The sequence below is a fragment of the Adiantum capillus-veneris genome, chromosome 6 (assembly GCF_014529385.1).
Source record: "Adiantum capillus-veneris isolate H3 chromosome 6, ASM1452938v2, whole genome shotgun sequence".
NCBI classification, from domain to species: domain Eukaryota; kingdom Viridiplantae; phylum Streptophyta; class Polypodiopsida; order Polypodiales; family Pteridaceae; genus Adiantum; species Adiantum capillus-veneris.
In genome coordinates this window covers 67,140,555-67,284,733 of record NC_140936.1, presented here as the reverse complement: position 1 = coordinate 67,284,733, position 144,179 = coordinate 67,140,555, and the positions used below count along the sequence as shown (strand labels likewise).

General features: G+C 43.5%; 1 protein-coding gene across 3 annotated transcripts; it reads left to right on the top strand.

Annotated features, from left to right (window-relative positions):
* Positions 1-29,637: 29,637 nt before the first annotated feature.
* On the top strand, positions 29,638-97,458 carry LOC147455642 (receptor-like serine/threonine-protein kinase ALE2). Of its 3 annotated transcripts, none has more exons than XM_086514376.1 (9): positions 29,638-31,188; positions 31,294-31,854; positions 64,012-64,064; positions 64,146-64,389; positions 64,491-64,694; positions 94,848-95,225; positions 95,704-95,947; positions 96,412-96,559; positions 96,645-97,458. In XM_086514376.1, exons 1-9 carry the CDS (start codon positions 31,080-31,082, stop codon positions 97,065-97,067), a joined length of 2,364 nt encoding a protein of 787 aa, XP_086370502.1. In that variant the 5' UTR covers positions 29,638-31,079; the 3' UTR covers positions 97,068-97,458. The 3 variants fall into 3 exon arrangements, with proteins under 3 accessions (XP_086370502.1, XP_086370501.1, XP_086370500.1); XM_086514375.1 differs by having other exon boundaries at positions 29,640-30,586; positions 30,664-31,188; positions 64,012-64,389; XM_086514374.1 differs by having other exon boundaries at positions 29,640-31,188; positions 64,012-64,389.
* The last annotated feature ends 46,721 nt before the right edge of the window (positions 97,459-144,179 follow it).

Sequence of the window (144,179 nt, the reverse complement as noted above, 5' to 3'; positions counted from 1 at the left end):
TTGCCCTTACTAGAATACATGAATCGGATCTCTCGCCGCCAGGAGTCCATGAATGGAGGCCAGCTCTATCAGTACCTCAAGGGAGATCACTTGAAAGGCCATGGAAACCTCCGCCAGCGGGTGTCTTGCTGAGCATGGGCCACCAAATCCCTTTGGTCGGACCTCTGCAAAAGTCCACAACCAGGAGCATAGTGGTGGAAAATGAAGATGATGTGCGAGCCACACACCAACTCCTTGACAGAGTTCAAACCAGAACCTTCACTCTAGCAGAAGAAAATAGTATGCTCCGCACAAGAGAAGCAAATTTAACCAAAGAACATGACACCCTGCAAAGTAAGTAACAAAGATATATGCACAAAGCTGAATTTGCTGAGAAGAAACAAGAAAGTCAACGAAAAGCGCTACAAGAAGTTGAGGCAAAGAGAGACAACCTCACTCTATAGATAGTTGAGATCTCTAAAAAGATAGAAACTCTGCAAGCAAGCAAGGAGCAAACTGAAGAAGATCTAGTCAGCTTGTGACGAGATAATGGAGCTCAAAGATAAATTAGCACTCAAAGAGCTTACCATACACAGACTGTGAGGAACTCCAAGAGCGGCCAGAGCCAGCACAAGAACAGAAAGCCAGGCTACACAAGCCTTGGAAGATCAAATAGCAGCACTTTAGCGGGAGTTGAGGCTGAAGCAAAGATAGAGAGTGCATATGGCCGAAGGCTTCCTAGTAGTAGAGGAAATATTGGGTGAACAATAGCAGGTGCTACAAAAAGAGAATGAGGAATTGACCAAGCACCTAGAAGCATTGCAAGAGCTTTGTTGAGCAATGCTGAAGAAATAACGCAAAAAGAGAACGAAGTGCAGAGGTAGTTTGAAAGCCTCATGCGACAATTAAGGTAGACTGGGGGCTGACTAACAAATCCGGGTCCGAGTGACACTGGAGTCAATGCCCAACAAGAGCCATTTGAACTCCTAGAAGGAGCCGAAGATCCAATGCTGTTGGATTTTTCCCCACAACCTCCAGAAGCAGAGCTTGCACTGACAGCTGAAGAAGAGGACAAATTAAGACACTTAATAGAAAAGGCAACTAAAGATAGTGTCCGAGCAGCCATCGAGTGGGAAAAGAGGATGCTCCATTCCATAGGAACCCTGAAAATTGACACAAATGTGATCAAGGAGGAATGGATGCAACCATCCATACCCACTGCTATGATTCAAAGTGTTAGCAATAAAGAAAAGGATACAAAAAGAGGTATCAAAGATGAATCAGTTTCTAAAAAGATAGTCGACTCACAACTGAGGCGGAGAAAGGGATGGTTAATAAAGTTCCCAGCATACCTTGTATGTTTGGTTGAAGCACCAAAGACTATCAGAGATGACGTCTCTTTTTGCCCAGTACCTAGAATGAGAAGATGGTCAAAACATGTCAGACTAATACAAAAACATCCTACATGACTAAATTACGATCAACTTCTAGCACCTAAGGCAATAAGTGACACTTATATGGTGAAAACCTTAACCGGCACCATTAATCTTTTCACTGGCTCTCCTGACCTGACACGTGTGATGCTCTGAAAATTTTACAAGACCTTACTAGCTTGCATCGAAGTATTCAAGCCTTATAAAGCCACAAACTCGAGTATGTTGTCAACGGGCGACACTATCACCAAGCTCTCTTATGATCTATCCACTTAATCATCACCACAAGTGCTACATCATTTCTACCAGCAAGTGATGTTTTGCCAAGCTATCACATGCAATGAGGAAGCTTTCTACACCGGGTTTTTTAACCTATGACAACAAAAATTTTGGCCCAATAATCAACATCGGTAATATTAGATATGAATCACACTTAAAGATGATCATGCCACCCGGTTTCCACCAGAGACGAATCAACCAAAAAGCCTGCGCGAGAAGAAGAACTGTCATGTCAGGGACGACATGGACGCGGAGGGGGGGAGTGGTGATGGCTTAACACATAAGAAGCCTTTTCCACCTTTGATGTATCACTTATATTTTAGAAACAACATGACATTTTGTAATGGGTTAGATGGCCAATATTCTTTGTGAGAACGATCCTCTAAGGAGGAATTGAATATAAGCCAATTTTTGTAACCCTAAGACAGACTTTTGAATTAATCTAATCTCATGTTTACTGTACGTTGTGTCTGAGAGAGAGAGAATGAGAGAGTGAGGCTTCTTCTCTTTCATACGCACTCTATGGAGCTTCCATTACGAAAGTGACACCACCAATGCATTAGCAATAGCGGGGGCTTCAATCCAACGCCAAGGTTGCACGATTTCAACTCCTACAAGCTACATATTAGGATCATACAAACCAAAAAGTGGTGACCTGCATTTTGCTACCTGTCTTCATATGCAATTGTCACGCGGGGTGGTTCTAGGCAGGATATCGAGTCAAAGTCCATAGGGTAATGACCTCTCGATGAGAAGAGTATTTTCTAAGTGTTTCATGACTTTTCGAGTGCGTTTGGTTTAGTTTCGGATAGCATGAGCATTGTAGGTTGAGTTGCATTCACAAGCGCATAGGATGTCTAGCTTTGGTTTCCTTGAGTAGATATTGTCTTAGAAGGTTGAGTAGCTGATTGACACCCATCTCCTTGTTTACATGCCCTTACAGGTTGAGCTTTGTCCTTGGCTGACAAAGAGTTGTTGGTCTTGTTTCCGGTATGCTAGCGTCCGCTCGCGGTGTATCCGCCAACGTTGATTTTCTATCGGATATACATTCCTCTCAATTGGTTCCTGTCTGTAGCTTGTTCTTAATCTGCTTTGAACAACTTAGAAACCCGCAGGATCTCCAATGTTAACTATGGTGAAACATAAGTAAGAAATCACACAGACAATGGAACATCTGCATAGAGAGAGAGACAAGACAAGAACTCCTTCTCCTTCATTGATTGATTGGAACAAGATTACAATAGGTTTATCTAGGAAATCGAACATCTAACTTTCAAGATCGTGTGAGACTCCCAAGACATCCACACGTGTATTCAAATCAAAACATACTTTAGACTTTTAACCTTATAAGTAAGGGTTGAAATAACTAATGGTTAGATATGCCTTTTACAGCAAATGTGAGCATGATGATGCATACTCCAAAGTGTGGAGCCATGTGAAAATGAGGGATCCTTCTCACTCCAATGTTGGTAGTGAGTCTTTAACCTCCACACGCGGTTCTCCTCTTTTTAGTGATGAGCTGTAAAGATAAAAGAAATTTTCCAAAGATGATGGGTACCTATTAAACAAGGGGAGAGTTTGTGTACCGATGGACACAGACATTCGACTCCAGATTCTTTATGAATGTCATGACAATCCAAGTGCAAGGTGTGTCATGGATGCTTGAGAGTCAGTCACTTATGACATCACCTGCATCATCGATGACGTCATCGTATATGTCATTGTCCGCATCATCACTAGAAGACTCTAGAAGAATCTAGAAGGATCTAGAAGATTCTAGAAGTATCAAGGAGATTCCAAAATCTTGGAGAATATTTTGGAAGAATCTAGAAGTTTCTAGAAAGCTCTAGAAAATTGAAGAAGGATCTAGAAGATTCTAGAAGAACTAGAAGGAACAAGAAGGTTCTAGAAGGTTCTAACCTCCTCAAGAAGAACCTAAAAAGTTCTAACCTCCTCAAGTAACCTCCTCAAGAACTAGTATAATTAAGGGTCTTGGGCCACAAGCTCCTCGGTCTTGCCAACACCAGTTGTGAGGCTCCTATGAGGAAAGCCCTCTTCTAGTTCTTGTCTTATGTTCAAGCCTTGTCCTTGCAATCAAGCCCTGTCTTGTACTCAATTCATGTAATCCAAGTCTTGTATCTAGCTCTCTTAATAAAGTATTAATCTTGTAATCAAGATTAAGCTTATCATCAAGTCCCAAGTTCTTGTACATTGTAAGCGCCTCCTCTTGCTCTCTTCTAGCTCTATACACGCTCATAACAATTTGGCAAGATTGTCATCTCTTAATCTTCTCAAGCCACCATGGAGCCGATGATGGAAGGTGTCATCAACACATTGCAAAGCATCCAAGCTCAGTTACAAGAACTTCGCAAGAGTAACGCTCAACTTCAAGTAAGGCAACCCCTAATCTTGGGATCGGTGTTACAAGATCAACGTCAAATTCAAGAGCTTCAAGAGACAAGCACACATCAAGCACAAGCTTCAAGATCCAGCTATTCTCAACAACATAAGGAGCCGAAGGTCAGCATGCCTGGAAAATTTGATGGGACTAGATCAAAGTTTAGAGGTTTTCTCCAACAAGTGCGTCTCTTCATTCAAATGCAACGAGCGCGTTATCTAGATGATGCCTCTCAAGTAGGCCTTATTTGGACCCTCCTCTCGGGTACGGCTCTCTCTTGGTTTGCTCCCTTACTTGAAAAATGATATCCTCTCCTTCATGCCTTTGAAGCTTTTGTGCGGGAGTTCTCTGCAACCTTTGGGGATACTGATAGAGCAAGCGTTGCTGAAACCAAACTTAGAAATCTCCGCCAGGATTTAACTTGGCATGAGGAATATTTCATTAATCAATTTTGGTGGGGATTAAAGGATGAGTAAAAGATCTTTTATTGACTATGCCAAAGGTTCACACACTAAGCGAGTTCATCCCTCAAGCAATAGAATGTGATAATCGACTATTTGAGAGACAACAGGAGAGGCGTCTTGGGGCACCATTGCGATCCCAAACAAAAGTGACACATGATGGCTACACACCTCAACAAGGCCATGAATCAAGTATTGAGCCCATGCAAATTGATTCAGCACGATTTCAACCTCTCTCAGCCCAGGAGAAGCAAAGGTGATGCATTAATGGCTTATGTATGTATTGTGGAGAGCAAGGGCACATTGTTCAACAATTTCCAAGGAAGAGAAGGATGAAGGTTCATGGTGCAATGGCCTCAATGTGTTCGGAAAACATGGATGTCCAACCTCAATAGAGACCTACTGGTTGGACAAAAGACAAGCAAAAGAAGGTCTCTTTCTTCCCACTGATTCCACTTCAAGTTTTATGTTACCAGTCAAGATCCATATGCCGGGTAGGCACATGGATTGTGAAGCATTACTAGATTCAGGCGCAACGACGTGCTTCATGGACAAAGAATTTGCAAAAGAACAAGGCATACCACTTGTGGAGAAGTCTAATCCAGTAAATGTAGAAGTCATTGATGGTCATCCCCTCGCTTTAGGGGATATCAAGTATAAAACCCACCCCATAGAAGTAACATTAAAGGAGCATGTTTCAAGAATAGCGTTCAATATCATACAAAGCCCAAGCAGTCCAATTATTATTGGGCTATCGTGGCTTGAATTACATAATCCTAACATCAATTGGAGGGCTCGGAGAATTGAACCATGAAGAGTCCAAAAGAAGAAGGGAAGGCATAATAGGCCTATATATCTTGGAGCCAAGGTCTTCATGCGTGCAACCAAAAAGTATCTAGCTTTCCTAATATTTGCAACACCAAACACTGACACGTCAACAACAAAAATCATGGAGGCATTGCCACGTCAATATCAAGATTATAATGATGTTTTTGAGAAGAAGAATGTAGACCTCTTATCGGAGCATGCTATAGAGCTTCAGGAGGGAACCCAACCCCCTTTTGGTCCAATATACAAGCTATCTCAAGATGCATTGGTAGAATTACAAAAAAATATTGATGAGAATCTTGCTAAGGGGTTCATACGGCATTCAAAGTCCCCAACAGAAGCTCCAATACTCTTTGTAAAAAAGAAGGATGGAACTCTTCAGATGTGCGTGGATTATAGGGACCTAAACAAGATCACTGTCAAGAATCGCTATCCCCTTCCCTTGATCCCAAAGCTACTTGAGTGCCTTGGCAAGGCAAGAATATTTACAAAAATAGACCTTTGTGGTGCTTACAACCTAGTCAGAATCAAAGAAGGTGATGAATGGAAGATAGCCTTTTGCACAAGGTACAACCACTTTGAATATATTGTCATGCCATTTGGTCTCACAAATGCCCCAACAGTTTTTCAACGTTTGATGAACGACATCTTTCGGGAGTATTTGGATTATTTTGTGGTAATATACTTGGATGATATCTTGATATTTTCCAAGGATCAAGAAGAGCATGAGCACCATGTACGATTAGTGCTTGAAAAGCTTCGTGCATCAGGGTTATATGCAAAGTTGGAGAAGTGCTCTTTTCATCAATCTAAGGTGGAATTTCTTGGTTATGCTATCTTTGAAAAGGGAATCTCCATGGATCCAAAGAAGGTTCAAACCATCCTTGATTGGGAGACACCCACCTCGATAAGAGATGTCCAATGTTTCCTCGGATTTGCAAATTTCTATCATACCTTTATCCAGGGATACTCCAAGGTGATTACAGCACTCACAAGGTTGACAGGCCTTAATAAGTTTGTTTGGGACTCAGACGCTGCGAAAGCTTTTCAGACTCTCAAGCAAGCTTTCACGATCGCACCCATTTTAATTCTCGCAGATCCTACGAAGCCTTTCATCCTAGAAACAGACGCTTCAGATTTTGCCCTTGGCGCTATTCTATCCCAAGTAGGAGAGGATGGTTGAGTACATCCAATGGCTTTTCATTCCCACAAGTTCTCATCTGTAGAAATCAATTATGAAATCCATGAAAAAGAGCTCTTAGCAACAGGGATTTAATATTTATGTAATTACCACAAATTTTGTGTGATCACAAGGTCTTATCGATACATTTACATGATTACACTCAACATGATCACAAAGAATCCGGTTTAGGGCGACCTGGAAACCCACTAAAATCCCGTCGGGCTTTTTCATTTTCCCTGCGGGCCCGTCGGGCTTTTACGTTTTCCCTGCGGGCCCGCCGAGAATACTAAAAAGCCCATTGGTCCCACAAAATTATATATATACGGGCCCAATCAGGCCCTTGGGTGTTATTTCTTTGTTTCATCTTCGGAGAGGGAGAGAGAGAGAGAGAGAGAGAGAGAGAGAGAGAGAGCCTTTGCAGGTACGTCAAGAGGAGAGAGGAGAGAGGGAGAGAGGGGGTCGTGTGGGAGCGTGCTCTGTGTCGCAGTGTGCAGCAGTAGAGGAGTATCTGACCACACGATCCATGTATGTGTTGTTTGTGTGTATGCGTTGTGTGGTAGCGTGCCTTTTGTCATATTGCGTGGCAGTCATAAGGTACCTTACCACACGATGGGAGAGTGTGCGTAAGCTGTCCTACGGAACAGTGCTTACCACGGGGGCATTAGGGTGATGTGGGGAAGATGGTGTCCTTGTGGTAAGTATTGGCTTATTGTTTGGGTACTACGTCGATAACACAACGAATCTAGTATCCTCATGGTAAGTCAACTTTCCTTCCCCTTTTCCAAAAGACACATGGGCATCGGTCGGTACTGCGGATATATGATGTTCGTATGCAAGCCATTATTTCTCCTTAGATATATGATGTTCGTATGCAAACCATTATTTCTCCTTAGATCTACCATTCTCGATCTACTAAAAGCCTATGAAACGGAAGTAGATCAAAGATCCCAATGGGAGAAGTACTTACCCTTAGTGGAGTATGCCTACAATAACACTGTACATACTTCCATGAGAAAAGCACCTTTCGAGGTAATTGAGGGAAGATCAAAAAGTCCCTTGCTACTTAAGGTACATGGGAAGAGCTTCGCTGCAGATGAGTATAGCCGAGACCTACAAGAATCTTTTCAAAAGATTAAGGATGCTATCTCTATCTCACAGCAAAGGCAAAAGGCTGCTATTGACAAGCACAGAAGAGCCCAAGCCTTTAAAGAAAATGATTGGGTCTTATTAAAGTTTCCCAAGGCTTGATTAAGGCACACGACGGGCAAGAATCCTACGGGCCACCAAAAGTACTATGCTAAACTAGCAAAATGGTACTATGGTCCCTTCTAGATTCTTAGGCCAATCAATGAGATGGCCTATCAACTCAAGTTGCCCAATCATTGGCTCATACACAATGCTTTCCATGTGAGCCTATTAAAGCCTTACAAAGGAGAGCCACCTCAAGAACCAACTATTGAAGACCCACAGGAGATTGAGGACCAAGAGGAGGTGCTGCAGCCCGAGTCCATTCTCCGACATGAAGACAAGGTACTAAGAGGCGGTAAGACTATCCGACGATATCTTATTAAGTTTAAGAATTATCCTTTTGAAGATGCTAGATGGATGCAAGGCATACAATTAAAGGATAACCTAAACCTTGTCAATGCTTACAATGCTTCCCAAGAGTAAGCAAATGTACAAAATGTTAAAAATGAACAAAGTTTTTGTCTTATAAGACTCTCTTTTTCTTTATTGTGCACAAAAATGAAGTAGTATGCATGCTTAGATCAAGTTTGCGGAGACGACGTCTCCCAAACACCAAGTAGAGCTTGTCACTCTACTATGGAAGATTGATAGGACTAATGTGCAGACATGCTTGCGGCAGCCTCAGGCTCTCAAGCGCCAAATGGACTAGTCATCCATTGTGGAATGATGTCGTAGGGTAACATAGGGATCCTCTACCCACTAAGAAAAGGATGCTTTATCTTCTCTACACCATAGTCGAGGACGACTATGATTTCAAGAGAGAGGTAATGTCATAATAATCAATATCTAATTCTCCTAAATGATTTTCTCATGTTAAACTGATCATTTAATATGGGGAAGTGCCAGGGGAGAAAAAGCTAGAATATTGGTTAAGCTAGCAGACCGGCCACAGTAGGGATCCAAAGGAGGGAAAATAGGGATCCAAAGGGGGGGGCCATCTCCTAATTAATTTTAAAACACTTAATAAAAAGAACCAATGAAAATTAAGTCTCCTGGATGATTATTGGACAGCCCGTGAAGGGGTCCAATAGGAATTGAGCAACCCAATGGGCTACTTAATTCCTATTGGTCAAAATGGGGAAAGGTCCAATGGAGATTTAATTTATTTAAATCAATTAAGTTTAATTGATTAAGCTATCACAAAAGGGGAAAGGGGGACACATGTCAAAAGGCTATCACTTATGCTGCTTAATAGCCATTGGCTTGACTTGGGGAGGTCCAATGGGGGAAAAGCAAGAGCAAATAGCAAGAGGGCTCGCCCAAGAGAGAGAGGGGGCTGATTTTTGCAAGGCATTATTACACACACACTCACACAATCTCATGTGTGAAGAAAGAGAAGACTATCTCTTCCCAAGCTTTAATGGAGAGCTCATCACCTACTCCAAGCTTGTGAGATAGAAGCCTACATCGACACACTCTTGGCATGTGGATGCAAATCCAATCAAGAGCCAAGCTTCAATGCATGCTCATCTCCTCTACCATGCTAATTACTAAGCTAAGCTATGCTAATATGAGTGATTATGTGAGGAGATGTACATCTTTCTCGTAAGATACTCCTTCTTCCTCTCAATCTACTCTCATACCCTACTAGCTCTCACCATCTTCGAAGGTGTGTGAGGTCTTGGGTTTGAGAACGGGGATAATTAAAGTTGTGTTTGCTAAGTGTTTTGCTTAGTGCATGAAGCTTTCATCTTCATTGCACTAGCTAGTCTTGAAGGAACACAAAGAATTGTATTGTACAATGTCTCTCTTGATGGGAGAAACCATAATACAAAACCTTTTGGAGGGGGGACCGGCTCCATGCAAATCCGGTCCTCAACTGTTGTCAATAGCTAAATTCCTCTCTCTTTTGAAAGGATTGTTGATGCTATCTAACTAGGTGTTATGCTTTTTGTTGCTCTCTCCACCCAAGCACTCTTGTAATTCTCATTAGGAATCTATTCTAATGAAATGCCCACTATGTTCATGCTAATTTCCGCTACACATAAGTTTTTAGACCATTAAATGTTACAAAAAGTGTGTGAACACAATTTGCATGTTAAATATTTATTTCCATCTTTCTAAAGAGCAAGACATTCTTTGCAATTTTCTAGCCTAATTTCTATACTTCCAATGTTTTAAATGTTTTTGAACTCTTTAAGTTGTTGTGTGCTTAATTTGTTTGAACTAGTACGTGCGCATGGAGAAAATTATAAGTTAAAAATTCAATATATGTTGAAATGTGCCAGATTGTTAACATTTATTGTTTGATCTGGATTAAGTTCTTATAAACCACTTGTTTGATTTGCATTTTACACGTGTAACATGTTGTAGTTTTAAGTGAAGATTGTTTTCAATTTTTATCAATATTTCCTTGCACATTTCTTAAAGTCTTCAAGTCGTGGTTAAGGGTTTGCCTGAAATAGTGTGAGAGTGTTTGTGCCATTTGCAACCATGAATTTGTATTTGATATGCTTTTTTTTTTGTCCAGTGCAAATATGACGCCAGATCAAAAGAAAAGTATTATGTGTGCCATTCGTAAAGAATGTATTTTGGTAATCTCATCATGTGCGGATGGTCGCATACAGCAGATTAGTGAAAGCGATGTCTTCATCAAAGACATCACTAGCGGTATATAGGAGAACACAGAGCGCAGGCTGCGAGGTGAAGGCCAATACGAGTTGTTGATTCCAGCAAGGATTTGAGAATTCGACCCCCACCACAAGGTTAGGACAGTGTTGGGCAATATGAAAGTATGTTGCAAAGACTTAAAGGAAGATATCCCACCTGCCTGCGACATGTCAAAATTAGAGCTCTGGGATAAATTGTGAGAGGAACAGAAGGTAAAGATGAAGTGTGTGAAAGCGCAGGACCAAGCAGCCTTATCCAAGAGATTGAAGATGGCCCAAGATGTGCAAGCAGCTTTGGGAGGTCGATCCAATGGCAGTGGCATCGGCACAATCATGCGCACTGATTTTAATGCCAAGTGCGCTCATCTTATTGGCAACCCTTATACCTTGGTAGAAGGTATGAGGGTTGGAGCAGGCTCCTTTGGTGTGTGCACATAGTACACCATCAAAGGCATCTCTTTTTTTCCAGACCACATTACATTTGTGGGAAAATGCTACAAGGGAGGGAGTAAGGTAAAATTTGACCGCTTTTAGACAGAGCAAGGAATACAAATGCTTCACCCCTCCATTGTAAGGTGCATTAAATTTACTACCGAAGCTCCTTGGATCACAATATTCCCATACTACAACGGGGGTACCGTGGGCGACATGATGTGTCGCTTTCCATTCGCTCACGGATTGTTCAGACGACACATGCACAGGCTACAACACGGTTGGAGGTCATTGACTGCAGCAAATCTTAATGTACAATAGATAGACATGACGCAGATCAAAGCAATGATCGAGCCGATGCAAGCCATTTGTCATGCCTTAATCGATGGCATTACGGCTACCCACTCGGTCGGGATAGTGCACAGTGACCTACACCTATTCAACATAATGTTGGACTTTACTCACGCAAATAAACCCTGCGTCGGCATCATTGATTGGGGGATGATGCTCAAAACGCCAGCTAAGCGCGCAGCAATTAATTATTTGCATCCAATCGTACAATCGGACTCTACAGTTTTGGAGGCACAGAGAGTACGGGATGCAGAGATGGCTAAGCGATCGTGGATTGCTCCAGAACTATACGATCCACGGTGCACAAAGGCATACACAAAAGCGAGCGACATTTATGCATTGGGCTATCTATTTGACATGCTGACAAATTTTTGGAGTGCATCCAATAAAGTTTATTTTCCGGAAGAAATTTTTCACCACCCGGACGAAGATGTTATGAAGGCTATTCAAATTAAAGTAGATTAGTGGATGAAGTTAAAAGAGCGGGAACAAAGACGAGATGCATCTGACGTGTTGAAATTTTTCAAAGAACATTTAAAGAGAGACCCTAACCCTATTCAATGTCCCCTTGTTGAACTTGCACCATCATCTTTTTCGATCTAAACATTTTTATGATATACATCTGTCTTGTCCAGGGTATTCTATTTTTTATTGAAGTGTATTATCTGGTTTGAAGTGGTTCACCTCCTTGAGTCAATTATCTTTAGTCGTTTCAAATTTGTCGTGTTGAGTGTCGGTATTTCAAATTTGCCTTGTGGTTCAATTAGTCCCATTAGTTGTGGTTTGATTTAGTGGAAGAGAAGTTTTGACATCTTATGTAGTGGAAGAGAAGTTGTTATCTTGTGCATCTGTGAGACTGTTGAATCATGAAAGTATATATTTGCCAATGATATTGAATATTTGTCTATTTGTTGATTGCATCTCCAAGAGAAAATGGCCGATGAAGAACAAGATATTGGCACCTAATCAGTGCTCGATGATCAACAACAAGCGGTTGTTAATGCATTTCAAAGCATGAAGTCTCTAGCACACGGTATGTTGGCACATCAAGCGACACGCACTGCTCGACAACTCTCAAAATGGGCAAATCCAAACCACATGCAATGAAAGAGATCAATAAAGAAGTGATGAAGGACATGATCAAAACAATATGGCCATGTGAGGACGCAGAGTTCAAGAAAGAAAGGTGAAAGGTTTTGAAGTGCAACCATGATGCGATCAAAGAAAATGCTGAGATGATTTACTTGGAAGTTTATGGCCATCCCAAGCACAATGCAAATTCTGTGTTATATTTTGCAAAAATGTTATATGTTCACTTTGTGCAACAGCAGCCAGTAGACTTTTCGTCAAAGGAGACAATTGTTTCCACTCATGATAAAAGGGAGAGTTGTGGCACTTTCACCCGATATGAGATGGCATAGATAGTGGAAGGCGCCAACCTACCGTTAAAGAGATAGAAGGATATTTACACAACACAGCTGGTAGAGAAAGATGCAGAAATAACATGGCTTTCTATAGCCACCCAGACACCCCAACCCTCACAGGTCCGGATGGAGAAAAGCATTCACCGCTTAAGCCAAGACGTTCAAAATCTGACACGGCGAGTGAATCCAACACCTGTACAAGGGACACACATCAGCCACCTTGTCTTGCATCCAGATTTGGTCCCCTCGTCTACTTCAAATGCATCCTCACTTTTCCAATGTCCAGTTTGCTACAAGAATTTTGATGGATGGAGTGGATATTATACATTGACATGTGGTCATTATTATCACTTCATTTGTCTTATTCGTTTAATGCAAAATAGTAGCCAATGCTTGGCAAATAAATAGTTTGGCATGGCAAATGAATATAAATTCAAGCAAGCCCACCAAGATACCCCTAGCACAATTAGAGATCTGTTTGCTGAACAAGATGCTACTTCAGAGCAACACAATTGAGATCGACAAACTATGTATAATCACGAATATGAAGCATTGTATATGATCAAAACACATTTGAATACAAGGTCTTTTACAATGGTTTTTGACACAAACTTCATTCTACTCTCAAGCTATATGGAATCTATAAAGTTGTTGTCTGGTTCTAAGTCTGAGTGTTGTGGTTCTCCTTGTAATTCAACCTCCACGTCTATTATCAAATTCTTTTCTATTTCATCTATAGTGCATTAAGATACACCAACATTGAACTCTTCTTCATCTTCGTTTTGACAATCATACAACCAGGTTAGCATTTCCTCCTCGTAACCAGCACTTTCGATGTGATTCAATATCTTTTTGTTGCAAAACATATACACTAATTTTTTCTCTCTGTCTACTAATAGTCTGTTGCAAATAGTGATGTGAACATACTTGTACATACTCCAGTTTCTCTATGAACTTGAGTTTGTTGCACATTGTGCCAGTACTTTCATTGCAAGGGGACATAAGGTAAAGTAATGCTCTCCACCATTCATCATCTACCACTTCCATGCAGGTTGCTCTTCTGCCATTACCTGTACAAAATCATTCGCAAAAGGACCTTCTTTTAATCTAAATGCACTCATTTATTTGATGCAATCAATTTGGTCCTGAACATTGAAGTAGAACGTGTTGACCACGTGATAGAAATCACTTACCACCTCTGTATTGGACATCAGATCTAAATTTTCAATACTCCGGATTGAGCATGTAAGCAACACTATGGAGTGGACTATGAGCGTCTTCCACCTTGCATGAAAATACTTGGCCAAAATTTTTGGTTGTTTGCCAAAGAATTGTAGTCGCCACTCCTTCTCTACTACAGACTCTTTCAGTTCTTTGGGATTTTCAAGACTCTGTTGGACTGATCACCATGTCATCTACACTTTGCCCAAGTTTGGCGCCCTTTGACCAAGGTTGCGGATCGTGAACATAACGGGCATCATTACAGGGTATGCATCTATTACACTCCTCCACCAAGCAGCTTTGTTTACATTGCCACGTAGACATGTAATTTTATGTTTCACTTTTTTTTTCTGCTCAAGCTGCCATTCATCAAAGGCCGTGCAATTGAATGTGTCAATCACAACACATTTATTGCAGAGAAGTGATTCCAAGGTATAAAAGTGCGTGCAGAACCGAGTTTTAGCAGGACATTTCAACATCACTGACATGCACATCCTATACAAATTGAGCACTCTTTGCTGTTTCAAGATAAATTCCAAAATTTGATGCGCTGTATCACTTATTTTGGCGAACCATGTGGTTTCTTCACTAGTGTACCAATCCTTCAGCACCAAGTTAAGCTGTGCGTATTACAATCATTGGCAAAATGTGTGGAAAGCACTTCTTTATTAATTTATTGTCGTTTTACAATTCTTTGCGTTGTCCATGACTACTTGAACGACATGTTCAACACCAATTTCTTTAATTACATTAATCAAGACCTCAGAAATATATTTGCCACTTTTGATTGCACCAAAACTATCAATCGCTTTTATAAACGTTTCTTCCCTTGGACAAACCAGCATTACATTGATTAGCGGTCTTCTTTGAACAGTTGACCAGCAATCACTCACAATCGTGCATCTTGAAAGCAAAATATTCCCAAGTATTATTTTGCCAACATGCTCTTTGACTTCGATGTAACATTTGTCCAAGAAAACATTTTGTATCGTGTGATAAGAAGGAGCTAAAAATCCTTGGCCAAACTCATCGATTTTCTTCCAAGCAGCCTTCCAATGATTGTTGTCTACCATGACCAAAGCACTTTCAGTAAAGAATATTGCTTTGACGAGTGCAATTTGTGCTTCTTCTAGAGACTGCACTCGAAGGCTTTGATGTAATGATTTTTGATGCGTTTGACCAAGTCCACCTTCATTGTGATGCTTAAAAGGAAGACTGCCTGGAATTTCCTCCGCGTGCATGGGTTGTTTTCCAAGGTTAGTTGGTGTCACTACACGATCTGCAGAGTTAATATTTGGCTCTGAGAACTCTTGACTCGCAGCCACCACAGAGCTATATATCTATTGTCTCTTGCCACCCTTGTTGGCAAGCTCTTCTCTCAAACGCTTTGCAACTACAAGTGCCTGAGGATGTTCACATTTCTTACAACTCTTTTTAACGCTACCCAAAAAATGGTCCCTAATACGTGGTGCACCACCTGATTTTGTTGTGTGACAAAATTTACATTGCCACTCCATATATCGGCCGCATATGTTGTGAGCATAATTTCACTCTTTGCCAGGAGCTTTTTTATTGTTTGGCTTCTTTGTACCACTTGTGCCCACATTTTTCTCCGTTGCTTTTAAATTAAATGTAAAGACAAAAGAACCAGATGTTCAGTTTTTGAAACATTTATCTTATTTCAATATATATTAAAAAACCATTCAATATGAAAGTAACCATGATGCACAATATGAGATTTTCAATGCACGCTAGTCAATCTACATATCGATCACCTATATTGTGAGCAAACATACACATTGCAATACAGTATATGCACGGCATAATAAGTACAACTATACTATGAATTTCTTAATGCAATTATTATTATAATGATTGTTTATATGTCCACTTTGATTTGCAAACAATAAGACACATTTGATTTCAATTGCTACAAAAAACAAACAAAAGCAATAAAATATATGATTGGTCATTTCATGCACTAATAATCTATAGTAATACATAATGCACTCTCTGTATAAACTAATGCAAACAAATCTTCAATATAATCACTCAATTGAGGACTATTTGTACCCAGTGAAGGATTGTACCCCTCCATGCAACCAATTCAATATATAAAAGCTATTTTAACCCATTAAGGATTATAGCTCTTAAATTGTGGAGTGACAGTGTATATCAACTCAAATCTATGATGGTGAAAAATGCAAGACTTCAAGGATCTTTAATGCCCAGTACATTAGTACAGAACATCCGATCCTTGACTATCGACTCGTCATTTACATATGCTCATCTTTTAAAACCAATTATAGCCCTCATTAAAACAAACAAAAGCGATAAAATATATGATTGGTCATTTCATGCACTAATAATCTATAGTAATACATAATGCACTCTCTGTATAAACTAATGCATGAACTAATGCAAATAAATCTTCAATATAACCACTCAATTGAGGACTATTTGTACCCAATGAAGGATTGTAGCCCCTCCATGCAACCAATTCAATATATAGAAGCTATTTTAACCCAATTAAGGATTATAGCTCTTAAATTGTGAAGTGACAGTGTATATCAACTCAAATCTATGATGGTGAAAAATGCAAGACTTCAAGGATCTTTAATGCCCAACACACTAGTACAGAACATCTGATCCTTGACTATCGACTCGTCATTTACATATGCTCATCTTCTAAAACCAATTACAGTCCTTTATGTTGGTAAACGAATTAAATTTTTTTAGAAGTGGTTACCGAATTAAGAATCACGTCTGCCCAAAAAAAGGACCTGTGACTCTGTAACCTTAGGTCAATTCACAAGGAGATGACTATACCAGTCACTTGGATACACTCCCCAAGGATTTTCCTAGCTAATGGACCGCGGTTAGCACACTGTTTACTATATATAATTACTCCCGTCGGGATTTTTCATTTTCCTAGCGGCCCGTCGGGAAAATTAAAAAGCCCGGCGGGCCCCGTAGGGAAAAATAAAAAACCCGGAGGGCTAACCGGGTCTATGGGTTTTTGCAGGTCATAATCAAATTCATGTTAACAATTAACGTGATCACGTGATTTTCTTCTGTAAATACTAGAGTTATTGACGTAATCAGACGATCGTGATTATGTTAATGAAGTCGTTGCTTAGCAATCATCGACTCCTTCGACACTTGGCGTCACCTACTTGAAGGAGCTCCTCATAAGATCACTGTCTATACGGATCACAAGAATTTGGAATACTTCATGGCATCCCACATCTTGAATCGTCGCCAAGCTAGGTGGAGTGGTATTTTTATCAAGGTTTGATTTTCTTATCTCTTATAGTCATGTCCGTCAACAAGGCAAGCTAGATACCTTATCAAGAAGATCCTACCTTGCACCTAGAGAAGGCGACGTAGCATTTGATCAACAAGAGTTAGTGATTTTGAAACTTGAGCAGCTTAAGCTAAATGCCACCATAAGCCAAGCTCCTGAAGATTCTACTTTTCTTTCTAAGGTGAAGATGCAAATTGCCAAGGACCCACTTGCTCAAAATATTAGACAACAACTACAAGGACAAGGGGTTAATGAGGACTTTCAAGAAATTGATGGACTAATTTACTATAAGGGTCTTCTCTATATTCCGCCAGGGCCAACACGTTTGGAGGTACTTTAGCAGCGGCATGATCTTCCATCAGACAGCAGGGCATTTTGGGGTTAATAAGACAATTGAGCTTCTCTCCCGCGACTTTTGGTGGCCCCAAGTGTGGAAACTTGTCAAGGAGTATGTAGGCACTTGTGACACTTGCAATAGATCAAAGGCCCCTCGTCGTCGTCCTCATGGGTTACTCCATCCCTTGCCCATTCCAAGAAAACCATGGTCATCCATCTCCATGGATTTCATTGTAGAGCTACCCTTGTCACAAGGATTTGACTCCATTTTAGTAGTCGTGGATTGGTTCACAAGAATGGCACACTTCATTCCAACCACTAAAACCATCACCGGCAAAGGTATGGCCAAACTCTTTCTACACCATATCTATCGTTATCACGGATTACTGGATGACATAGTTTTTTATCGAGGCCCCCAATTCATTTGTAGCTTTTGGAAAAGCTTATTCAATCTACTCAAAGTACAAATCAACCTCTCCCTAGCCAATCACCCATAAAGTGATGGACAAATAGAGAGAGTAAATCAAGTTTTGGAACAATATTTGTGTTGTACTATCAATTATCACCAGGATAATTGGTCGAGCTCCTACCTCTAGCAGAATTCTCCTATAATAACAGTTTTCATGCCTTCACCCGTCACACTCCATTCTTTGCTAATTATGGTCAACATCCCAAACAAGATATCCAAAGGCACCATCAAGTCAAGAATCAAGCTGCTATCCATCTTGCACAACAGTTATTTGCAATTCGCAAAGAACTTACAATTCATATCAAAGAATCTCAATCCAAGTATAAGGAAAGTGCAGATCTACATCGCATAAAACATCCAAAATACAAAGAGGGAGATAAAGTGTGGCTTCCTTCGGCGTGATCTGCGTTCATCTCGTCCCTGTCAAAAGATCGATTATTGAAGGCTTGGCCCGTTTAAGATTATCCGTCAAGTCAATCCAGTCACCTACCGATTCCAGTTGCCCTCATCCATGAAAATCCATCCGGTCTTTCATGTCTCGGTCCTAGAACCTTGTCACACATCTAACATCCCAGAAAGAGTCCTACAACCACCTCCACCGGTTGAGATTCAAGGACATGACGAATATGAGGTCAAGAAAGTCTTAGATTCTCGAGTTTCGTGTGGCAGGTTACATTGTTTGGTGCATTGGAAAGGCTATGATGTTAGTGAAAGAACTTGGGAACCAACACACAATCTTCAGCATGCACCTCTCAAAGTCCAAGAGTTCCATCAACAACATCCATGGAAGCCCCAATCAAGGAACACCACCGCTCCTAATGGAACTTGGTGCTAGAGGAGGGGGTAATGTCATTGATGCTTGAGAGCCAGTAGCTTATGACATCACCTGCATCATCGTTGATGTCATCACCTGTGTCATTGCCTACATCATGGCTGATGTCATCTCTTGTGTCATCGCCTATGTCATTGTCTGCATTGTCACTAGAAGACTCTAGAAGAATCTAGAAGGATCTAGAAGATTCTAGAAGTATCAAGGAGATTCTAGAAGCTTGGAGAAGATTCTAAAAGAATCTAGACATTTTTGGAAAGCTCTAGAAAGTTGAAGAAGGATCTAGAAGGTTCTAAAAGAACTAGAAGGAACAAGAAGGTTCTAACCTCCTCAAGAAGAACCTAAAAAGTTATAGCCTCCTCAAGTAACCTCCTCAAGCCCTAGTATAAATAGGGGTCTTGGGCCACAAGCCCCTCAATCTTGCCAACACCAGTTGTGAGGCTCTTATGAAAAAAGCCCTCTTCTAGTTCTTGTCTTATGTTCAAGCCTTGTTCTTGCAATCAAGCCTTGTTTGTACTCAAGTCATGTAATCCAAGTCTTGTATCTAGCTCTCTTAATAAAGTATTACGTCTTGTAATCAAGATTAAGCTTATCATCAAGTCCCAAGTTCTTGTACATTGTGAGCGACTCCTCTTGCTCTCTTCTAGCTCTATACGCGCTCATAACACAAGGCATCCAAGCATAAATAAAACTTATCCTCTCATAAGACAACAATTTTATTGGGCACGTTTTCATGGCTATGTCTTGCATTGCCAAAAATGTCAAGTAAATAAAGTAGAGCACCTGAAGAACAAGGTCTCTTGCATCCATTGGATATTCCTATTGGTAAATGAAACGATATCTCTATGGATTTCATTGTAGGTTTACCAACCATTGTATGAGGTTATGACTTGGTATGGATTGTCGTGGATAACTTGACTAAACTCTGCAAGTTTATTTCATGACTTGATATGGGTGGTCGTAGATAGCTTGAGTAAACTCTGCAAAGGTTATTTCAACCAAATCCACAATTAAGACTGCAAAGTTAATTAAGTTATTTGTGGACAATCTATACAGGTTGTACGAGTTGCCAAGTAACATTGTGAGTGATCGTAATCCCAAGTTTAACAACCATTTTTGGAGGGTTGTGTTTAAACAATTGGATACACAACTCAACATAAGTACCGCAGATCATCCGAAAATGGATGGTTAGACTGAATGGATCAACCAAGTACTAGAGGATATGCTACAAGCATACATTAGCAAGAAGCAATCGGATTGGAAAGATTATCTTCCTATTCTTGTGTTTGCTTATAATAGTGCTAAGCATGTGATGAATGGTTTTAGTCCTTTCATGATGATGTATGGTTTTCAACCTAGGTCACCAGTTACGATGGGGTTGGTGACTGAAAAACTTCAAAGGTCAAGGATTTCCTCCAAGACTATATAGAAATGGTGAAACTGGATCGTCAAAATGTTTGACAAGCACATGGGTATAAAAAGTATGCTGATGAGAAACGTCGGCAAGTTACCTTCACGAAAGGAAAAGAGGTATTTTTGCGTGTGTGAGAGCATTCAGCAAGTCTGAAGACTGGGCCAACACCTAAATTATCTCTGAGGTTTTGTGGGCCTTTGAAAATACTCAAGCAAGTTGGTGATATGGCCTATAAACTCTCGTTACCTGCGCACTCTCACATTCATCCGGTATTCCATGTAAGTATTTTTCATAAACGCTTACATAAGGACGACAATGTTATTGATCAACAGATTCTGGTCAATTTCTTTGAACCTCCAACTTAGCCGCATGAACCTAAGTGTATTCTCGACTACCATAATCTATGTACGCGTCATTATGTATGTCGACAAGCATCAGTCAAGTGGAAAGAAGCAGTTTTTTCATGTGCTAGTTTTATCTCGTGGCTCAAGGTCTTCTTTTAGCGCACCCTGTCTTTGCTTGTGTTTGTTGGGGTGTAGGCCAGGTGGCCGTGGGAAACCACCCTTGTACACTTTAATTTCCCCTATTCAATATAGGGAGAGAAAGAGGAAGAGTTGACCTCTCTTATCTTTCTTCTCCACTAACCCACACAGTGGCTGCCTGTGTATCTCCCCCTTCCCCATTTCTCTTCTTCCCCTCTCTTGCACACACTCCGTACACGCACACGCGCACTCATCAATTGGTATCAGAGCTCAGGTGGGAACAACAACGGTGGCGGTTGCAGATCGCAGAGCTTGCACGGCGAGAGGTAGCCATAGCAGGAGCTTGAAGAACAGGAGAGAGCTCAGCCATAACCGGGCTTGGAGCTCAGAGCTCGAGAGAGGGAGTCGAAAGAAAGCTTGAGATCAGAGCTTGCAGATCAACCATGGAAGCTTGATCGAATGGATTAGGAGGAGTCGCGGAGCTCGAAGCCTTCGGCATGGAGACGGCCGCTTGCACACACTCATAGAGCTTCATAGCTTGGGGGCAACAAAGCAAGATCGGCATCTTGTGTGTGTACAAGAGAGCTTGATTGAAGCAATGCTTGGAAAGCAACGAGAGCATTGGGTGCAGTCAGGCAAAGAAACAAGCCATTGACAGGCTTGCAAACTTGAGAGAAGGAGCAGCCAGTGAGGATAGAATTAGGTTGTAGATCCGAGCAGAGATCGAGACACACACACACACACATTGCAGTAGAAGCAGAGTGAGAGCATTTCGGGTAGACAAGCAAGGCTTGAGAGAGCTGCAGTCGATCGAAAATCGAGGGGTGCAACACGCAGTTCAAGATAGCCAAGCCCGTGAGCACCAAAGGGCAACATTGAATTGAAGCTGCAGATATGGGAGCAGATCGGGCTGTCCTACTCAATTGAGGACAAATGGGCTGCTCATGAGCTTTGCAAGAATCGAATTAAATACAGCATAGAGGAGAACTTGAGCTTGTAGGAATTGAGGGCAATCGGGCTACTCGTGAGCGCTGTGAGAATGGGCAGGACGAGCTGCAATCGAATTGAGGCACCAAGGCCGTGAGCTTTGCAAGAACCACACACACACTGTGTGTGTATAAGCAGGCATGTCCAGTAGCTCTAGCAAGTGAATTAAGAGAGCATAACAAAACTTGAAAGGGAATCAAGGGCAGTCGAGCACAATCGAGGCATTTGTAGCAGTCGCGCATAGGAGGGCAAGGTGGACAGCGTTGGCAAAATCAACACACACCCCCAATTTGTCAACGGGTTGCAATCAAATCGGGAGGTCGAGCAATTGGAAAAGTCGAGCTCGTAGTGATGCAGCCACAGAACCAGGTGATGCAGCCAGAGAACTGAGAGAGAGTGCGAGCTTGTGGTGGTGTTTCTCACACACACAGTGCCGCAAGGCAGCGAGCCTGTCAAGCCGGAAGAGATCGACACATACACACACTCCTTTCGGCCTCTCTCGGTCAATTCTGGCAGAACCTCACACTGCAAGATTTTTGATTTTTTTTTAAATCTGAGCCCCACACACACCTTTGTGTGTGCAAGGGGCTGATCCCACAGTTTCTCGACTCACTCTTCCTCATCCCGACTCTCCACTGCGGCTTGAGTGCAGCTTTAGAGAGAGTGATAGCGAGTTTGAGCGAGCGAGAGAGAGACCAGAGTCTCATCATTGACATCAACGATTCTTCGACTTTGTCATCGACTTTTTTGACATCGTCACTCAACTTCGACGTCCGCACACCGAGTCCGACGAGCATTAGCGTTTTACGGCTACCCGGCTACCCACTTCAGCCCGGCGGCGGAAGGCGACATCGGCATCGACACCGCTCATGCGCACCGGCTCGACATTGCACATTCCGGTGGATCCCCGACATCCGACCCAGACACCAGGCGTTTTCCCAAGACGAGCGCGTTCTCGCAATCGACGACCGTGCTTGCGACATGCGCGGGTGAGGTACCTCTATCATAGAGGAGTGGCACCCGACATCGGCACCGAGTGCACCAATCGCGCAGTACGACACAGTTTACGGATACGACACCTTTGGCGGCTATTCGACTAGCATATTTCTGCCCGGCGGCAGAAATCGGCACATAGTGACACCGACACGCAGGTTACAGGCTACAGGGGGTTTTTCAGCCCATTCACTCACAGATTCTCCAGGTTACCAGACACAGCGCTTTGGCGATTTGGCAGTCATTTTGACAGCAGATTCTCTGCGGACACATGAGTTGACAAATGCATTTTGTTGTGAGCACACATAGTGCTACTGAGCTCTTTTGAGCGCAGATATCCCCGCAGGGATCACTTTCACTGCATGCAGCAGTTCTTGGCGCCTGTTTGAGCGCGATTTTACTCATGTACGTTGAGTTGCGGACACTGCCCACTGTACTACGTGTGGAGCCATTCTTGGCTATTTTGGCCGTTTCTGAGACTCGGACCGGAAGAGCCCTTTTTGAGACTGTGGCTAGTCCATTTGTGTCTGCATTAGCCTTTTGGAGGGTCGATAGCGTGAGGTTTTCTTTGAGCTGGGGTGTGCTCAAATGTTGAGACACTTTCGGTGATACAGGTAGCTGGAGTTCCCCTTTACGGTACCCTCGCCATAGGATATGTATCTGGACGGTTATTTATGCTTTTGACGCCGAGTTGGCACTCACATAGCTGTGGTTTTGTGCAACAGATGCCCAATTAGTGCAGTTGGCACATTTATATGCATTTTGAGTTGAGTTTTGACTCCTCATACAAAGGAGACTATGCCGGATTTACTTCCCGCGAGTCGTGCCTTCCATAGTTGGCACTTTTGAGTCTATTTCGGTTGAGATTTTACTCCCGATACAAAGGTTACTCTGCCCAAATTTCTACAGCTTCTCGCCATAGTGTGGCACCTCTCAAGCCCTCTTATCAGCGATGGCTTCTTCTTCAAAAAAGGAGGAGTATTTCATTCGGAAGTTCGATGGTAGCAACTTCACCATGTGGAAAGAGCGCATGAAAGATGTTTTGATAAACAAAGGACTCTCATAACCGTTGAAAGAGCGCGCAGAGGATGATGATTATACACAAGCTCAATGGGAGATTTTGGATGCAAAAGCCATGGCTACGATACGTCTACATCTAGCCAAGTCAGTCTTCTTCACTATCATAGGAAAGAAAACAACCAAGGAACTTTGGGATAGCTTATGTTCAGCATGGGAGAGCAAAAGTGCATCCAACAAAGTTTTTCTCATGAAAAAGCTTATGAAGCTCAACATGAAAGAAGGTAGCACATTTTTGAGTCATTTAAATGAGTTCAACTCCTTGTTCAGTCAGCTGACATCTCAGGGCTTTAAGGAGTTTGACAATGAACTCAAGTCTATCTTCTTATTATGCTCTCTACCCAGTTCATGGGATATCTTTTGCACAGCCATTAGCAATTCGACTCCGAATGGCAAGTTAGAATTCAATGTTGTCATAGACGCGTTGCTCACTGAAGAGATTCGTCGTAAATCTCTCGATAATGCTAGTCATGGAGATGCATATATGGCTGGCAGTTCAACAAAGCCAAGAGGCCGTGACAGGAACAAATACAAAAGCAAAAGTAGAGAGCGAAATCCTCGTAGTCCTAGCAGACACAGGAACCAAAGTAGAGACCGCAATGCCAAAAATGTCGAGTGTTACTATTGCCACAATAAGGGTCATTACAAAAAGGATTGTCGCAGTTTCCTAAGAGATCAGAAAAACATGCAAAAGGATAATTCTGGCAAAGGCAAAAGTACCGTAAAGATTGAGGAGCTCAATATTGTTGAGTCTCCCATGCCTACCACTGCAGTAGAGGATGCTCCTCCTCAAGTGATGCTCATTATGCCCACAGAGATTCATGCCGAGGTGACAATAGATGCCTCAGATGTTCTCATTCACTTCAGATCTCACTCCAGATGCTTTGGTTGCACAGGATGAGGGTTATGCAAAGAATTGGATCCTTGATTCTGGTGCAAGTTTTCATGTCACACCGCATTCTTATGCATCCATGCATGGAATAGTCAAGCTTGGTGATTCCTATGAGCTTGACATTATTGGCATTGGTGACGTGAAACTTCAGATGCATAATGGCACTACTTTTGTGCTGCAGAATGTCAGACATGTGCACAAGCTTACGAAAAGCTTACTTTCTATAGGGCAATTGGATGATCTTGGCTACACTACAGTTTTTGGTAATCGTTCTTGGATGATCCGCAAGAACAACCTTATCATGATGAAAGGCAATAAAAACGGATCCCTGTACTCTTTGTTTGTTTCGAGTGTCGACGAACACTCTATCTATGTTGCCGAGCTGCCGTCTCCTGAGTTGTGGCATACCGGCTAGGGCATATTAGCCAAAAAGGGAATGAAAACACTTCAGCGTTTTGGCTACTTACCTGTGTTAGATTACACGGACTTTCCATTGTGTGAGCATTGTTTGTATGGCAAACAGACTAGATTGACATCTTCGCCTTTGAATAAGAAACTAGGCGAACCTCTAGACTTGGTGCACAGTGATTTGTGTGGTCCAATGCCACATAAAACTCTAGGGGGGGCGAACTACTTTCTCACATTCATAGATGATTCTACCAGAAAGGTGTGGGTGTATCTCCTTAAGCGTAAGGAAGAAGTTTTTTCGACATTCCAAAAATTCCTCGCCATGGTTGAGAACCAATCAGGAACAAAGCTCAAAGCTTTTCGCACGGACAATGGTGGAGAATACGTCTCCACAGAGTTCAAGGATTTTTGCAATAGAAGAGGCATTCGGCGGCAGTTTACTGCTCCATACACACCTGCACAAAATGGGATAGCTGAAAGAATGAATCGTACGATTCAAGAACGAGTTGTCTCTATGATGTCTATGGCGAAGCTTACTCCAGAGTTTTGGGGGGAAGCTGTTTTGACAGCAGTGCACATCATCAACAGATCACCTAGTTCTCCTTTGAATTTCAAAATTCCAGAGGAATTATGGACTGGCAAAAGGCCAAGCTATGAGCATTTACGTGTATTTGGATGTGAAGCATATGCACATGTGCCCAAAGAACTTCGTCGAAAGTTAGATCCCAGATCACACAAATGCATCTTTATTGACTATGGTGCAAATGGAGAGATGGGATATTGTCTCTGGCACCCAGAATCAAACAAAGTCATTCGTAGCTCACATTTGATTTTCAATGAATCAAAAATGCACAAGAAGCCCATCAAAGATGTTGAGTACAGACGTGTTCGTTTTGAGGATGTAGCCTCCGAACCAACTCAGTTCAGTAGTGTTGCACCCACTCCTCAAGTGCAAGATACTACTATTGCTCCGGAGAGAGCGGAGTCCAGCAGTCAGGCACTGAGACGCTCTGAGAGAGTATCACGTGCGCCCGAGTGGTTTGAGCCGGGTATACACCACATTTTGGTCACTGACAGTGGAGAGCCAACCTGCTACAAAGAAGCTATACAAATGGAGGATAATGTTAAGTGGGAGCAGGCTATGCAATCAGAATACAATTCGATTGTGGCTAATGAGACATGGGATTTAGTTGAATTACCAAAAAGCAAAAATGCTTTACCTTGCAAGTGGGTATACAAAAAGAAGTATACAACGGAAGATCCTGAGCCTAGATACAAGGCTCGTCTAGTTGCCAAGGGTTTCAAGCAACAAAAAGGTGTGGATTTTGATGAGATTTTCTCTCCAGTAGTCAAGATGACTACACTTCGCACCGTGCTTGGATTGGTTGCTATCCAGGACATGGAACTTGTCCAAATGGATGTGAACACAACATTTCTTCACAGGGATCTAGATGAAGATGTCTACATGAAACAACCAGAGGGATTCGTATGTGAAACCCACAAACCAACGAGGACAAAATTGGTTTGTAGACTTAAAAAGGCACTCTATGGCCTCAAGCAAGGTTCAAGGCAATGGTATCAAAAATTCGACAAATTCATGCAGTCTCAGGGTTACATAAGAAGTCAAGAGGATCACTGCTTATACACAAAAAGGTTGAACGATGGTTCTTTAATCATCTTGATCTTGTATGTAGATGATATGCTTATCGCAGGAAAATCCATTGATGAAATCAATCAGTTGAAAAAGATGCTAAGCACTCAGTTTTCCATGAAGGATTTGGGAGATGCCAATCACTTTCTTGGTATGCACATCAAGAGAGACAGGCAACGTGGACTTCTTGAATTATCTTAAGAAAAGTACATTCACAAAGTCTTACACCGTTTTAGTATGCAGGGGGGGAAGTCATTGAGTACCCCAATGCAAGCATACTCCAAACTTAGCAAGGAAGACTCTCCCAAGACAGTGGCCGAGAAAGAGGAAATGGTGAAAGTACCATATTCTTCAGCAGTTGGCAGTTTGATGTACGCTATGGTAGCCACAAGACCAGACATTGCACATGCAGTGGGAGTGGTTAGTAGGTACATGGCAAACCCTGGCAAGAAGCATTGGGAAGCAGTGAAGAAAATCCTCAGATATTTGAAAGATACAGCTAGCAAGTGTTTACGCTTCGGAAACAGTGATGCATCTATTGTAGGTTACATGGATGCGGATTATGCGGGTTGCGTGGATCGTAGAAGATCCACATCTGGCTATGTATTCATGTTTGCTGGAGCAGCTATCTCTTGGAGATTGTGTCTCTAAGATTGCACGTCTTCATCTACCACTAAGGCAAAATATGTTGCTGCGTCTGATGCCAGCAAGGAAGCCATATGGTTGGCTCGTCTAGTGGGAGATTTGGGCATTCACGAGGTTCCAGTACTACATTGTGATAGTCAGAGTGCCATTGCTTTGGCAAAGAATCCAGTGTTTCACTCAAAGTCGAAACACATAGAGGTCAGATACCATGTCATACGAGATGCATTGGCTGGCAAGCGTATCGAGCTTGTCAAGGTTCATACTGACGACAACCCCGCAGATGCTCTCACAAAGTGCCTAGCATCGGAGCGATTTACACATTGTATAGAACTTATGGGTGTAGGATGAAGCCTCGGCAATGCTTCATCAATTTTGTATAGACTAACTACACTAATGCCACTATTGGCCACCATGACCTTCAAGTGGGAGGTTGTTGGGGTGTAGGCCAGGTGGCCGTGGGAAACCACCCTTGTACACTTTAATTTCCCCTATTCAATATAGGGAGAGAAAGAGGAAGAGTTGACCTCTCTTCTCTTTCTTCTCCACTAACCCACACAGTGGCTGCCTGTGTATCTCCCCCTTCCCCATTTCTCTTCTTCCCCTCTCTTGCACACACTCCGTACACGCACACGCGCACTCATCAGTGTTGGCTACCATATATTGCAAAAATCTTGAAGTCGATTGCATTTTTGATGCTCCTATCTATGTCGACCTCTAGCTGAGACCACACCATATCAGCTCCATCGATGATGCAATTCATTAGGCTTGATGAGGTTTATCAATAAATGTAATATTTAATTAGTTTATGGGGCTCCCTCCAATAGTTTGATGGGCCCTTTAACTATGCAAGGCCCTTTAAAGGGCCTACGGAAGCCCTCTAGGGCACTCCAATAGCCCCCCCCAGATTGGAGGGCCTGTGAGGGGGTGGAGGGCCCTAAAGATTGGAAGCGCAGGCCCATAGTCTATAAGCATTAAAAAAAATAACCTACAAGCACCTGCAATCGACCGTGCAGGTGCCTATGTTTGTCGATAGAAGCATGGCAAACCTGCGCCAACATGTGCAAAAGGCAATACCATGAGCTTGAAGCACCCCCTATCGAAAAAGCATCCCAACTTTCTAAATTCTCTACATGGGAGCCTTTAAAATGTGAGAAGGCCTATGGGGGTGCGGCTTCGCTTCATGAGGGCCCTTCATTAGCGCCGTTAGCGGGCATATGGGGGAGCCCTCTCACCTCTGCTTAGAGCCAAGTCATGCTCAATGTTAGTAGCACTAGTGGGAAAAATCACTCGTCAAATTGGGACATGTATGTGTCATGCTGCAAAGATATCAAAGCCCGCATGTAGTGCTACTAGCACTTAAGATTTTGGAGGTATTAAGCTAAAGTCACGGAGACCGAAAGCTCCCATGGTTTCAAGGGCTTGGCAATCCAATCAGATTGCTCAAGATTTTTGAAGAGGGCTCCTTGCTCACCTTTAGGCTTTCACTTTTCCACCAAGTGCACCCTTCATTTGATTTTTCCTATCGATCCATACCCACTCTTCCCACTGTTACATGGTGCGACTCAGCCCTTACCGAATGTGGGTGATGCAATCAAGGAAGAAGAAAAATGTAAAGCAGATAGATGTGGCCGATTCGGATTAGCTAATGGTCATACAAGGCATACTTATCCGTTATTTCATAGATACTTACACCTCGATCATGGTCATACGAGGAATGGTGCAAGGCATATTCTATGATGCACACAAAATCGGCATAGTTGCTCACGTAACTTGCCTAGAGTCTTTAATAAAGCATAAGGATGCCGCTTTCAGAATCCAGATTCTAGACAGTTGTAGTTTGCAATGTGGCTCAACCATGGCATTCCTGTTGTGCTCCCTCTGAGGAGTCTCCACTGGCTATTGGCGAGCGTCTGTTGACTTTAACCTACACTACGCCGCACGTGACCACTCTTGGCTGCAAGCTTCGTGTTAGTTACGTGCAGAAGATTAGTTTTGCATAGTTATCCATTTGGATAATTATGCAGCGCGTGCTTACGCCCTTAGCAGACAGATGCAGTAAAACTCTAACAGAAATGTGCAATGGATGTACTACCATATAGAGTTTGAGACCCCCGAGATGGGGCCATTTTTATTAGCGGTAAAATTCATAAAGGCTAAAGGTAAAGCTGCGGTATGTAGGCAGACGCGATTTCGATTAGCAGTAAAGCCTAAAGGTGAAGTTGAATGAATAGTTGAGAACTTGCGAGCTCAAAGTTGAGCCACGAAACTTCAGAGCTCGGATTGCTCGAAGCTCCGCAATGGTGAGACTCGTGAGAGGGATGCGTAAAGAGGGGATTCTTGTCGGGCCCTCCAAACTTGCAACAGATCGACGAGGCTGGCATTGAGGGAGCGCATTTCTTCTGCGTTTTGCCAGCTCCCGTTCTTATCATTGCCTGATGATTGCAAGCATAGCTGCATTTATGCAAAGCCAAAGCGAGGCAACGAGCAAGCGAAACTGCCCTCAGGCCACCGACCCACCGTCGCTCTCCCTCTCCCCCCCACACAAAAAGCAGGCTGCTCCCACCGAGCCACCAGTTCGCAGATGAGCTCCCCCAACTGCCCTTCAAGCAACCTGAGCGTGACACATCTCTCTCTCTCTCTCTCTCTCTCTCTCTCTCACACACACACACACACACACACCATCGTCATCACACTTGTGATTTGCCCAGTTTGCAAGCAATCCCCACCCACACACCCACCCCCACCCCAACGCCCACACACACACACACACCCTTTCCCCCTCACTTTCAAGCCAGAGAAGGACCCATCTAACTCAGATCTTTCCAAGCAGAAAGAGATTAACTTCCTTCTTCTTTCCCTTTTCCCACCCGCTTTTCTCAGCCTTGGGAGTCTTTTCGTGTCCTGCCTCACGCCTTTCTCTCCCTCTCTCTCTAACTCGTAGCCCCTCCTCTTTCTGCATTTGTGTGCTCGTGCGGACATCCTTAGACAAACTCTCCTTGCGCAGAAGGACAGAAGCACGAACGCACTTCCGGCCACGAGATCGCATCAAGCCTAGGTCTAACCTCATTTGTACCTCTCCCCTAGAATGCAGCAACTTTGCTTGGCTTTTGAAAAGATTCAGGAAAGTTGAGAAGCAAAAGACTGGAAAATGGCAGATGATGGGACATGGCTACCACCGCTTTGCAGAAGGGTGAGGGTCACAGGGATTAGTTGAGGATGACTTGGCCTACTTTGCAGGCAGATATCACTTGTATGAGTTACCATTACCCATACCCTTTTCTGTTTTTTCACGCATTTCATCACTTGGTGTTGTTTCATTTTGCTCAGAGGCAGCTGTCTCATCAATGATGAAGAGATAGATTGGTGCAAATAGCAGAAGACATTCTATCTCATGCCAGCAAGGTCTGAAAGCAGAGCCTTTCATGCAAATTATTAATCAGCTCAATTTGGAGGGCTACAAGGCCCAATGTAAAATGTTTAAGTTTGCATATTACTGGTCGGAGCATGGTTGTGAGTATGTTGCTGGTAGATCATTCGTAGTTTTCGTCAGAGTAACGGCGTTAGTAATGCCCACCATTCGCCAATTGACGACGTGTTTTAGACTTATTGATCACGCCACGATTGGTTTAGTGTTGGGCTGTGTTTTCATGACCTTTTACAGAAGAGTTGCGGCTCTTACGGTCCTTCACCTTCATGCTCCACTGGCAGTGTGCTTTAAGCACTCCTGAGTTTTGCATCAAGCAATGTTCAGGACGTTTCGTTGGCATCTCGAATGCCTTATAGTTGTACTTCTTTGTTTGGCTACTTTGCAATCTCAACTTCCAAGTTTTCATCCTGCCTCTGAACAATCAGGTATCTTTTCCTCACCATCTCTCAAATTTGTTTCTATGGCATTGATCAATTAAACAGGGAAATGATGGAGACTTATGAATGCTAAATTTGAGAGAGTTCTTGCAGCAAAAAGGCCACAAGATGGGCAGTGGAAAAATTTGTTTTTGGCATTGGCCTCTTCAATCCCCTCTGGATCGCATATCATGCCATCTTTTTCACCAGTACATTCTCCTAGTCGAGAATCAAAAAGCCATTTAGGAGATGATATGCCAGCTCCAGGGCCAGCGCCATCATCCCTTCCAGCACTCGTTGCATCCACATCAGCAACAAGGGGCAAAGAACTACCATTCAATGATCCTTACACCCCTCTGTCCTCCTTACCTTTACCTGGTTTACCGGGGGTCTCACCCCAGTCAGCGACAAGTGGTGCCTCACCAGATGCAATGGGAAAACCAATTGGTATAGCACAGCCCCCTCTCATTTCTTCAAGCAGCGGCACTTCTTATTTGTCACCATCACCGGCGTCATTGTGGTTCACACCACCTTCCCCGCCAGCAAGAGCATCTTTGTCTTCATCTTCTTCGGGTTTGTCTTCATCAGCCCCTCCTCCTCTACTGCCACCCCCTCTCGACACTTCTAATGTCTCTGTGGGGTTTCCGGATGCTCCATTGTTGCCACCCTCTCCTGGTAGGAAGAACTTGATCTTTTTGATTGTGTGTATGTCTTTAATGTTTTGCTAGTTTGTGCATTACCACAGCTCAATCAGACAGGCCTTGCTTCTTATAATTATATGCTATTGTAGAGAGATTACAGTTATTTTTGCTGAGGTCAGATTTAACTATTAGAAAAAAACAATGTATGAACACACCCATTTTTATGTATGTCATTGCTAGATAAAAATGCCGAAACGACGCGTATCACTTGAAATATCTATAATTATGTCCATGCATCATACCTCTGGCATGTTATAATATATACATGTAGCTTGAACTAGGGAGGTCACCATGTCTATACGAGAGAATATTGGGATGCAAGATTGAGCCCTGGCCTATGAGACAAAATCAGATCTACAATGTGTTCTCCGCATGTCATGGGAAGAGTAAAACAAAGCTGGAAGTAAGTGTATCTGCTTTGATGAACAGCTAACGTTTACTTATCACTAATACACCCCATGCCCCATGGGACATAGATTTTATTTATATATGCTGCAAATGTGCAAGCATACTCTATCTTATGCTTTCTGTGTCAAACCTAAGGAGGTGTGAGGTCTTGTATCATGTAATTGGTTATAGAGATATGGCTGCCGATGATGCCACATGCATTGGGGTTCTCCGCAATTATCACTCTTCCATCTCAATAAATAACCCATTTCCCCACCTTTCTAGCCTACATGGCATGCATTCTTGTTGATTGCTATTTGAGCATGAATGAGATCTTCCTCCAAAATTTTATTCTCGCCCTTTGAAGCACTTCGTGTGAGAAATTCTTTCTTTTTGTCCAAATCAGCAAACTTCATTATAGTCTCTCTTTTGTTGCATCCTTTCCTACTTTCCTACATGGCATGCATTCTTGTTTATTGCTATTTGACAATGAGTGAGATATTCCTCCAAATTTTTTTTCTCGCCCTTGAAGGCACTTCGTGTGAGAGATTCCTTCTTTTCGTTCAAATCAACAAACTTCATTATAAGTGGTCTCTCTTTTGTTGCATCCTTTCCGGCTCTCTATGCACTTATGGCTGGCTTTTCTTTTGCCCTCATTTTTATTTATAAAAAGTCAATGCATTCTCTTTTGGGCTCTTGTCATCTTTCGAGCCCACAACTCGTATATTGATGCATTTCCTTCTCTTCTCCTCCTCCAAAGTTTCACATACGATACTAGAAAAAGAAGGTGAGGGGATAGCCTTTTGCTTTTCAACCACTTTAGTCCATTGCAAGGAAGAATATGTACATACGTATGGATCCATATTGTATATTATGGCCGCATTGTACGTGTATCTTTACATACGGATTGATTTGTATGGATTTTTAACCTTTTTTTTAAGGCCGTTTGTTTGAGCGTTCCTACTTGGGGCTTTTAGACCCTTATTAAACTCAATCTAGAGAGTCTAACGTGTAGATGGAGACCTTCATTGTTTTTCGTAGTTTTCAAAATGATTCTATCAAGTCGTCACTGTCATCCACTGTGTGATTGTCACGTGCATATCTAACCCTATGTGCATGTGGACAAGCTACTTCATGACAAGGGTTCAGTTAGCTTAGGAAGTGTTCTTGCACTTTTGTGAGTCTGTTCGTAGACCGTGCATGTCCAGGCACTTAGAGTAGATGCATATCCTCTGGTTGCACACAGCATGATCATTAGCATTACCATTAAATTCCATCAGGAGCATTTTACAGTGCACAGAACCTATTTTCCCTATTTTAGCCATTTTCACTTATTATTAATAACTGATTTTTTTGGGAAACCGGGTAGGGCAAATTGACTAAGGATATATATATATATAAGAAAACCTAGTAGTATCTGGCAGAAGAGGCAGTAGGGACCAAGTGTTTGACAGTGCACCTTCTCAGCAAGACCCCTGGTAGGCAACCTAGCATTTTCAGCCACCAAAGACCAGCCAATGTTTTCAGCATTTGCAGATCAGCCCAGCGTTTGTAGTTGCAGATGATGCCTGGTGACATCAGATCACAGTAGACTCCCTAGCGTTTTTGCATCAAACAGCAGTTCAGCCCAGCGTTTTTGCAATTGCAGACTACCTCTAGCGTTTGCAAATTCCCGGCGACAGAACCCATGATTGCATCAACGTTTTCAGTTTTCAGCATTTAGATTCCGTACCGCAACCCCTAAACCTCAGAGATCTCACCTTCCCGCAATAGATCCTCGCTGCACGGTCAGATTAGCCAGTGTTTCCAGATTCAGCCTGCCATTCACAGATTTCAGCATCTGCGTTTTCAATGCGTCGTCGTCGCATCGTAGTCATCGCCGTCGTCACCAACATAGAGTTAGAATTCAGCAGATACAAGATTTGCAGATTTCAGCCCTTAGCGTTTTCAGTTTTCAGCCCGTCTTGTCACCGTCCTCATCGTCGTCGACATCGTCGGCAAGTCCATTGCATTGTAGAGATTTGTGCAATCAATAGTCGACTGCTCTCGCTATAGAGAGTGGGGCCTTTGCAGGAGGGTTTGACAACATTTTGGTGTCGTATTCTTCTCTCTCTATCTCTCAGTCTCAGTACCTTCATGCACAGTGTTTACCCACTTTGTTTGTGATCGTTTGCACTCTCACTAAAGAAACGGAAGGCTCTCCCTTTCGTAAGTAAAAGGAACCCCTTGAGTAGAGCTCGGAGCACTCGTCTTGAGGAAAGTTCAACATTACTTCCGCTGCATCTTACATTGGTATCAGAGCTTTGGCAGTGTTCTGTATCACTCAAGAAAGAACCACAAGAATTTTTTTTGCTTGTTGCGGTCGCAGGTAACCCAAGTCCACTTGGGCGTATCGAGTCCTAATCGTGTTTTTGAAGAGTGACAAGAAACCCAAGAAAGAAGGGCTTGTCCAGCCTCCCCTTGTTTCTCTTTTCACTCATTGAGAGTGGACCGTGCACTTAGCAGCCGGCCAATCGACTGAGGTGGGAAAAAGCAACCTTGGTGTGAGCGCAAGGCCGCCAAGGGGTGCGCCCACGGGAAAGACGAGCTCGGGTAAGAGAAGATCCTTCTCTAACACACATTGCAAGCTAAAGAAAGGACCTTAAGAACTCAAGAACTCAAGACCCTCAAGAACTCAAGACCATCAAGAACCCAAGAATCCAAGAACCACAAGAACCAAGTTCCTCGTGAACTTAAGAACTCAAGACTTTAGTGTATGGTCATCACCCGAAGTGGAATGGATACTTCGCATGGAGGTGGCGAAGAAGAATTTTCCCCACCAGGAGGTTTTTCCAACCCTCCCCCTTCCCCATCTACGCCAAGGATTGCACCAACTCTTATGGAGGCTTTGGTCAAGATGATGTTGGACATGATGTTGCAACATGAAGCGCAACGTGCTGGCTTGGAGCGCAAGCGCGAAGAAAGAAAGGCAATCTTGGATCTTGAGCGCGAAGAAAGAAAAGCAGAATTGGATTGCGAACGCAAAGAAAGAAAGGCCGATTTGGAGCGTGAGCGCGAGCAAGCATGCTTGACGGCCGAAGAAAAAAGGGTAGCCTTGGAGTTAGAGCGTGAGGCGCAGAGAAACTAACGTATGCAAGAGTTGGTCCTACAGGTACTCACCTCGAAACCCGAGCCAGCCAAAGATGTTGGTGGTTCATCAAGTGGCGCAAGTCGAGATTCGGACTCCAACAACCTCGTTATCGAGAAGTTGACATTCAGTAAGTATGACGGTAAGGTGGATGCTAGTGTTATTCATTCTTGGTTGTATCAATTTAATGCTTATTTTGCGACAATTAAGAAGACCAAGGAATAGCAAGGTTTTAACGGCAGCCATGTACCTTGCCGGTGATGCCATTAATTGGTACCACGCATAGCAAGAGGCACAGTCGGCCGCGCACCTAGACGAAGCCGACGAAGACGTGCCCTTTTGCTTCAATTGGGCCGACTTCCAAGACAAGCTCAAGGCGCGGTTTATGCCACCACAGTACTGTGTTCCTAGCACGGTTGAAAGACGATTGGTGCAGTCTCAAGCAAAATGGTATGCGAGTTATGTCTTTCTCTAATCGTGTTTTACAGCTTGGCACTCAATTACGCAAATCGGATGATGAGCGTAAGGAGGCCTTCCTTTATGAATTAGATGAGTATATCAAGTATGATGTCGAAGTACTCGATCCAATCGATCTCAACAAGGCGGCAATGATTGCTCTCGCACAGGAGATGAAGCACAATAAGGGAAAGCCTAAGAAGAACAAGACTTCTCAAGGTACCATTCAAACTCCTCAGAATCCTTAGAACGGTAAGAATGGTAACTCTTCTAACCAATCTTCCTCTAGTCTCTCAGAAAAGAACTCTCGAAATGAACCTAAGGGTAAAGCAAACACAATTGCTAAACCTAAGCTCACTCCAGATGAAAAGGCAGAACAAGGAATTTTAGGAGGATACATCACGTTAGAAGAACAAAACATTTATTCTGAGGAAGGTCGATGTTATCATTGTCACATCAAGGGTCACATAAAAAGAACTTGTCCTAAGATTGAATCTGGCGTATCTAAAGAACCCACATTCTGTGTTAATGCCATAAATGATAACACTCGCGTGTCCCAAGTTTCTCATCATTCTCCCATTGATGAGTCTCTCATGAAGTGTTATGGTCATGTGAATGGTCAAGACATGGTGGTCTTGTTTGATTCTGGTACTATGAATGATGTGATAAGTCCATCTCTTGTCGAAAGAGCCTACTTGGAGGTTAGCAAGACATCTCCTTTCGAGGTGTCAGGCTTCGCTCTCGGTATGGACTCTCTCATTACAGGAGAGTGCCTTGGTGTGTTGTTCACTGTTCAACAAGCGTCCTTCCGTAGGAAATTTGTAGTATCTCCTCTTTCAGGATGTGATATGATTTTGGGCATTTGATGGTTTCGTGAGCATAATCCTCTCATTGATTGGGCAGCCAATACTTTTACTTACAATGCCAAAAGTGACTCTCGCATAATCATTCATGGGGAGGAAGTTGTGCATTCTTCATCTCTCGTTTCTAATGTGTAGGCGAAGGTTGAAAGGAATCAGGAGAAGGAGACTCTCTCAGTCTTGTCTTCTCCAAAGTACGACGCACATGTTTTGCATGATAAGGATATGATTGTTCACAACGATGATGGTTTAGTTGATGCTTTTTCTAGTGAAGCTAACCTCATTGCAGATTCGATCAATCACGAAGAACCCCACAAGAAGTATTATGTGTGTGCATGATTAGTCGGGATGCATTGTTCAAGTGTTCCATTGGTGATGGTTTCTTGTATTTTAGTCACCGTCCTTATGTGATCCCTTTTCATAGGCATGCCGTATGGTACGATGAACACGATTCACTCATGAATGAGCACGGATGTATGCGGATTACTCATGAAAAGATGAAATGTTTGCATTCAAGGAATTCACATTCCATGTCTCTTCCTTGGCATGACATAATCTCAGAAAGAGCACTAGAAGGATTGAGCATCAAGCATCGGCATTTCCATTGTGATTTGCCACAATTGATAGATTCAGATCAGAAAGACAAGTTTCGATTCCATTGTTTGCGTGTGTTTGATGAACGGATTGGCACTCCGTCTATATGTTCATCTACATTGCATGCATAGTCTTTAAAGAAGATTAGAATTTTTCCAGTTACTTTACATGGAATGGGTATGCTCATGTTTTTGTGTTGGAAGTGGTTTCAAGAATTTTCATCCTCGGAGATTCTTGAAGAAGGTAGACGTATGACTATAGACGAAGTTGAAGCATTAAAGGAGCCATAGATGACTGTGTCGCTTTCGGCGCGGCCCAAAGAAGCAAGCATTGCAGACCTTTATGAAGTTCAAGTATCGGATGACCCACGCATCAGAGTGGGCCGGCGAAGAGTCCTTTCTAGGATTCGAAACGCTGTTGGCGATCTCCCTCTATGCCATACAGTTCGGTATCAATACCTCACTTTAAAAAGGAGGGGATGTGACGTGCACATCTAACCCTATGTGCATGTGGACAAGCTACTTCATGCCAAGGGTTCAGTTAGCTTAGGAAGTGTTCTGGCACTTTTGTGAGTCTGTTCGCAGACCGTGCATGTCCAGGCACTTAGAGTAGATGCATATCCTCTGGTTGCACACAGCATGATCATCAGCATTACCAACATCATCAGGAGCATTTTATAGTGCACAGAACCTATTTTCCCTATTTTAGCCATTTTCCACTTATTATTAATAAGTGACTTTGTTGGAAACCGGGTAGGGTAAATTGGCTAAGGATATATATAAGAAAACCTAGTGCTAGTAGTATCTGGCAAAAGAGGCAGCAGGGACCAAGTGTTCGACAGTGCACCTTCTCAGCAAGACCCCCCGACAGGTAACCTAGCGCTTTCTGCCACCAAAGACCAACCAGCGTCTTCAGCATTTGCAGATCAGCCCAGCGTTTTGCAGTTGCAGATGATGCCTGGCGACAGCAGATCAGAGTAGACTTCCTAGCGTTTTTGCATCAAACAACAGATCAGCCCAGTGTTTTTGCAATTGCAGACTACATCTAGCGTTTGCAGATTCCCGGCGACAGAACCCATGATTCTATCAGTGTTTTCAGTTTTCAGCATTTAGATTCCATACCGCAGCCCCCAAACCTCGCAGATCTCACCTTCCCGCAGCAGATCCTCGCCACACGGTCAAATCAGCCAGTGTTTGCAGATTCAGCTCGCCAATCACAGATTTCAGCATCTGCGTTTTCAGTGCGTCGTCGTCGCATTGTAGTCATCGCCGTCGTCACCCACATAGAGTCAGAATTCAGCAGATACAAGATTTGCAGTTTTTAGCCCTTAGTGTTTTCAGTTTTCAGCCCGTCTCGTCGCCATCCTCATCGTCGTTGACATCGTCGGCAAGTCCATTGCATTGTAGAGATTGGTGCAATCAATAGTAGACCGCTCTCACCATAGAGAGTGGGGCCTTGAGAGGAGGGTTTGACAACATTTTGGTGTCGTATTCTTCTCTCTTTATCTCTCAGTCTCAGTACCTTCATGCTCAGTGTTTACCCACTTGTTTGTGATCATTTGCACTCTTTCTCTAAAGGAACGGAAGGCTCTCCCTTCCATAAGTAAAAGGAACCCCTTGAGCACAACTTGGAGCACTCATCTTGAGCAAAGTTCAACGTTCACTTCCGTTGCACCTTTCAATAATCTAAAGGTTTTGGACTTGATTTTTGTTTGTCACATGCAGATGGCTGTGTGTGCCACGTGGACATGCTTCATCGACTTTTAGAGCCAATTCTCCACCTATCTCTAGATAGGAATGTCTAGAATCCTATAAGGATTAGTACCGGCAATTTGTTCAGCCTGTTCGCAGGACTTGGATGTCTAGACAAGGCCATTAGATTAGGTTTTCTAGTTTTGGAACCCTCTTGCGTAAATGGATTGTACAAGCGTTTTGACAGATGTTATTACACTTCGATGGGCATCTGACATGACGAGCATGTAGGTCTAGGTTAGAGGAACGCGTCGGTCCAATCCGTTCTTCGTTGAATGGGTCACAAAACTGTGAGTTATCATTAGAAAATTCCCATGTGCGCATATTTGCAATTTTTTCGACCTGGCATAAATTTCCCAACTTCACCTAAAAAGGCAATATAAAGGAGACCCTCAACCTAGCGTTTTTCTCATAAGTTGGAGTGCTAGCAGAGATTAGCCTAGCGTTTGCATCTGCATGTTGTGGTGTTTTTGGCCTCACATCGCGTGCATCAGCCCGGATCAGCATATCAGCCCAGCGTTTTCAGCTTTCAGCCCTTTTCCTCACCGGAATCTGCTTGGATCTACCAACGCTAGCCCACCTGCAGCCCCCTTGGACAAACTGCAGCCATTGAGCCTCTCCCCCAGCCATTCCCTCACCGCATCGAGTGCTCACATAGTTGCCCATCAACTGATCCATCATCAGCTGTGTTTTCAGCCCTGTTTCCTGCGACAGATCTGCTGCATTTTTGCATCCAGCTTTCAACCCTTTATTCCTCCACATCGGGAGCACAAATCACCCCGAGATCTACCCCTTGTTGGCCATCAGCAACCCCTCATCGAAACGGACCCAAAGGTGCATCAAATTAGCCCTGGAGGTGCTTCATCTTACAGAGTTACTGCGGTGACGTTCTCTATTCAAGTCAGTAGAGTATGCACTTGAGTCTGCACAAACACGAGGGACACTTTACTTCACTTGAAAGAATTAAACTGAACTAAATGAAAGAGAGAGACACAAGAGAGATAGAGAAAGAAGACGACATGTTGGGTCCCAAACCCTCAAGGGCCCCCTTGCTTTGTTGCCAGAGTAAGTACTTTCTTTATTCTTGCACAATGCTGATACAATGATGCTAAATGCTGATGCTAATACGAGCCAAGCCGAACACAAGGGGTATTAGGTGTTGGGGTACTGTGACGACGATGACGACGACAATGACGATGATGACGATGTCGACGACGACGAGTCTATGGCTGAATACTGAGACTGCTAGCGATGTCGATGGCTCGGATCTGCAACCATGATGAGGCTAAGGCTGAAGTCTGTTGGCGCTTCAAAGCTGAAAATGCCTACTGTCTTGGCTGAAAGTGTTGATCATGCTGGGCTGAAAACACTGATGGAGAGGCTGGTCATGTTGAGAAAACGTTGGGTGTTTGCTGGTTCCCGCGGCACGGCTTGGTGCCCTGTATTCCCTTCGTCTTCTGCCTTCTCCAAGCGCCCATAGGGCTCCTTATATAGGTGCTAAAGGCTGGGTCGAGCAGGGTCAAATCAGCCCCTACGACCATGCTAAAAAAATGCTGAAAATGACTTATTAAAAAATAAGGTGGTAAGAGGTGGTCCATGCGGCAAATTGCCTACATGTTGAAATGCTGTCCTGTGCAAGAGAGGGTATACAACTATGACTTGCCTGGGCATGCACGTCCTGTTAGAGGCTCACCAGGGTTCCAGGCTAGGTCATAAGCTAAGACTCATGCTAGACTGTAGTAGAAGCATGTCCACGTAACGCAAGTGAAGTGCGCACATGACATCCCCCCTTTTAAAGGTGAGCACAATTGTTGAACTTCTACCTTTGGATTCTTTCTGTACTTCTAATGCTGAATGCTTTTGATGCTTGTGGATGCATAAACCGATGAAAACTCCTCTAAACTGGTGGATACTGCGGATGTAGGTATTGTTGCAATGTAAACACCGACCATATGAGTTGCTAGTAGGCAGCCTTACTCCTGTCGCAGAATACCAACCTTGGTGCTGACTCTGCCTTGCAAGCAAGTACTACCACTCGAATAGTCCTCGTGAAACATTGCGGGTGAAGCTGAAAGGTAAGGGTGTTCGGAGGTATTTCCAAGGGTTGCTTGGCGACGGAAGTGGATGCATGCTACATGCGAATGCAAATGTAGAAGAGGTTAGGGATCCTGTCTCCAACTCGCCCATATCTGCATACGAGGCAAGGAGATCTTGGTACTCAAGATCTGGGTTCTCATGTATCCGATGTCGATCTTCCTTCAAAGACATGGCAATGAAGATGGGAATTGGTACTAGATGCTTGATACTGAGGGTGCTGAGAGGCTAATAAGTCCGGGGGACGTGAAGCTTCTTCAAGGAAAAAAAAAAGTGAGCGAGATTCTTTGAGTTCTTGGTTCTACTTGGGTTCTTTAAGTTCTTCCCTTGAGTTCACGAAGCTGAAGCACGCATAGAGCTTTGATACCAATGTCAGGTGCAGCGCACATAGGGCTCTGATAGCAATGTTTTTGTGGCGGAAAAGTTTAAGGATTTAGCTCGGATCTAGTACTCCGCACAAACACGAGGGACACTTTAGCTCACCCTTGAAAGAACTGAACTGAACTACATGAAAGAGAGAGACACAAGAGAGAGAGAGAAAAAAGACGACACCGAATGTCAGGTCCCAAACCCTCAAGGGTCCCCTTGCTCTGTTGCCAGAGTAAGTACTTTCTTTATTCTTGCACAATGCTGATACAATGATGCTAATTGCTGAGATGCTGATGGTAATGGGTACTGATGCTGGGTACTACTGAGATACTGAGGTATTGCGGGGTACTACGGTACAGATGGGTTCTGTGTCGACGACGATGACGACGACGGCCAGGTAATGATGGGTTCTATGTTGATGACGATGACGAGGTACTGACGGGTTCTATGTCAACGACGATGACGATGACGACGAGGTATTGGGGGATTCTGTCGACGATGTTGACGACAAGGTACTGAGGGGTTTTGTGGGTACTGAGGATCCCTATGCTGAGCTAGGCATGTGCCAAGCCAAACACAAGGGGTACTAGGTGCTGGGGTACTGTGTCGACGACGACGAGGCTAATGGATGAATGCCGAGATTGTTAGCGATGTCGATGGCTAGGATCTGCAACCATGACTAGGCTAAGGCTGAAATCTGTTGGGGCTTCAAAGCTGAAAATGATGGCTGTCTTGGCTGAAAGAGATGATCATGCTGGGCTGAAAACGCTTATGGAGAGGCTGGTCATGCTGAGAAAAGGCTTGGTGTCTGCTAGTTCTAGCGACACGGCTTGGTGCCCCGCGTTCCCTTCGGCTTGTGCCTTCTACAAGCGCCCATAGAGCTCCTTATGTAGGTGCTAAGGGCTCTGTCGGGCAGGATCAAATCAGCCCCCATGACCATGCTAAAAAAATGCTGAAAATGACTTATTAAAAAAATAAGGTTCTAAGTGGTGGTTCACGTGGCAAATTGCCTACATGTTGAAATGCTGTCCTGTGCAAGAGAGGGTATGCAACTATGACTTGCCTGGGCATGCACGTCCTGCTAGAGGCTCACAAGGGTGTCAGGCTAGGTCCTAAGCTAAGACTCATGCTAGACTGTAGCAGAAGCATGTCCACGTAGCGCAAGTGAAGTGCGCACGTGACAGGTGCTCTAGGATAGGCTAGTTCAATAACATTTGGACTCTCTGGAGATTCAATCCTAGGTACTAGTAGCCACTATTGGATGAGAGGAGGATAATGAGTTTACTTAGTTAGTTGGGAGGTTGATTATTTGACAGGTTTGACATCATTGATAGACGTCTCGATAGCCTTGATTTTACCAGCTTATTTCGTTGCGTGTGGTCCATGGAGATTTCTAGAGAGCAAGGTTGGATTCCAAACTCATATTTACCAATCTTCCCACACCGTATGATATGTACTGGTTGTTATGTATACACACACACACACACACAGACACACAAATACACATATGTGCATGTATCTAGGGTTATGTACAAATGATGTATACATGCATGTATGTATTTGTATATTATATACATGCATGTATCTATGTATACATGCATTTACATGTATGCAATCATGCATAAGTAGAAATATACGTCTATTTGTATTCAATCCTAACGAATTTTTCGTACTGTTGGTTATTACCCATGTTGCACAACATTCTGAGCGTTAGGAAATTATGTGTCGACATGTTTTTGTTGTAGCTGTCCCTTGGCAATAATGAGGTGCTACAGGAGGTTGTTACAGTTGATACGAGTTGCCAAGAAACTCGTTTCGTCAATAAAAAAAACCTACGATACGTTTTTAATGTTTCGAAACTTCTCTTGTGCATTTTAAAGACGAATTCTTTCTACTAGTGTTTTAAGTCACATGGTCTTGCCTGTATGTTACCTTGACTAGAGTTTTCAACTTCAAGGTGAGTTTTTGAATCTCCTTCTCGTTTAATGGCGATTTGTGTCTATGTGTGTCATGAATGTAAGCTCTAAGCGTACGCATTTATGGCTTGACACACATAGATTTTGACGAAACTTCTATTGTGGAGTTTCATAACTAGTTGAAACTGTTTTGAAACTTTTGAAATTCGTCTCATGCGTAATGTTTCGAAACTTCATTGCTACTATGGTAGTTAGCATTGGCCTTTATGGCTTCGCTACACCGCTAGAGGTGTGGAGAGCTTTTGGGAGATGTGTTTAGGCTTCCTACAGCCAGATAGAGCGTTCATGATTTGAGTATCTTATCCTTTGAGATGTATTTTGTGGCTGTATGGATATTTGTCCCCATGATCTCATTGCATATCTTTCAAAGTTCTTCCATATTTCTTGTATATGGACCTTTGGTTGATTTTATGTAATGCAAAGGGTCACAAGCCTCACAGTATGTGAGAGAGAGAGAGAGAGAGAGAGAGAGAGAGAGAGAGAGAGAGAGAGAGAGAGAGAGAGAGAGAGAGAGCTATGTGTCTTGAATTGAGTGCCGTGAGAGTACTTGCTGTCGTTGTAGCCCTAATCCTGACAGGATCTGCTCATATGCATGTCGCGTTGCCCTTCCACATGTGGTCATGTGGTTGCTGCCCTGTGCGCCAGACCTTGTCTTGTGCAGCGAGACTTGCTGTGCATCTCCTCAACCCCACCGTGCCACCTTTCGTTGCCTCTGCTCACCCACTTCCCCCACCTTGCCATTGCTAAATCCGCCCATGCCCATTGTTCACCTATCGATACCACCACATCCTGCCTGTTCCGCCATCTCTCCATGGTTTGCTCGGCCGATTGAGACTCAGAGCGTCTTTACACCCTTCCCCCCTTCGCAAGTGGGCTATACAATGATGAGGAATATAATAAATGTTGGAGACCAAGGTGTAGCGTCCTTGCCGCATCAATGACCATATTCACCGGTTAGTCCTTGAGGGAGGGGCTGTCAAAGTCGATGATGCGGAAGCGTAGAGATAGAGGGAGAATGCTAGATTTACACCAATCTGCTGCTTCACAGGTCTAGGGCATACATGTACGGCTAGTGTGCCTCCGAGCTGGCCACCCTTTTCATATGCATTTTCTCTGCATTGTTTGGCCACCCATTCCGGGCCGGCCACCCATCCTATATTTTTGTATGCTGGGTCGTGTGGTTTCTTTATGCATTGCCCTACCTCCCCCTTGGGTACCTATGTGAGGGGCCATGGGGTTACCCACAGTCAGTCAGCCTGACACGTTGTACTGGTCCAAGGTGGAAAGGTACGTAAGGTACGGTACGTGTTCGGTACGTACTGTACGTAGTACCGAATGGATTGAGTGGTAAGGTACGTAAAATTCGTAAGGTTTTTTTCCAAAACGTCAAAAACCTACAATACGGACCGTACTTGATAATAAATTTATAAGTATCACTTCTAGGATATTAGCTCACTGTTCTACTATCCAAGGCAATGACAGTGGTGTGTGCGCTCCTGACTGGGTTGGGTTTGCGAGGCATGGTGTTCCTACAGATTGGTGAACAAAAACATTGATGCTATCGCGAGAAACACACAAGGTATGCGCGAGGGAGACGGGAGAGACTCGCGAGGACGAGCACTTACCTTTACCGCGCACAAGGTTGCTCTGCAGGTGAGTTTGCAGAGCTCTGTCTGCAATAAACAGGCGCCCAAACTCTCTCTGTAGTACTCTGTAGTCAATAGTTTGCAATAAACAGGCGCCCAAACTCACTCTGTCTCAATAACCAAGCGGCCAAACCCCCAAAACAGAGGCGAAATTAAATCCGAAAACACGAAGGGGAAATTCGTTTTTTTTTTTTTGGGTACAGTATGGATCCGTATGGCACCGTACCGTACTGTACGGACGGACGGTACCGTACGGATCCGTACGTACGTACGGATCCTACCTTGTACTGGTCTTGTGGTTGATGGTAGTCATGGGGGGGCTGATTGCCCCCTCCTCTCACATCTAGTGTTTTGTCTTGTGTCTTCCTCTCTCCTCTCCTCTCACGCAAACACACAAGGTATGCGCGAGGGAGACGGGAGAGACTCGCGAGGACGAGCACTTACCTTTACCGCGCACAAGGTTGCTCTGCAGGTGAGTTTGCAGAGCTCTGTCTGCAATAAACAGGCGCCCAAACTCTCTCTGTAGTACTCTGTAGTCAATAGTTTGCAATAAACAGGCGCCCAAACTCACTCTGTCTCAATAACCAAGCGGCCAAACCCCCAAAACAGAGGCGAAATTAAATCCGAAAACGCGAAGGGGAAATTCGTTTTTTTTTTTTTGGGTACAGTATGGATCCGTATGGCACCGTACCGTACTGTACGGACGGACGGTACCGTACGGATCCGTACGTACGTACGGATCCTACCTTGTACTGGTCTTGTGGTTGATGGTAGTCATGGGGGGGCTGATTGCCCCCTCCTCTCACATCTAGCGTTTTGTCTTGTGTCTTCCTCTCTCCTCTCCTCTCACGCTTCCGCACACGCACACTCTCACATGGTATCAAAGCTCAGGTCTCACATGGTATCAGAAGCTTTAGTCTCTCCATGGGACTAGCCCTTCACCATCAGCATGAGGTTTTCCTCCCAAGGGATCAGACAGCCAGTGTTTTCTTCGACAGCCAGCGTTTCTGCAAATGGAGCAAAAATCTGCCAGCGTTTTGCAAAAGCCAGGCAAGCGATGAAAAATTTGGGGAGTTTTCATCGCGGAGATTCACTTGCATTTTTTGCTATCAACATGGCGATCACCAGATTTGCAGCTAGCGCTGGCCATTTCTAGGCTTTTCATTGCCGGAATTGCCCCCTACCACATGCGTTTTTCAGCCAGCACTTTCGTTTTTGGCACACCTGCGTTTTCAGGACCGATGCGTTTGTGGTTGAGAGGGGGAGCTCCCATCCAACCCGTTCGCATCTGGTGCCTTGCCGGCTATGATCCTCTTCATCCACATGCTTTTACAGCCATATACACTTGCTGTTTTCTCTGTTTCGAGCCCACTTGGGGTTGTGCCAGGGATTACTATCCTCCCCAGACCCTCTGCACTGCTCCGGACCTTGCCGGGAGCGTACGAACACGCTGAAATTCGCTGGATAGTAGCTTTTTCATCACCTTGCAATTGCGTTGTTGGGTGGACAGCAGACACATGGTTTGGGTTTTTGACAGAGAATGAAGTTACCTCCTGCCAGGACACCATCCGGTGGTGGTCCATGTGGTCTCTCAGTGACTGTTGCAGTACATGGTATCTTCGACATTGGCTTGATCATCTATGGGCGTACGATCCTTGGGAGATCCATTCATTCCAGCCATCATTCGGCGGTTGCGCGCTCCAGAGGGGGTGGTGACTTGTGGTTTGCTATGGACACACCTATGCAGTCATCAGAGGAGTTCACACGAGATATGGCCATGCTCATGGTATATGGGATTTGGACATTCTCAGAGAAGACACCACCATCTTGGTTGGACAGACACTTACCACTTGACCTTGACACGTGAGATCACTTGCTTACACAGGAGCATCTACATGGACTTTGGGAGAGGATTTTGGATCTCTTCTTGGACAAGTTCATTGCTTGGATCTACAGACGGATGTGGGACTTTAGTGCTTTAGACTCTCTTGGAGAGTTTACCCGCGAGATGTGGGAGATCAGGCATCCTGAGACGACACTTTACCATGGAGATTTCTCGGAGGTTGGGACACCCCAGATTGCTGCAGACATCGCAACAGACATCTTCATCATTTGCCTCACATCTTCGGCTTCATGCGGTTTGTTTAGCATCAGGTGCTGAGAGGGGGTGTTAGATTTACACCATTGTGCTGCTTCATAGGTCTAGGGCATACATGTACGGCTAGTGTGCCTCCGGGCTGGCCACCCTTTGCATATGCATTTTCTCTGCATTGTCCGGCCGCCCACTCCGAGCTGGCCGTCCTCCTTTGTTGGGGCGCCTTATGTGAATGCGAGTGTTGATCTTTTTATCCAGTGTGGTGTCACAAACTGGTGACGTGGCAGGCCCCCAGATAAACACACACAACTGTTGACATGGTAGATACCCGGGAGAGGGTGACGTGGCTGGCCGATGACGTGGTTGGATGATGATGTGGTAGCTGTATGGACGCCCGCAATTCGCGCTGACATGCTGACGTGGCAGCTGTACGGAATTTTCATAATTTGCGCAGACTGCTTTTGGCAGACATTGGGAACTAGTTGCTTTTGGAACCTATGCTTTTAAGTTTAAAGCTTTTGGAGATCAATTGCTTTTGAGTTTGAAAGCTTTTGGGGCTCTGCTTTTCGGCATCCCTTGTAAGAATAAATACGCCCAAGGGTCTCACTTCTCAGGGCATCTGGACGCAAAGTCTGACAGTGAGCACCTGCGGACTCATTTTACTTTGCTCAAAGGGTAATATAAAAATAAATACCGAAAGGGGCGCGAGTCTTTGGGGCCAATACCTCTTGGCACGGAACTACGCCGGGCCGTGTCGACTTAATTCTGAATTGTGAATAAGTTTGAGGTGAATCTCTGCTGTGTCGCGGTAGAATCATGAACTTGGCACGCAGACTTGTGAAAGAATCTTCGCGTCCCGACCCCGGACTTATTAGCCACTCCCACCCTTCATACACCGTGCGTCGGGCGCGCTCCCATCTTCATCGCTCTGTCTTATAGGGCATAAAGCCATAAAGAATCCCAGATTACACATGGGTTCTCGTGAAGAATCTCAGTGGGAAGGCAAAGAAAAGTTGAAAATCTGGTGCGGGAACTGAAGAAAAGAATGAAGCTCAATATTTTTTTCGATGGACAAATATACCAGAATGGAGTATAAACATCAACTACAGATTGGCATATGTGCGAACAGATTGATTAAGTACTCCAGGGACTTGAGATTAGCGAGACATCTGAAGAATTACCCGATTGATAAGATTTACTCAAGATGGCATGTAGCCATTGCTTCTCCTCTGCGGTAAGGAGGAAAGCTGAAAGAACAGATGAGTGCAGAAAAGCGGAACCTGTACACGTAGAAAGAGATGGACCAGAACTCAAAGGACCACTAGAAGATAAACTTGAGAGTTGCAGAGCAGCAGCCGAGTGCGGAAGAAAAGAAAAGATGAAAGCAGGACTGGCTCCACATTGAGTGGGGCCCGAACCGAATCAGATAAACGGAAGTACAAAACTTTGCCGGCCTTGGGGCAAAGTGAAAGCTCTCATTTTTCTTTGATGGAGGAGCCAAGGCCAACTTCTTAAATTGGCGGCTCGACTTGGAATTACGCCCCACAGGCTGAGGCCACAGGCGGAGGCAGTTCTAGCGGCACCTGGACGGGATGTTGCCATTACACCGATCATTGGCAAACTTTGTTTGCAATTCCAGGGGTATTTAGGGCACGAGGACTTCTACGTAATTCCCTTGGAAGATTGTGACGTCCTCCTAGAAATCCCTTGGTACCACAAGAACAACGCTCTGGTTGACTATCGAGCTGAGAAAGCGACTTTGGCAAATGAAGGGCATAGAGATTGTACTTGATGAAATTTAGTTTCTTTACTCGATTTTTCTTGAGAGAACTGAATGATGAATGAAGGTCTAATATGTTTGACCTCGAAAAGAAATGACAAGATAGTTTTGCAATAGAGGCTGACTGTTTGTCACGTGACACGTCCAGCCCTATGTGTCCGTGGACAAGCTACAACATGATCAGGTTCAGTCAGTCCAGTCAGTCTAGATTTAGAAGTGATCTGACACTTTTGTGAGTCTATTCGTAGACCGTGCATGCCCAGTCACTTAGTGTAGATGCATATCCTCTGGTTGCACACAGCATGATCATCAGTATTCCCATAAGAATCCATCAGATTCCTTCAGTAGCATTTTCACAGTGCATAGACCTATTTTTTCTATTTTTGACATTTTTCACTTATTTATTAAGTGACTTTTGTTGGAAAGTAGGTAGGGCAATTTTGCTAAGATAATATATAAGCAAACCAGAGCTAGCACTTTCTGGCAAAAGAGGCAACAGGAGCCAAGCTCAGCAGGCAACTTCTCATCAAGACCTCGGCGGTTTCCCCCACCAAGCTAGAAGAACCACTGCCATAGCCCCTTCCTCTCCTAGCGTTTTTGCAATTGCATCCCGAGCCTGGCGTTTTTGCATCAGATCTGCATCGCCAACAGAAACCAGCACCTAGTGTTTTTGCAAGGCAGCACCTAGCGTTTTTGCAAGGACCAACAAGTGCTAGCGTTTTTGATCATCAGCTACACTAGCGTTTTTGGATTTCAGCAGCAAATAAAGAACCGCAAGAGCAACCCCAAAGAAGTAGCAGATTCAGCCCCGGAAAGACCATCAGTTTTCAGCCTAAAGAAACCTCAGTTTTCAGCCCTAAACCTGCAGATTTTCAGCGACAAAGACCCACAGAAATAGCCCCCCAAATCAGCGTTTTTGGATCAATAGCAGATTTCAGCCCATAGCGTTTTTGGACAGCAGTAGAAGATTGCAGATTCCAGCCCTTAGGTCGACTTCGTCATCACCGTCGTCATCGTCGACATAGCCTAGACTTGTATCAGTCACATGCATTTCCATTGTACCAGATTGTGCAATCATAAGTAGACCACTCTCGCCGACGAGAGTGGGGCCTTCGGAGGAGGGTTTTACGTCGTCTCTGGTGTCGTATCTCTCTTCTCTCTCTATCTCTCAGCCTCATACATTTGCACGCACAATGTCCATTCACTTTGTTTTTGATCATAGCATTCTCTCATTAAGAACGGAAGGCTCCACCTTCCATAAGAACAAAAGGAACCCTTAAGCACAGTTCGGAGCACTCATCTTGAGCAAAGCGCAAACATTCATTCCGCTGCACCTAACATTGGTATCAGAGCTTTGGCAGTGTTCTGTATTACTCAAGGAAAGAACCACAAGAACCAAAGATTTTTTTTTTTTGCTTCTTGTGGTCGCACGAACCCAAGTTAACTTGGGCGTGTCGATTCCTAATCATGTTTTTGAAGAGTGACAGGAATCCCAGGAAAGAAGGGCTTGTCCAGCCTCCCCTTGTGTCTCTTTTCACTCATTGAGAGCGGACCGTGCACTTAGCGGCCGGCCAATTGACGTGAGGTGGGAAAAAGCAACCTTGGTGTGAGTAGAACTCGGGTGAAGAGAAGATCCTTCTGAAACGGGGTTTGCAAGCGAAAGAAAACCTCAAGAACCTCAAGAACTTAAGACCCGCAAGAACCCCAAGTTCCTCGTGAACTTAAGAACCCAAGACCACAAGAATCCACAAGAACCCAGGACTTCAGAGTGGTTATCACTCGAAGCGGAATGGATACTTCGCTTAGAGGTGATGAGCATGAGAGAGGCGAAGAAGAATTTTCCCCACCAGGAGGTTTTTCTGACCCTCCCCCTTTTCCATCTACGACAAAGATTGCACTAACTCCAATGGAGGAGTTGGAGCTGACGTTTCTGGAACAAAATTTAGAACGCGAAGCAAGAAATGCAGAAAGAGTAGCAGAAATGAATCGCAGGCACGCAGAAGACAAAGCAGAAAGAGAAGTAGAAAGAAAGGCAAGACAAGAACAGAGAGACCGACACATGCAGGAGTTCTTGCGACTCTTTTCTCACGTGCCGGCACAGATGCAAGAGATTCAGGAGACGGAGACTCTCTCAGTCTCTTCTTCTCCAAAGCAAGCCACACATGATTTGCATGATGATTTGAATGACAATGATTTGCATGATGATAAGCATGATGATTTGAATGATAATGATGAGCATGAGGATTTGGATGACAATGACAAGCATGATGATTTGCATGATCAAGATGTGATTTCTCGCAAGCATGATGAGTTGCATGAAGAAGACGTGATTGTTCACAAGGTTGATGAGTTAGTTGATGCTTTTTCTAGCGAAGCTAACCTCGTTGCAGATTCGATCAATCACGAAGAGCCGATCTTGACTCTTGAGTCGAGGTCCACAGAACCCCCACAGGAAGATTCGACCCCTCAGGAAGAACCGATCTTGGCTCTCGAGCCTAGGTCCAAAGAACCATCACAGGAAGTATTATGTGTTCGCATGATTGATACGCACACATTGTTCGAGTGTTTCATTCGTGATGGTTTCCTGTATTCTAGTCAGCACCTTTATGTGATCCCTTTTCCTAGGCATGACATATTGCACGTTGAGCACGTTTCACTCATGAATGAGCACGAATGTATGTCAATTTTTCATGAAAAGCTAAAAAGTATGCATTCAAGGAAGTCACATTCCATGTCTCTTTCTTGGCATGACACATTCGTAAAACGAGCACATGAAAGAATGAGCACCAAGCATGGGCATTTCCGTTGTGAATTGCCACAGTTGATTGCTCTAGATCAAAAGAGAAAGATTCGATCTCATTGTTTGCATGTGTTTGATGAACGGTTTGTGACTCCGTCTCTATGCTCATCTACATTGTAAACACAGTCTTTGAGGAAGACAAGATTTTTTCCACTCACTTTACATGGAATAGATATGTTCATGGTTTTGTGTTGGAAGTGGTTTCAGGAATTTTCAGCTGTGGAGATTCTTGAAGAAGAAAGAAGCATGACTCTAGACGAAGTTGAAGCATCGAAGGATCCACAAAAGACTTTGTGTTGCCTTCGGCGCGGTCCAAAGAAGCAAGCATTGCAGACCTTTATGAAGTTCAAGTACTGCATGACCCACACATCAGAGTGGGCCGACTAAGAGTCCTTCCAGGATTCCGAATGTTGTTGGCGATCTCCCTCGACGCTATACAGTTCGGTACCAGTACCTCACTTTGAAAAGGAGGGGATGTCACGTGACACATCTAGCCCTATGTATCCGTGGACAAGCTACAGCATGATCAGGGTTCAGTCAGTCCAGTCAGTTTAGATTTAGAAGTGATCTGGCACTTTTGTGAGTTTATTCGTAGACCGTGCATGCCCAGTCACTTAGTGTAGATGCATATCCTCTGGTTGCACACAGCATGATCATCAGTATTCCCAGAAGAATCCATCAGATTCCTTCAGTAGCATTTTCACAGTGCATAGACCTATTTTTTCTATTTTTGACATTTTTCACTTATTTATTAAGTGACTTTTGTTGGAAAGTAGGTAGGGCAATTTTGCTAAGATAATATATAAGCAAACCAAAGCTAGCACTTTCTGGCAGAAGAGGCAACAGGAGCCAAGCTCAGCAGGCAACTTCTCATCAAGACCTTGGCGGTTTCCCCCACCAAGCTAGAAGAACCACCGCCATAGCCCCTTCCCTCTCCTGGCGTTTTTGCAACTGCATCCCCAGCCTGGCGTTTTTGCATCAGATCTGCATCGCCAACAGAAACCAGCAGCTAGCGTTTTTGCAAGGACCAACAACTGCTAGCGTTTTTGATCATCAGCTACACAAGCGTTTGTGGATTTCAGCAGCAGATAAAGAACCGCAAGAGCAGCCCCAAAGAAGTAGTAGATTCAGCCCCGAAAAGACCATCAGCTTTCAGCCTAAAGAAACCTCAGTTTTCAGCTCTAAACCTGCAGATTTTTAGCGACAAAGACCCACAGAAACAGCCCACCAAATCAGCGTTTTTGGATCAATAGCGGATTTCAGCCCATAGCGTTTTTGGACAGCAGTAGAAAGATTGCAGATTCCAGCCCTTAGGTCGACTTCGTCATCACCATCGTCATCGTCGACATAGCCTAGAGTTGCATCAGTCACATGCATTCCCATTGTACCAGATTGTGCAATCATAAGTAGACCACTCTCGCCGAGGAGAGTGGGGCCTTCGGAGGAGGGTTTTATGTCTCTGGTGTCGTATCTCTCTTCTCTCTCTATCTCTCGGTCTCATACATTTGCACGCAAAGTGTCCATTCACTTTGTTTGTGATCATAGCATTCTCTCATTAAGAACGGAAGGCTCCACCTTCCATAAGAACAAAAGGAACCCTTGAGCACAGTTCGGAGCACTCATCTTGAGCAAAGCGCAAACATTTATTCTGCTGCACCTAACACTGTTTCTTTGAAGGCATACAAAGCGAGTTATCTCCTTTACATCGTGAAGATCATATGATTGATTCGTGGTAATACACCACTCATCTGGCCACTTTATAGACCAAGATAAAGAAACAATGAACCATAACAGATTTCTACATTACGAGGATCGATGATATACTCGACAGACTTCAAAATTCTACTTATTGAATTGATATGAAGAGTGATTACTATCAGAACTGTATTGCTCTTGGAGATGTCTACAAGACAGCTTTCAGGACGACTTTTTGGATTTTCACAGAATACCAATTATTTGTGGGTTTTCTAGACATTGAGGAAGCATAAATTGCTTATAAATGTGAAAAAAAAGAGCAAGTTTTTCTTGCGTGAGATACATTCCTTAGAGACACATCGTCTTAGTAGAAAGGCTACAGATAGACCCCACCATATACAGTTTGACGTTGCCTTCTTTGGAGAGTGGCTCTCAGAACATTTCAGGGAGCGACAGGCGGCATATTACTTCAAAGGAACTGTGTGGATGAATGTCATCACGACTTTGCATCAATTGAAAATGACTGAGAAAGATACATTGGATGACTATTGCCAAAGATTTTGGGATACTTGTTTGCCAGCGTCTTCGTTTCGGAAGATTACTTTGAAAGATCAGATTGAGTGGTTTTGCTGTGGTTTGCTAAAGCGATTCAAGACTATGCTTTAAACCAGAAATCTGACTCCGTTCAGAGACGTATGTGACATGACTGAGCAACGATTTGGAATGCATGCCGGCTCATTGACTTATGCGAAGGGCAAGATAGTATCCACCACAGAAAGGCAAGAGTCTACCAGTGAAGAGAATGAATCAAGGGAACCAGATGATAGCTCATCATAGGATTCTGGAGAATCAGAGGGTTCCGACGAACTAAGGGAACCAGATGCAAGTTCATCAAAGGATTCTAGAGAAAAAGTGGAATCAGATGATAGTGCGTCTTAGGGTTCTGATGATTGACTCTGACGTGCCAATGGACTGGGGAAGCGAAACGCTACCCGTAGGTCCCAGGGCACAAGGAAAGAAAGGATAAAGGGAATGAGATGGTAGATCATAGCATTCCCCAGACATAGGATAAGATTGAGACTATTTTTGATAGGCCAGATTTGAAGAATGTTCATGGAGCTGGAAGCTTCTTCGGCTTGTGTTCTTACTACTGGCGGTTCATTGGAAAGTTTGCAGAGGTGGATTCCCCTTTGTACATTCCGACTTAGAAAGGAGTCCCTTTCTTGTGGGGACCCACAGAGGTGACTGCCTTTCAGACACTGAAAGAGAAATTGACTACTGGACGAGTGTTGGCTTTGCTGGACTTGCAAAAGACATTCGAAGTATATTGTGATGCTTGTGGTTGTAGTCTGGGAACGGTCTTAACGCAAGAAGGCCATGTGATTGCCTATGAAAGCCGATCATTTTCAAGGCCATAATTGACAACATAGATTTATGAGAAAGAGCTTTTGGCAGTGATCCATGCTCTTACTCAGTGGCAACATTACCTACTTGGAGCCGATTTCATGGTCTTCACCGATCATCAAAGTTTACGCTACTTCTTGTCACAGAAGCAGCTTTCGGAAAAGCAGATGCGGTGGGCTAACATCTTGTCACAGTTTCACTTTTAGATTGTCCATGTTCAAGGACATAAGAACTTGGTGGCAGATGCTTTGTCTCGAAAGCCGCTCATTCTGGCTATTTCCGCGATTCATTATAGAAGCTTCGAGGTCATGGTTGATCAATACGCCACAGATCCAGATTTTTCCCGATCTATTCACTCGAATATAGAATGGGGAGGTAGTAGTGGGATATTCCATACGAGATGGCTACTTGATAAAGAAAACGATGTTGTGCGTTACACAGCCGTTGAGGGAAAAGGTTTTGATTGAGTGCCATTGTCCACCTTTTACGGGTCACCACTACATCGACACCACCTTGAAAGGTGTGGAGTGTTACTTCTTTTGGCCGAGACTCAAGAAAGATGTGGATGCCTTTGTATGTAGTTGCTTGGTATGCCAAATGGTCAAGTTTGACAGGCATAAAGCATAGGGATTGTTACAGCCTTTACCCATTCTCACCCGCCACTGGGAAAGTATTGCTATGGATTTTATTTTTGATCTCCCGAAGACATAGAGTGGGCATGATAGCATTTAGATTGTCATCGACAGATTTAGCAAGCAAGCTCACTTCATTCCAGTGAAGAAAACAGTCAAGCCGGATCATTTAGCGAGACTGTTCATTGCACTGATTTTGAGACTACATGGCATGCTTGAGACAATAGTCTCCAACAGAGATCCCCGATTGACGAGTTTGTTTTGGAGGGCTATTTGGGAGAACATTGGCACATGGTTGCAGTTCTTATCATCTTTCCACCTGTAGACAGATGGGCAATCTGAGATTGCAAATTCAGTTGTATTGGATTTATTGAAGTCTTACATTTCTGATCAGAAGAGTCAATGGGAATTTTTTTTGCTTGGTGGAATTTGCCTACAACAACACGATCCACTCTTCGATGAAGAAGGCGCCATTTGAGATCATTGAGGGTGCTCCGAAGGTTCCACCCTTAGGACGAAAGATAAGATTTTTGAAGCTGACCAGTATACGAGGGACTTGGACATTGCATTTGCCAAGGTCCAAGAGGCTTTAGCGAAATCTCAAGAACGACACAAGAAGGCAGAAGATCGACACCGTCGCGATTTGAAATTAAAGGAAGACGATTGGGTGCTCTTTACGTTTTGAGAAGGCACGCCTAAGAAAGAAAAAGGGAAAGAAGCGGCTTTTTCCAAAGCTTAACATGAGGTACTATGGCCCTTTCCAGATAAAAGAAAAGATAAATGATGTCTCTTTTAATCTGGAGCTGCCCGATACTTGGAAGATTCACAATGCTTTTCATGTGAATCTATTGAAGCCTTTTAAAGGCGATGTGCCCGATGATGGGGAGCCAGATGAGCAACCCGAAGTGATTAGGCGGTTCTTGGTTAAGTTCAAGAACCATCGTGCATTGGATGCGAAGTGGATGGAGGAGGAGGACCTAGCAGATACTCCTTAGATTTTGGAACTTTACCTTGAAGCATTTGGTTTAGCATAGTCTACTCCAATAGAACCCTGATTTTAGCAAGGGTGAATCTAGTGCATCGGGTTTGCACAAGAGGGGAGTTACTCCGCTGCTTTGTCAACGGATTATCTCGATTTGCAATAAAGTCACTGATGTCCCCTTTGGGTTTCAGGGATACTAATGGACTGACGAGTATTTTGCTGAACGACTTTTCGACAGGAATTCCTGAAAATGAAACTGATTAATTTGTACTTGACTTGTTTGAGTGCAGGAATTGAAAGACGAAATGACTGTAGCATTTCAGTCTCATAAATCTCTATAGACATGATTGCAATAAGGATTAGTTAATTGGGCATCCGTGAGGTCCGGAATGGATCTAGATGCGATTACTAAATACGTTGCCGATTAATCATGGTCTGAGATTTGGAATGAATTTGTCTATGATTTGTCATGTGATGTCAAGTGATGTCGTGTGATGTCCGGTGATGTCGTGTGATGTCCGGTGATGTGACTGTCGATTTGTATAAGTGCTAGATGTGTTGTGTCTAGTGGTCGATACTAACAGTCAGTGTCTCCTAAGATAGTTTATGGCCTCTGTCTGTTTTGTAGGCGTCATCGAGGGTGATTGCAATTCGGGGGTATGTCACAAACTGGTGATGTGGCAGGCCCAGACAAACACTCACAATTGTTGACATGGCAGATGCCTGGGAAAAGGTGCCGACAGGTTGACGTGGCTGGTTGATGACGTGGCAGTTGTATGGACGCCCGCTATTCGTGCTGACATGCTGATGTGGCAGCTTTACGGAATTTCCTTAATTTGTGCTGACTGCTTTTGGTAGATTTTGGGAACTAGTTGCTTTTGGAACTTTTGCTTTTAAGTTTAAGCGTTTGGAGATCAATTGCTTTTGAGTTTGAAAGCTTTTGGGGCTCTGCTTTTGGGCATCCCTTGTAAGAATAAATACGCCCAAGGGCCTTACTTCTTAGGGCATTTGGATGCAGAGTCTGAGAGTGAGCACCTGCGGGCTCATTGTACTTTGCTCAAAGATTAACATAAAAATAAATTCCGAAAGGGGCGCTAGTCTTTGGGGCCAATACCTCTTGGCACAGAACTACGCTGTGCCGTGTCGACTTTATTGTGAATTGTGAATAAGTTTGAAGTGAATCTTTGCTGTGTCGCGATAGAATCTTGACTTGGGGTGTCCAAGTTTGTTACAGTGGGGTGGTGTTAAACACCATAACCTTGGTTTTACCAAGGTTGACAGACAAACCATTGTCGTGGGCAAACCTATGCAAAGTATCAAAGCGACACTGCATCCCCTCCGGAGAGTCGGAGATCAACACAATATCACTAGCATATAACAATAGTGGAATCCATGTCCTTGCCAGCTGTGCACCTCTATCACCATCTCTCTCAATATAGTCATAAACCTCATCCACATACATACCAAATAGAGTAGGAGAGAGTGGGTAGCCTTGCTTCACTCCGATAGTGAAGTTAACTAGTGTAGATAGCCCCTCTGGAGTGCGTACATGCCCCACTAGTGACTTGTATAATGCCAAGATCCCCCAAATCTGCTTTGTGGGTACTCCAGACTCCTGTCTCCCATCTCCCATCTCCTATAGTTTGCGCATCTATCTAGCTCTGGGCATTGTGTCAAATGCTTTGCGGAAGTCCACAAAGCTACAATAGATCTGTCTCCCATGTGATCTGCCCTCCTCAATAATGGCTCTGAGTGTCAGAATGTGGTTAAGAGTAGAAAAACCTCTCGTGAACCTTACCTGCCTGGCTTCGCGTATACCCTCCCTCTCTGCCTATCTACTCAGCTGCTGCTCAAGAATGGATGCGCACAATTGTGCCAATGTGTGTGCAATCATGATAGTGCGATAATTCCCAAGCTCCATACCGTCCCCTGACTTGAAGATAGGTACAATAGTAGATAAACTCCAAGTATCAGGCAGGCCCTCACACATGGCACGGTTGAACATCACTGCTAGAAGCTGTGCGAGCAGATCCTTGGCATGTATAAAATGCTGATCATATGCTCTCCTAGTCCTCATCCTATCAATGGCCTTCTTCACCATCTTAACGGTACTCTAATTTGCCTCTGTTTCTCTATTATGCCATTCAAACATCAAATGCATACAAACACCTTCAAAATCCATCAAAGAAAGCGGGTCTTTAAGATTTTGCACTAGTACATCATACAAAACCTCAAAAAAGTTATCAATTTTGAAGTATTTCATTCAACTGGCAATTTTCTCCATGATATATAAAACCCTTTATCCTAAATTCAACGTATACAATGCCCAGCATTCAAAACACTCTCAAAGAAGATGACTTGTACAACACAATGGGATCTGATCACACATCTTGTAGGATCCTTGTCCTAATCAAAGCACCATGTATCATTTTTGAGCCCAAAGAGCCCAAAAGTCAGAGTCTTGTACTATGTGATCCTATCATGCAACAAACCATTATCGTAATCCTTGGTTCTTTCAGTATCTACGCCAGTTGGGGCTTTCCAGTTGACCAATTTCCACTTACTGCACCATTGCTATGCTTATGAATGCCGAATCCCTAATGAATCTGGCTACAAATTCAATCCCTAGGATGTCCTTATGAGTGTATTTCTGTAGCTGGTGTTCTATTATACATGCATCTGGAGTAAGCTCTCCATCAACGAACCTTGCATTTGAGCAAATCTGAACTCCCTCCCTTTGTCATTGTGTGCACTGCACTTGCGCCACGTGGATGAGCTTCTGCTACAGTCTAGCGTCGGTCTTAGCTTAGGACCTAGCCTGGCACCTTTGTGAGCCTTTAGCAGGACGTGCATGTCTAGGCCGGTCATAGTTGCATACCCTCACTTGCACAATTAAGTCACTTCAGCATATAGGCATATGAACAATCACTTAAGTCATTTATTATTAAGTGACTTTGACATGACATTTATTAAAAGTAGGTAGGGCAAATGGCTTAAAGAAGTTTAAATGCAGGCCTTTGTGCACCAGAGTCAGGCAGAGGAGCAGTAGAAGAGCCTCTCAGCAGTACCAACGCTTGGGCAGCCATCAACCAACGTTTTCTCCAGCAGCCATCAGCGTTTTCAGCCCTATGATCGCCATCAGATTTCAGCCCTCAGCTTTTTCAGCATAGCCTCGTGGCGGCTGCAGTCCTTGCCGCATTACCACCAGCGTTTTTAGATTTCAGCCATCTTCATCTTCAGCGTTTTCAGTTTCAGGCCATCGCCATCCCCATCCCCGGCGATAGCAGATCAGCCCACAATCTCATCGTCGTTGCCAGTACCAAGCACCTCCGCAGCACCGCAGTACAAGCATCCCTCGTGTCGTCGTTGTCGTTGACGCAAGACCGCAGCATCTAGCACCCCTTGCGTTTTGGCTTGGCTCCTGCCTAGCTTAGCGTAGGGATCATCAGGTCCTCCGTGTCCTTAGCACCCAAGTACCTGCAATACCAAGTACCAAGAGCTCGCAGTACCAAGCACCAAGTACCCGCAGTACCCTTTAGTATCTCAGCAGTATCAAGCATCCTCGTCAAGTACTCATTACCATCTTTGTATTTAGCATCATTGTATCAACATTTTTGTGTAAGTAATAAAGCAAGTACTTGCTCTGGGAACAAAGCAAGGGGGCCCTTGAGGGTGGTTGGGACCCGACATACCGCGTCGTCTCTCTTTTCTCTCCCTTTTGTGTCTGTCCGCTTCATTGTCTTCAGTTTCAGTTTCTCTTTCAAGTGAAGTAAAATAACCCTTGTGTTTGTGCGGAGTACTAGATCCGAGCTAAATCCTACACTTCCGCTGCACCTGACACCCTTTGATCATTATCTTCTATTAGTGAAGACATGAAGAACACAGGACATAATCAATACACTCCCATAAATTGGTTATAAACTCAGCCAAATTATTCATTTTTGGTTCATTTTACATGATGCTTGATAACTATATTCCCATACTCAAGTAAATCGATTTTGTTCTCTCTAATTATTAAGTCGAACGTGGATACTTTCACATCCCTCACGCACTGGAGATTAACGGCCTCATCCTATAGACTTGTTTGCAACAACATCAAATCATGGTCAAACATACTCGTATGGCCTTATCCAAACGACTTTTTTGTAGCAACGTGGAATCATGATCAAATATACTTGCAAAATTACATAGACAAAATAGAAGGAAGAAGCTGTAAAAGAAGAAACGCATCTTGACATAAGCATCTACACCCCACATTCTCTATTGCATTTCAAGCTCTAAAGCTTGCACTGGTTCACCATAAGAAAACAACGATAAATGATGGTGACATTATCACTTTCTATTACGGAGTAGCAGTAGAAAATACCTTTAAAAGGCAACATATTTCTCACCTAAAAGCCACATGTGCCACAAAATCCAGCTTTACATTGTGTCCAACAACACATCAGATAACAAGCCAGTCATAAAGAGTGGGTGAGGCCTTGTAGAAATGCATCTTGAAAAAGCCTACTACACCCCCTATTCTACGTTGCAATTCAAGCTCTGAAGCATGCACATGGTTCACCAAAAGAAATGGGCAAAAATCCATGGTGCAACATTTTTCTCACTTAAAGCCACGTGTGCCACAAATCCACATTCACATTGTGTCCTGCAACAACACATCTAATAGCAAGCTAGGCATGAATAGCTTCAACTTACCAGCACCAAAATCCAGATAACTTGCTAGTTTATAAGAAAACAACATGCTCGATGATAGAACACACCTTTCTACTATACACAAAAATGGAAATTATTGAACTGTGCCATGAACCAGGCAATATCTGTGTCAGTATAGTAGTAAGCTCCTCCAAAGGTCGCCCTTGCTCATCAGTGCACAGGTGTCTGTAGATCCCGTCTATTTAGATAGAGTTCGTCTCCCGTGTGAAGATGTAGCGAGTAGGGGCTGCTACCTGTGGCAGTGTGCTACACTAAACTGGAAAGAGATGGTCATCGACACAAGGGCATGATCTACTGTCACACCAATACGTCTGGGTTCAAGTGTGAGGTCCTGTATACTAGAGATAAAGCTCGGATGTGCCATGACATAATCCATTGTGCTGGCTCCATGTCTGTGTGGAAAGCATGTAAAACCTCACGTAGCGGGAAGTATCTGCAGGTCATTCAAAATGACCAATCCATGTGCAGTCCCCATGTCTATCAAGTAGAAGAGTTACCGTTCTTACCATTCTTACCATTCTGAGGGTTCTATGCTCCTGTGATAATCTAGATAGGCCCATCTCTGCAACATCCCGCTCCCTCAGAATCTCCTCTGTGGTGATGGGTAGTCCTAGCATTGAAGTCCCCCAGGATGATAATGTCACCATCCCTAGAGAACTCCCATATGTCATCATCTAAAATAGAAAACGGGGACTGTCCTCTAGGTGGTGCATATTCTGACATACTCAGAGGACAGTAGCAAAGATCTGCCCGTCTCTACCCTCAATGTGACCCACATGTACATAGCCTGCTCATCCCTGCGAGCTATATGTATTGAGGGCTGCAACTCCCCCCTGAATAAAACTGCCAGTCCCCTTGAGCCCCGTCCTTTGTGCTCTGACTCTAGTCTCCTGTCTGCAAGCGATCTCCCATGTGTACCCGCTGACATGTGGCATAGATTGCCCAAGGGCCTGATGTGTCTCAGAGTAGAAGATGATGTTCCTTCTAGTGAAACTATCCTCAAAAACACCCACATCAAGGCATAGAGATCCATTACAATTCCAAGCAGCAACTTTGAGTGTGGTCCCATAGGTCTCACACTGTCATGCGGAGCATCGATCCAATATCACCACTCTTCCATCTTAGTAAAAAGCAATATTACCTTTTTTCCTTGCTGCTTTAATATCCGGCATTACCTCTTGCATATGAGCAATCTGCGAGAGGGTGAGGTCATGTCCGAAAAAGATGCCCGTCTTCTTAAGAGTTGGTCTCTTCTTCAAAAAATCCTTCGCTTCCATGGAGGGGAAACAAAGGATAAGTGCCCTTTTTTTCGAGGTTTTCCCGTTGCTTCCATTTTTCTTATTGCCCACCCTCCAAGATCTTGTATGCGTTGGCTCATTAACCCCCATCGTATCACGAGTTCTTTTACCTCTTCGTCCACATTATCTTTGTCTTTAAGGCCACAAATTCTCACATGTAAGGCACGCACACGTCTCCTTTGCTCCTCTTCTAGTGTCAAGTTAGTAATGGTGGGTGTGGATGTTGTTTCTTTACCTTTTTCTTTCTTGGCAACTTTGATCGCTTTCTGTTGAGTTTTTGTAATAACATCCATCCAAGAAGTCGTCATTTCTTTGTGTTGTTCCTCCCCCTCTTTGATGGTCCGCACTTGTTCTTTAATCATGTTGAGTTCTTCAATTACTGAGGGTGGAAGCTCTCCCTCTTCAACTGTGTTTCATGATCGCACCTCTGCAAGCTCCTTCTTGAGTGATGCAATCTCCTCATCTTCGGCAATCACACGACCTTCAAGTATGTTTATCTTACTTTCCTGAGCCGGCACGCGTTCTTCAAGCGTCTTTATTGTGCCTAGCAGGTTGTGATAATCTTGTTGATGGTCTCACACAATCTTGTTTGCATTTTTAGATGGCCTGCTCCTAAGGGTCGTCCTTGTCAACTTGCTTCTTCATGTTCGCGAATCACAACAGAGAGAGAGAGAGAGAGAGAGAGAGAGAGAGAGAGAGAGAGAGAGAGAGAGAGAGAGAGAGAGACCCTGCTTATGTCAGGATCATGCATAATCTGTGATTGTATACAAAATGTAATATAAAGATGCTTTTCCAAAAAAAGAGAGAGAGAGAGAGAGAGAGAGAGAGAGAGAGAGAGAGAGAGAGAGAGAGAGAGAGAGAGAGAGAGATGAAATGAAATGTTATATTAACGTCTTCAAAAGGTCAAAATGACCTATGAGACCAAAAGTTACAATTGGTGAATTTGATACCATGTCTGAGTACGGAAATTACAAAGTTACAAAGAACTAACACTAAAACACTAAGGAGAGAGAGAGTAGAGAAGACCACACTATGTAGATACGTATTTCCACATTATGTATACATGTGTATTGCACATTTGTCATTCTAAACCAATAGGTATTCCCACATCATGCATACATGCTTATGCCACACCCATCTTCATTCTCTGCAATTCTGAAAATTCTGAAATTGCTGAAAATCTGAAGGGTCTCTAAGTTTCTGAAGTCTGAATTCTGAGTTTCTGCACTGCTGAAATCTGGAATTTTTGCCGGAAAGGACCTCCTGCACTTTCGGCCCGGGGAGGGAGTAGCACGAGGAGTGGTTGTGTGTTTGGGGGGGGGGGGGGGGGGGGGGGGGGGGGGGGGGGGGGGGGGCGAGGGTGGGATGAGGGGTGGGGTGAGGGGCTGAGAGAGAGAGAGAGAGAGAGAGAGAGAGAGAGTGAGAGAGTGAGTCAGTCATTAGTATAATCTTTCAGGGTGTTGTTGCAGGCTGTTGCTCCACAAAGATGGTGCCAAGGCCTGGGTTGCCGTCTTCTAGTTGTGTATGTGTATATCCGATAAGAGTGCAATTACTTGTTGAGGATGTATCGACAAGCTTTACAAATTGGAGTGGTGTGTTTCAGCAAGATTTGGCTTCAGAGCTTGGTGTGGACAGTATTCAGATTGAGATTACCTCTTTCCAGTTTAATAGCTCAAACCTCTCACTAGCAATTATTATTGGTCCCTTAACCAGTGTTAGTTTCTCAGTTCAAGAGGCAATTAGCTTTAGAGACAGGCTGGATCAGAACGAAGTCCATTTCAACAGCTCCTTGTTTGGAAATTACACCCTTATCCAGTTTCAGTTTTATGAACCCCCTGCTCCGTCTCGTAAGTCATATGTAAACAAATCTGTTTATCCTCCTTATCTATTTTGCATGCTCAGCTGAAAAGTAAAGTATCATAATGAAGCCGTTTGTGACTCCTGTCAGCTATCCAGGTGTCAATTGCTGGATTACCTCCATTACCGTTGAGTTCCTTAAATGCAACTACTGGTGAAAAAGCAGAACACAAACCAACCCTATGGCTTATTGTAGTAATTGCTGCAGCTGCAGCCGTGATCACTTTGGCTTTACTAATACTGTTTTTGTGGAAATGCCATCGACAATGTAGAATTGGCAAGTCCAGATGTAAAGGTATGCAAATGGCAAGCTACTTTGTTAATCAAGTTCAATAGATAAAAGTTGCTTGGCTGTCAAGCTTATTGGCCCAGAATTGGGAAGTCCAGATGTAAAGGTATGCAAATGGCAAGCTACTTTGCTAATCAAGTTCAATAGATAAAAGTTGCTTGGCTGTCAAGCCTATTAGCGCAGAGAGTTATCACATTTCCTTGATCACGGTGTTAATTGTTGAAATGGCGGCAAGTTGTGGCCCTCAATTGCAAGAAGACCATACATATTGGCTCTCAATTTTTTTAGGAGAAGCATTTATAAACATCCAACAGTTAGGGCTTCTGTTTACTGCCAGGCTTTATTGTGGCTGCCCTGCTTCATCAGAGTCATGAATTCAGTGTTGATGCGGGCTTGTGGGGTGTGTGTGTGCGTGTGTGGTGTGCACGCGTGTTTGTGTGTTTGTGTGTGTGTGTGTGAGAGAGAGAGAGAGAGAGAGAGAGAGAGAGAGAGAGAGAGAGAGAGAGAGAGAGAGAGAGAGAGAAATGAAATGAAATGAAATGATATATTAACGTCTTCAAAAGGCCAAAATGACCTATGAGACCATCAGATACAAAGTGGTGAATCTAATACAATGTCTGAAGTACAAGTACAAAAAGTACTGAAAGTAAAAATGAAAACTGAAATGAAGTGTGAAATGTGAAATGTGAAAATGTAGAATAGGCCCTCAATGACAATCTGGGTGTCGTGCTAGAATGCCTCTGATCCTCTGCTGGAGTCTCCGTCGATGTAGTGTGCTCCTGTGTCTCGGTCGTGGTCGTCTCGATCTCCCGAGCTCAATCGCCCTGTCAATGAGGGTGCCTCTGGTATGAATGCGGGTACAACCCTGTGCTGGTGGTTGGTCTCTTGGCTCCCTCGATCCAAAGAAATCTGTGATCTGTCTCTACGACTGTCGTACTCCATGTCTCCCCAACAGACTGTCTCTATGTCGGTGTAGCTCAAGTAGATATAAGCCAAGGCATCTCTGGTCCTGATACCTCATGACTCTATCTAGGGGTCCAAAACCCTCCCTGAATAAGCAATGGAAGCGCCCTCGTATCTCATAATACACAGTGCAGTGGCATATGTAGTGTAGCTCTGTCTCTGGCTCTCTGCCACATAGTTGACATATCCTAGACTATGGTGGTATCCCTCTGAATCTACCCGTCTCAATCTCCAGCTGGTGTGAGGATGTGCGAATCTGACCAATAGCACATCGCAGACCATGAGATAAATGAGTGTCCATGTAGTTCGTACGAGTCACAAACCCATCCCCTGAAAGTTGGAGAAGGTGCTCTTTGTAGAAAGCCATCTTCGTGCCCAACTCCTGTATCGGCTCTACCCATGTCCTCCTGGTGTCCAACTGTATAAGATCTTGACGAATGAGTCTAGTGATCTCCGTCCGTGTGACTGGCAGGGAGGGTGCATCCAGGGAATATTGAAAGGGAGGCAATCTATCCATGCTGAGACCATGCCTCTGAAACCATGAGGTCATCTGTGCATACCAACATGATGCATCTCCCTGCATCGCTAACTGTCTAGAGGACTCGAGCCAGTCTAGTATATCTACCTCTATGTGTATCCCATAGACTGCGCATAAAGGACACTGATCTGGTAAGAGCCTCAATCTCTATAGGAGGGGCGGCTACCTCCGCTCGAATAATCGCATGTGGTACAGAGGCCTTGGCTCTAATCATCCGGGATATCATAAATACCAAGGGTCTCTCCATGTTCCTCCAAATGTCATGATTCACAGATGGTCCCCAAACTTGGACCCCATAAAGCATAGCTGAAGCAACCAAAGTATCAAGTGAATACCACCCCCAGATATGTATATTCATCTGTGTACTCCACAGTGTCCTGGTCATATACGAGTGTAGGTGCCGATCTCTTGACCCACTGTGGTGTGGTGTTAAACACCATAACCTTGGTTTTACCAAGGTTCACAGACAGTTTACTATCCTCTGCAAAGTTGTGCAATGCATCCAAATGTCTTTGCATGCCCTCTGGCGACTCTGACATTAACACAATATCATCAGCATATAATAATAAAGGGATCCATGTCCCTGCCAGCAGAGCGCCTCTGTCACCCTCTCTGTCAATGTAGTCAGAGACCTCATCTACATACATACCAAAAAGTGTAGGGGACAAAGGACACCCCTGTTTCACTCCAATAGTGGAATGAACAATGTCAGAAATCCCCTCAAGAGTGCGTACCTGGCCAGTCATTGAGCCATATAAAGCCATGATCCCCCATATGATCTCTGTGGGTACTCCCAACTTCAGTAGCCTGTGCATCAATCAGGCCCTCGGCACTCTGTCAAATGCCTTGCGGAAGTCCACAAAGCAACAATACATCCGTCTCCCATGTGCCCGACCCTCCTTAATAATGGCTCTGAGTGTAAGAATATGGTCCAAAGTGGAGAAACCCCTCCTGAATCCAGCCTGCCCTGCTGCTCGTATGCCCTCATTTTCTGCCCATTTACTCAATTGCTGTTCAAGAATGGATGCATACAGCCGTGCCAATGTGTGCCCTATCATAATAGTACGGTAGTTCCCTGGTACCGTGGGGTCCCCTGCCTTGAAAAGAGGTACAATAGTAGATAATCTCCAGGACTCGGGTAGTCTCTCACACATGACACGGTTAAACAACCGCGCAAGAACCTCTGAGAGTATATCTCTACCATGTATCAAGTGCTCTGCCACCAAACCATCATGATCATATGCTCTCCTAGTCCTCATCGTGTCAATGGCGTTCTTCACCATCTCAGTGGTAAAGAAGGTACTAGTGGCTGGACATGGCTCTAGAGGGTCTGTTAATGGTGATTGCCCAGGTACTGTATATAATGATGCTGCATATTGACCCCAAATCTCGGGAGAGGTAATCACCGGAGGAGGTGAGTGCTCATGGAAGAGATGCCAGGCCTCACCTGAATCTCGGCTCAAAAAGAGCTGATACAAATCACGTTCCATCTGGGCTAAAAAGGCCCGCTTCTTCCGTCGCACTAAACGCCGAAGGGCAATCCGAGACCGTCTATATGTAATGACTCCAAGTATAAGCTCGCTCTGAATCTGAACTCTCATCTCTCTGCACTCCTCATCATAACAACTATTCTGAGGCATGTTCCCAGAACGTCTTCTCTGATCTGGTTGAGTGTGTGGGTATGCCTCTGCTGCTGCCCCATGCAAGATCTCCGTCAATAAAGTGGTGATCTCCTCCACTGTATATACAGGCTCGGCTGCCCCCATCCGTCTGTAAATCTCTTCCACATAAACTGAATCCGTCTCTGGTGTAAAAGTATACCGTGTGTGTGCAATCCTCCGTGGTGTTTGAGAGACACTATACCGGAAAGGGACTGAAAAAGTCAGGAGAGCATGGTCCACTGCTACTCCAACAGGCCTAGGGCCCACACTGAGATCTTGAATATGAGAGATGAAGCTCGGTGAAGTCATGACATAGTCCACTGTACTGGCCCCATGTCTGTGTGGAAAGCATGTGAATCCCCTAGACGAAGGAAAAATCTCTAGACCATTAAGTATGGCCAGACCGTGCGTAGTTGTCATCTCCATGAGATATCTCCCATACTCTGTGTGCTCTTTATCCTGTGAGTGTCTGTCAAGTCCCATCTCCGATATATCCATCTCTCTAAGCATCTCCTCCGAGGTATCATAAAATACCGTTTGGGAGTTGGCCGTCCTGGAATTAAAGTCTCCCAAGAGAATGATATCTCCATCTCTAGAGAACTCCCATATGTCATCATCAAGTATAGAGAAAGGGGATTGCCCTCTAGGTGAGGTATAGACTGATGTGCTAGGGGGAAAGTAACATATAGCAATGTATAAGAATCTGCCTGTCTCAGCTCTCAGTCTCACCCACATGTATCTCGCCTGGTCATCTCTCCGGACAATCTGTAATAGCGGCTGCAACTCTTCCTTGAATAAGACTGCTACCCCTCCTGAACCTCGACTTCCATGCTGGGATCTAGCGTCTGGCCGACAAGCTGTCTCCCATAAATAGCCAGTCACACTTGGCATCAACTGTCCATATTTTTGATGTGTCTCCGAGTAAAAGACAATGACTCTATCTCTGAAGCTATCTTCAAAGGCACCCACATCCAGCCTATATGATCCATTACAATTCCATGCCGCCATCCGGAGTGTGGTCCCATATGTCTCGCACCGTCATGTTGTGCGTTTTTCCAAAACCACTACTTTCCCTCCTCTGTAAAAGGCAATTTTTCCCTTCTCCCTTGCTGCCTTGATCTCTGGCATCAACTCTTGCATATGTGCTATTTGTGCTAAAGTAAGGTCATCCCCCATAAATATTCCAGTTTTCTTAAGTGCTGGTCTCTTCTTCAGGAATTCCTTTCTTGTTTCCAAACTCGGGAAACGCAAAATAAGTGCTTTCTCTTTGACGCTTCCCTTCTCATCCACTCCCTTCTTTCCTACTCTCCAAGCACCTGTGTGCATAGGTTCCGGGATGCCCATGCGCTGCAAGAGTTTCTTCACTTCGTCTTCTACATTTTCTGTGTCTTTGATACCAGTAATACGCACATGGAGGGCTCTAGTCCTCCTCTTCTGTTCCTCCTCAATGGTCATATTGATGATGGTAGAAGTTTGTGCGGCTTCTGGCATCCGGGCCTTCCCTTTCTTTGCACCTTCGATCCATTTTTCTGCTTCATCAACTTTCTCCTGTGTTTTAACAAGGCGCTCCGCCCATGAGGAAGCCTCTTTCGAGTTTTGTTCTTCTCCTTCGCGCAGAGTTTTCACCTGCTCCTTAATATCTTCGAGCTCCTTTAACATCGAGGGCTGATTTCCCCCTTCCGTTTTGGGCATAATTTTGCAAGCTGCAAGTTCCCCTTTAAGCTCTGCAATCACTGCATCTTTTTCCTTCATGCATTTTTCCATATTGGTTTTCCAAGATTCAAAGCTTGTAATTGCCTCATCCAACTTTTTCTGCATAATACATTCCATTACATTCACTTCTGCACGCATTAGAGCCTGCATCTCCCCTTTCACAGATAAATACATCTCATCATGCCTACCAAGCATCGCTTTATCTAATTCTTTCCTCATATCTGCATACATAGAATTCTTATAACTATCTGCGTTTGCGTACATCTCTTTCCTGATGTCATCTCTCATAAAGCTGAGCTCAGATTTAATCATCACTTGAACCCTTTCCATCATTAAATCATCTTGGACTCTGACGGTTTTCCCTGCTCGCAGTGAGCTCGACGAGAGTATACTATCTCTGTTCCTCCGCTTGAAAGTCGCTTTCATTTTTTGTGGGGTGGTGAAGCCACTTGCATCACCATCCTCGACTGGTTGGTCCATCAGCGGAGGTCTCGCCTTCGCCCTGGTTGGCCTCGCCCTAGTCACCAAGTACTCGCCCTCGTCCTGGTTGACTACTCGCCCCTAGACCTGGCAGGCTGGTCTCATCCCGCCCTCTTGACAGAGGACCAGCAGCTTGCCCAAGCCTAGCAGCTTGCCCAAGCCTAGCAGCTCGTCCTTGATCAGGTTCAGCGGACCCTCCTCCAACAGAGAGAGAGCTCGCCCCCTCGTCCCTCGTCCAGCAGGTTGGCAACGTGACTGCTCGCCCTCGCCTCAGTCAGCTCGCCGTCACCCGCGATCCTCGCCAAGAGCCTGCTCACTCTCGCCCTGAGCCAGCTCGTCCCTCGACCAATGAGAGAGAGAGAGAGAGAGAGAGAGAGAGAGAGAGAGAGAGAGAGAGAGAGAGAGAGAGAGAGAGAGAGAGAGAGAGAGAGAGAGAGAGAGAGAGAGAGAGAGAGAGAGAGATGAAATGAAATATTATATTAACGTCTTCAAAAAGGCCAGAATGACCTATGAGACCAAACTGATACAAAAGTGGTGAATCTGTTACAAAGTCTGGGTACCTTAGTACTAAAGTACTAAGTGTGAAAATAAATGTGAAAAACTAAATACAAAGTATTAAATAAACTTCTTAGGAGCATTCTGGGTGTCTGGCTAGAATGCTTCTAATCCTTTGTTGTAGTCTCCTCTGGTGAAGTGTGCTTCTGCATCTCGGTCGTGGTCGTCTCGATTTCCTAAGCTCAATCGCCCTGTCAATGAGGGTGCCTTTGGTATGGATGTGGGTACTCCTTTGTGCTGGCTGCTGGTCTCTTGCTTCTCCTTCCCCTCCTGCTTCTCTCGATCCGAAGAAATTTGTGATCTGCCTCTGAGGCTGTAGTGCTCTTTGTCTTCTCATTAGATTATCCCCGTGCCGATGTATTTCCAGTAGGTACAAGCCTAAGCATCTTTGATCTCGGTATTGCATGACTCTATCTAGAGGTCCAAAGCCTTCTTTAAATAGGCAATGGAAACGCCCACGTATCTCATAGTATATGGTGCAATGGCATATGTAGTGTAATTTTGGCATCCGGCTCCATTCCGCATAACTTGCAAATTCTGCTCTCAGGTGGGATTCCCCTAAATTTGCCAAATTCAATTTCCAGCTGGTGTGAGGATGTACGAATCTGACCAATAGCACATCTCAAACCATGAGACAGGTGGGTATCCATGTAGCTCGGGCGAATCACAAATCCATCTTCAGATAGCTGTAGGAATTTTTCTTTGTAGTCGGCCATCTTCGTGCCCAATTCTTGTGTAGGGTCTACCCATGTCCTCTTAGTATCCAACTGTATAAGATCTTGACGGATGATTTTATTAATCTCGGTTCGTGTAATTACCAGTGATGGAGCCTCAAGAGAGTATTGGTAGGGGGGTAATCTTTCCATACTGAACCCGTGTCTCTGAAACCACGAAGATAGTTGCGCATACCAGCATGATGTATCCCCCTTCAATGCTAATTGTCGAGAGGATTCGAGGGCCAATCTAGTATAGCGGCAATTATTTGTATCCCACAAACCATGTATAAAGGACACTGATCTGGTAAGAGCTTCAATTTCTATCGGAGGGGCAGCTAGTTCCGCTCGGATAATCGCGTGTGGTACGGAGGCCTTGGCTCTAATCATTCGGGAGATCATAGATACCAAAGGTCTCTCCATTGGCTTCCAATTATCCTGATCCACAGATGGTCCCCAAATCTGGACCCCATAAAGCATAGCCGAAGCCACCACAGTATCAAAGAGCCAAAGTTTTGTTCGTGGTTCCTGAAATTGCACTTGTGAACACATCCTCTCCAACCCTCCGAAGGCCACAGAGGCTTTAGACAATCTAGCCTCCGCTGCTTTCTTAAGAGTAAACTTCGGTCCTGCAAATACCACACCAAGGTAGAGAGAGAGAGAGAGAGAGAGAGAGAGAGAGAGTACGCGCGGCACTTTTCTGCTCTCTGTCGCGAACCCTTCTGTGCGCTGCTGCAGCCCACTGCGCCTGCGTCAACAGGTGTGTGTGTGTGTGTGTGCCCTGCGCGAACCCAGCCTCTGGGCGCTCAATCACGTGAGTGGACTGCTCGTTCAGAGCGTTTGGAGACCCGCTGCAGTAAATTGCGCTCAGCTCAGAAATCTGCCCTTGCGCAGTCAAATCCTGCAGTCCTGAGCTTGTTCGCCTCCTGTCAGCCTCTGTGCGACTTGACGAATCTTCAGCGCCAGGCAAATTACACCTCTGCACAGTCAGCGACATTTAGTAACCTTACAGGCTATACAGTTTGCAATTCTACATGCTTTTCTTGCAAGATGTATGTCTTCTGTGGCAGATGTAAATATTTCTGCAGGCTCTGTGAATAGATAAAATAACAAAAATCCAAAAAAAAAAGTCTTTTGCTTTGGTTTCGGACGTTGTTCGGTTGCTGTATGGCAGAGTTCCAGTGCGTTTTCAAGCGTCGTAAAGCCATGGATAATGTTTCGAAGAGTGTTTCTGAAATCAAAAGCCGTCTCTTGGAAGACTTCGAAGAAGCTCGAAAAGCCTGGAATGGTCAGGCACCTTTCCTTGAGGTGCGCATTCCAGTTCAGGACCTTATGGATCCGGTAGCGCAATACGCCATGAATGCGGTCATCTTGTTTTTCCCGGGAAAGATGCCAATTGTGCAGGATGTCGGACAATGGGTTGATTTCCTTCTCAAACTCCAAGCTGTTCGAGGCGTTTATTTTGGTGCTCGGGGTTTCTATGAGGTTTTACTGGCAGACACTGAAGCTAAAAACCTTTTGCTGGAGATGTCTTCGCTTTTCTTTGGCACGCAGATGACTCATGTTCTACCGTGGGCACTTACGAAGGATTATCAAAGCCTTATTCGCCACAAATGTCCTATGTGGGTGGAAATTGTTGATTTCCCTCGCACATGGAGGCATTTTCTTCCGTTGCTGGCTGCTCAGCTTGGCAAGGTAATTTGCCCTCCGAAATTGGATGCGAATACCAATAGGTATTGCATTCTCTGGGACACGGACAAGCAAACCTCGGATGGAATTATGGTGGATTCAGGATATCCATGGGTTGGCAAGCGTCCTTTTAAACTCAAATGGGGCAAATTTGCAAACTCTTGTTTTCGATGTGGTTGATTTGGTCACATGCAATCTGAATGCCCTGAACCAGTTCTGCAGCCCCCTCTTTCGGCTGTTCTTGCTTTTGTCCCTGTCCCTATAGGCAAATGTGTTGGTGAAGCTAAATTGAATGAAGTCTCTACTATGAAGGTGATTCCTAATGTAGACAAAGGGAAAAACAAAAATCCGCAGTCTGCTGATGTTGGGAATGTAAATGCTATGAAAGGCAAAAATGCTGGGTCAGGTGATGTTGGCTCATGTGTGGTGCCTAAAAAGACAGTGAAAATTCGCACTTCAACTTCCTCCTGCAACTATGTTCCTCTGGTTAACACCAACAAGAATGCATCGTTTAGGCAGCTTCCTTGCAATGACAATTGGACGTTGATTGATGCTTGGCAAAAAGCGATGCATTCTTATAAGGATGTGCTTCTGGGTGAGGCTTCCACCTCTCAAGCAGATCCTATGGACAAGTCTCCTGCTTTCACTCAGCGGATGGAGCTTGGTGTGGATGTGGTGGTTGGAGATGTCCATATGGGCATCTCGACTTGATTCATGTGTTTCTTGCCGTTGTACATATGATTTCTAGTGCACAGTCGCATTAAATGCATTACATACAATGTGTGTGGGTTATGTAACCTTGACAACTGGCAATTGACCTGGCACTATGTACATACATGTAGGGCATATATAGTTGTTTTGCAAGAACACAACCAGCATGACTTTGCTGGTCAATGTTCTTATTTTGCTGGTTATTGGATTGTATATGTTGGTTTGCAAGACTATTTAGGTTTACTGATGTTGGTTCGGCATGAGCTTCAACCAGCTCTCTTGTACAATGATCCGTAGGGCCGCTGATGGTGGTTCAATGCCCGTTGAATGGTCAGGTTTATGAATTTGGAGGTGTTTATGCGCAAACAACATCTGGGCAAAGGGCTGCTCTATGGCCAGACATCTCTTCTCGTTTATGGACTTCAAATGCATTCCTTTGTGGTGATTTTAATAATACCCCTGCGATGGATGATAGTACCACAGGTAATTCACACATGTTGTCTACGGAAAGGCTAGAATGGGATAATCTGCTTGCTACTACTCCAATGATCGATTTATGGCGGCATTTGCACCCAGATGCCTTTGGATGTACTTTTCAGCATGTTGCTCACTCTTCTTATCGAGCAAGGTTGGATCGATGGTATTTGCTTAATGTGCAACAATATGAGGATTTTGTATGTGAGGTCATCATCGATTATAGCTTACGGTTATCTGATCATTACCCCGTTTCGTTGAATGTGAATTTTGGGCAGTCTCTTTGTGATTGACCTCTTTCTAGAAAACGTCTGCTACATATTAACAATGCTTATCTCAATCATGCGGCTTTTCGTGACATGATTTTTGATATTATTCCCCCCTTCTTGCTCACATGCATTTTGATCTTGATGCTACCTGGTATCGCTTTGTTATGAGGGTGCAAAGTGTCATTTATGACTACGGCACGCATTACATGCAGTGTAGATGTTAAGGATGCGAAGCAAGCATGTCAACAGTTGCAAGTGTTGGCTGATTTGCGGCCTTTGTCTGACACTGAGATGTCGGAGTGGGCGAAGCTTGTGTGTGTATTCAGCAATGACAAGCGAAAACTTGCTAAATGGTAGACGCGCGCCCGTCAATAGGCTTTCATGGATACAGGTTGTGCTTCGAAGCAATTTTTTAAGCATTTGCATAATACGAGGGTCTCGCAAGCAATTAAGCGGGTTATGCTTTTCCCAGGGGTTTGGACTTCTTCAAAGCAAGAACTTGCTTGATGCCATGGTTTTGCATTATCGACAAGTGTTTGGTGCTCCTTCTCAGGCATCCTTAGTTGCTTGCCATGCGCGTCAATTGATGCTTTCCTTTGCTCATCCAATTATGCAGGTTGCCTTGAGGACCCCTTCACTGCCTCGGAATTGCACGGTGCATTGATTGCTTTGGGTTGTTGGCGGTCTCGTGGTTGGGATGGGCTTACTGTGGAATTCCTCTCTCCTTTTGGGAAGCTCTTGAACTTCCATTGCTTTTCATGATGAATGCAGCATGGCAGAAACAAGATTTGCCACTATCCTGGAAAGAAGGTTTACTTAAATTGCTTCCTAAGCAAGCGCTTTGTGAGCGATTCTCTCATTGGCGCCTGATTACTTTGATGCCGGTGATTTACAAGATATTGGCTGAGATGTTGGTGCATCGTATTAAGGATCATCTTTTTGCAGGACTCCATCAGGCTCAATATGGTTTCATTCCGCATCGTCAGATTATGGATAATTTGGCTAATGTTCTGATTGGGATGGAGTATGCTAAGTACACTCATCAGGATGTGCTGGCTATGTAGGTTGATATTGAAAAGGCCTTTGACACTGTACAGTGGGATTTCATTGCTGCCACGATGAGGTGCTTAGGATATGGTCCTAAAGTCGCCAATGTGGTTTATTTCTTATATGCATGTAGCACGTCTTCGGGGATCTTGGAATCGGGGATCTTGGAAGGCGAACTAACAGACTCTTGGCCTCTTGGTTGTTCGGTCAGGCAGGGTTGTCCCTTTAGTGCTCTGTTGTATGCTATAGCCACTCACCTCTTATTGATGTATCTTGATCACTTGACTTCTACTGAGCGTCTTCATGGTTTGCGGTTACCTTCGGGTCGTACCTTTGTTGTCCAGGCTTACGCAGATGATTCCTTGTTTATGCCTCGTAATCAGAAGGATGATATGGAAGCCTTGGAACTTTTTGGCTTTGCGGCTGGGCTTAAAGTCAACTTTTGCAAATTGAAGCTTTTGCCTCTTCGTTCTTGTGATTGGCATAGTCTATTGTGGCCAGGTGAGATTGTTCCTCCAAACGTGATTACTAGGCATTTGGGTTATCCAATTGGATGGAATGTCACTCATTCTCAGAAAGTGGATTGTGTTATGCAACGTTTGAATGTCAAATTGCACTATTGGAAGTTATCCACTTGGCCATTACATGTTCGTCTGCGAATTGTTCAAAGTATCCTGTTGGCATATGTTCAGTTCTTTTTGCCACTGATGCATTGGCCTCGTCGTTGTCTTGATTCTCTTATGTTGGACATTATGTCCCATCTGTGGGCCGTGGCGGACCCATGCTTAGAAAAAAAGCTTGCGCTCGATGTCTATGGAGAAGCTTTGCACTCCTAAACGCCTGGGTGGCCTTAACATCTTGGATTTGCGCAGGCATATTCTTGCTCGGAAAGCTATGTTGTTGCCTACACTTGCGCAACAAATTCAGCCTTGGACTCTTATGTTTGCACACCTTGGTCAGCATGTTATTACTTCCTCTTTTGGCCATTGGCAACCATCTATTTGGGAGGTGTTTTTTGGCAAGATGGAAGGGTACATTCCTGGATGTCTGTCTGCCTGGAAAGAGGTTACGATTCATCTTTCATGGAATCCTCGGCAGGAAGGTGATTCGATTCGTTTGGAGAGTCTCCATTGGAGCCGAGCATTCTCTCTTACTTTGGTCGACCGCTCCCCTCGCTAGGTTTACTTTCTCTTGGCCCGTGGTATTTGTGTGGTTGAGGATGTAGTTGACGAGGCTGGATACACTTATGAGTTTCCTTTCGCCGCTCACCGTTTTGGATTGGGCATGCATTACTGTCAGTTTTGGAGAGAACTTCAAAGTATTCACTTTTTACCAGTTTCACCTTTACCTGATGGTGATCGCATGTCTGATTGGGATATTCGAGAGACGCCTTTTCGAGATATTTCTGCGAGTCGAATTTATGCTCTTCTTCTATCACAATCATGGCTTGCTGATCATTGCAATGCCCTTTGGCACATGCACAAATCTGATCTCTGGTGGAGGAAGCTGCTCTCTGCCTTGTAGAAAAGCCATTTGCCTTTGAAGGAGCGACTGTTTCTTTGGCACTGTTTGCTTGGAGTGCTTCCTATTGGCACTTTTCTTAGGGCGCATCATATTCGTCCCTTCTCTTTCGTCCGTTGCTCCACTGCAGAAGAGGATATTTGCCACTTGCTGTGGAATTGTTGCATTACTAGAGACTTCCTTCGTCATGTATCGGCCTGTATGCGGCTCTACTTTCCTGGGTTGTTTTTCACAAAAGGTTCTGGGTATTTGGCATTTTCTCACCGACACTACAACGTTTTGCGGTCTTCTTTATGTGGGTTCGATACTCGGCTTATTGGACCCTATGGAGTCAGCGTAATGCTTGCATGTTTCATCGTACTCATGCAGACCCTTTCCCACTCTTCAAGCTTTCCCTCAAGCAATCGTTACGTTTTGCTTTGGAAGTTGGTGATATCACGGCAGAGATACATCGGCTTTCCTATGAATGTTTCTAGCTACTGTGTACAGCCGAGTAGTTCTGTGTTCTTTCCCTTGTACATTACCCTTTCGGGGGTTTTCCTTGCTTTGAGGTTTCCCACTAGTAAATTAATCAAATAGATATACAAAAAAAGTGTGTGGGTGGTGTTGATTCACGCAGATCCCTTCCCGTTCTTCAAGCTATCTCTCAGGCAGTCTTTACGGTTCGCCTTGGAAGTTGGTGATATCACTGCAGAGATACATTGTCTTTCCTATGAATGTTTTTAGCCATTTTGTACAGCCGAACACTTCTGTGTTCCTTCCCTTGTACATGATCTTTTTGGTGGGTTTTCCTCGCTTTGAGGTTTCCCACATGTAAATAGATCAGATCTATTTACAAAAAAAAGTGGATGTGTTGTGTTGGGAGCACATATTGGTGTGTGGTTCTACACCCACTATCAGGCACGATGGCAGTTATTGGGATGTTGTAGTGTTTAGTCAATACCATGCATGATGGAGCTGATGGTTCTGTATTATCTTGTGGATGACTACAAATTGCACTTTACTTCATGGGTGAATCTCGGCTCTTCCTGGATTCATGAAGGTGTATAGGTGTATGATATACTGTGTTTGGTGTTCAAAGCTCGCTTTGATTTTCAGTTCTGTGAATTTTGGTGAGGTTTGTTGGAAATTTCTCTCTGGAAGAACAGTCTGTCGGAGCAGATTTTGGTACTTTTGTTGCTTCGTGGGATCAGTTTTAATTTTAAAAGTGAAACCAGACCAGTAGCCAGTACTTGTACTCACAAATACCGTTCGCTTTTGGAGCTCTGCATCAATTTCTTTGATTGCCAATTAGGTACCCTTGACTTTGTGGTATATACATTGCTTGCGGGCTTTTGTAGAGGTCAAGCAAAACTGGATTTGAAACTTAGGCTTTGAGGAGGCTGGATGCTGGGGAAGGTAACTTGTGAGGATTGGGTATAATTGATCCAAAGCGTTGAGAATGGGGCCTTGCAGAAATTGGTTTGGGAAGTAAGCTTGCCAGTGAGCAGATTCCAAGGACTTTTTGCCTCTTGTAAGATGATAGTGACACTTACATATTTGATGCCCATGGAGATTTCTGGTGCGAGACAGCTAAGATGTGTGATGGAGAAATGCGGACAGATTAATGCTAGGAAACATTCATTAGGGTTTTATTCAGGTTGCTTGAATAATGTCATATGTGGGAACTCTTGGTGTAGAGCGTTGGAAAGGCTCAGTTCTAAGACTATAAGTGGCAATGAATGGAGGGCCTTAGAGGATGTCACGTGGTGTTCGGCACTGTTGAGGGTAAAATTCCAGGGTAGGGCAGAGCTTGGGTTGGTCAGGAGCTCACTTGCAAGATTCTTAGGTTCAGGGACCACTTCTTCATCTTTCTAAATAGATTTGAGAATCTCGAGGACCAGTGAACACATTAGACACTGGACTGGAGGGCCTTAGAGGATGTCACGTGGTGTGCGGCACTGTTGAGGGTAAAATTCCAGGGTAGGGCAGAGCTTGGGTTGGTCAGGAGCTCACTTGCAAGGATTTTCAGGTTCAGGGACCACTTCTTCATCTGTCTAAATAGATGACCAGTGAACACATTAGACACTGGACTGGAGGTTTTTATCAGAGCATGTATAGTGTTCTTATAGGGCCCTTTGTTTTTTTTTGTTTCTTTTTTTGGTTTTTCGGGGGGGTTTGGGGGGCAAGAAGAGCTTGTTCCTGGCTCTGTTCTAGGAGCTTTTCCTATTGGCTACTGTGCTTGGTAGGTCCTCAATAAAAGTACTAGTATTGCCAACGGCCTTTGGCTGCCTCTCTCTCTCTCTCTCTCTCTCTCTCTCTCTCTCTCTCTCTCTCTCTCTCTCTCTCTCTCTCTTCGCGTTTACATCCAGTTTGCCGGGTACCTATTGTATCAGCTGCTACACCCACGTAGTTTTAGATTGTAGTAGTAGTAGTAGTATTTTGTTCCACTTCTAGTTCTTTTCTAGTTCTTTTGTACCCAGACATGGTATTAGATTCACTATTTTGTAACTGATTGGTCTCATAGGTCATTTTGGCCTTTTGAAGACGTTAATATAACATTTCATTTCATTTCATTTCATTTCTCTCTCTCTCTCTCTTCGCGCAGCCTGTTTCTCTTTTATTAGCACACACACTCACACCCACACACACACCCGAGAAGAAGAGATTTTTAACGTCGTAGGAAACTATCCCAAGAGACCTTAAAGATCTAGCCGACGAGGAGAGTTGAACTCAAGACCTGTTATTCAAGAGGGAAATGGCATAACCAATCTACCACACTTGGGTGATAGAAAGGTTATGCCATTTCCCTCTTGAATAACAGGTCTTGAGTTCAACTCTCCTCGTCGGCTAGATCTTTAAGGTCTCTTGGGATAGTTTCCTACGACGTTAAAAATATCTTCTTCTTCTTCTTCTTCTTCTCTCTGAGCGTGCTGAGCGCCATGGGCTGCAGGCTACACTGCCTGAGGTCGGCCGGAGCAAAGAGGAAGCGACACATGTCTGGGGGAGGGGCCTGGAATCCCTCCCCATTTTATAATAGTATAGATTGTCGATGCTATGCATGTGAATAGCCTGCTTTTTAAGGCTCAAGCTTTTGTCAGTCAGTACTGTTTTCTCCACAGATTGGTAAAACAATCATTTCTTGGCACACACACACACACACACTAGCTTAGACCAAGGCTTGCCTCTTACTTTTCTCAGGTCTTCTGTCTAGTTTATGGAGAAAGGTTTGGTGGTAGGTGCAGCGGAATGATTGTTTTGGTTGTGTTTTCGAGGGCTGAAAATGGTGATATCTGCAATGCTTCTAGGGCTGAATCTGTTGTCGTGTCTAATGCTGAAAAACGCGAATATTTGCAGCAAAGGGGCTGAAAATGAAAAACGTTGGCTGACTGCTGAGCGTTAGTGAAAAAACGCTGATCCTTGAGACTGATGGCGATCAAGGGATGGCTGAAAACGCCAGGACTGTGGGGTGCTGAGGGTATGCAAAAACGCTGGGCTGAAGTCTATGGCGATCAAGCAACTCTGCAAAACGCCAGGGATGGAAAGTGTCTAGCGATGAAGGGAATCTGCAAACGCCAGGGTTCTGATGGGGTTCTTGCTGAGAAGGTGCCTGTTGAGTGGGAGCTCCTGTTGCCTCTTCTGCCAGAAAGTGCTAACTTGGGTTTGCTTATATATTAACTTAGCAAAATTGCCCTACCTACTTTTGTTGGAAAGTCACTTAAAAATAATAAGTGAAAAATGTCAAAAATAGGGAAAATAGGCTGAATGCACTGGAAAATCCCCTAACTGAATCTTATGGATTCTGAAGGGAATACTGATGATCATGCTGTGTGCAACCAGAGGATAGGTATCTACACTCAGTGACTGGGCATGCACGGTCTACGAATATACTCACAAAAGTGCCAGATCACTTCTAATCTAGACTTGGCTGAACTGACTGAACCCTGATCATGCTGTAGCTTGTCCATGGACACATAGGGTTGGATGTGTCACGTGACATCCCCTCCTTTTCAAAGTGAGGTACTGGTACCGAACTGTATGGCGTCGAGGGAGATCGCCAATAGCATCCGGAATCCTGGAAGGGACTCTTCGCCGGCCCACTTTGATGTGTGGGTCGTGCGGTACTTGAACTTCTTAAAGGTCTACAATGCTTGCTTCTTTGGGCCGCGCCGAAAGCGACACAAAGTCTTTTGTAGCTCCTTCAATGCTTCAACTTTGTTGAGAGTCGTGCTTCCTTCTTCGTCAAGAATCTCCATGGCTGAAAATTCCTGAAACCACTTCCAACACAAAACCATGAACATACCCATTCCATGTAAAGTGAAGGGAAAAAATATTGTCTTCTCTAAAGACTGTGTATGCAATGTAGATGAACATAGAGATGGAGTGACAACCCGTTCATCAAACACATGCGAACAATGAGAGCGAATCTTTCTCTTATGATTTGGAGCAATCAACTGTGGCAAAACACAATGGAAATGCCCACGCTTGGTGCTCTTACTTTCATGTGCTCATTCGGAAATTGTGTCGTGCCAAGGAACAGACATGAAATGTGATGCCTGACATACATACTTTTCAGCTTTTCATGAAAAATCCGCATAGATTGGTGCTCATCCATGAGTGAAATGTGCTCAACATACAATATGTCATGCCTAGGAACAGGGATCACATAAAGACACTGACTAAAATACAGGAAACGATCACGAATGAAACACTCGAACAATGCGTGCGTATCAATCATGCAAACACATAATACTTCCTGTGAGGGTTCTTTGGACCTAGGCTCAAGAGCCAAGATCGCTTCTTCCTGAATGATCAATTCGTCCTGTGGGGGTTCTTTGGACCTCGACTCGAAAGCCAAGATCGGTTCTTCGTGATTGATCGAATCTACAACGAGGTTAGCTTCGCTAAAAAAAGCATCCACTAACACATCATCCTTGTGAACAATCACATCTTCTTCATGCAAATCATTAGCTGCCATTCTCCTCCTCAATCAAAGATTTTTAAGGATGGCCGTTGTATAGTAAAATCCTTCACCTTCTCTGGTGTTCAAGATAGAAAGAAAGCCCTTCAGATCTTCAGCATTTGAGAATATCTAACAAGGTTAGCTTCACTAAAAAAAGCATCCACTAACACATCATCCTTGTGAACAATCACATCTTCTTCATGCAAATCATCAGCTGCCATTCTCCTCCTCAATCAAAGATTTTTAAGGATGGCCGTTGTATAGTAAAATCCTTCACCTTCTCTGTGTTCAAGATAGAAAGAAAGCCCTTCAGATCTTCAGCATTTGAGAATATCTACTCGCGGAAAATACACCATCTCTCATGTTACAGCTTTTCTGAAGGACAATGCTATACAGTGCTGGAGTGCTTTATCTACCAAAGCTCATATTTCGAGAGCATGACAAGGCTTCAAGACAATTTTTGCCCATAGTTATCCCACATCCCTCTCAAAGTACCACTACTTGTAGACAAGGCTACCTAAAGATGGTATTCAGTGACAACTCTAGAAGGCTATAATATGAGATTCTGGAATGTGGATTTGGCGGTTTGTTTCTTTAAGAACCTAACCTTGGAAGATGTGTGTGAGCATTACACCATTGCTTTACCTTCGCCACTACAAGAGTGTTGTCTCTCTAAGCAAGTCACCACTACGCAAGAACTTATGAACCATGCAGTGATTGATTATAAATGAATGAAAGGGAAATTTGGACCTGAGAAGACCAATGCACTTTCCATTGACCAATCCAACCAAAATAGATTCAATCGAGCAGAGCGGAGTTGAAAGTCTCGACGTCGTGGACTCACCCCAAAACAAAGGAAAACCCTTGAACTCAAAAGAAGAAGCTTCATATGTTTCCAAACAACACATAATCTTATCCGCTATTCAAAACGTACATTTTTTTTGCCACCATAGCGACCATCGGCTAACAAAGCAAAAACATTGGACAAGCAAGGTCTATGGAGTGTTTCTTCCAAGATTTCTTGAAGGGGAGCATAAAAGAACTTTCTCTCTTCCGAATTTGTCACATGTTTAGGGATTGATTATGATCAGGTAGCATCTCAGAGGCCAAGCTGACGACGATAGATACTAGCGAGGTTACACGGCTCGTCAGTTCTCTTTCTATTGCTATCTAAGGATACCATCGTTAGGTTGACTTCCATATCATGAAGTTGGGAAATTGTGATGCCTTGTTGGAAATGCCTTGGCACCATCAAAATGACGATACCATTGGAGTGCGACAATTTCTCTTCAATATTATGGCAGATCGTCACCGTGTGAGTTCGATTTAAGAAATTTCTTATTTTTTATTTTTTATTGGCAGAAGAGAGATCCTTCTATTAGTTAAAAATCGCCCATTGGGCTACAACACCCCCGAAGGGAAAGATACATGAGAGGAGACTCTCCTAGCTGAAAAATATGTACAAATGTAGGCTAGATCAAGCGATAGGGGGTGGGAAGAACCACATTGGTGGGCTGTAATGCCATCGAGGGGTCCCCTTCTCAATAGTGAAGAAAGGGTCCGAATTCCATAGTCGTAGGAAGGCGTGTCGATGCTCTCTCATGCAATCCGATCCACCTTGAAGCTGGTCAAACTGGCCTCCTAGGGTGTGTATAAGCTCTAGCCAATTGTTTCATACTGTCTCGACATGTGGAACTCTATCCTCAAAAATGTGAAAGCAGCGGGCCTGCCATATGAACCACAGTGTCAGGCTGCTGATGAGGGCCCATCGGCCTCTTGTCAATCCTGGGGGACATAGTTACCTGAAATGGGAAATCGGAACGGGGAACGGCAATGGGCATGGAATGCCATTCCCTGTTATTACAGACACTCATGTCTAACACACGGAATGGGGATTCGGAATGGGAAGTTGGAATGGAACACGGAACAAAGACCTAAAAATGGCCATTCCCTGTACTTATGCTAGGGGGTCACCTCCAAGGCTGGACGTGGTTGTGGTCGGCCATCCTGTATCTCTATCGTCATGCTGGCTGACTGTCTCGTACTAGAGTGCTGGGCTCGTGGGGTGGACCATGTTGCCGAGCCCCAGGTAAACTGTCTAGTTGTACCTAGTGAGCAAACGAAGGACTCGCAGCCATATCTGCTGCTGTGCCATGGGACAATCCCATAGGCAATGCCTCTGTCTCTCTCTATGATGACCACATGTTGTGCACGCTGAAGGGTGGCCATTGTGCTCCAACCAATTGCCCACTGCTACGACCCTGTGAGCAACGAACCATTGGAACATTGTGGCTCTCTTGGGCTTCCGGCTGTCCCAGAGACGCGTCCAAAAGTCTGCCAAGAACTCAGGTAAGAGGCCCCCCTCTGCCAGTGGTCCGTTGCTAGTGGAGAGATCTCACGTCAAGCAGTCAGGATGTGACGGCCCAGGCGGGCGGTGTACTGAAAAAAGGGAATCCCTGGGTGGTCTCTAGCAATGAAGGGATCTTGCCAAACTACTCTCCAGGATCCCATTGAAACCCGGTGTAGGGGGCGGCTCTCCCAAGCCCACAGTCTCCACCCTCCTGTCTCTAAGCTGGCTGGGTTGAGGTCGAGCATACACGATCTCGCACTAATGCCCAACACTCTGATCCGTTGGAAGCAGCACTCTGAGATCTCTAGTGGCTCCGAGAGAACACGATGCAATCTGCCCTCGCTCTGAACCTCGAAAAAGAGACAAATGCCATTGTCCGAGCACGCCCTGACTGCAATCAAGACCTCCAATCTAGTGAATGCACCCAGCCAATGGAAAGCCATGGGCACAAGAGGTGCATGCTAGTCAGTAGGAATGGCCTGTGAAACATCTTGGCACACACTCAAGGCTCCACGCATGCCACGCAGTCTGTCACTCTGTAACTCCTCTAGCAATGAGCTGAAGTGCGGCCAATCCCCAAAAGTAATGGCAGGGCCCTTTGCTAAGGCCCCCCAAGAAACATGTGGCCGACTCCCTATCATATGACCCCTCTCTGTGCGAACCAAGGGGCTCGAGATCAATTCGATTTAAGATTCTTCCACATAATCTTGCTTTTGATACTTCAATTTCTTTGATTGATAGACACTTTGTGGATTAGAATACCTCACTACTCCTTATTGTTCTTTATGATCAAAAGAATAGTTATGGTTAGTACCGTCAGTGTTATGGGTGTCTGGCCAATTCGTCTGAACCCTAACAATCTCCCACTTGAAGGCCAAGTGGCCCACGTGGCTATAATATGTACATCTGTATATCCGTGAAGCAATTTTGTGGCTTCACCCTACACCCTCATCTCCATGCAATGTGCAAACCACTGGGTGGGTAGGCTCTTCGTGAGAGCATCTGTAGGGTTGTCATTCGTATGAACCTTGACTAGCTCAATGCGCTCAATAGCCAATATGTCACATATCACATGATAACAGACTTCTTTGTGTTTTGACTTGGAGTAAAACATGAGGTTCTTTGCTACCGCAATAGCACTTTGACCATCACAATGTAGCACTGGATTTTGACCACAGCTTCCTTGCTAGCATCAGAAACTGCCACATACTTTACTTCTGTGGTGGAAGATGACGCACAATTTTGGAGACATAATCTTCATGATACGGCTGGTCCACCAAATAGAAAAACATAGCGAGAAGTGGATCTTCGACTATTCACACAACTTGCAGAATCTGCATCCCTATAATCCACAATGTGTTGGGTCTAAAGGCCCTCTGGACACCTCTTTTGTATATTTGTACACTCACTTCCTAAAAACAATAAAACATTGCGTTGAAAGGTGTGCGGATTAGCACACGAAAAGTACCTTCGTCGAATTCTCTCTCTCACTCATCTGAGTGTATCGAACCTCCTTCGCTTGTACACATAGGGCATCTCTCTCCTTCAAACTGGTATCAGAGCCTCTTCAGGTTTCCGCATGCGACCTTAGCCCACAGTGTTCTCTCTCTCTCTCTCTCTCTCTCTCTCTGATATCAGCCCAGCGCTCTTTCTCTCTCCTCTCACTATAGCCCATTGCTTCTCTTTGAAGCTTGAGGCTGTGTGAGCCTTCAGTTTGCGTCACAGCAGGAAAGAGCAGACAAAATCAATTACAGAAGAAAAGTGGAATTTCATTAGTGGCTGAAATTTCAGCAATTTCACAGTACATTGAAGCTTTACAAGCGGACATTGCATTTACAATTTGAGGAAAATTGGGGGTTTTGCCCAATTTGCAGAAATTTCAGAAATTAGACCGTCAAAATTTGAGGCTTTTGATGAAATTTTAATAATTTGTAGACATTGGTGAATTTATTACAACTTGTGAATAGTTTGAGCAGAGAATTTGAGTTCTATTCTTGAATTTTTCAAGAAATTACAAGAAAACGTAGGTTGTGTGAGCCTTCAGTTTGCGTCACAGCAGGAAAGAGTAGACAAAATCGATTACAAGAGAAAAGTGGAATTTCATAGGTGGCTGAAATTTCAGCAATTTCACAGTACATTGAAGCTTTACAGGTTGAGATTGCATTTACAAGTTGAGGAAAATTGGGGGTTTTGCCCAATTTGCAGAAATATCAGAAATTAGACCGTCAGAATTTAAGGCTTTTGCTGAAATTTCAATAATTTTCAGCATTGGTGAATGTATTGCAATTTGTGAACAGTTTGAGTAGAGAATTTTAGTTCTATTCTTGATTTTTCCAAGAAATTACAGGAAAACGTAGGTTTTGCATCAAGAAATTTATGTGGCACACATCTATGTATTTTACATGTGGAATACTCGCCATTGAGTTGATGTATTGCTAGAAATACATTTTGCAGCAGCTTTTAATCCATTTGGAGATTTGAGGTTGTTGCATATGCACTTTGGTTCTATTGCTGAAGTCGGAGTATTCATGCAAGGAATGTATGCCCTATTTGTGTGCTGAAATTTCACTTTTATCGCTGAAATTTATTCTTCTTTACTGCTGTACACTTGTGATAAAGTGCCGGTAATGTAGCCGCTTCTTGCTCTTCTACACTAAGTATTGAGCCTGTAAGAGGCTGAAATCTTAGTTTTCAGCTTGTTGTCATAAAATTACAGCAGTGAATTTTTGGTTCTTTTTGCATCGAAATGGCCTCTAATGCATCTACAAGTGGTGAGTCAAAGTCTCTCCTTGAAATTTGACGACTCTGGCTTTGACTTGTGGAAGGATAGAATGTAGGGAATTTTTTCTTGAAAGATTGTGATGATGCACTTCAGTGGCACCTGCAACTTTGTTAGATGATGATTGGGCTAGGCTTAATAAGAAAGCTATTGCTTACATCAAGATGGTTGTCTGATGAGGTGCTCATAGACATTGAGCGTCTTGACGCTGCTTATGCTATTTGGAAGAAATTGACAGATACATATGAGAATACAACTCTTGTGAATCAAGTGCATCTTATGCATGAGCTTGTAAACATGGAGTTGGATGAGTCTAAACGTGCATCTGAACACTCAAGTGCTTTCACAGGTATCTTGAGTCATTTGCAAGACTTTGGTTTGCAGTTGTTAGCTTCAGTCTAAAGGAGATATCATTTATCTTCTCTTTTATCTGGAAAGGTCCATAGTATCTCATGCTAAGCTTTCGAAAAAGCCGCTCCTTTCCCTTTTCTTTCGTAGGCGTGCCTTCTCAAAAGGTAAGAGCACCCAATCGTCTTCCTTTAATTTCAAATCACGACGGTGGTGTTCAAAAATCTTATCTTTCGTGCTAAGAAGGGTGGAACCTTCGTAGCACCTTCAATAATCTCAAATGGCCCCCTACCTGTCGAAGAGTGGATCGTGTTATTGTAGGCAAATTCCACCAAAGGCAAAAAGTTTCCCATTGAGTCTTTTAATCAGAAATGTAAGACTTCAATAAATCCAGTACGATTGAATTTGCAATCTGAGATTGCCCATCTGTCTGCGGGTGAAAAGATGACGAGAACTGCAATTGTGTGCCAATGTTCTCCCAAATAGCCTTCCAAAACAAACTCGTGATTCGGGGATCTCTGTCAGAGAGTATTGTCTCAGGCATGCCATGTAATCTGAATATCTGGGCAATGAACAGTCTCGCTAAATGATCCGGCTTGACTGTCTTCTTCATTGGGATGAAATTAGCTTGCTTGCTAAATCTGTCAATAATAGTCTAGATACCATCGTGCCCACTCTGTGTCTTCGGGAGATCAAAAATAAAATCCATAGCAATACTTTCCCAGGGGCGGGTAGGAATGGGTAAAGGGTGTAACAATCCTTGTGCTTTATGCCTTCAAACTTGACCTTCTGGCATACCAAGCAACTGCATACAAAGTCGTCCACATCCTTCTTGAGTTTCGCTAGAAGAAGTAACACTCCATACCTTTCAAGGTGGTGTCAATGCCGCGGTGACCTGTAAACTGCGGACAATGGCATTCAGTTAGAACCTTTCCCCTCAACGACTGTGTTACGCACAACATCGTTTTCTTCATCAAGTAGCCATTCCGTATGGAATCTCCTGCTACTGCCTCCCCATTCTGTATTCGTGTGAGTACATCCGAAAAATCTAGATCTGTGGCGTACTGATTGATCATGTCCTCGAAGCTTTTATAATGGATCGTGGAAATAGCCAAGACTAATGGCTTTCGAGACAAAGCATCTACCACCAAGTTCTTCTGGCCCTGTACATGGACAATTTGGAAGTGAAACTGTGACAAGATGTTAGCCCACCGCATCTGCTTTTCCGAAAGCTGCTTCTATGACAAGAAGTCGCGTAAACTCTGATGATCAGTGAAGACCGTAAAATCGGCTCCGAGTAGGTAATGTCGCCACTGAGTAAGAGCATGGATAACCGCCAAAAGCTGTCTCATAAATCTGTGTTGTCAATTCCGGCCTTGAAAACAATCGGCTCTCATAGGCAATGACATGGCCTTCTTGCATTAAGACCGCACCCAGACTACGACCACAAGCATCACAATATACTTCGAATGACTTTTGCAAATCCAGCAAAGTCAAAACTGGTCCTGTAGTCAATTTCTCTTTCAAAGTTTGAAAGCAGTCACCTCTGTGGGTCCCCACGAGAAAGGGACTCCTTTCTGTGTCAGAATATGCAAAGGAGAAGCGACCTCTGCAAACTTTGAATGAACCGCCGGTAGTAAGAACATAAGCCCAAAAAGCTTCTAACTTCATGGACATTCTTCAAATCGAGCCAATCATGTATAGTCTCAATCTTGGCCGGGTCCATCTGTACTCTTGCTGCTAAGACAATGTAACCCAAAAAGTGTATCCCTGGTTAGAAAAATTCACTCTTCTTGGCATTGATTACTAACTTGTGGCAAAGCAATGCTTGAAAGACCTGTAGCAGATGGTGTCTATGCTCTGCCTCATCCTTGGAGAAGACTATAATGTCATCAAAGAAGTGCCAACAAAAGATCTGTACTCTCTGAAAATTCTATCCATCATTCGGTTGAAAGTCGTTGGAGCATTGGTTAGGCCAAAAGGCATCACCAAAAATTCATATAAACTGAAGCTCGTCCGAAAAGTTGTGTTATAGACATCTCTCAACGGGTTCGGATCAGATCATATCTGCTTTTCAATCGATCCTGTTGAAACAAGAGCATCCCTGTAATTGGTCAAGAATATCATCGATCCTTGGAGTCGGAAATTTGTTTTTGTTGATGATTTTATTGAGAGCTCTATAATCAATGAACATCCTCCAAGATCTGTCTTTCTTTAAAACCAACAACACTGGAGAGCATAGGGTGAAGTACTCGGCTGGATAAGACCCTTTTCCAAAAGGTCTTTCACTTGGTTCAGAATTTCTTCATTCTGGGCTCAGCTCACACGCTAAGGTGGCCGGTTCGGTGGTGTGCTTCCAGGTATCAGATCAATGGTATGATCCTTAGGACGAGATGGTAGCAACTCGCCTGGCAGGCCCTCAGAAAAGCAATCGGCATGAGTGTGGAGAAAATCTTGGCGTTCTTTATCAAGTTTCGACATATTCATTCCGTGTTCATTATTTAATTCTTTCAAATAGATCTAGTAAACAAATAGATTTGGATTTCATTAATTTGGAAACGACCGAAGACGATACAATAGGGACAGACTCGCCCTTCAGTTTCACATCAATTACAAATTTTCGGCCCTTTTCATTTGTCAATGTTGCTTTCTTCGCCTCATAATCGACCACGACGTTGTTCTTATGGTACCAAGGGACTCCAAGGAGGACGTCACAACCTTCCAAGGGCATTATGTAAAAGTCCTCATGCCCCAAATACCCTTGGCAATGCAATCGAAGTTTGCCAATGACAATTGTAATGGCTATGTCCTGTCCGGGTGCCGCTAGAACTGCCTCTGCTCTAGTGGTCCCATCTGATCGGGTGTAATCTCGTGTAATCTCGAGCTGCGCCGCCAATTCAGGTGAAATGAAGTTGGCCTTTGCTCCGCCATCAAAGAAAATTAGGGCTTCTTGATCTTTCACTTTGCCCCAAGCTTGACAAAGTTCTGTACTTTCATCAATCGTGCTTGGGTCAATACCCATGCAATCTGGAACCAGTCCTGCTTTCATCTTGCCTTTTCTGCCACGTTCCTCAGCTGCTCACGAACTCTTTTGCCCTCAGCACCAAGTTCAAGCTGTGCGTATTACAACCATTGGCAAAAATGTGTGGAAAGCACTTGTTTATTAATTTACTGGCATTTTTACAATTCTTTGCGTTGTCCATGACTACTTGAACGAAATGTTCAACACCAATTTCTTTAATTACATTAATCAAGACCTCAGAAATGTATTTGCCACTTTTAATTGCACCAGAACTATCAATCGCCTTTATAAACGTGTCTCCCCTTGGACAAACCAACATTACATTGATCAGCGGTCTTCTCTGAACATTTGACCAGCCATCACTCACAATCGTACATCTTGAAAGCAAAATATTCCCGTCTTCATTCTGTTCTTGTTGTGCCTTTTTGGGGCACTTCGCGGAGACGTGCCCATGTTCCCCGCATCCAAAACACTTCCCTTGTTTGATGTAACTCGCCCTCTCTCGAAGAATGATCCGGGGTCGTGTATCCTTGTCTTTCTTTTCTTGGGAACTCTTTCTCTTTCTCTTTCTACTTTCATTGTTAGAACTGGGTACTCTGAGTCAAGATCTCATCAGTGGGGTACGTCGAATTTCCTGAATGTATTGCAGAACCCCGTTTCGCATGACCCATCAATCCTTGAATAGAATTAGACTTTTGTTCCAGGCAGTAATTTCGGATCTCTGGAGGGAGTCCGCAACAAAACCCCTCAATCTGTTCCTTAAACGAGACCTTCTTAAATGAAGAGGTTGGTAGAAAAGAGTTCCAAAATCTCTCGCAATAAGCGTCCAGAGAATCTCCCTTGGTCATCCGAAGATGATTCCAAGCGGTTTGTATATCTCGTTCGTACTCCTGAGTCAGCCAAGAAGAAATAAAGAGCCTTTTGAATTTCAACCATTTAATTGGGGCTTCCTGCCTCAGAAGAAGAGTGGATCACCGTGTTTGAGCATTTCCCTTGAAGAAATATGTAGCCCTCCTAATCTTGGAGTGTTCTGAGTAATGCCCTCCAGAGAAAGCTATGTCAAACTGTTGAATGAAGGCTAAAGCCCTCGGAGCATCTCGGAATCCAGAAAAAGAGTCAACTGTCCACCTTCTTTGAATTCTTTTACTTTCTCGCCATGGATTATGTGTATTCGCAATTTTCTCTCTGATGGTATAGTGGTCTTTGCATAAAACATGTGATCGTCGAAGTCCGAACTGTCTGAGGATGACTCCTCTATAGAACTGTCAGAAATTGGGTGAAATCTAGGTTTCTTTGCCTTTTTTCTTGCCCTTTTTGAAGCTTTTCTTTTTGCTTCGCTTTTTGCCTTTTCTGTCTTCTTCGCTCGAGTTAGAAGAGCTAGAAGAACTGTTAGATTAAGAAGAAGAAGAAGAACTGGGTAGTCCTTCAAATCGTACACGTTTCTTCTGCTTTCTTGTCGATGCAAAAGAAGATTGACGACCCAAATAACCAGGAAGTCAGTCCCTTTCTTGTGCTTTTTCTCATGATTTTGGACTTGTTTGCGTCCAAAAGACGGTTGATCTGTGTCTGAACCGCCTCTTGTAATTCTTGCTCTGTAAACATCATCGAAGAAGAAGGTTCCTTGATTGCCGGTTTGATGGGTGGTTCTGTGGCTTTCTGCCACTGGGTGTGCACTTCTGCGATCGATTGCTGAGACAAAAATTTTGCAGATTTCGGATCCTTCGCAATTTTAATGATTTGCTTTGTTGCCTCGTCAACCAGTCGTTGACGTTCCATCTCTTCAATCTCGAACGAGTAGGCCGAGGTGGGCCGTACTCTTCCTATGTTTGACCATGAGAATCTTCTTTGTGGTCTCCTCAGAAAACCGTAGCATACACAACTCCTCACTCCTGCGAGAGTGGGTACAAGAACACCAAACTGTGTACAAACTGACAAAACCTGTCAAAGTGAGAGTAAACACTCGATCACTCACTGTCAAAGTGGAAATATATAGACCACTATACCATCAGAGAGAAAATTGCGAATACGCATAATCCATGGCGAGAATCAGTGAAAAATCTGACAGAGTTTTCCCTAAAAACTGAGTAGAACTCAAGTACAATTTCTACCATAAACCATAACACTACTCAATGTCCATGAGTAGAAATGCCAAAATGGCTCCACATTTTTATAAACAATGGCAATTTGCACTCAACGTACATCAACGGAGTGACCGCGCATAAGCAAGCGCCAAAAGAGTTGCAATTCGGAAACTTGATCAATGCGAGAACAATGCTCTCAAGAGAGCTCACTGGCACCTGAAAGTGCTCGCCAAAATGCATGTACAATGGGCATCAACCATGTGCCATCACCATATGCAAACCATCCGCAAAGACCATGAATCCAAGCACAAAATCGCTGCCAAAGTATCGTGTGAAAACTTGTGAAAGAAGCTCCACTTGTGTGCTCCAAAAACCGTGTTTCTCAAGAGACCACTTCGATGGTGTGTAAACGCCTTCATGACTCTTTGCCCAAATCTACCAAAAAACTCTCAAACCACAAACTCTGCGCAAGTTGAAATTGCATCTCCATCTCAGAATTTATGCACCTAACTTTGAGCACCTATCGTGCTTCCAAAAGTGCATCAAACTCACACACTATGCGAAACCAGAAAATCTGCAATTTCTGTATACAGTCAGTCTGAGCTGAATATCAGCAAAACAGTGAGGAATTTGCAAAAAGTTTTTTCTGCAAAGTTGTAGACCACGTCGAAACGGATGGGCGTCGCGGACAGAATTCTCAGGTCTGCATTCGATAAGGAGAAAAACGAATCTGAAAACAATGCTGCTGTGCATAGTTTTTAGGGCAGCACCTTCACTTATACACAATCTTCCCACTCCTTTCTGAGCTTCCACAAGAGTATACATCACTCTCAATTGAGCTCACAAGCTCCCATTGCATTCTCACAAAGCTTTCAAGCTTTCTTGATCTCTCCAACGCCAAGAGCGAGCAAGCTATCGCCTCGAAGCTCTCGAAGCCGTCGTGCTCTCTACGATCACCATGAGCTCTGATACCAATTGTAAGTGCGTGAATGCAGTGTGTGTGCGGAGAGTGACAAGGGGAGAGAGAGAGAGTACACAGGATGTGGGTGGAGCTCCCAAATTTCACTGTATGAGCACAATGTGAGAATGAGTGAGAGCTCCTTATTCTTTGTATGTATAAAGAATAAGGAGATAAATGTGGGCGACCGGACACTGGCCGACGGACATGGGCAAAGCACGATGAGGCACACCGCCTTTACCTAACAATCCTCGAATCTCACTTTGCAATACTCAATCGGCTGTTTGCGCATCTTTGTTTCATTAAAGATCACTTGTGAGCTACGAATAACTCTTCGAGATTCTGGGTACGAGAGATGATAACCCATCTCTTCATCTGCACAATAGCCAATGAAGATGCATTTGTGTGACTTGGGGTCCATATCTTTCTAAGATCTTCAATCGGCTGTGTGCGCATCTTTGTTTCATTAAAGATCACTTGTGAGCTACGAATAACTCTTCGAGATTCTGGGTACGAGAGATGATAACCCATCTCTTCATTTGCACAAAAGCCAATGAAGATGCATTTGTGTGACTTGGGGTCCATATCTTTCTAAGATCTTTAGGCACATGTGAGAATGCCTCACACCATGCCTCACACCCAAACGCATGTAATCTGTCATAATTAGGCTTCTTGCCTGCCCACATCTCTTGTGGAATCTTGTAGTTCAACGGTGTACTAGGCGACCTGTTGATTATATCCACCGCTGTCATAAAAGTCTCTTTCCAAAACTCTTGAGATAAATTCACATTAGATAGCATGGATATGTCCATGTGGCACACAGAGCCATGTACACTTGACACTATGAGGATTAACTACTAAAAGTCCTGGTTTGCTCTTTCATGGCAGCTCAGGCTCATTCCTTGTGGACTTTGAAGGATTGGTTTCCATTGCTGCTGACTACTTCTGGGTGCTGTGAATGCGTAATCCACTGGCATGGTTTGTCATAAGCTGCTTCATTCTAGTCCTTCAGCTGTTTTGTGGTGACATTTCCTGTGTCCTATCACCTGCTAATGCTCTCCTCTCCAAAAAATTGGTTGCATTTAGTCAAGGTCTAGGCTACACTCAACTTCTTGTTCTAGTAATCTCTGTCATCTTAGTTGTGTAAGTGTAGGAAACCAAGCAGAGAAAATTTGCCTGGAAATGAGCAAGATTTTAGAGGTATGTCAAGATTACTAATCCTCTTGATTTTAGTGAGAAAGGCCGTTCTCAATTCAAATTTATTATGTCTTATGAAGTAGACTTATTTCTTACCTCTATAACTACTTTCCTATTCTCTAAGAAAAAATTGTGCTGCCTGTTCCAGGTGAAGCAGTTTCAAGTCATTGCGAGGTCAGATCGTTTGGTGTTGCCTCGATTCCGAGGTCAATTACAACCAGGCTCTTTACATTTGATGAGTTGAGGCAAGCTACAAACAATTTCAATCCAGAGAATGTTCTTGGAGAAGGTGGATTTGGTCGTGTTTACAAGGGGGTCCTTAAAGATGGAACTGAAGTGGCGATTAAAAGGTTTGGTAACAGTGGTCAAGGGGATCGTGAGTTTGTAGTTGAAGTGGAAATGCTGAGTCGTCTCCATCATCGGAACCTTGTGAAGCTTATTGGCTACTATGCGAGTCGAGATTCATCCCAACATTTGCTCTGCTATGAGCTTATTTCCAATGGTAGCCTTGAAGCATGGCTGCACGGTTAGTGTTTCTTGGTAGCACAATGCTGCTGTGTTTAAGCATGAATTATGCCCGTCTGTTTTAACCAGGTCATAGGGGGTCCAAGTGGCTGAAGGTTTGCACAATTTTTTTTCTGTGGTGTGTGAATATTTTCTGTCACTGCCCTGATTGGAACTATCACACACATGAGTGTGTGTATTTATTAACAATTACATTTTACTTACATTTCTTTTGTTTTGGTGTTACTACTTAGTAGCTTTTTCGTATTATGACACCTCAAGTTTAAGACATGTAGCAGATGGGCTTGATTGTTAATAGCTTCCTAGATTGTCTTGTATATTGTTTGCTCTCATTGGCACCTAAGCTGGCTCCCATTATAACACTTTTAAGTTGAAGACATGTGACAGTTTGGTTTGATTGTTGGTAGCTTATGAAAGGGCCTTTTTTACTTGCTCTCATGACACTTAAGCTGGCTCCCATGTGGCTTTCTATTCAACAGGGCCCCAAGGTTCTACTCAGCCTTTGAATTGGGACACTCGATTGAAGATAGCATTGGATGCTGCCCGAGGACTAGCTTACCTTCATGAAGATTCTCAGCCTTGCGTTATTCACAGGGATTTCAAAGCATCAAATATTTTGCTAGAGACCGACTTTCATGCAAAAGTTGCTGATTTTGGCCTTGCAAAGTTGGCACCAGAAGGTGCAATTAACTATGTGGCTACCCAAGTAATGGGGACTTTTGGGTTAGTTGCTTTTACTTGATGTGCCTCTATGCTTTTTTCTCAGCTACTTGTGTGCTGCAGGTTTCTTTAATGTGTTTTACAGGCTGCTTATTTGAGAGGCAATTGGCCATCATCTGTGTTTCACTGTAGCACAAACAAAACTGGGAAACAGGAACAGAAAGGATGAAGTTTCGGGGAGTTTTAGGTAACTGTAGAAGCAAGGGAAACGGAAACGGAAACGGAAAGGAAATGGCAAGAGAATTGGAAATGGGGAAAGGCGAAGTAATTTCGGGGAGTTTCACAAGACCAACATGTTATTAAGGGTTTTGATTATACCTTTTAGGATTCAAGGATTTGATGGTTCCAAGTCAATCCAAGGAAGATTGCCATGATAGTTTTTTGTTTTCAAGGATTTTGTATAGTTTTTGTTTTCTGGAAATGTATTATGTATTTGACTGCTTCACATGCTTTCTCCTTCTATACAGGTATGTTGCACCAGAATATGCCATGACAGGTCACTTGTTGGTGAAAAGTGACGTGTACAGTTATGGAGTCGTGTTGCTTGAACTTCTATCTGGAAGAAAGCCCGTGGACATGTCTCAGCCTCAGGGACAAGAAAACCTCGTCACATGGGTGCGCTTTTCATAGATAGTGTTTTCTCAAGTGTATTTGCTCCAGAGAGTTGCGATCTCAAGATTTGCAAGGTATATGTTTGCAGGCAAGGCCTATGTTAAGAGATAGGGAGAGGCTTGGAGAGCTTGCTGATTCCAGGCTTGAATGTAAGTACCCAAAGGAGGATTTTGTACAAGTAGCAGCTATAGCAGCTGCATGTGTGGCTCCAGAGGCCAGTCAAAGACCCACCATGGGAGAGGTGGTCCAGTCGTTGAGAATGCTGCAGACGCAATCGGAATATACGACAAGTGGAGAGAGAAGGTTCTCTACTGATATTTTACCGCCTTTAGTACCAAGTAGATCCTTTGTTGCCAGCATTCAGAATGCCCACCAACAGACTTCTGCACCTTTGGAGTCAGATGGGTCATCTTCGGTTTTCTCCTCAGGGCCCTTCTCTGGTTTTGCTTTTGACAACGAGGTGTTTTCAAGGTCTGCTGTATTTTCAGAAGATCTTCACGAGGGGAGGTAAAAAAGCCGGTACTTCCCATTACAATCAAATCATAGGTAGTCTTGTATCTTTAATCAGTACTTAAAGCTTTTTTTGAGAGCAACACATGTTGCTCTTCTCTTGCCAGTCATGAGCTTAGTCATAAACTTAAATTTTTTGATTATTTCCTAAACCAAGAGGAGGAGCTCATCAACTGTGTTGTAATTCTTTTGGGGGTCGGGTTTCTGTCTCCATCATGTAATAGTGGATCTGTGGCAAAGCAGAATTTTGTACTATTATTCATTCTTTGGGATGAACTGCAAGCTCCAAGATTGTTATATGGAGCCAATATATAGTGGAAAAATGTGCTGATGTTTTTGCAAACGGCAATCAAAGCTGTTTCTTCCAAATGGCAGCATTATGATTTTGTCGACTTTTTTCTTAGCCCGTCCAACCTCCTACCAATTCTGTTCAAATGGTAAGAAGAGCTATGTTTTTTATGGGTTTAAATGGTGGAGAGACCATGGAGCTCAAGCACTGCCATATCAACGACATCGAAGGAGATGATTGTCGTGACTTCTTGTTATGCGAGATCATTAGCCTTCTTCCCAAGGTCCATTGCACTACACCTGAAGTATTCAAAAGATTTTTGGGCAAATCCTGACTTTTGTGGTTCAAACACGATTTCCAAATGGAAATATTATGATTATGCAATTATTGTTTCTTTGAAAGCTTTGAAGTAAAGCTCCAAAAGTTTGAACTTCAACTTTTATCGTGCATCTTTCTTGAATGTGTCTTTTGTAGCTGACTTGTTGGTTGTCGACTTTCATGTGCTCATCATATTTGACACCTATAGTCAACCCAAAAAATAAGTGGACTTTATACTGGCTCCATCCTATACTTACACAGCAATGAGCTTTGTACCCACCAGTATTGTTCAGAAGCAGCTGGCTTAGGAGTGTGTATAAGAGGAATGACTGAAAATTTGGGAATCAAGTAGAGGCCCCTCCCAATCTTTCTGGATTCTATATGCTGATAATTGCATTTTATCTCAATACATGCTTGTACAGGCCTCAGGTTTCATGTCCTCTTTGTGATGCCATTGATAACAACGTCAAACATTGCCATTGTTTCCTGTATTCTCAAAGCCGAAAGGGTTTGCATTGAGGTAATGCAGTGAGGAGGGCATTTAGCTTTATGGGGCTTAATGAAACAACCAGCCTAGAGAGGGTCATCGGCCACGAGCCACCCAGAGTTAAGCCACAGCTGGTATTTTGATTGCTCCTGATACAGCCAGTATGTCCGAATATGGCGTGGGGGTTCAACTTTTCGGGAGGTCAGCCATCCCAGTGCTGTTCCTGCATATGCATGCTGAGCTGTGTATGTCCAAGCATCAAGGGCTCTTTGTCAATTAGGTCATCTGTATAGCTTGGAGGGGGATCCTTATGGTGCTTGGGTGCCCTTATATGTGAAACGTATGGCTGCTATTGTTAATCTTTCAGTTTAGAGCAGAAGTAGGATATGCATTTTGTGCACAAGAGAGTTGCTCCCCACTTGGGGGTAGACCCATTTGTGCACTGTTGGCCAAGAGAGGCAACATTTTGGCATTGGAAATCCTTTTCCCCTCCCGTTTCCCATTTTAGAGATGTCGTCGATCTTTGCCTCCTGATTCAAGGGGCCAAGAGCAGAAGAAGCGGTGAGCAAATTTGCCACCCCCAAGTGGCTAGGAGTGCACATGGACTCTGCATGATCATTCATTGCTGAGCCACACACACACACACACACACACACATTTTTTTTGCTAAATTTGGGATTTATTTATAAAGTGGGAAATCTCAAGGCGAGGAAAACCCGTAGAAAGGATCATATACAAAAGAAAGAACACAGAAGTGTTCAACTGTGAAAGAATTCATAGGAAATCTGAAGTAGTATCACCAACTTCCAAGGCAGAGCATAAAGATTGCCTGAGAGAAAGCTTGAAACATTGAAAAGGATTTGCAATAGCGCAATGGAACATACAACCATTGCGTTGGCACCATAGGGTCCAATCAGCCCAAAACCTGACCCACATAAGGAAGCCCGCAAATTGCTATATAAAAGGAGGGAAAGCCCAAAACCGTTTGTGGAAGACCATGGAGGGGAAGCGGAGATGCATACAAGTTGATATGCGGGGAAGAAGCTACACACTTCTTATCTGTAAATCTTTGGGATTAATTTACAAGTGAGAAACCTCAAGGCAAGGAAGGATCATATACAAAAGAAAGAACACGGAAGTGTTTAGTTGTGAAAGAGGGCTAAAAGCATTCAAAGGAAGGTTGATGTATCTCAAGGGTGATAGCACCAACTTCCAAGGCAACATGTAAAGATTGCCTGACGGAAAGCTTGAAAAACAAAAAAGGATCTACATCAGAGCGGTGGATCATGCAATCATTACGTTGGTGCCACAAGGTCCAATAGCCCAAAATATGACCCACATGCATGAGAATGCCAAAAGCCTAGAACTGCCTGTGGAAGACCATAGAGGGAGAACGGAGCCGCATACAAGCTGATATGCGGCAAAGAAAAACTCTAGTCATGCAGCAATTCCATAGCAGGTAACTAACAATCTCTTCCGATGTCGAACAATGGACACAACGCGAAGAGTAGATATGATGTGCACTGAGAAATGTACCCACCGGGAGAACTTCAAGCAAACATCGCGAGAGAAACAATCGCTCCTTCAAAGGAAATTGCTTTTCCAGATGACAGAGTCCACCAGGTATCAGACTTGTGCATGGGCCAGTCACACAGGGCTTTACAATCAGGACACTTCGAACTATTTGCGATCGAACATGCAAAGGCCATGTGGATAATTTCTAGTAACGCAATTTGACATTTAATCATTGCACATCCCAATCCACTTTTTGAATGTGAGTGACATTCCATCCAATTGGATAGCTCAAATGCTTGGCAATCACATTCAAAGGAACAATCTCTCCTTCCCACTACAGATTATACCAATCACAAGGCTGAAGGGGTAGAAGCTTTGATTTATGGAAATTGATTCTAAGATCAGTCGTAAGTCCGTATAGCTCCAAAGCGTTCATAATCACTTGAATATCAACCTGGCGATTGCGAGGCATAAACAAAGAGTCATCTGCATATGCTTGCCCAATGAAGTTCTGACCCGAGGGTAACTGCAAGCCATGAAGACGAGCACTCGAAGTCAAATAATCAAGATGCATCAACAAAGGGTGAGTAGAAATATCATACAACAATGCACTAAGGGGATAACCTTGCCTAATTGAACAACCAAGGTTTCACGAGTTCACCTTCAATAATCCCTGAAGACATATTGCGTGCATATAAACAAGTACATCCTGATGCGTGTATTTTGCATATTCCATTCCAATGCGAACATTGGCCAAGTTGTCAGTGGTTTGGCGACGGTGGAATGAAACCATATCGAGCCTGATGAAGTCTAGTAAGAAGGTGATATTTAATCAGATTCACCAACAAATTAGCCAATAGCTTGTAAACATTAGGCATCAAAGTAATTGACCGCCAATGGGAAAATTGCCCGCAAAGTGCTTACTTAGGCAACATATTTAGCAAACCTTCTTTCCATGATACTCACAAATCTTGTTTCCCCCATGTCGCATTCAACATGAAGAGTAATGGATCGTTGAGAGTTTCTCAAAAGGAGAGGAAGAATTCCACAGTAAGCCCATCCTAGCCAGAGGATCGCCAACGACCCATTGCAAGTAGCGCACAACGCAATTCAGAATCAGTGAATGGTTCTTCAAGGCATTGTGCATCTTGTGAAGAAAGAATCGCATGTATATGAGAGAGCAACAATTGTCGTGTCTGACAAAGTTCTATAAAAGGCTGAGGGGGAGCAACAAACAACTGCCTATAATGTGAGACCATGGTATCAGCAAGTTCCTGCTTGGATGATGTCCAAGCGCATGAAGGAAACATGACATGCTTAATGTCGTGGAAAACCCTCATGTGATGTAGGTGCTTAAAAAATTATTTCGAAGAACATCCTTTGTCCATAAAAGCCCTTTGACGAGTACACGTCTTCCATTTATCAAGTTTTTGCTTGTCATTATGTTGGATACATACACGAGCTTCACATAACTTCGAAATTTCACAGTCAGACAAAGGTCGTAAGTCGGCCAATGCATGTAGCCATTGATAGACAAGTTTGGCAGCATAAACACCCCCCCGAATCCGATGCATGAACAATTTTCCATAATCTTGCCTCATGAGTAAGATGCAGCAGGACGCCTTTGAGAAAGGGGTCAATCACAAAGTGATTGCCCAAAGTCAACAGAATAGGGTGATGATATGAAAGCTGCAAGGTGTCATCCATTCTCATATCGCATACAAAATCATCATATCATTATAAGTTGAGTACCTACCAACGATCAAGACGCGCACGACAAGAGGAATGGACAACATGTTGAAAAATAACACCCGAGATATTTGAATGCAGATAACGCCATAAATCAATCATCTGTGTAGAAGCAACAAGATGATGCCATGCCTATCTCTACGCAAGCAACATGTGAGAATTGCCTATGATGCTATCCTGTATATTTGGAGTATTATTGAAATTACCACAAAGGAATGCATTGGAGATCCATAGATACGACTCAAGAAATGTCTCATCATAAAGTGGCCCTTTGCCCAGACGTAGTGTATGCATAGAGGCCTCCAATTTTATAGATTTGACCATTAAACAAGCATTGTATAATCATCCAACGACCACGTGGGTCGTTCCTCACAAGAATTGGTTGAAGTTCATGACGAACCATCATCAATAATCTAGAGTAACCATAGATACGACTCAAGAAATGTCTCATCATAAAGTGGCCCTTTGCCCAGACGTAGTGTATGCATAGAGGCCTCCAATTTTATAGATTTGACCATTAAACAAGCATTGTATAATCATCCAACGACCACGTGGGTCGTTCCTCACAAGAATTGGTTGAAGTTCATGACGAACCATCATCAATAATCCAGAGTAACCATGCAAACCAAGATACAAAATCCAATAACCAGAAAAAAAGGAACATTGACCAGGAAACTCATGCTGATTATGTTCTTGCAAAACAACTATATCTGACCTGCATGTATTTACATAGTGCCAGGTTAGCCACCACTTATCAAAGTTACATAACCCACACACATTGTACGTGATGCATCTAATGCAATCATGCATGAGAGATCATATGTACAAAAGGAAAAAAAACAAAGAATTAGGTAGATGTGCCCATAGACACATCTTCATCCACCACCCCTATGCTAGATCCAATCCGCTAATTTTGTACAGACAAAAGTTTCACAATGTTTCATGTGAGGTAAAAGCCTCACCAATAAGTAAATCTTTGTATGAATGCATCACTTTTTTCCATGTGTCAATCAACGTGCGATTATCATTACATGGGAGTTGCTTAAACGATACATTCTTATTAGCATTAAAAAGCGGAACATAATTACGAGAAGATGATGGAGTGAGGATCTTCACTGTTTTAGGCACCACCCAAGCACCAATATCACTGGACCCAACATTCTTGCCTTCCATAGCATGGCCATTACCAGGAACAACAGAATGAGGGGGCTTGGTTTTCCCTTTTTTCACATTGGGAGCCACATTAGCAATGGAAACTCCACTTTGCTTAGCCTTGCAGATTCATTTTCCCCTAGGGACATGAGCGGATGAAGGAACATTTGAAGGAGGGGATTGCAAGATGGGTTCATGGCATTCAGATTGCATGTGTCTAAATTTACCACATCTGAAACATGATTTGAAAACTTACCCCATTTGAGTTTGAAATGGTGCTTGCCCACGCATGGATCACCCGACTCAACCTTAATTCCTTTAGGGGTAGGATTATCAGTATCCCAAAGAATGCAGAACCTGTTGGTGTTCGTATCCAATTTTGGGGCCAGATCATCTTCCCAAGCTGTGCAACCAACAATGGTAGAAAGTGTCTCCATATGCGAGGGAGATCAACAACTTCCACCCGCATCGGACATTTCTGATGAATAAGACTTTGATAATCTTTCATGAGTGCCCACAACAGAAATTGGGTCATCTGTGTGCTAAAAAATAGTGGACACATCTCGAGAAAAATATTTCTAGCTTCAGTATCCACCAAGAGGACTACATAAAATCCACAAGCACCAAAGTAAACGCCACGGACAACTTGATGTTTTGAAGAAGCCACACACACACACACACACACACACACACACACACACACACACACACACTTAACTCCAATGGAATCAAGGAGAATAGCATCTCAAATGGTAACCCATGAATATGCCCAAACATGTCTAATTAACATATATTAGAGCATAATCTTTAGATGTGCTAATTAGCCAAATATATAATAATAGATAATTAGGATGTAGAGAGAGAATGATGACTGCATAAACTCACAAAAGAGAGTATACAAAAGGCGCCTCGCATATGGGAATAGATACTAGCAATTTATCTTGCTAAAATTTATGAATTGCTGAGAGTTTGCGGGACCTTGCTTATAAATCCAATGGAACTAGCTTACTGATACACTTTTGTTATGAACCTAATAGCCACCCATTCTATGGAGATGTGGCATTATCACATCCTTGGTGGGAGATACACCTAGAGTTATACCAAAGTTATCCTAAGTCTATCTAAGAGACGACTTACTCAAACTTTACAAACCTTTATATGGCTAGAGCTTAAGTAGCGTCTTCTTGGACCCTTATATTTTATACAATGAAATGCTCAAAATGCTAGTCCAAGTTGGACAAAGACCTAGGCCTCAAAATCACATATTTTTGTTTTTGCAAAAATACACATGCGAACATTACATGTTGTGAAGCCTTTTTTGATGCGGATGAAAACCACCCCTAGGTTCTAGTTGGGACTGGGATGCTAATTCCTAAAATATCCTCTATACATTGCTAGTTCTATGGGCTTTATCCTATGCTTTGGTATGTATCACCCCTTGTCTCTAGTAGATGCTGAAGTGGAAGAAATCATGTGAAAAAGACACCCCAAGTGTGTGAGTACCCATGAGGGGCATTTTTAGGGGTGTGGACTCACCTAAACATGAGTGCATAAAGAGTTGAATAGAGTAACCATGAGTTCTCTAGTGAATTTGGTCATGGATGCTAAATGACATGCCTACTCTAACTCTATATAATGAGCCTCTTTGTACTCACTTTTAATCAATCTAGTTATTACTTTGTGTTTACACTCTACTCCAATCTCTATTGTCACGGGATTAAGTAGTGTTTAACATATTAATAACACGAATGGTTCTCTACTTTATCCTCTCTCATCTCTACAAATGGTATTAGAGCCATTAGAACCTCTCTTAGAACCTCCCTAACTAAGGTTTGTATGCTAGATCACATGGCACCTCTCTCTCATTGCCATAGTGGTGGATTCATATCTCTATTGCATTTGCATATAAGTCGCATATTATTTTTAATTTAGCAATTTCCCCTCTTGATGGGATACGTCGTACACATCATGTGCCACTACCCACCATTAGGGTGCGTATTAGAGAAGAAGAAATTACGTAATTTTTAGCTTGCTTAGCAATTGGCTAATCAATTGAGATTAAGCTCCTCTGCACCAGCCTTATTTTTAGCCATCAGGTTGGGGTTTTGGAGGTCATTATCCCTTAATTACCTCATCAAAGAAATTGTTTGTTTGTGTGTGTGTGTGTGTGTGTGTGTGTGTGTGTGTGTGTGTGTGTGTGTGTGTGTGTGTGTGCGTGCTCGCGACATTACAAAAATAAAAGTATGTGCACGCACGCGCGTGTGTGCGTTGTTAACTCTGTGAAGCCGACCATAACAAGTCAAATTTCACAGAGCTCTCGTAAGTTGCCCATGTTGGTGCCTTATTATAGCTCATCTATAATAAGGTATTTGTAATGTGAATGGCCCATAAACTTTGAGAATAGTGTAATTAAGAGAATTAGTGTGAGCATTTTTGTGAGATTACTTTGAGAACATAGAGGGTGAACTTAATTGATGGTAGCAACATGAACATAGTACTTAATTAACTTGGCATGAACAATACTTTTGCAAGAGAGAGAGAGAGAGAGAGAGAGAGTATTAGAGAACATGAGAATAGTGGAGGAATGGATTTACTTGGAGCCTTACTTGGAGCCGGTCCCCCCTCCAAAAGGCGTTTGTATTATAGATTCTCCCATCAAGAGAGACTTGGTACAATACAATCTTTTTGTTCCTTGTGACCTTGGTGATACTATGAAGATGGAAAGCTTCATGTATCACAAGCATAACATAAACTTTGCAAAAAGAATTAACTATCCCAAGCCTCAATCCCAAGGCCTCAAACACCTTCGAAGGTGGAGAAAGCTAGCGGGGAATGAGGGTAGGGAAAAGAAGAAGAATCCTTCATAGGAGAAAGAAATAGTTCCTCACTTATCATCACTCTTATTTCTAAGCATAGCATAATAGCATAGTAATGAAGATGAAGAAGATGTCAAGCTTAAACATTGAAGCATGGCTCTTGGTTGGATTTGCATTCCATAGCCAAGATTGTTGGTGTACGCTCTCAACTTCTCAACAAGCTTGGAGAAGGAGATGGAGCTCTTGCACTTTGCACTCCACTCTTCCACCCTTAGGGCTCTATACCAATCCCCTGCCTTCCCACTTAAGGTTAGGCTTAAAGCATTCCTCTTATGCAGGTCATTGTGTTCTCCTAGAGAATCGCATATTTGTTCAAACACTTCGATATGCTTTCTCACATCCCTGTCTCCACTAAATTTTTGTGTGAGCTTGGCTATTTGTACTGCCTTACTTCTAGGCTCTCTATCAGGCGTGTTACGCATATTCTCAGCAATAGATCGACCAATAGCTTGAGCAAATGTTGCCAAGTCACCTAAGTGAGCAGGCACCGTGGGTGGAGGTGCTCCAGAGACTACATGTGGAGTAGGTATTGGCATTGGGCTTGGCGCAAAGGAAGCCCTTGGGTTCCATGTTGGGTACGATGTTGTGCCATGTGGTGGCCCAAAGTTCATATGTGCTGCCCTAGGCATAGCAGACGTCGGATGTGACATGCTAATGCTAGCCGGTATAGTCCCATGGAAATAAGAACTTGGGTATTGTGGTTGTGAAGCATAGGTTGTTGAAACAATGGGAGGGGTAGGGACTACATGAGTACAATGACCCATAGGTGCATACAATTGGTACACACTTGCAGGTATTGTTGTTGTAGGCATTGAGCTACCATGTAGCGGTGCTTTACTAACAAATGAGGTCCATGGCGTGTTTCTCGGCATGCCCATCATTAGGGTAGGCATGGTAGCCGTGGTATCATCAAGGGAAAGATGAGCTAGACTTGGAAAGGTAAAGCTATCACTTGTGGGCTCAGATTGCACCGAGACCCTTGGAGAAACAAAATATGGAGGATTCCATCGGACTTACCGAGGGAGTCTCCATTTGCGATAAGGTTGGTTGTTTAGCCTTTCTTGTATCTAAGAATCTCATGAGACCCGTTGAAGGCATGTTGATCCCCTTGTTCTGTCTCTCTAACTCAATGACCCTATGGATGACCTCACAAACTCTTTGTTGTTGATCTTCCACACTAGTAGCACACATTGTGGATTGTAGGACATCTAACCAACCCACGTGATAGGTGTGACCTGTATATAGGTCGATTAGAGTTTCTGTTTGTAGTTCGTACTCCCTGTTCTCATTTAAGAACGCTCCATCTAGGATTGAGGTGCTAGGGGTGTCCTTTGAACCAGATGCAATGTGGCTTTCTAGAGGTTGGCCCTTAGCGCTTTCGAAGTCAAGAGCACTCGATTGCTCTCTTAGCAAGGATATTGACATAGGGGCTTTCACTTTTAACTCTCTTCGTTGCTCCGCCTTGCGTAAGCTCTCGATATCCTTTTCCCTTGCTGTAAGGATATATCGCTCAACCTCTTGCACTTCGGCAAGGCTTCTACCATCGGGTAATATAACCTCAGAGGGGAATAACTCTGAAGAGTCAGGAGGTGCAGTGAATGAAGTATTCACTTGCACATTCTCTAAGGGTATAGGGTCTACTTTGATCATGAATGAAGAATTTACTTCCCCACCCCTCTCATTTACATCATTAGCTCCATATTCGGAGCGAGTGACTCTACTAAAGGTTTCCTTCAAGCGGCTAAGCACGCTCGGCCCGGACCGTGGGCCCATGGTATGCATGTCTTGGCTTGAGCTATTGGGATTAGGCATTGGAAACCCTCCATGACGTTGTAGTGAGAAGAAGAGTCACTAGCCTCTATGTTCGGGTCTTGGTTTGTACTGCCTTGGGTCCCCGCCGAGGGCCCGGAACTTAAAGTAGGTGGATATTGAGAACTCGCGTAAGTCGAAATTCTCTCTAGTTGCTCCGTCTCTAGCACATGACCAGAGCGCAGATGCATGTGCCTTTGGCACCCTACAAGCGTCGGCGAATAACCTCGAAGGTTAACCGCTTACTGTTTTAAGTGTCCGTTTTCACTCATGTTTTTTACGTTTTTAATATTATTTAAATGTTTTTTAGTGATGGATTTTTTTTTATTAAAGTGTGTGATAGCTCAAAATGAACGTATCACTCAGAGGGTCGCGGTGTGCTTTACAGCACAACGTTCGTTCACCTGAAGCTCCGTTGGTCCTAAAAAAAGTCGATTTTTAGCTACATGTGAAGCTAAAATTCGTAATTTTAAAGAGCGATAGATGCCTAAACCTGAGCGTGAGCTTGGGCTTGGGTTTGGGAGATATTCCCGATCCCAGTCCTACCTTTAATTTTTTTTTTTTTTTTTGGGATAAGATCGCCGCGGCCTGCACGAGAACACACACACACACACACTCTACCTACCTACTTCCAACTAGTACACCTACTGTTACACACTAACACACTCTATTATCTCTCACAGATCTACTTTCTACTTACTGTACATTACATTACACAGAACTAGCAACCTTAATACTAACACCTTACACAGAGAAAAAACACAGTACCTTTGAAAACTCCATTAACAAAGAAAATACACAGTAGTAACACAAAATCCTTCTTCTCAATATACACACCCTCCTTCCTTACCTTTCCTATAATTTAAATTGCACCACAAAAGAAGCACAGAGTGCCATTCAAGCTTAGTGTATGGCATTCCCTGGCAACGGCACCAAAAATGTGCGCGTATGTCGCACGTGTCAATGCAAGGAACTTGCCGATACACTATGTGAGAGCCACAAATGGCTCCAAGCACACAACAAGCCTAAACTAGTAAGCTCAAAGATGGAGTTGGTGTGTCACTCACCGCTCTACGCTTGCTGTCGTGGAGGATTCCTCGCCGCGAAGAAGAGGGAGACACCGTTACGCCGCGCTCAACCGTCTCGTCGCCGTCGTGCCACCACAATGCTCGATTGCACACACACTCTCTCTCTCTCTCTCATGCACACACACACACACACACACACACACACACACACACACACACAAGGAGATGAAGAAGAAGAAGATGGAGATGGAGCAAGAGCACTCTTCAATTGCACAAAGGAGAGAATGAGTGAATTTTAGGTTTAGTTGACTTTTATATGAGCTCGCCCCAATTACACTTGGGCGCCCATGCTTAGCCAGCTAATCCCTTGAATGTTCCAGTTAGAGTGCGCCTCTCATCGGCGATCATTCTTACCCTTTTTCTATTGGACTGACAAGACCGGTACCTGACTCTACCAAATAAATAATACAATGTCGGTCTCGTAGGTGATAGGAATGTGCGTGAGGGTTAACATATACATAAGAGTAAGGAGCTCCTCACCCACACTTCCTGAGGTTTCTCCACCCACACCATCTCGTGCTTCTTCCCTTCCCCGCATGCACTGGACCACATCGCGCACTCACAATCCATGTAGCATTCAACATGTAAAGGCTCTTTTAAGGGTCCCCAAAAGGAGATAAGAATTTCCACGATGAGCCCATCCCAACTAGGGGAACTCCATCAACGAAGAGCAAGTAACGTTGAGTGCAATTCATTTTCAATAAAATCCACCCATTGCTGGTGCATCTTGAGGCGAGAGAGCTAATTTCACTGTATAGATAACAAAAGTTGGTGTGCATGCAGAGTCTCAGTAGAAGCTAGAGGAGGAGGAGAAAAAAAATTCCCAGTGTGATGCCATGGCATCATCAAGCTCACGTTTTGAGATTGTCCAAGAATCTGATTGAAGCATAACCCTCTTGATGGTTTGAGAGGCCCTTGAGTTGTGTAGGTTCTTAAAAAATCTGTTTTGAGACATGTCCCTTATCCACAAACCTTGATGTCGAGCGGGGGTTTGCTATTTATTTAGTTTGCATTTATTATTATGTTGCAGGCATACTTGAGGGTGACAAAGCTCTATCACTTCACATTCGATCAACAGATGTAAAACAAAAAAAAATTGGAGCTCTTGATAAACATGCTTGGCATCCTCAACATCCCTGTATAATTGAAGCATGTAGTGCTTGTCATAATCCTAAATCACACAATGCATGCGCATGATGAAACAATACCAAGAAATATCAAGATCAAGATGAATTTGAGTGACCGGTGGGAAAATAATATCATGAATCATCTCGCAAAATGCCTCATGCAAAAGATAAGCATTACTGCAGTTTAGTAGATTCTTCCTAGAGAGAGGTTGATCACGATGCAAATGTCCAAAGTGCAAACACCAACAAGGTGTGCATTGTGGTCTATGCTCATCTTGCATACAAACTCAACATATCGTTGCATGTTGAGGACATAGCACCGATCTAATTGTGCATGATTGCACGCGTCTGTCGCACGTGTCAAAGCAAGGGACTTGCCGTACACTATGTGTGAGCCACAAATGTTACCATATATATGTGGTAGTGATGTGTGTGAACACACTATGACCGCCGGGGCATTTTTTCCCTCTTTAGGAGGTTTTTTCCCCCGTGCATTGTAGATACACCCATCACTCTAGGGCTATTGATCTTTCCATTGAACACTAAGTTACACACTCTCTATTGTGTGCCTTGAGCTTCCTTCATCTTCTCCAAGCTGTGTGTGTTTCTCTGCAATCCGAATTGCAACAATTGGTATCAAAGCAGGTTACGTCCTCCCGAGCTTAATTGCCAGTTGCTCCAGCACACGCCTGCTCACTTTTTTCGATTATAGTGAGATTTAGCGAGTTTTCGTACATCGACAAATATTTCGGGAGTGCTCGTAGAGCTTAGTTTGCTCAGATTTTTGATTGAGGCTCATTTCGGCCTCCGTTTCCACTGCAGGCAGGTCTGCACAGGCAATTTCGTCATTTTGTGCAGAATTTTTGTAAGTGCAGTTTTCTGCATAACAGGTGCCTTACAGTCTTCTACGGTTTGTGCTATATAGCACGTGTTGTTCTTGCTCTGTTTCTCCTATTTTTTGACAGTTTTCACATCAGGTGCAGCATTTACCATGGCTGACAACAACACAGATGTCTTCAAGATGTTTGCTGCTGAGGACATGTTGGATGGGGACAATTACCCTATGTGGGCTTATATGATGCAACACGTTCTTGTGTCAAAGGGCGTCTGGAATATTGTGTAGGGCATTGATGTACGTCCTGGTTCTGAGGATGTAGGCGATGTTGAGGATGTTGCAGGTCTTGCTGCTATTAGAGTTGTTTTTCCTACAGTAGAACAAGCTCGTTCGGATGTAAAGGATGCGCAGGATCATGCATTGATTGCGTTGCTGTGAAGCCCACCATTGTTCCTCACATCCGTTTAGCAAAATCTACAAAACAGGCTTGGGATATTCTAGCACGTCTTTATGCAAGCCGCAATGAGGCTAAAATTGCTTTGCTGCGTAAAGAGCTGGAGTCGAAGATTATACATGAGGAAGATGATATGGACACTTTCCTTGCTAGTGTCAAGGATATCAATGAGCAACCTATTTCAACAGGTGAAGTCATTTCAGACAATTTCCTTGTGCAGACTGTTCTTGATGCCTTACCAAATTCTTACCAAACTTTTGCTAGTACTTGGAGACTTATGACCCAAGGAAATCCAGAAGTTGTCAAGTTTGATGCATTATGCACATTGCTGTTGCAAGAGTCACTTTCCAGAAAAAACAGGACTTGACAATGTGCAGTTGAACAGTTATGCTTCTCAAAGAAAGGGTGGTATAACAACAATGCATCCACTTATTATGGTTCTGCTTCGAGTGGCAAAACTTCTGTTCCTAATGCTTCTGCTGGCAGCACTTTGTCTGGCAATTCTGGTGATAAGGTCAAAAAGAAGATGCGTTGCCATTACTATAAAGGTAATGATCACTTGATCAAGCAGTGTCCTAAGTTGAAGTCCAAAGAGGCTAAGAAGAAAGAGGGTGGTTCCACTGCAATTGTTGGTTCCACTACAAATGCAGCCATTGTTGAGTCTTCTGTGAAAGGAGACTGTGATGCTGATGTCGATGCAGAATGGGCTTCTAGCACAGAGTGCACTTACAATACTGCTGTCCATGATGCATGCTTGTCAGTTGCTACAGATTCACATGTGTGGTATTTTGATAGTGGTGCTACAAAGCACATTACCTCACATCGTGAATTGTTCACCTCTCTCGAGTCTGTCCCTCATGGGAATTTTGTAACTTGTGGCAACAATGCCTCTTATCCGGTTTAGGGAGTTGGAAAGATTGTGCTTATTGCTGCTAATGGCAGTTCCTTCACACTTGTTGATGCACTTTATGTACCTGGGAACAAGAAGAATCTTTTGTCTGTATCTGCACTTGCTAGACTTGGACTTGTAGTCAAATTTGTGGATGACAGATGTACAGTTCATGATCTCAGTTTTAGTGATGAAATCGTTGTATCTAGGCTTTTGTGCCGTGGGCTGTATAAGCTCAGTTTATATGACAAGTGTGGACAAAATTTTGCAAATGCAATTGCAGATTCAAGGGCTATTTCAGATGCAAAACTTTGGCATGCACGTTTTGGTCATCTGAATTTTGCCAGTTTGTTGTGTTTGCAGAAATCTGATATGGTTGCTTCTTTGCGGCCTCTTGAAGCACCTGTCAAACATGTTTGTGAAGGCTGTATTTTGGGTAAGATGCAGCGTTCTAAGTTTCCAAAAGATGGTGTAGCTTGTGCATAGTGACGTTTGTGGGCCCATGCAAACTCCGTCCATGGGAAATTACCTTTACTTCGTGAATTTCATTGATGATTACTCCGGGCATGCATGGGTATTTCCGCTTAAAGCAAAGTCCGAAGTTTTTATGTGCTTCAAACAATTTCTGGCCATGGATAAAAATGTCTCGAAATGTACTATGGGCACCCTCCGTTCCGATTGAGGGGGGGAGTATATGTCTCATGAATTCAATGCATTTTTGGCTAGTCGTGGGATAAAACACCAATGTACAGTGCCTTATACACCTCATCAAAATGGTGTTTCTAAGAGGAAAAACAGGTCACTTACGGAAATGGCACGATGTATGGTCAAAAGTCAAGCTTTGCCGCATTCTTTTTGGCTTGAGACCATCATGTCTGCCACTTATGTACTAGACAGGTGTCCTACGAAAGCTTTGCAGTTTATTACTCCATATGAAGTATGGCATGATAGAAAGCCTTCTATTGAGCACATGCGTGTTTTTGGATGTTTGGCATATGCTTTGGTGCCACAAACACAGCGCAGAAAATTGGATGATAAGGTTGTTAAATGTATTTTTGTTGGTTATAGTGCTGAAAGCAAAGGTTACAGGTTGTATCATCCGCAAAAAAAATGTATAAGGCTGTTAATTGTATCATCCGCAAAGAAAACGTATTTTGGTTTCACGGGATGTAGTGTTTGTGGAAGATTCTGTTCAGCCCTTACTGTCATGTACTAGAGACAGTAATGTAAGCTCACAAGACATTTATGACACTTTGTTGCCTCTTTTCAGTGGTGGAAATACGAATGTAAGTTCCAATGAGGCAAATGTACAGCCTATAGGGGTTTTTGAAAATGTGATAGATTAGCCTATTACTGATGCAAATCTACATGATGTACTTGATGAGGAAAGGGCTAAAAATGAGCAGGCTAGAGGTATGCCAAAATGGTTGGTGCACACTTTGAGTGACAATAAATTGGATGCACCTTTGTCTAGTCGTACTCGTTCAGGCTCTTGCCATGCATCTTATGCTTCAGATTGTTATGCTTTGGCTGTGTCTAGCTTACATGATGTTGAGGAGCCTCTGTCTTTTGATGAAGCACAGAATTCAAAAAATTGGATGGCTGCCATGCTATCAAAATATGATGCACTTATAGAAAATGACACATGGACTTTATGTGATTTACCTCCTGGCAAAGAGGCCATTGGTACGAAGTGGGTTTACAAGTTGAAACACAAGCCGGATAGTGAGATCGATCGTCATAAGGCTTGACTTGTTGCAAAGGGTTATGCACAACAAAAAGGCATAGATTATGAAGAGACTTTTGCTCCCACTTGTCGTATGACTACTATGCATTTTCTATGTGCATTGGCAGCTCATTTTGGTTGGGATGTACATCAATCAGACATTGTTACTGCTTTCTTGAATGGTGACATATTTGAGGAAGTTTATGTAACGCAGCCTCATGGTTTTGTCATAAAAGGACAAGAGGAGAAAGTGTGCAGATGTAAGAAGGCTTTGTATGGGTTGAAGCAATCTCCTCATGCTTGGTATGAGATAGCTGACACTTATTTGGTCAAAGGAGGCTTTCGTAACAGTCCAATAGAAAGCACATTGTATGTAAAGCGTGAGGGTGATGTGCTTCTCATTGTGGTTCTTTATTTCGATGATTTGCTGATCACTGGACCAAATGAGAGACATATTGCTGAGTTTAAGGCTGATTTGAATGCTACTTTCAAGATGAAAGATTTAGGGCTGTTGCATCATTACTTGGGTATACAGTTTAAGCAGTGTGATGGTGGTATTGCCTTGTATCAGAAAAGTGACATAGAGACATTGCTATGTAAATTTGGACTTGAGGATTGCAAACCTATTGCCACTCCCATGGAAAGAGGTTTGAAGTTGAGTCTACATGATGCTGGCGATCCTACTGATGTCACTCTTTACCAAACTGCTCTTGGCTACCTCATTTATGTATGCAACACGAGGCTGGATATTCAGTTTGCAGTCTCACAGGTCAGTAGATTTATGCATAGCCCAGGGTCTAAGCATTGGCAGGCTGTCAAGAGGAATTTTCCACTACCTTAGTGGCACTTTACATCTTGGCTTGTTTTATTCCAAGGGGGATCATTGCCGCCAGACTTACATGCTTTTTCGGACTCAGATTGTGCTGGTTGTATTGACAGGCGAGTGTCCACAAGTGGTTTTTGTTTCATGCTTGGGAGTTCATGTATATCATGGTTGATTTGTTACCATATACATGTGGTAGTGATATGTGTGAACACACTAGGACCGCCGGGGCATTTTTTCCCTCTTTAAGAGGTTTTGTTCCCCATGCATTGTAGATACGCCCATCACTCTAGGGCTATTAGTCTTTCCATTGCACACTAAGTAACACACTCTCTATTGTGTGCCTTGAGTTTCCTTCATCTTCTCCAAGATGTGCGCGTTTCTCTGCAACCCTAATTCCAACAACAAATGGCTGCAAGCACACAACTAGACTAATCTAGCAAGCTCAAGAGATCAAGGATGTGTCACTCACCTCCGTACGCTCGCCTTTGTGGAGGATTCCTCACCATGAAGAAGAAGAAGCTACCACTGTGCCGCACTCAACCGCCTCGCCACCGCCATGCCGTCACAATGATCTCTCTCTCTCTCTCTCACGCATACACACACACATAAGGAGATGAATAAGAAGATGGAGATGGAGCAAGAGAACTCTCTAATTGCACAAATGAGAGAATGAGTGATTTTCAGGTTTAGGTGACTTTCATATGAGCTCGCCCATTCACACTTGGGTGCCCATGCTTAGACAACTAACCCTTGAATGTTCCAATTAGAGTGCGCCTCTTATCGGCAATCACTCTTACCCTTTTCTTATTGGACCGACAAGCCCAAACCATGACTACTAGAACTGGACACCAGTGGTTAACATGCCCCCCTTCCTAATGTAGATTCCACCCTTGGAATATAGTAGTGCAAAATCAGGATCCACGATAGGAGTACCTGTAGACAGAAGAAAAACAACATTGTGAAAGCTCAAAGGCAGCATGTGCAAGCGTGCAATAAGTGAGATGCATACATAATATTCTAGGAAATGCAAAAAAATTATTCATGAGTTGTAACATTGCCAACTAGAATAAGCGTAGTACCTAAATGAAATGCAATTGAGTTAAGGTCTATTACGTTGACTCTAAGAGAAGTACACAAGAGCTAGGGCTAAAGTAAGTACTAGATTGACCAACGTTAGTTAAAAAATGTCAATTAAAGAGTAGTTAACCCTAGGAATGCTCGTTGGGGTCTAAAGACTAGTAATCTGGTCACTTCTACCACTTAAGTGTGATCAACATAAAATACAAGGTGTGCGCGTCTGTCGCACGTGTCAATGCAAGGAACTTGCCGATACAATGTGTGCAAGCCATAAATGGATCCAAGCACACAACAAGCCTAAACTAGTAAGTTCAAAGATGGCAATGGTGTGTCACTCACTTCTCTATGCTTGCTATCATGGAGGATTCCTCGCCGCAAAGAAGAGCGAGACGCAGCTACGCCGTGCTCAACCGCCTCGCCGTCGTCGTGCCGCCGCCATGCTCGATCACACACACACACACTCTCTCTCTCTCACGCGCACACACACACACACACACACACACACACACACACACACACACACACACACACACACACACACACACAAGGAGATGAAGAAGAAGAAGATGGAGATGGAGCAAGAGCACTCTTCAATTGCACAAATGAGAGAATGCGTGAATTTTAGGTTTAGTTGACTTTTATATGAGCTCGCCCCATTCACACTTGGGCACCCATGCTTAGCCAACTAATCCCTTGAATGTTCCAATTAGAGTGCGCCTCTCATCGACGATCACTCTTACCCTTTTCCTATTGGACCGACAAGCCCGATACCTCACCCTACCAAATAAATAATACAATGTCCGTCGTAGGTGATAGGAATGTGCGTGAGGGTTAACATGCCCCCCTTCCTGATGTAGATTCTGTCCTCGGAAGCTATTGAGTTGAAGCTCGTTCATCGAGGTGGAAGAGCTTTTGAGATGAATGTCCTTAGCCTCCTTCAGTCAATCACTGCAAAATCAAACAACATTGGCACAGTAATTGCATTCTCATAAGCAATTAAAAAGCATATGCATTTGTAGGCAGACAATTTGATTGGTAACAGAATTTAAAACCATTTGTCAGTAATAAACATTAAATTGCAATATAATCAAATACATAAACAACTGTAAAGGTAAAAAATTAAACAAGTCTAGGGTCGCTAATTTAACGATCGAAAGGCACTAAAGATCGACTTTTAATACCATGGGTAAGCTTCTCAATTTTCTCTGGTCAATTAAGTTGTTTAATAACGAGAGCCAAGTATTTCATGTTCAAGGGCTGACTAGAGGCTATACCTAGAAGACCTTGTAGTTAAGCTACGATAAAAGGAATTTCTCATGAAATCATCTCCTGACTAATTAATTTTTCTTTGACCCCCCAAAGTCTTTTCACAGTGATTCAATTTTGATGTGTGTGCTTATTTTATATGCCTTGGGCTTTTTGCTTTTCAAGGAAAAGCGCCCACACTGGGAACCTCTAGGACTCTAGTACCATAGGCGATACATGTGAGTGAAGTACCAAATCAAACTGAGATTTCTCTTCCAACTTAAGATTTTACATTGTGGCACTTTGGTTTTTTGTTTGTTCGTTTTTAGCATTTTAATTTTGTAACTTTGGGGGGTCATATAACATTGTTACCCTCCCCAGGCTCATCACACTAGTAAACTCCCTTTATAAAACTTAAGCTAAAGGTCAATAGGGACTAAGCCCAGTAGAAAGCCCTAGTACATTTCACACAATGCTGCCTAAATCAGACTAAGAACCTAAGTAACCATTAATTATTAGGAAGGCATTCCCCATGGTATTCAAAGAAGATCTCTAACGCCTAGCTTAGTCGGACTGCTTGATTTTTAAACCTAGACAAGTGATTATGACAAAAATTACATTGAATTTAATGTTTGATACTAAACAAAGACACTGAATATTATGCTACCAATCACAATTAAAGCAGACAAACATGGATGCAAAAAAGATAAGGGGCAATGCTAATGGACAAGAAACACCTGTTTGTGTTGATGGTCATGCTTGATTTGAAGTGTGAACGAGAGAAAGATTCCATGAAGGTCCAAATCCTAACAACAGCAACACGTTCCTGTACACACTAGGAAACACAAAGGATACCTCTAGGAGGCACATCAGTGGGAAGAAAGAACTTTGCTAATCACTAAATTCTAAAACAAAAACACTCCTATTATACTAATCCTACCTACCCTCTATCACTCGAGTGATGAGGATCCGAGGCGTTTGATGACATAGGTTTCTGTTTCAGGGTACTGGATGGAATGTGTAGGTCTGGGTCAACGTTTTGACTTTTATCGTGCATACTTGTTTGCTAATTGCTCTTGCTCTTTATTATTTTTGTTTTTTTGTGAGTATAAGGCTTTATATATACATTTCCTAAGATTCGGAGATTGAGAGGTCAGGGAGGAAGGTTGAGAGGGGAGTGAGTGAATGATGACTGTCAGCAAACACTCCCTCCTTCCTTGGGTAGATCATATCGTTTGAAATGTGCTCGTCACTCTTTGAAACCAATTGTTCCAGTTGGTAATAGGTGAGGATTTTTGCCAGTAGTTTTCTATTACCCTAGGTGCCTCGTTGAGTTGCAAGGGTGGTAAGGTGCTCTCCCAGGATCCAACTTGAAGTGGTTCATCGGGTAATTCTTGAACACTGGGAGGTGTGGATTCCTTTGTAGCTTTATGGAGGTCCACTATTGTAGGTGGAGGCTGTGGAGAAGATTTTACCTCTATGGATGCATTACAAGAGGAGCTAGAAGCTTCATGGGAAACCTCCCTTCCTGAGCTAAGTGGAACAAATCGTTCTTTCTTTGGTACCCAAACTAGCTCTGGAGCGGGTGTGTAGCATTCTGTGATTTTTTTCTTTCCACGATCGTCAATTTGTTTTGGAGCTACAGGATTGATCTCACATGGGCCCGGTGACAAGTAAGAACACAATCTACGTTTTGGCACCCAGATTTGATCATTTCCTTGATAGTAGCCTTGGGCTTCCAATAGGTTTTTAGGAATCCAACACAGCATTTCTTTACATTTCTTAGGGTGAATGGGATGTCTCTTACCAGGCTCCTGTCTTTTAGCATTGGCTATGGTTGCTAAAGAAGCTTTAGGGACCCACTTGTATGTTTTCTTTGTTCTTTTAGGATGAGTTTTGTTAGAAGCTATATGCATTGCTTCTAGCATATTTAAGGGTACGGGAATTTCATCCCCCTCAGGTGTTACCCAGGTCGTCCCCCTGTTTCCCCAAGTGTCTGTGGTTGTTGCTAGGTGGACCCAATCCACATTGTCTGACTCAATCATCCTAGGTAGTACATCCATATAACTTTCCCAACGTCAGTGTCCGCTTTACACGTGTAACAATACTGCAATGGGGCCGAGTGAACTATGGTGTCAGATCTATGATCAATCATAAACCTGTTTCCTAGAGGATGTGCTTGACCAGTTACAAGATCCACTCGAATGAAATAATCTTGGAACTACAGGTAGACATGGTTTTTAGACCAACCATGTACCATTTTTGCTTCCCTTATGAAAGGACGTCCTAAGATAATCTCCGATGCCATAGTGTGTTTGGAGAAATCCGTAACAATGAAAGTAATCCTTATTTTATGTCCAAAGACCTTGATCTTGAGATCTTCTAGCATCCCAATAGGTTTAACAATAGACCTATTGGCCATCTTCACTACTATGGTTGTGGTCGCAAGGTGAGGTCTTCCCAGAAATTTTTAGTCACAATGCTAACCCCAACACCACCATCAAGGATGCCCTTCACAGTTAATCCCTTAGTAGTGATTGGTATGGTCGCATTGGATTCATCACCCTCAAAGTATTGTCCCAACTTGTTAACAGGTATTTCTATGACAAGGTTCTCATCTAGGTTGGGTTGTGGATCTAAGTGTTCCTCCTCTATTGGCATCTCCCCAACTCCATCCATCTGTGCAAATTGTGGTAGCCCAAACTTCAGTTCTCTATTGAGGAAGGCTCGAAGAGCTGAGACTAGCTCATGGTCTTTATATAGTTTGGACATGATGGTGGTTCTAACTTCTGAAGACATGAAATCCATCAATTTGGCAATGTTTAACGACACCTTTTAGACTTCAGTCCCTTGACGTGGGGAAGATGGGATCTCCATTTCTTCGATAGGATCAGGTAGTCCCTCTGTAAACATTCTTTCCATCAAGAAGTGAGTACGCCCATTTTTCCATGACTTTAAGTCACTTTCTTCTTGGATGACACTAGGTATGGCTAAGGGTCTATGGACTTGGTGGGGTTGTTGTTGCGTAGGGAACACTGTGTCTGTAATCTACATTTGCCTAGGTGCTGGTTCTAGATCCCTTTGGGTATCTTCTACCAAACTCCTTAATTGCTTGACTCGCTCAATCTCCTCTGTAGGGTTTGGATAAGTTCCTATCTTCTTCTTGGATCCTAGCCATTGTGGCTCATGAAGATCTTCCTTGTTGGTTTCTATCTTAGTGGTCGTTTTGGTCTCCATGGTTTCATCTCAATCAAAATCCTCTTCAACGTCATTCATATATACGGGGTCGTAACCGGTCCCTATGTTGGTCTTTGAATTGGGGTCTGACTTCGCTGCTTTTTGCGATCTCTTCCTTCGTGTTTTCCTCTTTTTTTGAGATTGGGCAATTGATGCCGTGTCTCTTTCCTCAAGAATATAATTATGTTTTTGGAGCATCGATCGTGTGAGTACATTTACTGGTACCACAAGTGTACTTTGTGATGGCTCCTCGGTAATCTCATTCAAGTTTAATGGCGTGATCTTCGGTGCATTTGGATTATTTGGCCACATCGATTACACATGAGTCTCGGCATTGTACACGTGCTCGCTTGATTGGTTTGCATTAGTGTGGCGTTCTTTTGTAGCCTAATAGGACACTCGACTACACGATGTGGACCTCCACACTCATAGAATTGAAGAGGTGGTCTCTTAGCAGTGTAATTGATATTTTGGCCTCTTGCAGCAAGAGCAGCTACGTGATAGACAGGTTTGACTTGTCCCCAATAGTCCTCCATGTATTATTGTGGACTTTCTTCAAGCACATCCATCCCATAGGCAATATTAGGGGTCCATATCTTCCTCACAACCTTCCAAACAAGCAATAGATGACTCACAACCCACTTGATTCACTGAAGTGATTCTTGAATGTGGTGGTTGAGGTCCTAGCACTGGAGGTGGTAAGGGTGTTGTTTGAACAACATTTTGGGCCCTAGGGACCATGTGTTGTGCCGTTTCTCCAAAAGGTGGGGCCAGCATCAATGCAGGTAGTCGAGGTGTGTCTGTCCATGCTAAGGTCGGTCTGTTGGCCATCACACGCTTAAATACTATGCAATCCTTAGCTTGATGACCATACCTCCCAGAGGCATTGCAATTCCCATTGAATTTTACTCTAAAAGTAGGGCATTCACTGGTACTATGTGGACCATGGCATACTGAGAACCATTGTTGCTCCCTTCTTGGATACATATGATTGTTTTGTTGAGCACGATTGTCTGTAAGACTCTCTTGAATGGCCTGATCAGATCTCCTAAAGTCATTTGAGATATCTTTGGCTCCTTAGCAATAGGCTTTAGGGTCATTGGTTGATGCCCCAATGCTTGCAAGCTAGTAGATTTAGGCTCAAAAGACACTCTTTCTCCCTGAATCATTAAATTATCCTCCAATCAGATCGTATTGGTGGTTACTGCTTCCCAAGTGGTTATACCTCTAATGACTAGGCAATTGTAGATATCCTCGTGTCGTAATCCTCGAATGAATCTATCAAGCAATTGATTATTATTGAAGCGCTCATTTGGATTACAACGAGAATTCAAATACTTCAAGCGACTAATAAAGTCTCTCACCGACTCTCCTTCCTCTCGTTGGGCTTTCTGGAGTTGAGAGGCTACACCCCAAAGCACTCCCTCTCGTACATATTCTTTCAAGAACAGTCTCCTAAGAGTAGGGTAAATCGTTTTTTCTTCCACCCTTAGGGTTCTATACCAATCCCGTGCCTTCCCACTTAAGGTTAGGCTTATAGCATTACTCTTATGCAGGTCATTGTGTTCTCCTAGAGAATCGCATATTTGTTCAAACACTTCGATATGCTTTCTCACATCCCCGTCTCCTCTAAATTTTTGTGTGAGCTTGGCTATTTGTACTGCCTTACTTCTAGGCTCTCTATCAGGCGTGTTACGCATATTCTCAGCAATAGATGGACCAATAGCTTGAGCAAATGTTGCCAAGTCACATAAGTGAGCAGGAACCGTGGGTGGATGCGCTCCAGAGACTACATGTGGAGTAGGTATTGGCATTGGGCTTGGTGCATAGGAAGCCCTTGGGTTCCACGTTGGGTACGATGTTGTGCCATGTGGTGGCCCAAAGTTCATATGTGTGGCCCTAGGCATAGCAGACGTAGGATGTGACATGCGAATGCTAGCCGGTATAGTCCCATGGAAATAAGAGCTTGGGTGTTGTGGTTGTGGAGAATAGGTAGTTGAAACAATGGGAGGGGTACGGACTACATGAGTGCGATGACCCATGGGTGTATACGATTGGTACACACTTGTAGGTGCTGTTGCAAGCATTGAGCTACCATGTAGTGGTGCTTTAATAACAAAATAGGTCCATGGCGTGTTTCTTGGCATGCCCATCATTGGGGTAGGCATGGTAGCCGTGGTGTCATCAAGGGAAAGATGAGCTAGACTTGGAAAGCTAAATCTATCACTTGTGGGCTGAGATTGCACTAAGACCCCTGGAGAAACAACATATGGAGGATCCATCGGACTTATCGAGGGAGTCTCCATTTGCGATAAGGTCGTTTGTTTAGCCTTTCCTGTATCCAAGAATCTCATGAGACCCGTGGAAGGCATGTTGACCCCCTTGTTCTATCTCTCTAACTCAATGACCCTATGGATGACCTCACAAACTCTTTGTTGTTGATCCTCCACACTAGTAGCGCACATTGTGGATTGTAGGACATCTAACCAACCCACGTGATAGGTGTGACCTATGTATAGGTCAGTTAGAGTTTCCGTTTGTAGTTCATACTCCCAGTTCTCATATAAGAACGCTCCATCTAGGATTGAGGTGCTAGGGGTGTCCTTTGAAGTAGATGCAATGTTGCTTTCTAGGGGTTGGCCCTTAGCGGTTGCTAAGTCAGGAGCACTCGATTGCTCTCTTAGCAAGGATATGGCTTTCGATTTTAACTCCCTTCGTTGCTCTGCCTTGTGTAAGCTCTCGACTTCCTTTTCCCTTGCTGCAAGGATATATCGCTCAACCTCTTGCACTTCAGCAAGGCTTCTACCATCGGGTAATATGACCCTGGAGGGGAATAGCTCTGAAGAGTCAGGAGGTGCAGTGAATAAGGTGTTCACTTGCACATTCTCTAAGGGTATAGGGTCTACCTTGGTCATGAATGGAGAATTTACTTCTCCGCCCCCCTCATTTACATCATTAGCTCCATGTTCTGAGCGAGTGGCTCTACTAAAGGTTTCCTTCAATCGGCTAAGCATGCTCAGCTCGGACCGTGGGCCCATGGCATGCATGTCTTGGCTTGAGCTATCGGGATTAAGCATTGGAAAACCCTCCATGACGTCGTAGTCAGAGGAAGATTCACTAGCCGCTATGTTCGGGTCTTGGTTTGTACTACCTTGGGTCCCCGTAGAGAGCTCGGAACCTAAGGTAGGTGGATAATAAGAACTCACGTAAGTCGAAATTCTCTCTAGTTGCTCCGTCTCTAGCACACGATCAGAACGCAGATGCATGTGCCTTTGACAACCTACAAGCATCGGCAAATAACCTCGAAGGTTAACCGCTTACTTTTTTAGGCGTCCGTTTTCACTCGTTTTTTTATGTTTTTATGTTCTTTAATATTTTTTAATGATTGGGTTTTTTGATTAAAGTGTGTGATAGCTCGAAATGAGCGTATCACTCAGAGGGTCACGGTGTGCTTTACAGCACAACGTTCGGTCACCTGAAGCTTCATTGGTTCTCAAAAAAGTCGATTTTTAGCTACGTGTGAAGCTAAAACTCGTAATTTTAAAGGATGACTGAGGCATGAGCCTGAGCGTGAGCTTGGGCTTGGGTCTGGGAGATATTCTTGATCCCGGTCCGACCTTTAAATTTTTTTAAAAAAAGTTTTTTTTCTTTTGGGATAAGGTCGCCGCGGCCTGCGCGCGAGCATACACACACTCTACCTATCTACTCACAACTAATACACCTACTGTTACACACTAACACACTTCATTAGCTCTCACATATCTACTTCCTACTTACTGTACCTTATATTACACAGAACTAACAACCTTAATACTAACACCTTACACAGAGAAAAAACACAGTACCTTTGAAAACTCCATTAATAAAGAAATACATAGTATCAACACAAAATCCTTCTTCTCAACACACACATCTTCCTTCCCTAACTTTCCTACAATTGAAAATGCACCACAAAGAAGCATAGAGTGCTACTCGAGCTTAGTGTATGGCATTTCCTGACAACGGTGCTAAAAATGTGCACGTCTGTCGCACGTGTCAATGCAAGGAACTTGCCGATACACTGTGTGCGAGCCACAAATGGCTCCAAGCAGACAACAAGCCTACACTAGTAAGCTCAAAGATGGCAATGGTGTGTCACTCATTGCTCTACGCTTGCTGTCGTGGAGGATTCCTTGCCACGAAGAAGAGGGAGACGCTCCTACGCCGCGCTGAACCGCCTCGCCGTTGTCGTGCCACCGCAATGATCGATCGCACTCTCTCTCTGTCTCTCATGCATACACACACACACACACAAGGAGATGAAAAAGAAGAAGATGGAGATGGAGCAAGAGCACTCTTCAATTGCACAAATGAGAGAATGCGTGAATTTAAGGTTATTTGACTTTTATATGAGCTCGCCTCATTCACACTTGGGCACCCATGCTTAGCCAACTAATCCCTTGAATGTTCCAATTAGAGTGCGCCTCTCATCGCGGTGATCACTCTTACCCTTTTCCTATTGGACCGAAAAGCCCGGTACCTGACTCTATCAAATAAATAATACAATGTCCGTCGTAGGTGATAGGAATGTGCGTGAGGGTTAACACAAGGAGGTTTGTGCTATTTGCTTTCTCTGTTCTCTTTTTTTTTCCTTTTTTCTTTTTTGTTGTTGTCATAGTTGCTACAAGTAGCTGGGGGATTCGATGTCTCAAATACCAGCAGCTGGGAGACTCGAGGTCTCAAATACTAGCTTGAGCATAAACTAGCTGGGAGACTCGAGGTCTCAAATACCTGCTTAACACATGTACTTCCACAACACATCACACTTAGGTGGAATAAGCTAGAGAGAACTATATCCTCATAGCATAAAACATTACTAAAGTTACTACAATTAATAGACTACTTAGGAATTAAAGTCAACAATTAAGTGGCTTAGTTTAGCCTACGGTCCTGATACCTACTTAAAGCAAACTAATAGACCAAACTCAAAGAGAAGAACAAGGTACTAGAAGTTTGAAAAAATTATAGCATCTAAATTGGCAATGCCACAACTTCATAAATTTTATGCATTGTTAGAAACTCAAATGACAATATGTAAAGCAGAGATAAAAGGAAGTAGTACACCTGATATAATGGAGAACATCCGTTGTAACATGTAAATATCCATTGTCGTTGTCCTTTGAAGGTATCCTTATGTAGTCACAAACTACACAACAGTCACCACCAAACATCCACCTTCCAGAGGCACATCAATGGGAAAAAAGAACTTTGCTAATCACTAAACTTTAAAACAGAAACACTCCTATTGTACTAATCCTACCTACCCTCCGTCACTCGAGTGATGAGGATCAAAGTAAGTGAGGTTGGAGAGCTCAGTCGGTAACTCTAAGGCTAAACCACTATCCTCATCATCAAGGTAGGTGTAATCCTCTTCGGTAAGGGCATGTGTCTTGTCTGTCCAATCACCATTATCATCTTCGTTCTCTTCCGTGTAGAATAGTATTAGGAATGTCACGATGTGTGCATACTCAATTTGGGAAAAAGGGTAAACTTGGGCAATTGGGAAAACTTCCTCGATAGAATAGGGATCTGTCGTAGTCAAGAGGCGGACCAGCCACTCTAACTCCTCAATATTTCTCTCACAAGCGAGTGTTTCAACTGAATCCCATTCAGAGGAAATATGAGGATAACATAAATGCATTACTTGGGATAGGTAAAAATAATATTTGTAAGAATCAGCCATACCTATGAACACAAATAGAGGATGGTTTGGTGTTCGATGACATAGATTTCTGTTTCAGTGTACCTGATGTGACATGTGTAGGTTTGGGTCAATGATTTTGACTAGTATTATGCCCACTCGTTTGCTAATTGCTCTTGCTCTTTACTATCTTTTTTGTAAAAAAACTAGGGTGGTTAGTTACTAAATATCTATAGATATACAATCCCTAAAATCGGAAAGCTCAAGGGTTAGGGAAAGAAGGATAAGAGGGAAATAATTCGATAGGATGACGTGAATGAAGACTCCCCCCTTCCTTGGGTAGATCATACTTTAAAAGGATGTCATCACCTTTTGGAACCAATTATTCCAATTGGTAATATGTGAGGATTCTATTACCTTGGGTGCCTCATCAAGTTGCAAGGGTGGTAAGGTACTCTCCCATGAACAAACTTGAAGTAGTGCATCCGGTAATAATTGAACAATGAGAGGTGTCGAATCTTTTGTAGCTTCATGGAGGCTGCCTATGGTAGGTGGAGGTTGTGTAGAAGCTTTTACCTCTATGGATGCATTACATGAGGAGCTAGAAGCTTCATGGAACTCCCCCTTTCCTAAGCTAAGTCTAATAGATTGGTTTTGCATTGGAACCCAAACTAGCTCTGGAATAGGTGTGTAGCATTTTATGATCTTTCCCTTCCCATGGTCTTCCATCGGCTTTGGAATCACAAGGTTTGACTCACATGGTTTTGTAGTGGATAGTGAAGGACATGATTTACGTTTAGCTACCCAAATTTGATCACTTCCACCATAGTAGCCTTGGGCTTCTAATAGTTGTTTGGAAATCCAACATGATTTGGTTTTCACCTTCTTAACCTGAGTGGACGCCTTCTTTCAAGGTTTTCTTTGTGAATTAACTTGAACCATGGGGGGTCTGATAATGATACCTTGGGGACCCATTGATATGTACCCTTGGTCAGATCACGTGACCCTTTGATGTAGCACTATTTGTCGTAGCCATGGAAGTGAAGCTTTAGAGGGTTGTGCTACTGGCAAGGATGTTGTGACTTTTTGGATTGGCAATATTTTGTTGTTTTTTGTGTTATGAATAGGTGAGATTTTAGGTGTTATTCCTTGAGCCGTAGGGCCATGAGTTGGTTTCTGAGTAGTGATCCAGGTTTACGCCCCAGGTTTCTATTACCCTCCATAGTACCAACAGGCAGACATCCATTTACGCCCCAGGTTTATATTACCCTCCATCGTACCAACAGGCATGACCAAAAAGCTTTGAACCACAGTTCCATTGACATAAATAACAGGAGTATGTAGGATTCCAAAAAAAGTGGTATTCTTCTTATTGACACCCTTGACTTAGATGGCGCTTGTGGATAGGGTGGTTTTCCTAGGTGACACCAAACTCCATAGAATAACAAATTATGCTGAGCTACTATATCCAATAATTTGTTATATAGTACTCTCCCATAGAGGCTATTTAGTTCAATTGGATATCATAGAGGTGGCTCAGATTCCAATGAATCATCATCAGTGTCTTCAAAAAATGCTTCCGTGATTCCTAGATTAGCGTCTCATTGGCATCTAAGACGTTGTCTTTTTTGAGCCTCGACTCTTGCTTGGACCTTTCTAAGCTTTTCCCCTATATAACTAAGCCATTCTGTAGTAGATTTCTTTTCATTTATTCTAGCATGCACATTTGCTTGATACCGTTGCCTCTTATATCTCTTACTCTTATTGTCTAATGTTCGATTACGGCCGATCTCTAGTGAAGAGTCACTAGATGAATCGTTACTTGTGTCTTCTGATCCCTTGGATAGATTGTCATCTATGGTACCACTGGGCCCTGAATGTTTTGTCACCACATCTGCACTAAGATTTAACTCAGATTCTTCGTCCTCAGAGTCAATTTCAATTGATGATTCTGACCCCAAATTGTGTGGGCTATAGTCTTGTGAGACACTACTGGTTCCAATGCCGGTCAAACCTTCATCTTGTTACCATATACATGTGGTAGAGATGTGTGTGAACACACTAGGACCGCCGGGGCATTTTTTCCCTCTTTAGGAGGTTTTTCCCCCCGAGCATTGTATATACTCTCTATTGTGTGCCTTAAGCTTCCTTCATCTTCTCCAAGCTATGTGCGTTTCTCTGCAACCCTAATTCCAACAATTGGTATCAGAGCAGGTTACATCCTCCCGGACTTAGTCGTCAGCTGCTCCAGCACACGCCTGCTCACTTTCTCCGATTACAGTGAGGTTTGGCGAGAGTTCACAGGTCGACAAATATTTTGGGTTTCTGATTCGGGCTCATTTCGGCCTCTGTTTCCACTACAAGAAGGTCTGCACAGGCAATTTCATCATTTTGTGTAGAATTTCTATCAGTGCCAATTCCTGCAAAACAAGTGCCTTATAGTCTTCTACGGTTTGTGCTATATAGCACATGTTGTTCTCACTCCGTTTCTCCTATTTTTGGGAAGTTTTCACATCAGGTGCAGCATTTACCATGGCTGACAACAACAACACACATGTCTTCAAGATGTTTGTTGCTGAGGACATGTTGGATGGGGACAATTACCCTATGTGGGCTTATATGATGCAACATGTTCTTGTGTCGAAGGGCGTCTGGAACATTGTGCAGGGCATTGATGTACGTCCTGGTTCTGAGGATGTAGGCGATGTTGAGGATGTTGCAGGTCTTGCTGCAAGGATTGCTGCTATCAGAGTTGTTTTGCCTACGACAGAACAAGCTCATTGGAATGTAAAGGATGCGCAGGCTCATGCATTGATTGCGTTGTCTGTGAAGCGCAACATTTTTCCTCACATTCGTTCAGCAAAATCTGCAAAACAGGCTTGGGATATTCTAGCAGGTCTTTATGTAAGCCGCAATGAGGCTAAAATTGCTTTGCTGCGTAAAGAGCTGGAGTCGAAGATTATGCATGAGGAAGATGATATGGATACTTTCCTTGCCTACTGTCAAGGATATCAATGAGCAACTTATTTCTGCAGGTGAAGTCATTTCAGACAGTTCCCTTGTGCAGACTGTTCTTGATGCCTTACCAGATTCTTACCAGACTTTTGCTAGTACTTGGAGACTTATGACCCAAGGAAATCCAGAAGTTGTCAAGTTTGATTCATTATGCACAGTGCTCTTGCAAGAGTCACTTTCCAGAAAAAACAGGCTTTTATTGCTTCTCAAAGAAAATGTGGTAACAACAATGCAGCCACTTATTATGGTTCTCTTGCGAGTGGCAAAACTTCTGTTCCCAATGCTTCTGCTGGCAGCACTTCGTCTGGCAATTCTGGTGATAAGGGCAAAAAGAAGATGCGTTGCCATTACTATAAAGCTAATGATCACTTGATCAAGCAGTGTCCTAAGTTGAAGGCCAAAGAGGCTAAGAAGAAAGAGGATGGTTCCATTGCAATTGTTGGTTCCACTACAAATGCAACCATTGTTGAGTCTTTTGTGAAAGGAGACTGTGTTGCTGATGTTGATGCAGAATGGGCTTTTAGCGCAGAGTGCATCTACAATCCTGCTGTCCAAGATGCATACTTGTCAGTTGCTACAGATTCACATGTGTGGTACATTACCTCACATCGTGAATTGTTTACCTCTCTCGAGTCTGTCCCTCATGGGAATTCACTCACTTGTGCAAACAATGCCCCTTATCTGCTTCACAGAGTTAGAAATATTGTGCTTACTGCTGCAAATGGCAGTTCCTTCACACTTGTTGATGCACTTTATGTACCTGGGATCAAGAAGAATCTCTTGTCTGTATCCGCACTTTCTAGACTTGGAAAAGTAGTCAAATTTGTGGATGATAGATGTACAGTTCATGATCTTAGTTTTGGTGATGAAAGTGTTGCATCTGGCGCTGTATAAGCTGACTTTGTATGACAAGTGTGGACAAAATTTTACAAATACTGTTTTGCAGATTCAAGGGCTATTTCAGATGCAAAACTTTGGCATGCACGTTTTGGTCATCTGAATTTTTCCAGTTTGCTGCGTTTGTAAAAATCTGATATGGTTGCTTCTTTACCGCCTCTTGAAGCACCTGTCAAACATGTTTGTGAAGGCTGTATTTTGGGTAAGATGCAGCGTTCTAAGTTTCCAAAGGATGGTTCAGTTTGGGCCACATGCAAGTTGGAGCTTGTGCATAGTGATGTTTGTGGGCCCATGCAAACTCCGTCCTTGGGCAATTACCTTTACTTCGTGACTTTCATTGATGAATACTCATGGCATACATGGGTATTTCCGTTTAAAGCGAAGTCCGAAGTTTTTATGTGCTTCAAACAATTTCTGGCTATGGCTGAAAATGTCTCAAAATGTACTATGGACACCCCCGTTCCGATCGATGGGGGGAGTAAATGTCTCATGAATTTAATGCATTTATGGCTAGTCGTGGGATAAAACACCAATGTACAGTGCCTTACACACCTCAACAAAATGGTGTTGCTGAGAGGAAAAACATGTCATTGACAAAAATGGCACGATGTATGGTCAAAAGTCAAGCTTTTCCGCATTCTTTTTGGCTTGAGGCCATCATGTGTGCCACTTATGTACTAAATAGGTGTCCTACAAAAGCTTTGCAGTGTATTACTCCATATGAAGCATGGCATGATAGAAAGCCTTCTATTAAGCACATGCGTGTTTTTGGCTGTTTGGCATATACTTTGGTGCCACAAACACAACGTAGAAAATTGGATGATAAGGCTGTTAAATGTATTTTTGTTGGTTATAGTGCTGAAAGCAAAGGTTACAAGTTGTATCATCCGCAAAGAAAACGTATTCTGGTTTCACGGGATGTAGTGTTTGTGGAAGATACTGTTCAGCCCCTGCTGTCATGTGCTAGAGACAGTAATGTAAGCTCACAAGACATTTATGACACTTTGTTGCCTCTTTTCAGTGGTGGAAATACGAATGTAAGTTCCAATGAGGAAAATGTACAGCCTATAGGGGTTTCTGAAAATGTTATAGATCAGCCCATTACTGATGCAAATGTACATGATGTATTTGATGAGGAAAGGGCTGAAAATGAGCACGCTAGAGGTATGCCAAAATGATTGGTGCACACTTTGCATGATGGTAAATTGTATGCACGTTTGTCTACTCGTACTTGTTCATGATCTCACCATGCATCTTATGCATCAGATTGTTATGCTTTGGCTGTGTCTAGCTTACATGATGTTGAGGAGCCTCTGTCTTTTGATGAAGCACATAATTCAAAAAATTGGATGGCTGCCATGCAATCAGAATATGATGCACTTATAGAAAATGACAAATGGACTTTATGTGATTTGCCTCCTGGCAAAAAGGCCATTGGTACGAAGTGGGTTTACAAGTTGAAACGCAAGCCGGATGGTGAGATCGATCGTCATAAGGCTTGACTTGTTGCAAAGGGTTATTGACAACAAAAAAGCATAGATTATGAAGAGAATTTTCCTCCCACTTGTCATATGAATACTATGCATTTTCTATGTGCATTGGCAGCTCATTTTGGTTGGGATGTACATCAATCAGACATTGTTACTGCTTTCTTGAATGGTGACATATTTGAGGAAGTTTATGTAACGCAGCCTCACGGTTTTGTCATAAAAGGACAAGAGGAGAAAGTGTGCAGATGTAAGAAGGCTTTGTATGGGTTGAAGCAATCTCCTCATGCTTGGTATGAGATAGCTGACACTTATTTGGTCAAAGGAGGCTTTCGTAACAGTCCAATAGAAAGCACATTGTATGTAAAGCGTGAGGGTGATGTGCTTCTCATTGTGGTTCTTTATTTCGATGATTTGCTGATCACTGGACCAAATGAGAGACATATTGCTGAGTTTAAGGCTGATTTGAATGCTACTTTCAAGATGAAAGATTTGGGGCTGTTGCATCATTACTTGGGTATACAGTTTAAGCAGTGTGATGGTGGTATTGCCTTGTATCAGAAAAGTGACATAGAGACATTGCTATGTAAATTTGGACTTGAGGATTGCAAACCTATTGCCACTCCCATGGAAAGAGGTTTGAAGTTGAGTGTACATGATGCTCGCGATCCTGCTGATGTCACTCTTTACCAAACTGCTCTTGGCTACCTCATTTATGTATGCAACACGAGGCTGGATATTCAGTTTGCAGTCTCACAGGTCAGTAGATTTATGCATAGCCCAGGGTCTAAGCATTGGCAGGCTGTCAAGAGGAATTTTCCACTACCTTAGTGGCACTTTACATCTTGGCTTGTTTTATTCCAAGGGGGATCATTGCCGCGAGACTTACATGCTTTTTCGGACTCAGATTGTGCTGGTTGTATTGACAGGTGAGTGTCCACAAGTGGTTTTTGTTTCATGCTTGGGAGTTCATGTATATCATGGTTGAGAAAGAAGCAACCTACTATGGCCACTTCGAGTTGTGAGGCTGAGTACATGGCAGTCTTCACAGCTACAGTTGAGTGTGTATGGATCAGACGCCTTATGGCTGATTTGGGTGTTGGACTGGACACTGCCAACACTATCTACACTGACAGTCAGAGCGCATTGGCAGTTGCGAGGAACCCAGGTTTTCATGCTCGCACAAAGCACATTGAGGTGCATTACCACTATGTCAAGGAGAGGCTCTCAATAGGAGAGATCAGTTTGGCTTATGTGCCAACACAGGACAACCTTGCATATCTTTTCACAAAGGCATTGTCTCATGAGAAGCTTGAAGCTTTCCGCAAAGCTTTGGGCTTACTCCTCTTGTGGACTGATCATGGCCTCAGGGCATGGCACTTCCCTTTACTCATGTGCTAGCTCTCGTTCACCGCATCACTCGAAGGGGGATTTGTTACCATATACATGTGGTAGTGATGTGTGTGAACACACTAGGACTGCCAAGGCATTTTTTCCGTCTTTAGGAGGTTTTTTCCCCGAGCATTGTATATACTCTCTATTGTGTGCCTTGAGCTTCCTTCGTCTTCTACAAGCTGTGTGCGTTTCTTTGCAACCCTAATTCCAACACATCTTGTAGGTCATTAGAAGCTATATGCATTTCTTCTAGCATATTTGAGGGTACGAGTGGTGTCATTTCATCCCCCTCAGGTGTTACTAGGTCATCCCCCTGTTTCCCCAAGTGTCTATGGTTGTTGCTAAGGGGACCCAATCCACATTGTCCGACTCAGTCATCCCAGGTAGAACATCCATATAAGGAGAATTTTCCCCAACATCGGTGCCCACTTTACATGTGTAACAATACTGCAATGGGGCCGAGTGAACTGTGGTGTCAGATCTATGATCAATTATAAACTTGTTTCCTAGAGGATGTGCTTGACCAGTTATAAGATCCACTCGAATGACAGAATCTTGGAACTGCAAGTAGACATGGTTTTTAGACCAGTCATGCACCATTTTTGCTTCCCTCATGAAGGGACGTCCTATGATCATCTCAGATGCCATAGTGTGCTTGGAGAAATCCATAACAATGAAGGTATTTCTTATTTTATGTCCAAAGACCTTGATCTTGAGATCTTCTAGCATCCCAATAGGTTTAACAATAGACCCATTGGCCATGTTTACTACTATGGTTGTGGTCCCAAGGTGAGGTCTTCCCATAGTTTCCCAGCAATTTTTAGTCACAATGCTAACCCAAGCGCCACCATCAAGGATTCCCTTCACAATTAATCCTTTGGTAGTGATTGATATGGTTGCATTGGATTCATCACCCTCAAAGTATTATCCCAACTTGTTAACAGGTATTTCTACAACAAGGTTCTCATCTAGATTGGGATCCATCTGTGAAAATTGTGGTAGCTTGACCTTCAGTTCTCCATTGAGGAAAGCTCAAAGAGCTAAGAATAGCTCAGGGGCTCCATATAGTTTGGACATGATGGTGATTCTAACTTCTGAAGCCATGAAATCCATCAGTTTGGCAATATTTAACGGCACCTTTTGGGCTTCAGTCCCTTCACGTGGGGAAGATGGGATCTCCATTTCTTCGATAGGGTCAAGTAGTCCCTCTGTAAACATTCTTTCCAACAAGAAGTGAGTACGACCACTTTCCCATGACTTTAAGTCACTTTCTTCTTGGATGACACTAGGTATGGCTAGGGGTCTATGGACCTTGTGAGGTTGTTGTTGCGTAGGGAACAATGTGTTTGTAATCTAGATCTACCTAGGTGCTGGCTCTAGATCCCTTTGGGTATCTTCTACCAAACTCCTTAATTGCTTGACTCGCTCGATCTCCTCTGGTAAGTTCATATCTTCTTCTTGGGTCCTTGCCATTGTGGCTCAAGACGATCTTCCTTGTTGGTTTCTTTCCTAGTGGTCGTTTTGGTCTCCATGGCTCACCTGAATCAAAATTCTCTTTAGTGTTGTTCATGTATACGAAGTCGTCACCAGTCCCTATGTTGGTCTTTGAACTGGGGTCTGACTTCACTGTTTTTTGGGATCTCTTCTTTCGTGTTTTCTTCTTTTTTTGAGATTGGGCAATTGATGACGTGTCTCTTTCTTCGAGAATATAATTTTGCTTTTGGAGCATCGATCATGTGAGTACCTTTACTTTACCACATGTGTACTTTGTGATGGCTCCTCTGTAACTTCAATCAAGTTTAATGGAGTGATCTTTGGCGCATTTGGATTATTCGGACATTGGGCAACCAAATGATTTATGCCACATCGATTACACATGAGTATCAGCATTGTAGATGTGCTTGCTTGATTGGTTTGCATTAGTGTGGCGTTCTTTTGTAGCCTAATAGGACACTCGGCCACACGATGTGGACCTCCACACTCATAGCATTGAAGAGATGGTCTCTTGGCAGTGTAATTGATATTTTGGCCTCTTGCAGTAAGAGCAACTACTTGATAGACAGGTTTGACTTGTCCCCAATAGTCCTCCATGTAGTATTGTGGACTTTCTTCAAGCGCATCAATCCCATAGGCAATATTAGGGTCTATATCTTCCTCATAGCCTTCCTAAAAAGCAATAGATGACTCACAACGCACTTGATTCCCAGAAGTGATTCTCAGATGTGGTGGTTGCGATCCTAGCACTAGAGGCGGTAAGGAACAACATTTTGGGCCCTAGGGACCATGTGTTGGATAGACATCAATGCAGGTACTCGAGGTGTGTCTGACCATGTTAAGGTTGGTTTATTGGCCATCGCACGCTTAAATACTATGCAATCCTTAGCTTGATGACCATACCTCCCAGAGGCATTGCAATTCCCATTGAATTTTACTCTAAAAGTAGGGCATTCACTGGTACTATGTGGACCATGGCATACTGAGAACCATTGTTGCTCCCTTCTTGGATACGTATGATTGTTTTGTTGAGCACGATTGTCTCTAAGACTCTCTTGAATGGCCTTGATGAGATCTACTAAAGTCACCTTAGATATCTTTGGCTCCTTAGCAATAGGCTTTAGGGTCATTGGTTGATGCCCCAATGCTTGCAAGCTAGTAGATTTAGGCTCAAAAGACACTCTTTCTCCATGAATCATTAAATTATCCTCCAATCAGATCGTATTGGTGGTTACTGCTTCCCAAGTGGTGATACCTCTAATGACTAGGCAATTGTAGATATCCTCGTGTCGTAATCCCCTAATGAATCTATCAAGCAATTGATTATTATTGAAGCGCTCATTTTGATTACTGTAAAGCCTAGGAGTGACTAGATCCTAGAATCCACCTACCAACCTCCCACTATATAGGCAATGCTCCTAGCCCTTTGTCCTAGCCGGATTCCCTTTCCACACTTCCTAGCCCGGCCCCTGGACCAGTCCATGACTCCCCTGGCCTTGGCCTTGTCCTGACATTACTCCCCCCTTAAGGAAGAGTTTTTGTCCTCGAAAACAAAAGTGGGAAAGTTCTTCTTAAGAATAGTAATGTTTTCCCAAGTGGCACCTTCCTCAGGTCGATCTTTCCACTTGATTAAAGCTTGTCGACGTACATGATGGCGCGTACGTAAATCAGGATAGTCGAGAATTCGTTTGAGTTCATGTGATAAGATAGGAGGTTCAACAAAATCGACCAGAATCTGTTGGTCAATGACATTGTCGTCCCCATGTAACCACTTTCTTAAACTGCTTACATGAAACACCGGATGAATACGAGAATGTGTAGGTAGCGATAGTTTGTAGGCACGATCACCCACTTGCTTGAGTATTTTGAAAGGCCCACAATATTGTGGAGATTATTTAGGTGTTGGCCCAATTTTTAGACTTTCTGTGAATGCTCTGGAACACGTAAAAATACTTCCTCCCCTTCCTCAAAGGTAACTTGCTGACGTTTCTCATCAATGTACTTCTTATACCGATCTTGCGCTTGTCGGACGTTCTGACGAGCAAGTTTCAGCATATCCATGTGGTCTTGGAGAAAATCCTTAACCTGTTGGAGTTTTTCGGTTGCCAACCCCACCGTAACTGGTGATCTAGGTTGAAAACCATACATGAGCATGAAAGGACTAAATCCAGTCATCGTGACATGCTTAGCAATGTTGTAAGCAAACTCAAGAAGAGGTAGATATTCTTCCCAGTCTGTTTGTTTCTTGATAATGTATGCACGTAGCATATCTTCTAGCACTTGGTTAACTCGTTCAGTTTGACCATCCGTTTCTGGATGATCAGCTGTACTGAGGTTTAGTTGTGTACCCAATTGTTTAAACATAGCCCTGCCATAACGATTGTTAAACTTGGGATCACGATCACGCCATACAGCTTGTATAGGTTGTCCACAAATAACTTGGCTAATTCGGGAGTCTTAATCGTTGATTTGGTTGGAATAAACTTACATAGTTTAGTCAACCAATCTACGACCACCGATACTGAGTCATGACCTCATACAGTGGTTGGTAAACCCACAATAAAATCCATAGAGATACGTTCCCATTTACCATTGGGAATCTCCAAAGGATGTAAGAGTCCTCCTGCTTTTAGGTCCTCTGCTTTGTTAACCTGACATTTTTGGCAATGCAAGACATAATCCTGAACAAAGCCATGTAAACCTGGCCAGTAAAACTGTTGTCGTACGCGAGCATAAGTCTTTCTAATACTCAAGTGCCCTGCACTTGGACTATCATGACATTCATAAAGAATTTGGCACCGAATGTCTATGTCCGCCGGTACACAAACTCTCCCCTTATGGAGTAGGTATCCATTGTCGATGGTAAAATTCTTCCATCGCTGAAGTTCATCACTCGACAGAGGAGAACTGTGTGTGGAGGTTAACGCGACACTACCATCATTGGAGTGAGAAGGATCCCTCATTTGTACATGGCTCCACACTTTGGAATATGCGTCATCCTGCTCATATTTGCTAGAGAATCCAAAAATTCACTATGAAGTTCCGTGAACAAGAGAGAATTGATCTCTCACATATGACTAAGAGCATCAGCCACCACATTGTATCGTCCTTTACAATACCGGAGCTTGGCTTCATATTCCTGAAGAATCTCAGCCCACCTAGCTTTTCGACCCTTGAAATCAGTTTGTTGTGTGAATAATTTTATTCTTTCATGGTCAAACACAATCTCAAACTGAGCAACATACAAATAATGTCTCCATGTTTTCAAGGCAGACACTATTGCATAGAGTTCATGTTCATAAGCAGAGTAGTTCTGTTGTGCTGCATCAAGCTTCTTGCTTTCAATTGCAATTGGCCACCCGTCTTGTAGCAGGACTGCTCCAATAGCACGGTCACTGGCATCCGTTTCCAAAACGAATGGTTTTAAAGGATCTGCAATAGCTAGTATTGGAGCTGTAGCTAATGCATCCTTGAGCGTATCAAAACCATGCTGTTGAGCGGGTCCCCACTGAAAAGCTTTGCCTTTGCCTTTCAGTTGGCCCATCATGGGAACAACAATATTAGCATAGTTTTTAACGAACATTCGATAAAAACCTGCAAATCCTTAAAAAATCTGTAACTCTTCCAGATTTTCAGGAGAAGGCCACTGCCGAATGGTATCGACTTTGGATTGATCCATATGTAGCCCAGTAGCTAAAATAACATGCCCAAGATAGTGAATTTCTTCCTTCAAAAAATCACACTTAGATTCCTTGGCATATAATTGATTTGTTCGTAACAATTCGAACACCTGCCTCAGATGTTGTAAGTGTTCTTCTTCAGAAGCACTGTATACTAGAATGTCATCAAGAAAAACGATGACAAATTTGCCCAAGTACGGCTTCAAGACACTATCCATAAGTGTCATGAATGTTGTGGGCGCATTGGTTAACCCAAAAGGCATAACCAAAAACTCGTAGTGTCCAAAACTTGTTCGGACTGCTGTTTTGGGTATATGAGCAAGTCGAATACGTACTTGGTGATAACCTGACTGCAAGTCTATTTTCATAAAAATACGAGCATGAGTGATCTTGTCGAACAACTCATCCATGCATGGAAATGGGTACTTGTTCTTAACAGTAACCGCACTTAAGCCACGGTAGTCTACGCACATGCGCATACTACCGTCTTTTTCTTCACTAATAGGATAGGAGAAGCCCATGGTGAAGAACTTGGTTGGATAAACCCTCTGCTAAGATAGTCAGAAAGCTGACATTCCACCTCAGCAACTTCAGAGTAACTCATGCGGTAGGGTGGTTTATTGCTTGCAACCACATCGATGCTATGCTACACTGATCATGTCGGCGGTAATCCTGATGGCAAAATCATTAGGAAATACATCGTGAAATACCTTTAATAAAATTTTTAAATCACTAGCAACCTTTGCTCATTGAGAAGTAGCCATTGTTGGAAGAGATGAGAGAGAACCATGTGGCCTTGAGGAATGTTCAACAGATTCAATGTTAGAGAGAAAATGAGACAATGAGTAACACAAGAAAACTTGATCTATTTCATTATCAGAAACGAGTTGCATAAGATCAGCTATACATATCAGTGGTGAAGAAGGTACATCCTTCTCTCCTAACAACAACACATGTGCGCCATGGGATTCAAAAATCAAGCTGTTGTGCTCATAGCTTCGCTTTAGTGATGGTCCTAGGCTATGCAACCATTCCCTACCAAGGACCATGTCTGCCCTCTCCATGTTCATAACCTAAAAATCCAAGGATGTGGAGTAGCCTTGTACTTCCAACGGTACATCTCGGACTTGAGTATCCTAGATTTCGCCATCATATCCGTTCATCATTGCTACCTTGTAGCGGTGGGTACTCGGAGTTTGAGGCAATTTGAGTTTTTTCACCAATCCATAATTAATGAAATTGTGAGTAGCACTGTCATCTACCAAGATGCGCATCTTGTACCCTTGCAGAGATCCATGGATACGTACTAACTCATGTGATCCGAAGGTTTGTTGCCACATGGAATCTGTGAGACAGCATTCATGCACCACCTCGGTGTGTGTTACTTCCACTGTGGAGAATCATGAGGAAGACTCAAGAGTCAACAGTTGCACCATGTGCACTGCTTTCTCCTTGCCATGAGCAACAGATTTTCCCTTGGGACAATCCTTTTTGCCATGACCGCTTCCCAAGCATTGAAAACATAACTTCTCTTTTTCAGCCTTATCAAAATCCTCAGGAGAGAGATGATCTGCTTCAGAATTGGCTACTATAAACTTCCTTTTATTGTGCCCATATTGTGTGCATGTATTACCATGTGTATTAATAGGCATGTGATTATTAAGTGATTTCTTTTCATCTGGATCATCATGAATGTGTGCTTTCACTATGGCTTCCTCAAGTGTTTTAGGGTCTTGAGTCTTGACGTGCTTCTTAAGCTCTGGCGTCAGACCGCGGATAAACCCACGTACTTGCTGAAAGGTGTCTAGTCCTTCCAACTTGAGGATAAGGTCCCTATAGTGAGAGATATATTCAAGTAATGATGGGTGTTGGCACATGGAACACGTGTCCCAAGCCATCCAATTCCGATCTGCCTCATTTGTAGGCAAGAATTCTTTGCGAAGCATAGCCTCAAAGGCTGCCCAACTCTGTGGTATGATATTCTTCTCCTTGAGAGAAATCCACCACTTGTAGGCCTTACCTTCTAGAGTCAAGCTTGTTTACAGTGCTCTGACTGCGTCTGGAGTACGCCGTAAGGCATGAATTCCATCCCACTTGCTGAGAAAGATATTCATTGTATCCTTATTGTGATCTCAGTCTTCTCCCTTAAAAGTCGGTGGTTTGGTGCTTTTCAACAACTCATCACCTCCTTTGCAGTGAGAGTGTGCAAAGAATCTGGAGATGGACCACCCTGTCCATGATCAAAAGGGCCTTGCCGCCGCTGAGTAGGAGTTTGCTCATGCATGTGTGTGTCAATAGGGCCCTTGGCCTGCTTCTGTGTAAGTTATATCACTATGTAGATAATTTAGTGACGTTTTCATTTAAAGATGCAAAATTTCCTTCCATGACTAATATGCATGTCTGAAGTGCACGAAATTCTTGAATATCAAGCAGTTCATAAGCGTCGTCACCAGCCGTAGCGTCGCGGGCACTCTCCGTGAGAGCATCCGACTGCGAGCCATCATGGGCAGGATCAAGTGTATGATGCTCAAAATCAAAAGTCATATTGATATTTGAATCCATGGCAATATTGTGCGGTGGAAGGAATAGAAAGAAAAAAATCTAAAGTCGAGGAAGAATCCCGTAGCTGTAGGATGCACCACCAGGTAATTCGCTATGCTAATGATGTTTAATGGTCCAGGCTTTAAGCAACCAATAAATTTGTTGGTACTCCAAGCCTTAGTTAACCAGTAAAGTCCCCCGTTTAGGGATACCGCGTAGAGTTGTCGTAGTCAGCTTAAGGTTCCAAAGCAACTGTTGATGATGGGTACTGAGGGAACAATCGGAATTTTTTGCGCTCTGCAAATATTTGCAGCTCTGCAACCGCATGACGTTGCCAAGAACGTATGTTGTCTGGGGAACAAGTTCCGCTACTCATGAGAAAGGGGAAAAAACCGACTATGGGTACCCACCCTTAAGCTTCAAAAAAAAAACTTGTTGTCCAAGAATCCTAAGGGTTTTGGGCGCTCGTCATGTGAAAAAAAAACTGCAGCGAGCTCTATCGGCGGCGTGAACGAGTAGGGGAGAGAGAGAACAGGCCTGATGTTTCTTGGTGGTGCTCGGCCCTATGTCAGGTCTGCCTCAACAGGTCAGTGCGACCCCAGCAATCTAGTCCTTGCCCTGTTTTGCCATGGTTGGCCCTGCGGTGCTCCCTCAGCCAAGCTCACCTGCACACGCTCCTTGGGTGCATTTTTTTTCTGCTTAGCAGGCGGTTATGCCCGTCTTTAACTCCTTTCCTTGCAAAGATTGCATGTGCCTGCTAAAAAAGCAGTGGTCCATGACCCACCCTCTTGCCTAGAATAAAACCTTGCTTTGATACTAGTGTAAAGCCTAGGGGTGATTAGAGCTTGGAATCCACCTCCCAACCTCCCACTATATAGGCAATGCTCCTAGCCCTTTGCCCTAGCCGGATTCCCTTTCCACACTTCCTAGCCTGGCCCCTAGCCTAGTCCATGACTCCTTGGCCTTGCCCTTTTCCTGACAATTACTACAAGAATTCAAATGCTTCAAGCGACTAATAAAGCTCTCACTGACTCTCCTTCCTCTCGTTGGGCTTTCTGGAGTTGAGAGGCTACACGCCAATGCACTCCCTCTCGTATGTATTCTTTCAAGAAAAGTCTCCTAAGAGTAGGGTAAATTGTTTTTTCTTCCACCCTTAGGGTTCTATACCAATTCCCAGCCTTCCCACGTAAGGTTAGGCTTAAAGCATTACTCTTATGAATGTCATTGTGTTCTCCTAGAGAATCGTATATTCGTTCAAACACTTCAATATGATTTCTCACATCCTCATCTCCACTAAATTTTTGTGTGAGCTTGGCTATTTTGTACTGCCTTAGGCTCTCTATCAGGCGTGTTACGCATATTATCAGCAATAGATCAACCGATAGCTTGAGTACATATAGGCATTGGGCTTGGCACATAGGAAGCCCTTGGGTTCCAAGTCTGGCACAGTGTTGTGCCATGTGGTGGCCCAAAGTTCATATGTGTAGCCCTAGGCATAGCAGACATCGTATGTGACATGCTAATGATAGCCGGTATGGTCTTGTTGAAATAAGAGCTTGGGTGTTGTGGTTGTGGACCATAGGTTGTTGAAACAATGGGAGGGGTAGGGGCTACATGAGTACGAGTACCCATAGGTGTATACGATTGGTACACACTTGTAGGTATTGTTTCAGGAATTGAGCTACCATGTAGTGATGCTTTACTAACAAATGAGGTCCATGGTGTGTTTCTTGGCATGCCCATCATTGGGATAGGCATGGTAGCCAGGGTGTCATCAAAGGAAAGATGAGCTAGATTTGGAAATTTAAAACTACTACTTGTGGGTTCAGACTGTACCACAACTCCAGGCGACACAATATATGAAGGGTCCATTGGACTCACTAAAGGAGTTTCCATTTATGATAGTGTCGGTTGTCTGGCCTTGCCCGTATCCAAGAATCTCATAAGGCTTGTTGAAGGAATGTTAATCCCTCGGTTTGCCTCTCCGATTGGATGATGCTATGGATGACATTGCAGACCATCTGTTGATGCTCTTCTAGACTTGTGGCGCTAGAAGTAGATTGTACAACTTCTAACCAACCTATACGGTATGTGTAACCCGTGTCCAAGTCAGTCAAGGTTTTAGTTTTGTAGGTCATATTCCCAATTTTTGTTGAGAAATAACCCTTCTAGGCCCGACGTACTAGAGGTTTCCCTTGAGGTGGAAGCATTGTTGTTCCCCACAATTTGACCCACATTGCCTACTAACTCAGGAGCACTCAATTCTTCAATTGCTATGCATGTTGTCCCAGGGGTCTTTCCCTTCATGGCTCGGCGTTGTTCTAGGAAACTCTCCATTTCCCTCTCCCTAGCCGCTTGCATATAGCGTTCAACTTCCTGCACCTCCGCAAGACTCCTACCATCGGGTAGTAGAACTTCGGGGAGTGATTGCTTTGTAAGGTTTTCCATGAAAGCAAGGGGCACAATATCGATGTGGACACTCATGGGGAGTATAGGCTCCGCCTGAGATGCCAAAGGCGAATCTACCTCTCCCACTTCTTCGTTAACTTCACTAGCCGCAGGTTCAGAGCGAGTAGCTCTACTAAAGGTTTCTATAAAGCAACTAAACACACTAGATCTAGGCTCTGGGGCCCAGACAGGCACATTTTTGTTTACTTGCTTGGGGTTTGGTGTAGGATGCCCTTCCATAATATCGTAGTCGGATGAAAAGTCACTAGCCGCTATGTTTGGGTCTTGGGTTGTACTACCTTAGGTCCCCGCCGAGGGCCTGGAACCTAAGCTAGGTGGGTATTGAGAATCCACGTAAGTCAAAGTGCTCGCTAGTTTCTCGGCGTCTAGCACATGACTAGAGCGTAGATACATGTGTCTTTGGTACCCTACAAGTATCGATGAATACCCTCGAAGGTTAATCGCTTGATTTTTTGGGCGTTTTGCACCTCGTTTTCACTTGTTTTTTAACGTTTTTTAATGCTTTTTAATGATCGGTTTTTGGATTAGAGCATGTGATAGCTCAAAACAATCGTATCGCTCAAGGGGTCGTGGTGTGCTTACAGCACAGCGTTCGGTTACCCGAAGCTCCGATGGTCCTTAAAAGGGTCGATTTTTACTTAAGCGTGAGGCTAAAATAAGTAAGTCAAAAGGGTGACTAAGGCCTAAGCCTAGGCTTGGGCTTGGGGAATGTTCCCGATCTCGGTCCTTCCTTTTAAATATTTTTTTTATTTTTCATTTTATTTTTTGGGATAAGGTCGCTATGGTCGTGCCGTGTGCACGCGTACACACACACACCTAACCTAGCCTACTTGCAACTAACATAGCTACTGTTACACACTAACACATTACTACAAAAACTAATTAACTAACAAATCTACTTACTGCACCTTACATATTTAACAATATAGATCTAACACCTTATCAACACAAAACAGTACATTGCAACACCTTATTAACAGAAAACAGTACACTGCAGCAAAAACAAACTTCACAAATCCTTCTCAACAGCCACACACCTTCTTTCTCTACCTTTCCTACATCTCAAATTGCACCACAAAGCAGCATAGAGTCCTATTCGAGCTTAATGCAGGGCATTTCCCCGACAGTGGCGCCAAAAATGTGCACGTCTGTCGCACGTGTCAAAGCAAGAGACTTTCCCTACATTGTGTGCGAGCCACAAATGGCTGCAAGCACACAACCAAACTAATCTATCAAGCTCAAGAGAGAAAGGGTGTCTCACTCACCTCCCTACGCTCGCCTTCGTGGAGGATTCCTTGCCGCAAAGAAGAAGGAGCTACCGCTGTGCCGTGCTCAACCACCTCACCGCCGCCGTGCCGTCGCAATGCTCAATCACACACACTCTCTCTCTCTCTCTCATGAACACACACACACACACACACACACACACACACACACACACACACACACACACACACACAAGGAGATGAAGAAGAAGATGGAGATGGAGCAAGAGCACTCTTCAATTGCACAAATGAGAGAATGAGTGATTTTTAGGTTTAGGTGACTTTTATATGAGCTTGCCCATTCACACTTGGGCGCCAATGCTTAGCCAACTAACCCTTGAATGTTCCAGTTAGAGTGCACCCCTCATCGACGATCACTCTTACCCTTTTCCTATTGGACCGACAAACCCGGCCCATGACTACTAGAAGTGGACGCCGGTGGTTAACAATGATACAAGGAGTGAAGATAATGTTGAAAAGTATACCCAAAA

Coding starts and splice junctions, on each gene's coding strand:
- LOC147455642 (XM_086514375.1), top strand. CDS start 31,080: ATGTTCAGGACGTTTCGTTGGCATCTCGAATGCCTTATAGTTGTACTT. Junction 64,390..64,490: donor TGAACCCCCTGCTCCGTCTC/GTAAGTCATATG, acceptor GACTCCTGTCAG/CTATCCAGGTGTCAATTGCT. Junction 96,560..96,644: donor AAGAAAACCTCGTCACATGG/GTGCGCTTTTCA, acceptor ATATGTTTGCAG/GCAAGGCCTATGTTAAGAGA.